At 40.2% G+C, this 119560-nt stretch overlaps 2 protein-coding genes and 1 pseudogene across 9 annotated transcripts; 1 reads left to right on the top strand and 2 right to left on the bottom strand.

Annotated features, from left to right (window-relative positions):
* Positions 1–4376: 4376 nt before the first annotated feature.
* HDC (histidine decarboxylase) lies at positions 4377–28955 on the bottom strand. Of its 2 annotated transcripts, XM_069483835.1 has the most exons (12): positions 28925–28955; positions 26673–26845; positions 22985–23098; positions 21952–22074; positions 19602–19736; positions 19200–19343; positions 18686–18752; positions 17706–17868; positions 17524–17614; positions 13405–13503; positions 6036–6137; positions 4377–5883 (listed from the first exon to the last, which is right to left on the bottom strand). In XM_069483835.1, the coding sequence occupies exons 1-12, from the start codon at positions 28953–28955 to the stop codon at positions 5137–5139; spliced, it is 1989 nt and encodes a 662-aa protein (XP_069339936.1). In that variant the 3' UTR covers positions 4377–5136. The 2 variants fall into 2 exon arrangements, with proteins under 2 accessions (XP_069339936.1, XP_069339946.1); XM_069483845.1 differs by lacking the exon at positions 13405–13503.
* Positions 28956–49850: 20895 nt separating this feature from the next.
* On the bottom strand, positions 49851–118117 carry GABPB1 (GA binding protein transcription factor subunit beta 1). Of its 7 annotated transcripts, none has more exons than XM_069460043.1 (9): positions 116799–118117; positions 75453–75560; positions 69859–70026; positions 68468–68662; positions 67193–67340; positions 66757–66870; positions 59154–59339; positions 57595–57710; positions 49851–50189 (listed from the first exon to the last, which is right to left on the bottom strand). In XM_069460043.1, the coding sequence occupies exons 2-9, from the start codon at positions 75558–75560 to the stop codon at positions 50037–50039; spliced, it is 1188 nt and encodes a 395-aa protein (XP_069316144.1). In that variant the 5' UTR covers positions 116799–118117; the 3' UTR covers positions 49851–50036. The 7 variants fall into 7 exon arrangements, with proteins under 7 accessions (XP_069316144.1, XP_069316154.1, XP_069316164.1 ...); XM_069460053.1 differs by having other exon boundaries at positions 59154–59336; XM_069460063.1 differs by having other exon boundaries at positions 67229–67340.
* On the top strand, positions 54730–54783 carry LOC138381129 (U7 small nuclear RNA; annotated as a pseudogene).
* Positions 118118–119560: the final 1443 nt, after the last annotated feature.

The following is a 119560-nucleotide window of genomic DNA, read 5'->3' as shown; positions in this document are numbered from 1 at the left end:
GCTCTTTCTTCTTATTTCAGCTGCCTCCCTGCCTGGGTATAATTCTTTCACCTCTGCATGTATGGGCTGCAACAGGGTTCCAGGAGCAGGTCCTTGGCAGCGGCACTTAAGATGACATGTTCCTCCCCTACAGCTTGTCCTAGACCACGGGAGCATCATGGTCACTGAGTCCACATCCAGAAAGGGTGACCCAAGTTCACCCCAGCCTCCCTGGAAGTTTCCCTAGTGGAGTTTTCTTCCCTAGGGGACATCCTCAGATAACAGGAGCTGGTAAGGAGCCCCAGTTTCCCCCAATTTAGTCCCCATAAGGCCCCAGGCAAACATATCTAGGGAATTTCAATGATGTACAAGAGGTGTCACCACCCCCAGCCCCAATACGTACTAGAAATTGTTTTTCTTTTTCTTTTATCCCACTGTACATTTGAAGATACAGCAATTTTTTTTAACCCTCTCCACTCCTTTAGGTGACATCTAAAAGGAATCATCATGGGTAAACTCACACCTAACAGGTGCAGTGAGCACTGTCTGGGGAACAGGCACACTTGTAGCTCTGACTCAGGTGGTGCAAAGACAATTTATATAACTAAAGTGTTTGTACCTCCACAATATTCTGAAATAATAAATAAATAAAGGAATCATCACCAGAATCCCTGCCCTACTCATGCCTAACAAACATTTCCTGAGCACTTAATATGCATAAAGGACTTGAGGATAGCCCAAGGAAAACTGGATATGCTGCATCTTTGTGAATTTTGCCAATAATTTAGACTCGGTGGTTCACAGCAATAATCCCAGCACTTTGGTAGGCCGAAGCAGGAGGATCACTTGAGGCCAGGAGTTCAAGACCAGCCTGGGCAACATAGCAAGATAAAAAATATAAAAATTAGCTGGGCATGGTGGCTCACATCAATAATCCCAGCACTTTAGGAGGCCGAGGCAGGAGGATCACTTGAGTCCAGGAGTTCAAGGCCACAGTGAGCTATGATCACACCTCTGCACTCCAGCCCGGGTGACAGATCGAGATCTTGTCTCTAAAAAACAAAACAAAAAAAACCCAGAAATAATTTATATTGATTATTGCTTGTGGGTCAGTACTTGGGAATTTTTGCAAAATTCTCTCTGCTTTTGCTTTATTGATCTCCCAGCGAGAATCTGAACCCAAGTAATGGGAGACAACATAGCCTTTTTTATTGAGTCTGTTGTGCAATTGTGTTACATAGAATCTTGTCAAAGTGAGTCAGGTCATCAGCAGAGATTATGTTAAACCAGTGTCATCATTCTGTGTAACAAGGGATATCTTCTTGGGTGAAAAGTCAGCACTTACACTGTCAACAAGAACATTAGTGTTCCATTAACCAGAGCCTGCTTGGCCCTGACAGCCTCTGACCCATGCTTCAGATTCCAGTTAGAAACCTTTGTCCTCCCTCCCAGCCTGATGGCTTCTTCAGCCTCCCACTTCCCCACTCCTCCCTGATGCTGGCCAGGTGCTACAGCTCCCCTGTGATGGATGGAGGCACCAGCACAGTATCTTCAACTCCTGGGTTTGCATGTACGTAAACAAAATGAATCCATCACCTGTGAGGGACAATGAACTGTAAAGACTGATTTTTCTCTTATAAAAGGGTCAGAAATTGTGCCCATAGAAATATCTGCACAAGTCATCTTCATTTGAAAGTACAAATGGATTTTAAAAAAATATATAAATTGATAACCATGTAAATCATTCAATAGATCAACAGCTCTTTGGTTTCAAATGTATTGTTTGGAAATTTGTAATCAATGGATAGATAGGATGCTATAGGCACCAAAATAACTTGGGGACAAAACCAGGAAGTGTCGGCATCTGAAATGGAAGCTAATGAGAATCAGTATGCAAGTGGATAAGATTAGCCTGGTGTGGTGGTACACGCCTATAGTCCCAGCTACTGGGGAGGCTGAGGTGGGGGACCGCTTGAGCCCAGGAGTTCAAGTCCAGCTGCAGTGACCCATACTAAGAGATCATTTGTTATAAGTGTTGCTTGTCTATATACCCACCCTACATGCGTTAAGTGGATGCCTGCTATGGACCAAGAGATGTGCTCAGTGGATCCCACCCCTAGATTTGGAATTGGAGTTTGCATTTCTAACAAATTGCCAGGTGAGGCGGCTGCTGTGGGTCGGGAGGTCACATTTGGGGAACCACTGACATAAGGGAAAAGCATCCTGAGTTACACATCACGGGTGCTTAGTTAGTGTAACTCAGCTCCTCAGAGCCGGATTATCTCTTACTAACTGAGGCTCCACTCTTAGATCTGTAGTGGTTCAAAGTGCAGTCCCCAGGAAAGGCCCAGCATCGAGAAGTCCTTTGTCATCTTAAGCCTGCCATTGTTCTTGGAAGTTCCCATCGATTAACAGCTTATATCTATTTACTAGATACACACACGTGTATTGTGATTTGCGGTAGCAAGACTAAAAGCAATCCTAGAGAGTATCTAGTCAAACCTCTTTATTTGATACAAGAAAAAACTGAAGCCTGAGGTTAAGTGACATGCTTGAAGTCACACAGCTCATTGGCTTCACTAAGCCCTGGCCCAGCACTTACAGTAGGAAGGGAACAGCTTCGTACACCAGAAGTTCTGAGTGTGGTCCCTGGACCAGCAGCATCTGCGTCACCTGGGAACTTGTTAGATGTGCAAATTCTGGGGCCCCAGCCCAGACCTACTGAATCAGAAACTCTGGGAGTGGACTCAGAAATCTGTGTTTTAACAAGCCCTCCTGGTGATTCTGACGCAGGCTCAGTCCGGGGATCACTGGCTTAGAGCAGTGCTTCTCGAGCTTTACTGCACGTGGGAATCACTAGGGGATGCCAGCACTTCTGGCCCACACACACCTCTTTGAGCAGCAAGTGAATCTAAAACAGTGGTTACCAGACGTTGCTGCACCTGGGAGCTGTCAAAAAGCCCACGATCCAGGCCCACCCCATTCCAATTAGAGTCAGATCTTAGGCCCATTACGGTGGCCCATGCCTGTAATCTCAGCACTTTGGGAGGCCAGGACAGGAGGATCACTTGAGGCGAGGAGTTTGAGACCAGCCTGAGTAACAGAGTGAGATCCCCATCTCTACAAAACAAAAATTTTTATTTTTTTGAGACAGAGGTCTCACTTTGTTGCCCTGAGTAGAGTGCCATGGCATCAGCCTAGCTCACAGCAACCTCAGACTCCTGGTCTCAAGTAATCCTCTGACTCAGCCTCCTGAGTAGCTGGGACTACAGGTGCACACCATGATGTCTGGCTAATTTTTTTTTATTATTAGTAGAAACAGGGGTCTCACTCTTGCTTAGGCTGGTCTCAAACTCCTGACCTCAAGGAATCCTCCGGCCTTGGCCTCCCGGAGTGCTAGGATTACAGGCATGGGCCACCACACCCAGCCTCTACAAAAAATTTTTTAAATTATTGGCATGGTGGCGAGTGCCTGTAGTCTCAGCTACTTGGAAGGCTGAGGCAAGAGGATCACCTGAGCCCAGGAGTTTGAGGTTACAGTGAGCTATGATAACACCACTGCACTCCAGCCTGGACAACAGAGCAAGACCCTGTCTCAAAAAAAAAAAAAAAAAGAAAGATTTCTGGGAGTATGTTTTTAAGACTTCCAGGTGATGCTAGTGTGCAGCAAGTTCAGGGATCACTGGTAGAGAACAAGGGGCAAGTTTTGAACTCTTGACAGATTCTCTCCTCAACAAACCTCTAGCCAGTTTCCTCTGAGCTCTCTTCTCAACTAGGCCTCAACCGTGGCCTATAAAGACTTGAACAAACAAGAACACAGTTTCTAACAGCTCAAGGCCACATCCCTAAGATGACCCAGCCCCGCTTAAAGTGGGGCCTTGAGAAAACTCAAGGCTGCCAAAAAATTTACTGTTTGTTCCTGATAACACTGAAGATGAGGCCCCTGACTCCTAATCTCTGTGGGAGGGCAGGAACCTCACTTTGATAAGCACCAGTTAACAAACCCAGGGTGGATTCACAGGAACACTTTCTGCTTTTTGTCATTTTTCACTTTCCTGACTCTGCTAAGTCCCTGCTGGCCCCCCTCCCTAGTCCCCCATTCTCCCTTTAAAACACCCAGTCACCTTTGCACAAATCCAAGTGGAGTTCAGTTCACACTGGACCCTTTTCCCTATTGCTATAGTATATTACTGATGAAATCTATCCTTACCACTTTAACTAGAGTCCAGCTTCGTTTATTTTTAATACTGCTCATATCAATCAACTTCAGAGCCATTCCCTATAAAAGTGCCATCCGAAATGGGAAGAAAATGATTTGTTGTTGTTGTTGTTTTTGGCCTCTAACTAACCATGGGCAAGCTGCCTAGGAGCAAACCTTTTGTTTGACTACAGGGTCCAGAAAAAGGGGGAAATGATGCACAAGTTCCAAACCTAGAAAGGAAACATTTAAATGTCCTGGAGGACCAGAGGGGCCCGCTGGGCCGTGAGCGCCTAACCAAGTCCCACCTTGTACAGTGCTGGGTGGCGGGAGCAGCATGGGCGTCGCTGACGGCAGGGAGACCTCGGTCTGCCTATCACAGCTGTGTGCCCTGGGCCTTGGTTTCCTCGTTTATAAACTGTGAGCCACGGCGCCTGACTCATCACTGACACTTATAAATACAAGCTGCCTGCCGTATCCACTACCAAGAGCACCTCCAAACCCATTTTCTCACAGCCAAGTGCAAATCTTCAGCATCCTGAAAAGCAGAGTCTCTTAAATAAGGTGCATGAGCTTAGGCGCCTGGATGGGTTAGTGAATCCACGTTTCACTGGCCAAGTAAGTGACACAGGATATGTTTTGTTTCAGAGACAAGCACAATTTATTTCTATATTACATTTCACGTCACAAGCTGAACCACAGAAGCTGCCTGTCAATACACTACCCTCAGCCCTTTCTCTCTGACCTTGCCTGCTGGAACCTTCTAGATCACGCTGGCTTCAACTCTCCGCATGTATCCAATTGTGGGTCAAGACCCCCAATGAGAATCTGATAAAAATTATGGACTCTCCCCCAAGAAAAATGCACATACACATAAGCACACAGACTCGGCACTCAATTTTGAGGAGTACCCAGACTCCCGGGAGCACGTCCTCGGGCTCTGGCTCAGGATCCCTGGTCTACACCATGGCCTGCAGGGGGCAGCAGGGCAGCTGGAGCCCACACTGGGAGCTGCATTCAGGAAAGCTGGGGACGCTGTAGAACTTGATTAGTTTTTTGAAGGCACTTTTCTTCAGCAGCATCATCTCCTCTGGAAACCTGGAAAAGATTCTGACCCGGGAGGAGCCCCCACTCTTCGCAGAGCCATCCGTGGGCAGTGGCTTCTGCGCACTCACGGGCACGCTGTTGCAACTGAGGGAGCGCACCGTCTTCTTCTTGTGCTGCACGGACAGGTAACTGAACAGGAAGGAGGACAGCTTGTGTTTAGTGGTATCCGGGGCCTCTTCTGAAAAGCAGTCGTCAAGTGGGTCCAGCAGGCTTTCGAGATGGCAGCCGTTTTCCCTCCGTATGGGACTGGCTCCCGCACGCTGAGGCTGCTTGATGATCTTCCTGGCCTGGGCTGGGTCGTCTCCTGCCTCGTTGACACACTGAAGGGACACTCCACTGGCCAAGGCGCTGCAGCCCCTGATTTGGGGGAGGAGCTTCCCGACCTGCGGGCTGGGCTGGGAGGTGCAGTGCTGACTCAGGACGAGAGTGGCAGCATCTCGAATGAGATCCCAGTCCCTCAGGATATCATCCCTGGTGGTAAACTGGGACGTCACAGTGAAACGGATGATCAGCTTGTCCTGGACAGTGGCCGGGATGAGGAAGAGATGGCCAGCTTTGGCTACTTCCTTTAACACACTTTCTGTGAGACAGTTAGGACCCTGTTTGGAGGACAAAGAGAAGTGAAGTCCACATCGCAGCCCCCGTCAGCGTCCCCAGAAGCCCAGCATTTATGTTTCCAAGAGGCTCAACAATCACCCGTTCTGAAACACCAAATAACATCACTCCCAGGAGGCGGTGGAGATGGCATTACCTTTAGACGAAAAACGACCAGGCCCAGGTGCCTCTTGGCAGGAATTTCAAAGAAAGGGTCATTTCTGACCAGAGATTCAAAATATTTAGCCATTTCAGTACCCTGGAATTGCATCAGAGAGAGAACCGAGGTTAATAATCAGGCAAGGGACAAACTGTGCATAAACTTTCACACTGCCAAAAGGTTTTAAGCCAGCAACACCTTTCAGTCCTAGAGACCTGAGTGGCTTCTGCCTCATTATCTTCTCCATTTCATTTTGCCCATGTTCCAAACTGGAAAACTTCCAACAACTCCCTGTTAACTGTCAAATCAAATCCTCTTCGAGAACTTGTCCCAGGGCCTTCTTTCAACTCAGCCCCAGAACCTAGAAGGTAGGTGTCTTGCAGTCCAGGCAACCTGGGCTCATATCCTGGTTTCACGGCTCCTTGACTGGCCAAGGGAGCAAGGGACAGCCAAAACCCCGCCCCTGCTCTGCAATCCCAGCCACGTGCCTTGTTCAGGCCGCATCTTCCCGACGCACCCTATGGGCCAGCGACAGTCCTGCCCCGTCTAAGGGGCATGTTTCACATGCCTCTTAATCCCCTTCTCACCCTGGACCTCAAATGCCCTTTTGCCCACTTTTTTCTGACATTCCACAGAGAATATACATTTACATATCATCCCCGCCTACCATGAGGAAAAGGCTTTGCACCTGCTTAATGAGTACAGAGTTCCTGCTTGAGGTGATGAAAAAGTTTTGGAAATAGTGGCCATCGCAATACACACAACGTTGTGAGTATACTTAATGCCGCTGAACTGCACACTTGACAATGATTAAAATACTACATGTTCTGTTATACATATTTCACATAACATAAATATATGTATAAAACATGTACATTTTATCACAATAAAAAATTTTAAGGATTTCTATCATATTAATCTTTCCCTAAAGTTTTATATCATCTTTTAAAATTTCCTATTTTGTTTTTTTTTTTTGCTTTTTGTTTTTAACCTATGATTATTAACTAAGCAAGGGCAGGACTTGCCTTTTCTTTCATTTTTTTAAAATTTCTCCAAGCATCCGGAAGGATCTCAATAAAATATTTGCTAAGTAATTCTATCAGCTAGTTCTCGCATTTGCTACTCTACTTCAAGAGAAGGCAAGGGATCTAGCTGACCTCGACTTTTGACCATGATGAAACAGGTTGCTACAAACCTCACTCAGAGCCCCCTTCTCTCTCTACTGCATGGTCAGCTTCAGATGGTCTCCGCTCACTGGCCCAGGAAATTTTCATTTGCGTGTCCTAAGGCTCTCTGCCAGCAAAAGCATCCTTCTAATTGTTTTCTAGCTGCTTTATACTTTGTCATTCATTTTCTAATTTTGTCATGATTCCCCCCTGTATCTCCTTCCCTCCAGGCCCATTTCTACCACCTGTCCTGCCAGCTTTGATATCTTTCTGAGTAAATTTTTCTTAAATCAACATGAGTACCAATTAAAACATCTCAAGACCTAGAATCAGGTTAGCTAAAGGCCATGAAACTAATGCTCTTGGCCGGGCGTGGTAGCTCACATCTATAATACTAGCATTCTGGGAGGCCAAGGCTGGAGGATCACTTGAGCTCAGGAGTTTGAGACCAGCCAGAGCAAGAGCGAGATCCCTGTCTCTACTAAAAATAGAAAAAATTAGCCAGGCGTGGTGGTGCATGCCTGTAGTCCCAGCTACTCGGGAGGCTGAGGCAGGAGGATTGTTTGAGCCCAGGAGTTTGAGGTTGCTGTGAGCTATGATGATGCCACTGCACTCTAGCCCGGCAACAGAGTGAGACCCTATCTTAAAAAAAACCAGAAAACACAAAAACAACAAAAAAAATTTTGCTTCTATCTAAATTAATATAAATTTGTTGCTAGAAAATTTAAATGTTTAGCTATCTGTAAACTTCTTTTTCCTGTCATTATCAGAACTAGACATGATTTATAAGCTTTTTGTCTAAAACATGACTAATTCTTTAAAAGGACCACAAAAAAATTTGGATACAAAAGTCTCTGAATCCTTAGGCTAAATGATTATGTTTTGTATAACAAAATTCCTACAAGTCTGCAACTAAAACCAAGATTCTCAATGCTTATAGATAAGTTACTTTTGTAACCTTGCCTTTGGTGTTTTGAGTTTTGCTCTTATGTTGCCTAAAGGGTTTTAAAAAATTGATAATGACCAAGGTTCCCATTTCACAGGACATGACATTCAAAAATGGACAACAGAATAGAACATAGACTAGAGATTTCACCTGCCATATAATTCAGCAGGGGCAGGTCTAATTAAAAAATAGTCTGTTAAAAACTCACGTCTGTGCACTGTCCAAGGACAGCTCCTTAAGGCCCTGTCTAAGAATCTCCGGGGGCTATACAGGTTTTCAGTGGGTCACCCACTACCACACATGGCATCCCCCTTACGAGTTGTGGGCAAGGCCTATAAAGCAGGCCCCACAGACTCTCAGAGTATGTCTGAGACACCATGCCATGCCCCTTAAACACATGGCCAAGTCATGCTCCTGAGCACTTCAACAGACCTGAGGCACAGCGATAGCTACATGGACCTAAAATTGAGTTACAAGGAACCTCCATGATAGCTTGGCTTTATGGTGCCAGAGGGAACCATAAAGGGGGCTAAAGGTGAAGTGACCCCAACTGTGCTCCTTGACAGAAGTCTGAAAGCCTGTGATGCCATCATACAAAGACACCAATCCCAGCTAGAGCCATTACAATAGAAATGGCACAGATAAGGCCAAAAACTTATCAATTGGCTATCATGCCTGTTCCCGGGGAGGGAAGCCATGTGTGATATGGTAGGCCAGGCTCAGCGCCTATAACGGCTGCCCTAATAGGGCCTATAAGAGAAAACACATCAATAATAATGTTACAGGGAATAGATTAGCCCTTTAGAGTTCCTTCTAAACACCTATGTGTACACCCATAGGCTATTGTTCCTACTATCCATGGCAAATGGCAGGGTCTTTTAGACTGTGCCACAACAATAATAGTGGTCAATAGCCAGCCTGGCTATTGGGTTTGGTGACATCTACCCTTGTCCAGTGGGAAAGGGATGCCATAGAATGTGCTGCCCTAAATGAAAGTGGAGTGACTAGATGAGCTCCCTGGAAAACAACAACTCTGCTCACATGGGTGACATCAAGTCCACCACTCATCACTGGCAAAAACTACCTACACCTCCCACCTGCCGATTGTTGGAAAAACTAAAAGACGTGTCTTCACAATGGTGAGACAACACGTAAACATTGCACACCGCCAACACACATCAATTTGGGATGGATTAACATAGGCAATGGCTAAACATGGAAACCATGTTATACCAAAATGCCCCCTTAGGTATAAAAAGACATAATCCTACTACAAATTACCCCACACACTCCTGGCTGGTAGGATGGCTACTCACTTCAACATATATCCACGTTGTCAGAGAGTGGACATCTGACCAGATGAAAAACAAAACTGCTTCATAAGAGCTGGAGCTTATATTCCACCTTTGGGGGCTGGATGGCTGTGCAGCACACACTTGTGGCCATACCTCCCCCACAGTTAGAGATATACCACAACGCGGCCCTCCCTGCCAGGAATTATACATAAAACTCTGCCCACAGTACTTGATAATATAAAGGCCTTGAGAGCTTGTTTCCCCAAGTTGTAAAAATGACCCCTAAATATTCTAGTCCCTGGGGCAGGAGCATTAAATGCTCTCACCCAAATTACTTCTCTGGCCCAATTCACAGCTAAAACACTAAACCACACAAAAAATACTATGTTCCTCTTAAGCCAAGAAACTACCCAAATAAAAAAAAATAGTTATACAAAATAGAATGGCCCTAGATATACTCACTACAACACAGGGTGAGACCAGTGCCTTAGCGAAAACCACCTGTTACACATATATTCCAGATTTAAAAAATAATGTTACTGATGCTTTAAATCATTTAGATGCCCAGATCAATAACATAAAAAATTAGGAGTCTTTGATTCTTTTTCTGAATGGTTGCACTCTTTGCCTACACATTAGAGCTATATTTTGCTAATTGGCATAATGATTATATTTAACACCTACTTTTGTTACTGTTGCCTATATTATAGATATGACTTGTAGACATGAGTTACTGACATAAAATATAAGTCAATGTAAAATTCATAGATATAATGTCCCCTCATTCACCACTCAAAAAACATTGCAAAAGAATGGGCAAAAAGATTGTAGCAGCTAAAAACCAGGGTAGATCGAAGAAAAAAATGCAAGTTCCCCACCACATAACAAAAACATTGTGCTAGCCTAGAGTGCTCCACAAAATTGTAACACAGCAGACTAGGCAGGTACCAAGATAACTACTGGGCTCAGAAAAAGTGCCCAGCACTTTCTTGGGTGCCTCAACAGTTTCTTGCCTTAAAATAGCAGGCTCAAACCAACCCTGCCTGCTTTAAAACTACTTTGGTTGTCCCTTAGTGCCCTTCAGCTAATTATAATATTAAAATCCCCACCTAATAAAAATTGTACTATCATTAACATAGCATGAGTTGCATGACAACACATGATGATACTACTACACCTGCGTGATTTGTTTCACTATAAACAAACAAAAATACCTCTCATTGGGAAGGGCCATTAGTCTTCTTATGGCTAAGATAAGAGCCGTTATTAGAATGGCCACCCCTTAGAGAGGTTTTATTTATCATAAAGTCACCATAAGAAGCTTGTCTACCCAACTAGAAATTCTGGCCCAGATTTCTAGAGATGCTTTAACTAAGTTTAAGAATTCCCTAGATTCTGTAGCCAATATAATAATAGATAAACAAATAGCCTTAGATTATTTATTGGCTAAACAAGGTAGTGTTTGTACAATAATCAATAAAACTTACTGTACTTATGTCAATGCCAATGGAGAAATAGAAAAAGATTTTTAAAATATATAAGCCTGGCTAAATGGCTACACAGTTTTAGTCAAGGTGCCACCTCAGTGGAAACTATCTGAGACTCAATACAAGGGTTTTTATCATCTGTTACCTAGTTTCTGCCCCAATTAGGGCCTTTAATGACAATTTTATTATTGGTCCTTGCTTGTTTAATCTTCTTATAAAGTTTGTGTCTTCCAGGTTGCAACAACTACAATTTAAAGTAATATTGACAGAGGGCTTCCAGCCCATCTCAGCGGCTAATCCAGTGCGTGAAACACCCTGCCTTTGGGTCCCTTAGGCCAGACATCCAGAAATGTTTATTCCTCCAATACTAGGCAGGGCCTATGCCCATAAAATGAACAGGAAACAGTTAGAAAAGACAGACCTCCATCCTTCTATAACCCCTTAAGATTAAAGAGGAGTATATTCTCTGAGGGGGGAATGAGACAGGGAACCAGAAAGCCTTGTTCAACATAGAGTCATAAGCCCTGAACCAAAGTCTCTGATAAAGCAAGAGATGGCAGAGAAACCAGCCAAAACCAGGGGGAACCCAAGTGGCCACGAAAAACAACCTCAGGTTACCCTCACTGCTCATTATATCCTGCTTGTAATGTATTAGCATACTAAAAGAAACTCCCACCAGCACCACCAGTTTACAAACGCCATGGCAACGCCCAGAAGTTAAACCATATGGTTTAGACAAGGGAGGGAAACTCAGTTCCATGAACTCCCCACCCCTTTCCCAGAACTCTTGAATAATCCTCCCTCTGCTTAACGTAATAAATAGAAGGTATAAAATAAAATCCCTGAACCCCACAAGGTGCTACTCTCTATTGCTCTGAGAGCCACTGCCCTGCCTATGGGGCAGCCACTTTTCTTTTTCTTTTTTTTTCCCCTTTGTATCACAATAAAACTTGCTGTTGCCTTACTCTGTCAGCTTATGCTTAAATTCTTTCTCGTGCAAAGCCAAGAACCCGCATAGCCTTCAACCAGATCTCAGTTTTGGTGTCAACTTTCCTGTATCAATTTGACTCTCAAAAGGCAGCGTTAAGGAAGGTTGGCCAGCGTCTGCACTCTGCCCATCCAGTCCTAAGTTGTAAGCAACAGGATTTTCCTTATTACCTGTAACCTGCACCACCCATTCCCTACCCACTGCCATGAGGATCTTGAAAGAGCATAAAGTGCCTCAAGTCCCTCAATACACTGGGTGACAGCTGCTTATCGGGCAAACATCCATTGGTGATTATAAATGTAAAACTACCAACATCAAAATGAGTCATAGTTACTGCTTCAGCCACTTCATTGTCTCGTGTTTGTTTAATGAAGAAGGAATTTCCCTAGAGGAAAGGTGAAAGGGGAAAGTCACACACATGGTAAGAAAGGACAGCTCATTGGGTTTTCCCTGCTGCTTTTATCAGTGGCTTTGTCTTCCATGTAGGCTCTTATAGAAATGAAAGAAAAATGCTGCTGGCTGAAGTTCTTTTTATTTTTTATTTATTTTTTTATTTATTTTTGAGACAGAGTCTCACTCTGTTGCCACGGCACTCTAGCCTATCTCACAGCAACCTCAAATTCCTGGGTTCAAGCCATCCTCCTGCCTCCCCCTCCCAAGTAGCTGGGACTATAGGTGTGCACCACGACGCCCGGCTAATTTTTCTATTTTTAGTAGAGACAGGGTCTCGCTCTTGCTGAGGCTGGTCTTGAACCCCTGACCTCAAGCAATCCTCCCACCTCAGCCTCCCAGAGTGCTAGAATTACAGGCGTGAGCCACCTAGCCCAGCCCGAAGTTCTTAAATAAGCCCCACCTCCTCCATGAAGAACAATGGAGATGGCCTGTGCCTGTCTCATTTATCTCTGCGTCCCTCTCCTAGCACAATGCTTTGGTAGATCCTGAATTGAATTGAAATAAATTGTACCGAATAGGCCTTCCACAAATACCTGTTGACACAATTCAGGAAGGTTTGTTCCAGACTTGGTAGGTCAACCTGTCCAAGCCAGGAGAGCTAAGTTTCAGGCATAGCCATAATAGTGATTAAAATGTTCAGCCAGCTGTGACAATCGGGGTGATTCCTTAAAAGATATGATCCTACCCTGGCCACATATACCGCTCTTCGATTTATGTTCTCTTTCTCTCTCTGCAAACCAGGCTCTCGGGCCACCACTCCCCAGTGCTCAATGACAGCAAGCAGAATGGTGAGATACGCAGCAGAGGACAGACACCAGCCAGCCCTCGGGGCCAGGTTGCGCTCAGTGTTCCTCCAGGTAGCGAAGAGGTGGCCACCCTGAACAATCAAGCCCCAGGAGGCCACGCACAGGCCCGGACACCTGAGCCACCACAGGTCTCCTGGGCAGATCTGCAAAGCAGAAACCAGCCTTCGTCCCCATGAGAAAACAAAGTAATGCAGCTTCAGCCCCACCGTGTGCACCACTACATACATGTCTGACATGCGCTTGAAGGTTCTTCACCCCGAAGGACCGAATCACGAACCAGAGTTTAATAGAGCGAAACCGCCGGCTCAGTGGGATCTGCCAGTGCTAGAAACAAACAAAAACAGTACCCATGGTTAGAGACAAGGCGCCCCATTTCCTGGGCACTCCTGGGCATTATCCATCGCCTGCCCAGCCCTCCAGGGATAAATGGTGTTACCATGACTCCTGGAGCTGTTGCTAAGGAGCAAGCCAAGGCAAGTTACCCAAAGGCTGTGACCAAATCTCTGATGAAAGTGGCCAATAGTCCTTTGTCCAAAAGCAGTGCGAGGGGAAACCAAGTCCATTACCCTGAACCAATGAGAAGGGCACTTTGCTTTAAAAGCTGCTTTAAATGTTTCATCCCAGCCCAGAAATTCAAGATAGGGGCAATACATTTTTTTTCTAAAAGAACTCAGTTTCCTTGAGTAGCAGAAAATAAAGTCCTATTTTGATTCACCCCAAAATGTAAAGTATAGTGGTTAGAACTCGGATGCTGGAGCCCCACAGACCCGGGTTTGTCCTCCAGCTCTGCCACTTACTGGCTGCGTGACCTTGGGCAGGGCACTACACTGGCTCCCCAGTCCGTCAGGTGGAGAACAGACAGGACTTCCCAAGGACGTGGGGCAAGAACAACAGATGCAAAGAGCCCCGGAAGAGGCTGTCAGTAAGTGTTGGCTATGTAAATGATTTAAAAATGTGAGCTACAACTCACGGTAGTATTTCTGTCTAAAACCAAGATGATCCTTATTTCATTTCACTGCCTTGTCCTTTTTCCTGTGAGATTCCTGTGACCTCAGAGGCATCAGTCCAGCTTTCAGATTTCAAATGAGCATCCGAATTTCTGCCTCTGTTAGACTAAAACTGACACTTCGTTAGACACAAATTCAACAGAGCTTAAAGTTCGAGATTTCAGTCACCACAGATCTGAAAATTTCCAAACCAATTTTAAACTGATTTTTCAGATCTGAAAATAAAGCAAAACATTTGGAAAACATTTGCAGTTATTCTAATCAGTGAAGTGGTTTCTAGTGACCCCTCGACTGTCTACCACAATTCAACTAAAAATAACTCTTTGCCCCTTGGAGTGCAAGTATTTTATCTGCCCATCTACAGGATTGCCAAATGCTCACAAACGTCATTTTCCTTCACCAGGCTCCTGCCTCCTGCGCCAGGCACAGTTGGGACATTATCCCTTTGTTGATGGACATTTTCCCTGTATAAATGTACTAAGCCTTTGATTTCTGAGCAAAACTGTGGTGCTGAAGACCAGGTTGGGGACTTTTGTTTGCCAGCAGAGGGCATCAAAACCTGGAAATGGGGCTGGGTGCAGTGGCTCACACCTGCCAGCAAGAGGCAGGAGAATAGCTTAAGGCCAGAAGTTAGAAACCATCCCAGGCAATATAGCGAGACCCCATCTCTACAAAAAATTTTAAAAATTAGCCAGGGGTGGTGAGGTATACCTATAGTCCCAGCTACTCGGGAGGCTGAGGCAGGAGGATTGCTTGAGCCCAGGAGTTTGAGGCTGCAGTGAGCTATTATGACACCACTGCACTCCAGCCTGGGTCACAGAACAAGACCCTGTTCTCTTAAAATAACAAAAACAAAAATCTGGAAACAGGACAAAATCTCTGTAACAGGGAAAGCGTCAACTCTACCTCTTATCAAATGGACACTCTGGGAGAATAATGAATGGATGATAGGCGTCGTCTCTAAAAATGTTCCTGTTTCCAAATGGTTATAGCCAATTGGCGACTTTATTTCACCAACAAATAAACAGGGAGAGGCAGAGATGATTTTATTTTTATTTCTTCATAATTTTATTCCCGCTTGCTCCTTTTCCTGTCACTATTCCAAAACCAATCCATGCTGACTCAGCAGAGTGGCTCTAGCCAACATTTTCTGTTGGATCAGGAAATTTGGACTTATAAAAGCTGATAGGGCTCTTTAACGTGAGACATCCTCAGCCTCCTCTGTGTCCTTTCAAGGTTTTGCAGGGCTCCGCTGCCAAGGGCAACACATCACCCCATCCACTGATGCTCTCTGTACTGTGAGAGGAGAGGGAGGGGAGCTTCTCTAGCGGCAGAGAATCTAGCCCTGATTGTAGGTGATTCCAGGAGCCCAGGGATTAAGCACACCAACTCAGGAGATGCTGTTCAATTTCTGGCTCATCTCAGAGTAGGGCGGAGCTTCTATTTAAAGCTGTAGCCACCTGGGTGAAAAAGAGACTGGCATATCCCAGAGCAACTATGAGGACCCCAGGATCGTGACAAAGACTTGAAAATTAAATGCATAAGATTAGAGATGGAGGAAGGATAAGCATAAAGTAGCATCCTTCTGAATGTAGAAATAAAAATAGTAGGATTCCCCTAGACCAGTGCTGGGAAAAGTTTAATTTCATATTTTTGTAAGTTATCTGGCAGAGAGAGGGCACTATAAAATCTCTAAACAAATGGGAATGAACCACAGGAAGATCTGAGACACCGTGATAAATGAATAAAAAAGTAACATGAAATTCAAAATGGGCAAGGGTAAATAAAGACGATGCTCTTAGGTTAAGATGATCCAAATACACTAATAGGAGAATGGGCATCATTTCTTGCTCAAGAAAGAAACCTACGGTTATCCCTAAAAAATCTGTCCCCTGGGCTGCTTGTGAAATTTTTTAAATTTTTAATTAAAAATATGTTCTGAAAGGGCAATGGCAATTAAAGAACCATTATTCTTCTATCTTCATTTGCCCCCAGAGGGTCTTCCCCCACCACCCGGGAGCCCCAAGGCTCGCTGTCTGCAACGCCAATCAAAAAGCCTCAAAAATCTGAAGAGAGAGTGAGCTGGTCCAAGGGAAAATGACCAATATAATCAAGTGATGACGGAGCTATTATTTTAGGATTAAAAGGGCGAGACACTCCAGTTGTCCAAGGAGACAAGACAAAACCATCTCTTCACAAAGAACTCTCTCAGGGGTCAGGCGTTGCCCTCAGCCCTTCAGTGTACTAATTCGTTTCATCCTCACAGCAAGCCTAAGAAACCAAAACTGCTGTTATCATCCTCATTTTGCAAATGAGGAAATCTAGACACGGAGTTTAAGTTATTTGCCCAAGGCCACACAAGTCAGTAAATGGAGGAGCAGGAATTCAAAGCAGGCCATCTGGCTCTAGCACCTACATGCTTAACCACTTTGCTATAGCAAATCTCTGCAGCTTCAAAGAGCTTTTAGGAATATTCTGCCCACCATTTATGGCAGAAGTTACTGGCCATACAGTTATCATGCCAAAGGACCTACACGTACATTCCCATTTAAGCCTCACAAACCTCTATGAATTGGTGCCACTATTCCCATTTTACAGATGAGCAAGCCAAGGCTCCGAGAGGTCCAATAAGTTTCCCGAAGGGCCCTGATATATGGAATCACAAACCACGCTTGGCTTACTCTGCCCCACTACCTCCCGTGGGCCATGCTATATGTAATACACGTGTTTACATTCTGTCTCCGCTACAATTAAAGGGAGGGCTCATCTTCAAACGGAGGCGTAACTCTGAAGAACGTGTTTCCCCGAGACATAGCACGGACTGGGAATGTGGGATGGAGAGAGTCGAGGTGCAGCCAGGAAGGCCGGCCGTGCTTGGAGGTGTCCAGAACCTCCCTCAGGGACCCCAACACTACCACAGAGCTGCCCACGGTGCCTCTGTCGGGGACAAAAAGGCAAAAGCGATTTAAACAAGGAGCTTCTTTCCCACCCAGGAAGTTCTCCACCCTACCCTGTTGCTGGGTAGCAAGCAGAAAAGATCACCCAAAGGTTCCCCCACCCAGAGGGAACTGATCCACCTGTGGTAGAGAGAACATTTCTGGGAATAAAAAAAAAAAAATGCCACAAAATATTCAGGAAATGTGCACGCTGCCTCAAAGGTTGGTCTCATTTTCTAGGGTTTTTAACTGTTTTCTGGGTTGCATTCTATATATTCGGGCACAATTTGAAACCCAGGTGTACGGGATGAGCTCATGGCGTGCCGCCGTCTGAAGGGAGCCAGCAGACAGGAGGTCCTGGGGGCCAGATGCCGCCAGGCTGCCCGTCCCTGGCCACTCACCATGAAGTCGGTGGCGGCGCCCGAGTTGGCGTGCCTGAGGTAGACGGGGTCCACGCTGAAGGTCTGCTGCAGCTTGTACTTGTCCCGGACCCTGGGGGTTTCCAGACAGGCGTTAGGGGCTGAGGTCTCTCCAGAGGAAGCAAGGCTTTCCCACGAGCTGGGAGCCCGGCCGCCACACTCACCAGAACGCGGTACAGTCAAAGTGCACCATCATCCACTTGGAGGGATTGAAGGTGAAGGAGTCGGCGAACTCGATGCCCTTCAGAAAGCCCCGGAACTCGGGGCACAGGAAGGCAGTGCCTGCGTAAGCAGCATCGATGTGGAGCCACAGCCCCTCGCGGGCACCTGAAGAGGCAAATGTCACCTGACTGGAGGGGAGGCATAAAAGGGGGAAGGCGTCTCTCCCCTGGCCAAGCTGGGTGGTGGGCTTCCCCAGGAATAGCTGGGGGAGGGCGATGTGCTTTGCCTAAGTAGGCGTGGAGGGTGTGGAGACGGAGGAAGGGGTGTCAGTGAGGAAGTGGGCACCGCTACCTGCTGACGGGAAAGCCTACGGCGTCCCCCATGGCCTTTTTGTCTCACTGGGCACAGGGCCGACACCCTCTTGGCCTCAACCTACAGCATCCTGGCACGGAAACCAACTTCCCACCAGCCCAGAGAGCAATGTTAGTGCCTCCAATGCAAAAGGTAGAGGGAAGGTGTTTCTCTTTCCTCGTGTTTCTTGCTTGGGGATTAAACAGTCCCATTGGGGTTTCTTCTCTGCTTTTACCTTTCCCACGATTTCTCCTCTCCTGCCTTTTTCCTTTTCTGAAGCTAGACTAGGAAATATTTCATAGTGCCTCGTTCACCCTGTATTTTGGATATAGCCTGCTTTAAGCAGTGTTCGACATACAAGAGAGATGAGAAAGCCAAAGGCTCTCCCACTGTTGCGTCCTAGGACAGGATGCAAGGTAGGATGGCTGCAGCCCGTGTGACACCACTGGGGAAAGCAGTGTCCTGCGATGCCTGGGAAAGGCCCTCCTGACCTTGGGTGTTTCCTCCCTTATCTCCACATTGACCAAAGAGGGGTGAGCATAATTCCACAGAGCTGGTTTCAGCTTCTTGCTCTAGGAAACATTTAAAAATGTATTCCTTGTCTTCCCAGCCAGACAGGGCAGATACTTACAGATGGGGCCCAGTTCGGACAGGCAGTCGAACGCACAGACCCCAGTGGTCCCTAGTGTTGCACAGACCTAGAGGAAAAAATGGCAAGTTAACATCGGAGGGTGGGTTCATGTGACACATTTGGCCTAAAAAAAGATCCCACCCATCCCACTAGAACAGTGTGTATTTTACACTGTATTTTACCATGACCTACAATAAGAAAGACATTTTATATAGCAACCTAGTAAATGTATACATGTGTATTTAAAAAAAAAAAAAGGTTTCACAAAACAATACATACTCTGGCTATATGAATGCACTGATATTTTCTATTCTACTTCTTTTTAATACTGGTTATGACCCACAAAATTTATTTCATAACACACCAATGGATAGCAACTCATAACTTATACAACATTGTATTTGAGGACCTTTCTGCTTTTGTTTGCAACACGTTACTCACCTGAATTCTGCCAAATTTCCTTCCTCACATCCAAGTCCTATCATCCTAAACTGAGGCACACATTCTGACTTACAAAGACAGGCACCAAGCCCTGCCGCTTGTCTTCCTCAATGGCTTTCTGAAGAGCTTCCCCTCGGAGTGAGAAATTGTCATCCACAGGCAGAAATTTCATCTTCACAAGGGAAATCAAACCAGCCTTCTCCACTGAGGAGTGAGCCTAAAAAGGTCACAGAAACCTGTTAGCAAAGAGCCACACTGGAATGAACACTCCCCAGAAACTGCTGAAGCAGGAGGCTGAGGGAATCAAAGGCAGGTGTTGGGAGTTTGTCTTCGCCTGCAGCTCCTGGGGACGACCTGCCCGGCCTGAGCTGCCCGGAGCCCCAGCATAGCCATGCCTGGAAGGAAACTGCTCAAGGACTAAGACTGCAGAAGCCAAGTGCCCACCTGAAGGTCTGTCCCGTGCCGGCCCACTCACCTGGTCAGAGGCATAGGCGATGAGGCGGGCGTTCAGCGAGGACTCCTCAGCATCGGGCTCAGACTTTTTCATTTCCAGGATTTTGTTCTTCCTTGCTGCCAGCAGGGCAATCAAGGTGGATTCACTCACTGTGCTCTGCAGTGGAAAAGGATTACAAAGGATTACCAATGGCAGCCACTCTGTGTTCTCTTGCCAAATTTCCCCAGGTTTCATAGTTCCCTGTGTGTGTGTGTGTGTGTGTGTGTGAGAGAGAGAGAGAGAGAGAGAGAGAGACAGTTATCTACCTAATGAAGTACACAGCTCCTGCCTAAGGGGCCCTCTTTCCTCCCCAACTCACATACCCATTCTGCATTGTGAAAACAAGTTTGCACATAATACCAACATCTCTATTAGAGAGGCCTCAGAAACCAAAAAGAGATTGTCCCTCATGGATGTGAGTTTGCTCCCCCTGGAAGCCTTATTTAAAAGAACTCTCAATTTATTAGGTGTGGAAATGGAGTTTGATTCCACAGGCACATCCCAGAGAGAGGATCCTGGCCTATGTGAGAGGTTGGGGACTTTGGCCTCAGTTTTGTTGTCAATGGCTCCTGTGACCTTGAGGCTCCTTGTTGTCAATGGCTCCTTGACCTTATTGCCCCTCGGGAAGACCCTTTTCCATCTATAAAATGGAGAGCACCTCTTTAACTGCCTCCCAGGATGGAAGTATAGATTATCCAAACAAGGGGCGGATGGGATTTTGCTCTGGCCATGATTGTGGAAATCCTGCAGGCCACCCCAGCAGGACACAGGAGTCTTCATGGTTTCTCATCATTGATTCACTCAGTCTCGGTGTCTTTGCTTCTTGAAATCTTCAGGTGACCTACGGCTGATAGAATTCTGCTCAGAAGCCTGGCAGACACTGTCATGAACAGGTGTATGGACCAGATCCACAGACAGTCAGTGGCTGGAAATCACTCCATAACAAGAAAGCCACACATGATGATAATAATAATAGTACCACCTTTCATCTGCATGACATCATGGTTCACAAAACACTTCCTGTCATCCTGCTTGTTCTTCACAACCCCTCTGAGACAGTTGTGATTCTTGTCACACTAAGATGAGGATAGGGATGCACAGAGAGGTTATGTGACTAACTCAAGTTCACATGCTGTTGAGTACAGGAGAAAGCATGATTTGGATTTAAAAAGGCCTGGGTTTGAATCCTCATTCCTCCCCTTACCAGCTATCTGACCTAGGACAAGCTAGTTAATCTCTCTGAGCTTCGGTGCTCTTATCTCAAGCACTGGGGATGATACTATTTAGCTGCAAGGCTCTTCAGATAATCAGCAAGATCGTGCACAGTAGATATTTGGCGTGTTCTTCCCAATATAATATCTGAAGTTGCAACTGTTTGCTAACAAGCCAGAAGGTCCCCAGCTTGCAGCAATTTGTCTTTCTTGTAAGGTGCAGATTTTAATCTTGCTGTAAGGCTGCAGTGAGAGAAGGAGTCATTCAGCCAGCAAGTGGGCCCAGCCTACTTCCCATTCGCAGGGCCGTGTGGCTATTTTTATCTAATAGAATAATTCATTTAATCCTCACATCCACTCTTTGAAGGAAATATTATTATCTCTATCTTATAGATTATAAAACCAGGAAAATTATATGTTACAGTAAAATTCAAGAATCTGAGGATTCTCAAAGGTCTCAGAACAAACCCTCATGAATATCAAGGTTTTATAGAGGCAAAAGCACCTAGAGACATGCATGGTCTATGGGGGCCACCAAGAAAGCTCCACTCTGTGGCTTTACTCTTGAGAAAATGAAATATTTTAAGAACCATCATTTGACAGGTATCCAAAAGACAGAGCCAGAGGATACAATTGCTGGCTTTATCCTGTTCATTGCTCTCACCGATAAGGATCTCCTGGACCGAGTGGGAGGGAGAGAAGCCCTCCCCTTGTCTCCTCTTTTCCCCTCTTACCATGTGGTATAAAATGGGACAAACCCATGAGGGCAGTTGTCAGATTTTAAACTAATAAGCCTGAATCAAGTAATACTGGAAATGTGATCAAGTGTTGACTTTTTAATCTCTTTCAAAGATAAGAGAGGAAAAGCGAGGTGGCAGCAGCAAGTGTAAATGAAGCGGAAGCTGCGGTGGAGCAGTGGCCGTGAGGGAGGTGGAAGAGGCGATGACGGTGGTGTCGGGGCCATGGAGTCCATCGTGGTAGCGATGATGGTGGCGTGGGTGACCGTGGTGTGGGTAACATGGGGAAACTCCGTGGAGAGCAGGAGAATTCCCAGGTTAGGGTTTGGCTTATCTTTCACCACTTAGCCCCCGTGCTAGGTGGAGCTTTGCCAATGGAGGTACCTGCAGGACGCCTCCCCCCTGGCTGCCGGGATGGTGGTGCAGGAAGTGCTCTGGGAGGCCCAGCATTTTCGCCAGCCAGTCCATGACGTTCATCTCCAGCTCTGTGCACGCAGGGCTAGAAGCCTGAAAGAGGGAAAGGAACTTCATCTGCACAGCTCCAGGGTGCCGAAATGCCCCCACTAGCCCAAGAAACACACCTGTCTCTGCCCTGGCCCTCACCTGGCCCTGATGGCAACAACAGAAGCCTCCCCGGAGAAGGGATCAGTGTCAGGCCCTGTGTCCCACTCCCACCCCACCCTCTGCCAAACCAGAAAGAGGAAAGATATGGGGCTTTGGATTCATGCTGCCCTCAATGAGGTGAATCTTCCAAGGCTCTATGGAGAAAGAACCCTAGAAATGATGGGCTTGGATTTGGCTCCTCAAGTCCCTAAAATACCCATCTGAGAAACACTCTAAAGACCAGGGAGAGGTTTTAGGACTAAGAAAGAAAGTACTCCTTCCTGGAAAAGATAGTAATATCACCCACATGCCCTCCCCCACCCACCGCCCCAACACACACACTCTATGAGAGTTCAGGCTTAAAATATAAAGATGTTCTAGAAAGATTTAGCACAATTTAAAGCTGATTGGTGCTTGAGGAGTTATTATGGGAATTCTTAGGACATATCTCTAGCTACTCAAAGACGAGTACACAGGGAAAGTAGTGACCCAACAGGTATCAAAGTGCTTAGCTAGGGTCCTAACTACCAATAACCAGATCTGGGTCCAAATCCCATCTGTGTCTGTTTAAGCTGTGTGATATTGGGGAGATAAGTTACTTAAGCCTCAATTTCCTCACCTACAATACTCGAGATTCCATAGGGTTAAAGGATTATATGAGATAATTAATATAAGGCTTAAGCTTAAAGAATGTAGCCATTGTTAATATTTATCCTGGAACCCTGTTCAGAGACCAGGACAAAATATGTCTGCCCTAGGATGTTACTCCCTGCTACGTCCCCCATTGCCAGTAGTTACAGCCGTTGCTACTCACCCAGGTGAACCCCAAGCAGTTGATGGCATCAGCCAGCATGTCTCCCAACAGGGATGGCCAAGAGGTGAGGGCCGGGTAGTAGGCATGCATATGGGGGCTCTGCCAATGTACCACCTGGAGGCAGAGCATGCACACAGTTGGCACCAGGAGGCACTTCCAGGAGGTCTTCCTCCCCCAGACACCCTCTCTGGCAAGGGGAAGCGCCACTCTGGAGGTGGGGCAACACGGTGACACAACTCCATGAAAATAGAACATGTTCATTGGTGTTCTTTCCACCCACCTGGCTCCTATCCTAAGCTAGCTCACCAGTGGAGCCTTTGCATGTATGCAAAGTCCAGAAGAAAATATGCAAAAGGACATTCACTGCAGTCATAAGTTCGTGGGATTCTGGGTGGTGCTTGAATTAGCCCCCAGTGCTTATCCCTCAGGCCACCCCTGCACAGTAGTAAAAGGAAGGGCAGGCACCCTAATTGCTCCAGAAGAGCAGATTGCTTTTCTCATCCAGTTTCTTGCAAGAAGCACATTTTGTTTGATGGAGCACTGTGTTCTCTGGGCATGAAGCTCCTGCAGAGGCTCCATGTGGGCTCAAAGCTGTCCTCAGCTTCCCCGAGGGATGGAGGGAGGAGAGGAGAGGGCAGGAGGAGGGGCCAGCCCAAGCATGTGAGAGGCCACTTCCGAGGCCAACCTCCAGGCTAACTTCCGAGCCCACAATCAAAACCGGATGTAAAGAGGAGCTGGGCAGACAGGGAGGGTCAGAAGCATCCCCAGTGGCTCATCTGCCTCACTGATTATCTAATCTCTCCTTATCTCACTGCTCTGCAAAAGTATGTCCTGTTCATTTCTACATTCATGTCTTTGAGCATTGCTGTGTCCCCTAACGGGAAGGCACTCCCTATAAAGACATGACCCTCCAAAACCTGTTGATTCTTAGAATGCTACTAAATATTCATTTTCTCCATGAACCCTTCCCCAGCTCCTGCAGCCCCTTTGATCCCTCCCTGAGCCCATGGAACACTCGAATTCTGGATGTTTCACTCCACTGAGAACTCATTAGATAACATCTTAATGCATCATCCTGTTATTCTGTGTGCACAAATGCTTACAGTCCTCCAAGAGCAAGGACCATGTCCTGAACAGCATGTATAACAGAAGGAGCACAAGATCTAAGTCCAAGGACACAGGTTCCAGTCCTACCTCTACCCCCAATCAGCTATGTGACCTTGTCGATTGATTTACCATGAAGCTAATGAACTTAAGCTCCAAGGTGCCATGTTTGCATGGGTCCCTTTTGAGATTTATTCTTCTTTCTTTTTTTTTTTTTTTCCTTAAAGGAAGTTTCAAAATGTGTATACACTTCAGACTCCATAAAAGCAGGATCATCTCCTGCACCTCTCTAACCCCAGTTTCTCATCATAAAATAAATTCTGCCTCCTAGGGTTGCTGTGTGTGGGGGGTATATGGACAAGTAAATTTGCCAAATGTAAAGCACTAATGTTAACCATAAACTAATTGTGTGGGGACAGACACTTCGCATATCCTGACTTGACTCTGAGAGAATCAAATCTCTTCCTCCGATTTCCACCAAACAGAAGACGTGGTAAGTAATAATATCTTCCTCTTTCCATGCTTTCTCTTAATTTTCACAGCACCCTATGAAGTAGTTTCTACTATTATCTCTGTTTTATCTGGGGCCTGGCAGAGCGAGGACTCATCCCTGTGGTCACACACACCTCATAGGGACAGAAGACAGTGCCTAGACAGGAACCCAAAGGCCCAAGCAGGATGGGGTCCTGCCTCCTCCCATTGGGCTGCTCTGTTTCCCTCATGAAAAGCAAATGAGGGTTTTCTAACCAGGGTTGGAATTAAAGGGGAAAGAGAGTTTTCCTCCTCTTAGTGTCTAGGAAGTAGCAGGAAGGGAAAAATTAATCCAGTTTTCAAGGAGGCACTGACCAAAAGGGGAAAGCAAAGGGCCAACTGCTCTCAGGCCAGCCGCCAGAGGCTGGTGTGGCCTGTGAGATGAGATGGAAGATTGGACCCTCACTATCACTGCGCTTGGTGACAGTATTTTGGAAACCCCAGAGAAGGACTTCCAACTCCTGGCCCTATCAGGAGGCAATTGTCTGTTCGTGTAAGATAAATAATGTAAGATAAGCCACAGGAAGCCCTTATCAAAAACAGACCTCTCTGCCCAGAAATGAGCCTCCTGGACCACACGCCCCCGCAACTGCTGGAATTCCTCTGGGTCAAATGAATCAGCTTGTTTCCAGCTCTTCTGACAGTTGCTCTCGGCCTCACTCCCAGATTACAGTTAGCCCCTCGGCAGATTACATTTTACAGAATGGAATCCACCAGATAATCTTATCAGGGATCTAGCCTCCTTGGTAAAGCTTTGCTGACATTGAAATTTTCGAAACATGCTTGTGAAACAGGCTGAGTGGTCAGAGATGAGTACTTGGCTTGGTACAAACTTGCCGTCACTTTCTGAGTTTGGACATTTTCTCACCCCTGCCTCCAGGCATATTTCTGTCCCAGGTAAGTCCAAGGTTCTTTGGGGATAATGGAGGCAGATCTCAAGTCAGCCTCAGGAAGAGCCTCTAGACACACGTGGTTCAGAGCACAAATGCCCCAGTGGGGAGAGTGAGGAGGCCGGTGTGGTAGGGGCCTGGGCACAGCCGAGCCACACTCAGGCACTCGCAGGGAGAGGTAACAGAGTGCAGGAGAAACAGCAGAGCCTTGGGAGTAAGACTGGCCTGGACTGAAATCCTGGATCTGCCAGGTACTAGTTCTGTGACTTTGGACAAGACAATGAACTTCTCTGAGCCTGAGTTTCCTCATCTGTGAAGCACAGTCACTGTGAAGATTGAACGAGCTATGGTGTAGCGTGGCTAGTACAGCGCCGGGCACACAGCAGGGAGCCCCTCCATGGGAAGGGAATTGGTGCAATTTTAACTCAAGCGCCTTGGCGGAGCGCCTCACCCCTGGTGGCCAGGGATGTCAGCCCCACCTATCGAGGCGGCTTCCAGCTCAAGCCCCAGGCATCAACCGGCTTCCGGCTGTTTCCTGGCCCCACCAGCTGTGTTCCCAGGCTGCACCCTCTGTCACTGAGAGTATCCCTAATTCAGGGAAAGCCCCTTCCTGCTCCTGAAACGCAGCTCGTTCACCAGACCTGCCCTTGGTAAGGACACCGTTCCCGCCTCACACAGGAGAAGGGAGGGTGCTGACGAGGCCCACGCAGCTTCCTGGGCCAACCCACGGTGCCCTCAGAGCTTGTGTGCGCCCTTCCTTCCTCCCCTTTGGCCTCAGATGCTGCGTCGGAGGGTCCCTCCCTGGCTCCGCCCATCAGGGTTCAGGCGCTATCTCCAGAGTTGCCCTTTCCCCTCAGACAAAGCGTTCATATCTTGGCCCGTCCCATTAGATTTCCACACTGCTGCCAGAGTACACCCCGGGGTGCAGTCGTTCTTCCCCGCCAGCTCCCCACTGACCTCTACAGGCCGGCCCTGGCACCAGAATCTAATTCCAGTCAGAGCCCTGCCCTCCACATGCCTGGAACACGGGCCGCGTGTTGGTGGCCAAGGGGCTGAAGGAGGCATCGTCATCCCAGCTGACCCAAAGCATGCCTTCCTTCAGGCCACCACCCTCCCTTCTGTGCCCGAGATCCAAAACCACCCTTGTGGTCTCTGTGTCTCACCCCAGGCATGATGATCCGCTCAATGTCCCCGAAGATGCTGTCCCAGCTGTCGGGTTCCTCGGGAGCGCTGTCAGGCAGCCAGGCTCGCAGGTAGCCAGGCTGCACATCCGGAGTGACACGTCTGTCCCGCACAGTGCTCAGGTACTGGCAGATGTAATCCACCATCTCTCTCCCTGGAAGGGAGGCAGAGAAACCAGGCTCATGTTCTCTGGCTGGGCCTGGCCAAAAATCTGTGCCTGTCCCTCTCAGGTCTAGGCGAAGAGCCTTGGTAAAGAAGGAAGTGGATTCGTGGGCCGAGGGAGGAGCTGATCCCTGGCTCAACCTTGTCTCCAAAATAAAAAGAAGGAGTGAAGGATTGAATGAATGACGGAGGGAGTGTGTGAATGAGCAAACGAACACGATGGACAATCTCCAAAGCACAAAATTCTAGCACCAGAGTAGAATATTTCTTTTCCTTCCTCCTTCCCTTATCCACATCAATCTTGATGGTCTCTCCTGCCTTTCTTTTCTTCTCAGAAACAGAACATCTAGTAATTCGTTACTTTACAGGCTCAGTAGAAACTCCGTAGCCTTTATATCTAAAAATTGTCATACATACCCTGTATTCATTAGCACAGGTGGCAAATTTCCATGCTCACTTCTGATAAAGGACAAAAAATCTGTTTGTTCACCATTCCCCTTGGATCAGTAATCCCTCAACTTTTTTGGACTCATGGACTTCTTCAAGAATCTGATTAGAACCATAGGCTTCCACACACAAAAAACTTTATGTTTAATTTCTGAGGTTCATAGAATCCATAAAGCACAACCATGGGTCCAGAACAAGCACCCCTGCACTAGCCCGAAACCCCAGGGCAATGCGGCACCACATCCTAATAACCTTCTCTCTCTCCCCGCTGCCTCCATCAATACCTCAGTGTTTAGAACAATTTTTAGATGCTCAAAAATTTGATCAAGTGAATGAACAAATGAATAAGGAAGGAAAATAGCCAAGTAGAATACACTGAAGCCACTGCGAATTATTCTTTCAGATCTCCATCTTCAATGCCTGTCTCTCGCTCTCTCTCAGTCTCTCTCGTTGTTTCTCTCCCTTTGTGTGTGTGTGTGTGTGTGTGTGTGTGTGTATGTTTGTATGTGTATATGTCTGTGTGCCTCTCTGAATATCCATAATCATTCCTTAGTACTCCCTGGGCTCTTCTTCCCTAAGAGGAGAGGAAACCCAATTTCCTGCCTCTGAATTAGTTCATGAAGTTAGTTCATGTAACTTTCTTACAAACAAGAACCAGCCTCAGACAAAACTGGGGAGATGAAGGTAGATTTCCACACCCTTCTCTCTTCTGTCTGCTCCCCTCCAAACTTCCTCCAGCCCAGCGGCTCTCGGGACCCCAGCAGCATCCACCAGATACCTGAGAGCTCTGGACCTAGCCCTCCACTTGTCCAGGGACAGCATTAAACATATTTGTGATCCACTCAGAGGATCAATGCCCATGGGGACCTGCTCTCAGCTAAATGTGCCTTTGGAAAGCAATGGAATAGGCTAACACACCCTGAAGTGTAAAGGCCTCAGTGAGTTCTCTCTCCATGGAGGAGAGAGAGGAAAAGTTGGATTTTAACATAGCACAATACCTTGCAGCAAAGGAATTTCAGGCACTGTGACCTACTAGTGGAGATGAAGATATAAAAAATTATAAAGATAAAGACATTGAAGATTCTTTTTTAAGCAACTACCTACTTCCTTTCTAAGGAGAGCCCTGCCTGAAAAGAGGATAACCATTCTTGTTTTGCTCGGTACATAGGAGGCACTTGCTAAATAGTTATGGAGTGAGTGACTCAGTGAAAGAACACTACTGACAGATTCACACAGAGAGAATGTTTAAAGAGAGAGCGAAAGAGAGAAGATTTTGCAGTGACTACAGAACACTTAGAACATTTTTTTCTATTTCAGAATATGAATAATCCCTTTCTTTCCTCTTAGTGCTCAGGAATCCAAATCTTCTATGTTGTGGAGTAGAGAGGAAAAGTGAGACGTGGTAGTGAGGATGTGGTGGGTATGTGAGAGGGAGAGCGAAAGAAAGGTGGAGGGAAGTTTTATACTCTGATCCCGCATTCCTTTCACAGAGAAAACGTTGCCGAAGCCAACTCTCAGAAGACAATTCTGATGCTCCAGTCAAATGACAGCCTGAAATCTACGGGCCACCCACCAGCAGCTGTTCCTGCAGGTGGCAAGAGGGAAAAGGGTCAGGAATGCTTACCTCTCCGTCTGTACTCCTCAGGCTCCATCATCTCCCCTGGGCTCGGGCTGCCTCTCACAGACAGACGGCAGGAGGTGGGAGGCCGCAGAAGGCTCAGAAGGCTCAGAAGGCAGTGGCACGCGGAGCAGCCCAGCTCCCCGCTGGCCAGTCCTGCACACTCCCTGGCAGCCGGTGGGGGCCCTTTATTTAAAGGCTTCTTCTCCTCTGTGAACCTTAGCTCCACCCTTCAAAGTCCCTTCCTCTAGGTTTAATTAATTCCACCCCTTCTTTCCCCAGTCATTGCTGAAAACAGTGACCACAACTTTGACTGGTCAAGAGAGCCAAGATAAAAGACGCTTCTAAATTAAACAGTGCACTTAGCAACGCAAGCCTGGTGGCAGCCTCCAGGGAGATGCAATGAACAGCCCTCACCCAGAATTCTGACAACAGAGCCCCGGCCTCAGACGCAGCTCCCAGCTCAGCAGCCCAGAGCAAGGCCAAGGGTATGCGGAATAAGTAGCAGAAATTATTAGTATTATCCTCGCCACTGCTTCTTTATCAGCAGCAGAGACGGGGGGACAGGCACTCATAGCGATGCCCCCTGTGCTCAGGAACAGGCAGATGTTATCATGGAACACAATGGATTCTTTTTATTATTACATACTACTTATTGTTGTAGGGAAGGAGAAAATATAGATAAGCAAGAAAGAATAGAAATTAAAACATCACCCGGAATTAATTGCTTTTAGCACTTAAAGTGGAGGGGGGTGTAAAGGGACAAGCAGAAACCAGTGCAGGGAGGGGAAGAGCCTCTCTTGGGACTTCATTTCAGAGTAAAAGGGGATCGAACACTTTCAAGTTGCCAAATACAATAGACTTTTTGTTTATCTGTTTTCGGTCATCTCTCTTGTCCACTCCACGGCATTTGATTATTACGACTTCGTCCTTGAGACACAGGTTCTCTCGGCTTCCAGATGCCGCCCCTCATGGTCTTCTCGCTGCCTCTCTGGCCGTCTGTCTCCTCCACCCAGCCCTTCAGTGTTGGCACTGCCCTCCTTTCCTCTTTCTTCCTGGGTGGCCTTTCCATTTCTGTGGCATTAAAGGTTACCTATGTGATATCCATCTAGGTTTAAACCCCACGTCAAATTTACAGCATGAGACCCTCCCTGTCTTCTGAGCTTCAAAATCTTATATCCAATTGCTTACCTGACAAATCCCCTGCATGGCTCTCAGGCAGCTCAAACTTAACGTGTTGCAAAACTAAATTTATGTCCTTCCCCAAAAATCTGTTCCTCTTTTTCGTCTTCCCCATCTCAGTTCATTATCTCCCATCCATCCATCCACCCATTCATCCATCCATCCAAATGCTCACGGCATACACCTGGACTCTTCTTTCCCTTTCATTTCCCCCCACTCCCTGCCTAATTCAATCTGTCCAGATCCAGTTCTATTTTCAAAATAAATCTCTCACGTTCTCCACATTTCCATGGCTACCACCCTATTCTGGTCCAAGCCACCACTGCCATTCACCTAATGCAGGAGCCTTCTATTAATAACTGACCTTCCCACAGCCACTCCTGGTCTCCTTCAATCTATTCTCTAGTGATGTTTTCAAAATCAGAGTGATGTTTTCAAAGTAATAACCAGAGTGATGTTTTCAAAAACACAAATCTGATCATGACATCCCCTAATTAAAAGTCTTTAACATCTACAAAGCTAAGAAAATTTAATAAGGTAGTGTGGTTTAAAATTAAGTTTTTATATATACAACAATAAGTAACTGGAAGATATCAATTTTAAAAGACCCTAATTACAACAAGAAAAAAATTATGAAAAATAAGAAATGTGTAAGAGTATATTTAGAAAAAAACCTAAATTGCTACTCACCAAAGAATATATACAAATGGCAAATAAGCTCATGAAAAGATATTCAACATTATGACCTATTAGGGAGATGCAAATTCACATCATGATGAGGTACCACCATGTGTCTATTAGAATGGCTAAAATAAAAAATGATAATACCAAATGCTGACAAAAATGTGGGGAAACTGGATCTCTCATACATTGTTGATGGGAATGTAAAATGGTATAGCCACTCTAGAAAATAGTTTGTCAGTTTCTTAGAAGACTAAACATGTACTTACTATACAAACCAGCAATTACACTCTTGGGTATTTATCCCAGAAAAATGAACACTTATGTTCACACAAAAACCTGAACATAAATGTTCACAGCAGCCTTATCTATAATACCCTTAACTGGAAATACCCCATGCTTTTCATGGGTAGACAATCTGGAGTACATCCATACAATGAAATACTACTCAGCAATGAAATGAAAGAATTATTGATATGTGCAACAACTTAAATTGATCTCAAGGTATTTGCTGAGTGAAAAAAGCCAATCTCAAATGGTCCCATTTATGTAAGTATCAGGATAAACACAATTATAGAGAAGAAAAATAAAGAAGTGGTTGCTCATTTAAAGATGTTAATGGGGAGATGGATGTAACTATATGGCATAGCATGAGGGAATTCCTTGGTGCTGATGGAACAAGTGGGTACCTTGATTGTGGTTGTGGTTACACAAACCTATATATAGGACAGAATTGCATACAATTATACACAAACACACAAATGAATGTGTTTGGGCTTAGCCAGTTTGGGCAGGCAGTGGCGGGGGGCAGGGGGGATTGCGGAGCTCAGGTGGCAGGCTTCCTAACAGTACTGCTGATGGCCTGGGGGTTGGGGACCGCAGGTTTAAACAATGGACATTTATTTCTCATGATTCTGGAGGCTGGGAAGTTCAAGACCAAGATGCCGGCAGATTTAGTCTAGAGAGAGCCTTCCTCCTGGTTTGCAGATGGCTCCCCTCTTCCCGTATTTTCTCATAGAGAAGAGAGAGAGCACCCCTGGCTGCTTCTACTTCTTATAAGGATACTAATCCCATCATGGATGTTCCACCCTCATGACCCCATCTAAATCTCATCACTTCCCAAAGGTCCTATTTGCTGATACCATTACATTGAGGGTTATGGTTTCAACATATGAATTTGGGGGGGACACAAACATTCGGTCCATAACAGAGTGCATTGTAAAACTGGTAAAATTTGAATTAGGCCTAATTAAAAGTATTGTACTAGTGTTAATTTTCTGAATTTGATATTGTACTATAGTTATGTACAATGTTCCCATTTGGAAAATGCGATATAATATAAAATACATTGATCTTTGTCCCCATTTCCAGTCATAGAGCACCTAAAATTTGTTGAATGATAGGAGTGTCTTTTGTTATTCATAATGAGCCTCTTTTGATCACAGCTGAGTTTATGCTAATGAGGTGACTAAGGGTGGGGCTCCCTACATAGCCTCTGGATGGGGCTGGTCACTAGATAGACCAGGTGATAGAGGATTGAAACTTTCAGCCCCATCCACTGACCTCTGGGGAGGGATGGGGGGGTGGGAAGGGCTGGAGGTCAAGCTCTATAAAAACTCTTGAACAAGATTTGAGGAGCCGGCCGGGCACCGTGGCTAATGCCTGTAATCTTAGCATTCTGGGAGGCCAAGGCAGGAGGATCGCTTGAGCTCAGGAGTTTGAGGTTGCTGTGAGCTAGGCTGATGCCACAGCACTCACTCTAGCCTGGGCAACAGAGTGAGACTCTGTCTCAAAAAAAAAAAAAAAGATTTGAGGAGCTGAACACAAGGAGGTATGGGGAGGGAGGTGGGCATGGAAGCTCTGTGCCCCTGCCCACACACAACCCTAATCCTCTCTTCATCTGTCTGTCCAACTGTATCCTTTATTATATCCTCTAAAATAAGCTGGTAAATGTTAAGTAAATGTTTCCCTGAGTTCTGTGAGCCATCCTAGCAAATTAATGGACTCCAAGGAGGAGGCTGTGGGAATCCTGGTGTGCAGCCCATCAGTCAGAAACGTAAGTGACAACCTGCTACTTGCAACTGGCGTCTGAAGTGGAGGGCAGCCTTGTGGGACTGGGCCCTCCCCCTTTGGGCTCTGACACTATCTCCAGGTAGATAGCATCAGAATTGAATAGAATAATAGGTTACCCAGTTGATGTCCACTGGAGAATTGCTTGTGACCAGATATGTGTGGGGGAAAACCACACATATGTGTTCACAGAAGTGTTCTGTGTTCTGTGTGTGAGCAGAGATTAAAATATTGTTTGTTTTTTCCTTTACAGAGAAGCTAAGTGAGTGATTCACAAACTCCTTGTACCACTTGTACAACTTCTTGTGAGTTTATAACTATTTCAAAATAAAAATTTTCTTTTTAATTGCTACTGAAGAAAAATACAATGAGATACCACTTCATATACACTAGGATGACTATAATAAAAAAGGCAGATAATTACAAGCATTGGTAAGGATGTGGAAAAATTAGAACCCTCTTCCTTTACTGGTGGAAATACAAAATGGTGCAGCCATTTTGGAAAATAATCTAGAAGTTCCTCAAAAGGCTAAGCATAGAGTTCCTTTATGACCCAACAATTCCACTCCTAGGGATCCGTCCAAGGAAAATGACAACTTATGTTGACACAAAAACTTATACATGAATGTTCATAGCAGCATTATCATAATAGACAAAAAGTAGAAACAATTCAAATGTCCATCAACAGATGACTCAATAAATAAAATGTGGTATAGCCATACAACAGAACAGTATTCCATTATAAAAAGGAATGAAGTGTGATGGATGAACTTGAAAACATAGAGGACCACATATTATATGATTCCATTTATATGAAATATCAAGAATAGTCAAATCTATATAGAGAGAAAGTAGATTAGTGGTTACCAGGGGTCAGGGGTCGGTAGGGAGTTGAAAGTTGATGGCTAAAGGGGAACAGGTTTTTTTTGCAGGGGGGGAGGAGGATGATGAAAATGTTCTAAAATTGATTATGGTGATAGTTCCACAACTCTGAATATGTTAAAGGCCATTGAACTGTACACTTTTAAACAAGGCAATTTTAAGAGTATGGAAATTATATCTCAATAAAGCTATTGATGTAAGAAAGAAAAGAGAATGCCCCTGGAATATAAGTGTAAGGTTTTTTGGATTGGCCGGCGCCAGAGAAAGAAAGACGAGCAGAGTTGAAAGGGATAAGTAAAGAGGCTTTATTGGGGCCCTCCTGGGTGAGGGTAACAAGTCCCAAGAGAGGGACCCAGGCGAGACTTTTGGGTCCCCGGAGAGAGAGAGAGAGAGAGACCCGAAAAGTCACATCGCCCAGAAGTCTGAGTGGGTTTATATATGTTTTTAGGGATGGGGGTAGGGGTTTCTTTGGCAGGAAGATTTATGGTGGGGAGAACAAGGAATTGTCCCTTGCAGTTTTAGGGCAGGTATTGAGAAATAGGAGGTGCCGGTGGTATGTGTGGACTTTAGGAACCGAGACTCTTATCAGGGTAACCATCTAGGTGTGGTTGTCCTTTAACTTAGCTGGGCCTTGCAGGTATTGTCCTTGGAAGGTCTCCTGGGCTTCTTCTTTTTTATTAGGGAAGGGAGGGGTGCCTGCCACCAGCCTTACATTAAGGTCTTTGGTGAAAAAAATAGCCTAGAGGATTTGGACTCCAGTGATATTGCCAATAGATCTTTATTCGAGCCAGGGTAGGAAAAATAATAATATTGACAATGATATGGAAGCTAAAAAATTGGATCTCATGGAGGTAATAACTAGAATGCTAGTTACCAGAGGTTGGGAAGGGTATGGTGGGGGAGGAAGTGAAGAGAGGTAGCTTGATTGGTACAAACATACAGTTAGATAGAAGGAGTAAGTTCTAGTATTCATTAGCAACGTAGAGCCACAATTTAACAATATCGTATATTTCAAGATGGCTAGAAGAAATTTGAAAGGTTCCAAATACAAAGGTAAATGTTTGAGATGATGGTTATCCTAGATACCCTGATTTGATCATTATACATTGAATGCAAGTATCAATATCACATATACCTCATAATTATGTATCAATAAAAAAGTGCCAAGCACCAAGTCAGCCACTGTAAATGGAAAAGTATCAGCTATTTTCTCCTCAATTGGTGCTTCTTCTACATTATCTCTCTTCTATTCTTCTGCAAATACAGTTCTGTCTATAGTAAAATTTTTAACTTTATTTTCTGTACATATATACTATATTATATTCTTTATTTTCCATCTTGTTGTTTCTCTAAGTTTGTTCGGAAATTTTTTTTCTGACCTATTTTTTGTTATCTCTTCAAATGTATCTAATATGATAAACCCACTAACTGATTTCTTAATATCTATAGTAGTATTTTCTTTTAATCGTAGAATTTTCATTTGGTTCTCTTTTTATAGTTTTCAACTCTTTGCCAAATTTTTTAGTCTTCACTTTTATTTCCTTGAACATAATAGACAGATTTTTTTTTATGGCCACTAAACAATATAATAGAAGACCCATACAAGTGGAAAGGCATACCATGTTCTTGGAGAGTAAGACACAATGTCACAAAGATAACAAGTTTCCCTAAGTTAATTTATAAATTTAGCACAATCCCAGTGAAAACATCAATGGGCTTTTTGGGTGTTCTGTTTTTGGAATTTAGTACCTACTTTTAAAGTTCATGAGGAAAAATAAACAAACTAGAATAATGAGGATAAGTCTGTAAAAGAAGAGTAACATGAAGGTTCTGTTCTAACATAGAAGGTATTAAAATATATTATAAAGCTTCAATTATTAAAACAATGAGATACTGGTGTATGAAAATAAATGAAAGGAATAAATAAATTTAAGTAGGTGCAGGAATTTAGCATATAATAAAGATAGCATCTCAGAGCAGAAGGAAAAGGTGAGCCATTTAACAAACTGTGCTAGAACAAGGGGTAGCCTTCTGGAAAGAAATATAAGTTGGATCCATTCTTCACACCATGCACCTGGATAAATTCCAAAGAAGTAAAAGATTTAAATGTTTAAAAAAGCATAAAATTACATGAAACTGTCACCACAACAAAAATAATAGATGGTTTCATGTATGCATATGTCCAAACTCATCAAATTGTATACATTAAATATGTGAAATTTTTTATATGTCAATTATACTCCAATAGAGCTGTTTAAAAAAAAAGAAAGATTAAAATTACATGAAGAAAATTTAGGAGCTTTCCTGGGCAACCTCAGAGTGAAAAATATATTTATAACTATGACTCAAAAGCCAGAAACTGTAAATTCAATCACATTAAAAAAAAAAACCATGAGGAAAATCAAAAGATAAATGGCAAATTGAGACAAAATATTTGCAACTCATAGTAAAAAGCAAGCTAATTTGTCTAATATATGAAGAATTTCAAATCAAGAAGAAAAAAGACTAGCACTTTAATATTAAAATGGGCAAAGGATACTGAGAAAAATTAACACAAAGGGAAATATGAAACTCATAATGGAGAAGATCAATTTAAATCTACACTGAACTACAATTTTTTATTTATCAGAATAACAAAAAACCCGGCCGGGTGCGGTGGCTCACGCCTGTAATCCTAGCACTCTGGGAGGCCGAGGGGAGAGGATCACTTGAGGTCAGGAGTTCGAGTCCAGCCTGAGCAAGAGCAAGACCCTGTCTCTACTAACAATAGAAAGAAATTAGCTAGACAACTAAAAATATATATAGAAAAATTAGCTGGGCATGGTGGTGCATGCCTGTAGTCCCAGCTACTTGGGAGGCTAAGGCAGAAGGATTGCTTGAGCCCAGGAGTTTGAGGTTGCTGTGAGTTAGGCTGACGCCACAGCACTCTAGCCCAGGCAACAGAGCAAGACTCTGTCTAAAAAAAAAAAAAAAAAAAAACACACCAAGTTTGATAATGCACTCTGTGGACAAGACTGTAGGGAAATAAAAGCTCTCATGTAATGATGGTGGCAGTACATTCTAAAAATTTCTATCAAAACTGCAAATGTACATGCCTTTTGATCCAGCTCTTCCACTTCAGGATATTCTTTCACCTGAGTGAAATGGTGTGTGTGCAAGGTAATTCTTTGCAACACTGTTTGTAATAGCAAAAAACTAGAAACAACCCAAACGTCCATCACTAGGGAACTGATGACAATATGATACATCCACACAGTGCAGATGTACAAAAGAAGTATGCTCCGAGATACATTAACAAAAATGCAAGGTACAAACCACTGTGTATACGATGTGCCTTTTGTGTTTAAAAAAAAGGGGGGGGGAGGGAGAAAAATAGAATATAGTATTTGCTTGTTTTTTTCTTTTTTTTTTTTCCTTTCTTTCTTTCTTTTTTTTTTTTTTTAGAGATAGGATCTTGCTCTGTCATCCAGGCTGGAGTGCAGTGGTACAACCATAGCTCACTGCAGTCTTGAATTCCTGGGCTCAGGTGATCCTCCCTCCTCAGCCTGCCTAGTAGGGACTACAGGTACGCACCACCATGCCTGGCTAATTTTTTTTTTTAATTTTTTGTAAAGAAGGGTGTCTTGTTATGTTGCCCAGGCTGGTCTCAAACTCCTAGTCTCAAGTGATCCTCCCACCTTGGCCTCCCAAAGTGCTGGGATTACAGGTGTGAGCACAGTACCCAGTTTATATTTGCTTTTATGTGCAAGAAGAAACACTGAAATTTTCAGTAAGTAACTAATAATGGTAGTTATCTGGAATAGTAATTGAGCAGATGATGCCTGAAGGGGAGTGGCACTTTTCACAGATGCCTTTTTATAACTTTATTTTTTACTTTACCCATGAGAATTTATGACCTACTAAAAATTAAATCCACCGAGCATGGTGGCCCATAGTCCCAGCTATTTGGATGGCTAAGGTAGGAGGATTGCTTGAGCCTAGGAGTTCCAGGTTGCAGTGAGCTATGATCACGCCACTTCCCTGAAGCCTGGGTGACAGGGTGAGACCCTGTCTCTAAAAAAATAAAATAAACAAGAAAGAAAGAAATCCTCCTGTCTATGTCTGGGTTTAGACTCCAAATGCCTAGGTAGAGCTGATTTGCTCTTGGGGATGGCTGACATTCAAGGAATTGCCCTGAGTCCGGAGGGAAAGTTGGAGCAGAGAGTGGAGGCCCCCGGAGACTGCAGGAGCAGGAGGGCAGCGACCAGAGCAGACTCAGCTCCAGCTGCACGGGAGGGAAACACGGGGAAAGGACCCGGACTGGCCTGGGTCCAGATCGGTATTTTGGAGACTGAGCAACCAGACTTTGGGAAATCTGGAGGTACCTGGACTATTGGATGGAATTGCCCTGGAGGAGGGAAGTCCACCCCTGGGAGTAGGGAGCGAGCTTATCTCCGACTGAAATGGAAACTCTCTGTAAGAAAGGAAATTAGGATTTAGGGAGATAAGCCTTAGACAAGAGCAGGGGTGGACACGTTCCCTCCCTAGGTTGCAGAGGTTGTCAGCTGCAAGACTTGCTCAAAGGACATGCTCCCAAGGCAGGGAGGTGGATTGACCCTGGCTCAGGTCAAGAGCTGCCAGGCTGGGGCCTGGAGGGAGGGGCAGTGCCACAGGCCTCCCTGATAGTTTAGGTGCGACTGGGGCCACATCTGATAGCAATGAAAACTCTCACTCCCCCACCCTTCAACTCTCCCCGGACCGTACTTTTCTTCTGAAACCCCAAGCCTCCAGGAAGATCTTGTTACACAAGTTACAGCTTGATTTTAGCTGGGCTAACACAGGGAAGGGCCTGCTGAGAGGAAGAGGGAAGAGCAGCCTGCAAGAAGATGTGGCCCCCAAACCGACTACAGGCTGTTATCTAAAGCAGCAGGCCCCAAGCAGGCTGAGGCCAGTGGTTTGAAGCAGCAGGTGGCGAGTGACAATAGGCAGAGATTTGTGGAATATGAACCTGTAGCATATTCTGGGGGAGTTCCAAAAACACTTTCAGGGGCTGAAGAGGGGGCATCAGTTAAAGACTGGATTGGGGGTGTTGATTAAGGAGGATGGAACTTAAATCACTCTAATGTGGGCAGTTATTAACATTCATATGCACAGCAACAGGCACGAAAATATTCATAGTAGCACTGTTCGTGGTAGCCATAAACCGGGAAATTTTAAATCCACAACACTAGAATGGGTACCTGGTGGAATAGTCACACAATGTGATACCGTATACAGCAGTAAAATTGAGCCAGAGGCATGAGCAACAACATGGGCAAATCTCGAACGTGATGTTGAGCACAATAAGCAAGTCACAAAAGAACAGTTCCATTCTCAAAAAACATTAAAAGTAGACAAAACTATTGCTTAGAAACAACATACAGGTGGTAAAACTATAAGGAAAAGCAAAGAAATGATTCTCTCAGTAGACTCAGAGAGAAGCTCATTCTTGAGGTGGGGGTTGCTTCTGAAAGGTTAGAAATCTATTTCTTAAGCTGAGTGTTAAACTATACATACGTACGCGCAATTTTTTAAAAGAAAAAATATTAATCTGGCTTGTTTTGTACCTGTAAGCTGATACACCAGTCTGGCTATACCAAATGTATTACGTCTTATAAACCTGAAGTTTCCCTTTGAACAAAAGGTGAGGGAAGGAGGGCGTGAAAACCGATTGGAGGGAAGAGCTTGTGCCCAGGTAAGGCTGCAGCAGAGAGCAGCAGGGAGCCAGGTGACAGGTAAAACTGGAGAGGTAGGAAGGCACAAAACTTGAAGGACCATTCAAAATAGTTTAAACTTGCCCAAAGGGCAACGGGAAATCACTGACACGTTTATGGTTTTAAGCAGGAGAGTGACATGGGGACATTTGCGTTTTTACTCTTCTTTAGCTTCAGGGTGGAGCAGGGGGGAAGCTACGGTGGAAAACCAGTTGGGGAAAAGGGATGAGGAGAGGATTCCACAGCTGCCAATCAGTTTCCATCGCTATTTGCTTAAAATGCAACAGCAAGTCGCCCGTCCCCCTAATTCCTTCCACTTACACGTGATGACTAGCATGCTTGTTCTCACTGCTTCACCATGTTATTCTCTCCCATAACCAGCGCCACCTAGAAATGCTGTTTATTAAACTTACATCCTTCCCTGGGGATCTAAGCATTCAATCAACACCAACCCCCTCCCTAATCTCCCAGTGTTGTCCCTGTGCTCCCGCTGTTGAGTAGACAGTCTCATCCAGCCTCCCTGTTCCTAGTTTCGGAACTGAGGACAGCAGAGAGCAGCTGAAGGATGTTCCTGTAGATTTTGTTTTTATAACATTGTAACGTCAGGCTTCTTTCTTCCCTACGCAGAATTATCGCTGACTCACACGCAACCCAACAGCCGCATCTCTTCTGCTGGAGCCTGCGTCCCTAACCGGCGTGTTCCTGGGTCATGGGCCCTGGCGGAGGTAGCCTCAGTTCGTCCACAGAGCCATGACCCTGCGGCCAGGCACCAAGTCAGCTCTGTGGATGCCCCGTGGACCGTTTTTCCTGGGTAGATAAAGCATCTTGTTAGTCATAACAAGACATTCCTGGTAGCTTGCTTAGAGGACGTTTGGCAAAATCTGGAGACACTTGGTTGTCACAGTGCCACGTGGGGCAGGTGCTCCTGGGACACGGGCAGTGAGAAGAGAAAAGGTGGGGGAGGGGAGCATACAAAGGGGGTATGTCAGAAGAGACCTCACCTCAGAAAAGGTGACATTTGAGGAAAATTCTGAAGGAGCTGAGAGAAAAAGCCTTAGGTATATCTGAGAAAAAGTGCTCGAGAGAGGGGACAGGTCATGCAAAGCCACCGCAATCAGAGAGGAGTTTGAGAACAGCAAGACAGTTCCTCCAGGCAACTGCCAGGAGTTAAGAGACGGAACAAGAGAATAGGAGCCAGTGGGCCAGAACAGTAATGGGAGGGGTGGTCACGTCAGGTGGGGCCTTTCACGACATCATCAGCACTTTAACATTCACGCTGGGTAGGATGGGGAGCCAGGAAGGATTTGAACAGAGGAGTGACTTGATCAGACTTCATTCTTGAAGGTGTCACTCTGGCTGACCTTTTGGGGAGCAAAGAGTGAGGAAGACCAGACGGGAAGCTATTGTGATTAACTGGACAAGAGATGGCGATGGTACTAACGGACCGGTGGGAAGTGATCAGATTCCAGACATGAAAGTAAAATGAACAAGATTGGCAAATGGTTTGGATGTGCAATACAAAAGAAAGAAAGGAGTCAAGGATGACTTTTTATAGCTCGGGGCCCAAGTACCAGGAAGGACGGAGTTACCAGTTGCCCCAAAGGGGGTGACTACAAGAGCAGAAGGTTTTGAGAGGAATAGGAGTTCAGTTTTGAGCATGTCGAGTTCCAGACGTCGGTTAGATGTGTAGTTGGAACCGTCTAGTAAGCAGTTGGATGCATCTGGGGTTCGTGGAAGGAGGCCTGGGCTGGGAATGTAGGTTTGGCAGGCATCAGCCTGCAGAGGATGTGTCAAGCCTCGACACTAGGATCACTAAGCGAGTTAATTTTGAGATAACAGTGCAAGGCTGTTATGTCACGTTAAGCCTTCAAACAAGTTTCCATTTAGAGTTCTCACACTTTATTCCCCACCCCCCGGCCCCCGTCCATACTCACACTCCTCCTCCCCACCTTCCCACTTAGCACGCTCAGACTCGCATTGTACCACCCCGCTCAAAACTCCCTCTCTGTACACACTGCAAACACACGCCTCACACTCATAAACTTCTTAAAAATTTAATCATCTTGTACTTCAGGAAAAGGACCCGTTTAACCATTTTAATGGCTGCATAGTTTTCTATCACATGAATTATACTGTACTGTAGTCTCTTCAACCAACCCCTGTATTAGACATTTGTGGGGCTTTTTTGTTGTTGTTTAATTATTTTGCTATTAGTAAGAGATAGACCAATTTTACATTCTTAGTTATTTCCTTAAAATAAATTTCCGAAAGTAGAATTGCTGGGTCAAAGACTTTCGATCTGTTTTACCAAATGCCATCAAGAAAGATTAAGTGTTTATAACAGTGTTTCCTCATCTCTCCATACATGGGGACAGTGAGTTCTGTTCCTCCCTCTTTTAAGAGATGTCAAATAGACTGAATAAAATAATTAAAAGTTCTAGTAATAATTTTTTACTTTTATACAATTAGCTGTTTGGAATTTTTGTTTGTTTGTTTGTTTGTTTGTTTTGGTTTAGTTTTTGAGACGGAGTCTCTCACTCTGCTGCCTGGGCTAGAGTGCCGTGGAGTCAGCCTAGCTCACAGCAACCTCAAACTCCTGGGGTCAAGCAATTCTCCTGCCTCAGCCTCCCAAGTAGCTGGGACCACAGGCGTGTGCCACCATGCCCGGCTAGTTTTTTCTATATATGTTTTTAGTTGTCTAGCTAATTTCTTTCTACTTTTAGTAGAGACGGGGTCTTGCTCTTGCTCAGGCTGGTCTCGAACTCCTGAGCTCAAACGATCCACCCACCTTGGCCTCCCAGAGTGCTAGGATTACATGTGTGAGCCACCGTGCCCAGCCTGTTTGGAATATTTTATTGAGTTCTCCTTAGAAGAATTGAGATGTGAAGTCTTCCATATCTGGTCCATCTACCAGTTTTTAACGGAATTTAGGAAAAAAAGTTAGTGAAGTTAGTGGGGTGTACCTTGAATCCAGATAACAACAGAAATAAAGACTCTAACTTCACTGACAGACTCTGCAAAGAAGTACTATGTTTGCCTGATAAATGAGGGACATGTAAACTAGAAATGAAATGGGGCTATCGTCACCAAGAAAACAAGAGCACACCATGCAGTGGCTCACACCTGTAATCCCAGCTACTTGAGAATCTGAGGCTGGAGGATCACTTGAGCCCAGGAGTTTGAGATCAGCCTGGGTAACATAGTGAGACACCTGTCTCAAAAAAGAGGTGGGCAGGAGACAAAAAGAAAACCGGAGGGATTTACAAGGGCTTAAGACAGGGAGTAGACCATCCAAGGAACTGCTTAGAACTGAGGAATTGGTTTCATCTTCAACCATGTATTGAAAGGGGATTTTTGTAACCATAGTAATGATATTTCTGCCCCCTGAATAAGGACTGGATACACAGGTGAACTAGGTTCAGTCTAAGAGAGACTAACTGATGCGAGGGAAAAGGAAGTGCAGCATCCACCGGGAAGGAACCAGCTGTACAAAGATTAATCAGCCCTAAGAGCTCACTTGGGAAGGGCAGCATACTAATAGAGTTAAGGAACACTACCTTAGAACAGGAGAAAATTTACACATTTTTGGCAAAACGAAGAGCGTGGGGCTTGGATGACTGCCCTTTACATACCTTTAATAGAGTTCTGCCTCATGACATATTTCCTCAAAATATATTTAAGAACATTTGCTATGTACTGAGCACTATGCCTAAAGCTATCTTCTACCTCATCCTTGAGAAATGGTTGGCTAAAATTACACAAATAAGAATTGAAGAGGCCAGCATTTGAACCCAAGACTATCTGATCCAGTACTCATGTTCCTTCCAACACACCAAGCTGCCTCTCTCAAATCTGCTATTTCTGACTCTTAAGACGCCAGATCTTAAGGACCCAGGGCTAGTGGAATTCTAATTTTTGGAGGCTCTGCTAAATGCTCCCACTTTCCTAAACATCATGTGCCACAATCCATTCATTGTCTTTTCAAATAAAATTCAAAACACACAATAAAATATCAAAAGAACAAGAATTAAAAACAAATCATATTATTAATAGGTAGTATCTACATCTTTTGAAAATGCTAAGAGTGAAAATCAAATCTTCACTAATTATCTGAAAAAGCATACATTATAAAATGTACCTTTTGTTAAATTTGGGTGGTAGGTACATGGATGTTTGTTGTATTGTTCTCTATGGTCTTCTTTATGTTTACAAGTTTTCATTAAAGCAAAACAAAAAAAAAACTTGAGTATTAAATTATACCTAACAAGATAATAAACATACTTCATAATAAGTTTCAGTGTTTGATGCCAGAATTCTCTATGACACTGGGTAGAAATGTTTGGAAGTAGAGTCAGTCCTCTGGCAAACCAAGGATTTTTAAAAAATGAGAGACTATAGTTTCACTCAAGTATAGGCTTTCTTAATATATGATATTTTCCTATAGCAAAATAATAAGTGAATTCAATTTAAACTTAATTTTTGAGATTATGATGAAGATGGTAAGTCTAGAATAATCATAAAAAATAGTAATACAAATATGAATGCTTGGCTGGGCTCAGTGGCTCATGCCTGTAATCCTAGTACTTGGGAGGCCAAGACGGGAGGATTGCTTGAGGCAAGGAGTTCAAGACCAGCCTGAGCAAGAGTGGGACCCAGGCCGGGGCCGGTGGGTAATCCTAGCACTCTGGGAGGCCGAGGCAGGTGGATCGCTCGAGGTCAGGAGTTCGAGACCAGCCTGAGCAAGAGCAAGACACCGTCTCTACTAAAAATAGAAAGAAATTATATGGACAACTAAAAATCTATAGAGAAAAAATTAGCCGGGCATAGTGGCGCATGCCTGTAGTCCCAGCTACTCGGGAGGCTGAGGCAGTAGGATCGCTTAAGCCGAGGAGTCTGAGGTTGCTGTGAGCTAAGCTGACGCCACCGCACTCACTCTAGCCTGGGCAACAAAGTGAGACTCTGTCTCAACAACAACAAAAAAAAAGAGTGGGACCCTATCTCTGCAAAAAAATAGAAAAATTAGCCAGGTGTGGTGGCACACTCTAGTAGTCCCAGGTACTTGGGAGACTGAGACAGGAGGATTGCTTGATCCCAGGAGTTAGAGGTTGCAGTGAGCTATGACCAAACCACTGCACTCTAGTGGGGGCAACAGAGTGAGACCCCTGTCTCAAAAACAAAAAACAAAAAAACAAACAAACAAAAAAAAATGCTCTACTGACTTTTAACTGGCACACAAAAATATGTATAAGAAAATTATTTTCTTATGGAAAAATCAAGAAGGCATTTAAATAATCCATAAAATTCAAAGTTACAATCCATGTAATCCATCAATAGTAAGATTGAAATTGTATTAGATAATAGTATATATATGTAGAAAACATATTACATATGAACCATGCACATGAGACCAAAACTATTTAAATAAAAAACTGAGTAAATAATTCATAAAGCATGGTAGACAGAATCTCAGAAACTGAGTCAAAATTTTTCCAGAAAGCAAATGGTAGTTTTTTGGGGGAGTTATTATAATATTTATACAGGCTGGGCGTGGTGGCTCACGCCTGTAATCCTAGCACTCTTGGAGGCCAAAATGGGAGGATCGCTTGAGCTCTGAAGTTCAAGACCAGCCTCGGCAAGAGTGAGACCCCATCTCTACTAAAAATAGAAAGAAATTAGCCAGGCAACTAAAAATGGAAACAAATTAGCCAGGTGTGGTGGTGAGCACCTGCAGTCCCAGCTACTTGGGAGGCTGAGGCAGGAGGATCACTTGAGCCCAGGAGTTTGAGGTTGCTGTGATTTAGGCTGATGCAATGTCACTCTAGCCCCGGCAACAGAGCGAGACTCTGTCTCAAATAATAATAATAATAATATTATTATTTAAGAAGAAAGAGCCCCTGGAAATTTTATCCAAATTATATTCAATATTTGATTATCATTAGTGAAATTTTTAAAGGGGCTCAGGGTATCAAGATGATCAGAGATATAAGACTATCTACATATGTATATATTTGGAATATGGTTTTAATAAGTCATAAAATATTGATATAAAAATTTTGCATTGGAACCATAAATATATTTCCAATGATGATACTATGTTTCCATAATAGCTTACACAGAATAACCTGAAAATGGATTTGGAGAGCTTACGTCAAACAATCCATGTGCATCATCTAACATAGAGAAAGCAAATAGCAGACATCATTCAAAACTACAGCAAACTAGTTATCTATAATGAAATCCAAGTACAGTAAATACTATTTAATGAAATAACAAGTCTATTAGTTAGTCCATTCCTAAGTTGATGTGACATGACGGAGGAGTTATTTATTCAACAGAATCCAGGTGAATGGAAAAATTTTTTTTCTATTTGCTATATAAGCCTGAGTGCTAATACCTTGGGAATCCATCCATATGGACATACAGGTTCCTACAATTGTTTGTGATTTTATCTGAAAAGGCTTGCTGTATTTTATTTGAGTCAGCTCTCAAGGTCTTTCTGGTATTAAAGTACAAATAAACTCTTTAGATTTTATCAGGAAAAAACTGTGTATAGAGTAATACAGAAAAAATCAGTCACATCAGAATAAAACACCCATGAATATTTCTATCAGCTCATCAAGTCCTGTTATGAGCAGGGGTCTCGTCTAACTTTCAATAAGTAACATAAATGATCATGTTAAAAACACTGGCATAGATTTTCATTAGCAGTATGTTTTGGATAAACATATTTGTACACAGGCCTTTTTATTATGAACAGGTACAGATGCTCTTTGACTTATGATAGGGTTATGTCTTGATAAACCCATCCTAAGTAGAAAATATTGGAAGTGGAAAATGCATTTAATACACTCATAAACCCATTGTAAAGTCGAAAGATCATAAATCAAACCATTGTAAATCAGGGACCATCTGTTTAGTCTTCATTGCATGAAATTTTCCATTTCTTCCCTTCTCTCTTTAATTTTCTCCTATTGAATGTCACAAAAGAAAACTCTCCAACTCCCAACCTTCCACCACCATAAAGAAATAGAGAAATCCAGTGGCAGAGTAAAAGAATAACTATTCTGCCATTCATACCATGAAAGATCGACATAAGGAAATAATTCCTAAAAGCCAATGAAAAAATGCCATCACAGGTCCTTTTGGGATGCAATTAAGGTGAGATATAAATAACAATGAATGAAAATTAGTTGAGAAGCACAGTCCCTGCAGATACTACTTCTCAGATGAAGCTTTCTGAAAGCGTCACAGATTCAGCCTAGAATCTCTAATCCTTGAGCTCCAGCAACTGTACACAGGAAGTGTCAAAACTGAATGAAGTAATTAGGCAATCAAGACGCCCAATGAGTTCAGTGTCTAGCTAGCACACAAGGACCATTCTAGATGGATAGGAAAGCAATTAATTCATTAGGCCCTAATACTTAATGGCTTGATTCTCTCGCAGAACCCTAGTTGAGAAAAGCTGCTCTAGAAGGTGTTTGTTCATACGTAAGTGGAAATAAGCAACCATTTACGTGGCAACCAGATGACTGACTGCTAACCACAAATCCATCACTATGTAGTGGAAACACATTAAGTGTGGATTTCTGGAAATTTTATTTCATATTCTTTTTTGTCAGTTCTTTTAATCCTCCACTCAGAACATCATTAAGAATGACTAGAATGCAAAGCTTTTCTAGCCCACCCCAAAACAGTGTGAAAGAAGCTAAAGGGAAAAAAAAAATCATTTTAAACATCAATTATACATTCTTACTTAAGTATTGTCTTTTTTTTTTTTTTGAGACAGAGTCTCACTCTGTTGCCCAGGCTAGAGTGCCGTGGCGTCAGCCTAGCTCACAGCACCTCAAACTCCTGGGCTCAAGCAATCCTTCTGCCTCAGCCTCCCAAGTAGCGGGGACCACAGGTGCACACCACCACACCTGGCTAATTTTATGTTTCTATTTTTAGTAGAGACAGGGTCTCACTCTTGGTCAGGCCGGTCTTGAACTCCTGAGCTCAAGCAATCCTCCTGCTTTGGCCTCCCACAGTGCCAGGATTACAGATGTGAGCCACCTCGCCCAGCCCTTACCTAAGTATTGATTTTACAGAACAGTGAATGAGTTATAAATGACTGAGAAATTATATAAGTCCAATATAACAATGACTCTGAAAAAAGTTAACTTCACCCAAAGTACCTGATGCTATCATAGACTTAATCCCTTTAAGTACTAATTATTTTCCCCCCATCTATGCCAGCTGTTGTTACCAGAACTTTATCTAGCAGAACAGGAGACTGGAAGTCAAAGTCAAAGAAGGCTTAAATTAGCTGTCAGAAGCTTGTTTCCAACACTGTCTCTCCAGGCTTTTCAGGGCCAGCCTGGTCTGGAAGCAAAACTCTACAATGGCTGCACTCTGGGATGAACACATTGGCCCAATTCACTGCAACACTGATTGCTTCCACCGTGCCTAACATAAAAAATTAGTGTGCTAAAATAATCAAAACCAGACATTCTCTTTTGACTTTTCAAGACTGCAGAAAAAGTAGCTTCATGCTATTGCAAATATGGCCTGTAATACTTTTTCTTTTGAGACAGAGTCTCACCCTGTTGCCTGGGCTAGAGTGCAGTGGCCTGACCATAGCTCACTGCAGCCTCAAACTCCCAGGCTCAAGCCATCCTCTTGCCTCAGCCTCCAAGTAGCTAGGACTACAGGCACACTCCACCAGGCCTGGCTAATTTTTCTATTTTTTTGCAGTGACAGGGGTCTAGCTATGTTGCTCAGGCTGGACTCAAACTCCCGAACTCAAGCAATCCTCCTGCCTAGGCCTCCCAAAGTGATAGGATTACAGGCATGAACCACTACACCCGGACTTGGACTGGTATTTTTAAACGTAGTTTTAGATAATTGAAAATATATGTTAAAGTCAGTGGAAAATTGAAAAAGATTTTTTTCCTCTTCCTTATAGAGGTCTTAAATTTGCCCCAAAACCTTTTTAAGAGTTTCCAAATAGCAACTATCAGCCTGATAGTCCACACATCCCTTTATTACATTAGTTATACTGGTAATTCCAGTGAGAGAACTAACAGATTCCCAAGAAGTTATTTTGGGAATTTTAAAGTCACAGTGTGAAGAGTATAAAATATCTTCATATGGTGGAATATGGCTCAAATACACAGTAGTGTAAAATTTTCAATGTATGAATAACATGTAGTCAAAACATAAGTCTACACTGAACATATGTGGAAAAGATATTTAATTGTAAAATAGAAAAGTAGACCAGAGTACAGTTTTAAGGGTAATTGCTTCTTTATACAGTATAGGTAATCTAGAGGGGTTTTAGGGTTAAACATTTTCATAAAGCAATAAAACATTAAAAAATAAAGCAAGAAAAAAGGGTTTGAAGTTATGTTTTACAAAAAAAAGAACAGTTTGTCAGAGTTTAATGTTCATACATTGTGGAATTCAACAATATTGTGATGAGAGCAAGTCACAACACAGACATTGAGCTTTCACAGGGAAAAGTAAAAGTTATGTTAGACGTATCTATAGCATCACTGTAGTACAAAAAGTTCGTGTTCTACATACAAAAGCAATTTTTTTCCATAAGAATAATTTCCTGGGAGGGGGAATAAGTCCATGAAATATTTCAGAAACCCAAATGGATTGAGTTTTCCAAAAACATTATCTTAAAATCCAGTGCCTTAAAGTGCTTTCATGTGGAAATCATGATGGAAGGCACAGAATACAGTTTCACGTCCCCACTATGAAATTTTGAAAAAAGTGTAGATTTTGCAAATTCAAGTTATCTTGTAAGCTGCTCCTTCCAAGAACATTGTCATTCCAATAAAACCAGCTGCTAGCTTACTTAGTTTCAATGACCTATAGAATAATAAGAGGTTTTTTTTTTTTTTTTTCTGGTAACTTTCATCATCTTTGTGGGAAAAATACCTATGCAAGTGATGCATTTTGAAATTATAAAACATGCAGAATATGTACAAACAGAAAGTTTTAAAAATATTTGCTTCATATACATGTAAATCTACTTGCGTATAGCTGAAATTGAACAAATATAAAAATTTCGCTTTCTAAAAAATGTTTTCAGAGAATCTGAGACAACTTAAAGCTGTACAAAGATTTCCTGGGAGAAATCTCTTCATATAGAAGTTTATACCTACAGGAGTAATTCCAGCATCAGTCCACCATAATTATTACATAACATTTGGTCTAATCGACAACGATCACCCTTAAAACTGTTCTGTTTCTGAGAAATTAAGGTTCATACTAAAATCAAAAAGAATTCACAAAAACAGTGGCTTTTTGTGTTTTTGGATCTCTTCAACAATCTTTATCAACTTATTTGGAACTGTAAAAAAAAACAAAAACTATTTACAGAATTCAGTTTTAAATACATTTCACAACTTCTAAAGTAAAGTTTATGTTACAAGAATTCAAAGCTCATGGCTTAAGTCCAATTATCAATCTGTAGTCTCTTCTATTATCCTGTATTCCCATGACTGTACCTTTATTGTGTACAGTTCAAGATTGTATTCTTTCTTGACCAAAAGTAAAATCAAACTACATGTTCATTTCAATTAAACAGCTTCTTTATTAGTCTGAAGGCGAGTCATAGCTTCTAATTTCTGTCTGTAAGCCTCTGCTTCCTGTTCTTTCTTTAGAAGCTGTTGTCGATACTTTTGTGCTTCTCGATTTGCTTCATCCAGCTGTTTCTGAAGAGCTTCTCTCTCCTAATTAAAAAAAAAGTTTTTTTTTCAATTTTTGCACAAATACATTATTAACACACACAAGCATGCATCCTTCAAATAAAAAAATTGTACTAGCTAAAAGTTGCCACACACTGAAATTTTCTAGACGTCTTGCCTTTTCAACAAATTCACTAATAATTAAGCCCCTAATTTTGTGCTCCACACTATGAAATATAGATTAGCTTCTGACCTCAAGAAAATTATTTTCCTAATGAGAAATAAGGCAAATAGAATAAACCCAAATTAGGTACTTATATTTTTATATGTACTACAAAAACTAGAGAAGAGTTTTAAGAGAAAAATATACAATCATCTCTTCATATCTCTATTTGTGATTCTTTAACCTAAAGTTAATAATTATAAAACAATATTTACTGAGCACCTACTATATGATTAAACAAGGTGATTTCAAACAATAAGCTTCTAAGATACATATTAAGTCCACGTCATAGATGAGAAAAATGGTGCTTAGAGATGATGTAGCTTTCCCAAGGTCACACAGTACAGAATTGGGTTTATAGAATTCTAACATTGCTGCTTTTAAAACTATATTCCTGGCTGGGCGCGGTGGCTCACGCCTGTAATCCTAGCACTCTGGGAGGCTGAGGCGGGCGAATCACTTGAGGTCAGGAGTTCGAGACCAGCCTGAGCAAGAGTGAGACCCCGTCTCTACTAAAAAATAGAAAGAAATTAACCGGACAACTAAAAATATATAGAAAAAATTAGCTGGACAACTAAAAATATATAGAAAATTGGCCAGGCATGGTGGCACATGCCTGTAGTCCCAGCTACTCGGGAGGCTGAGGCAGGAGGATCGCTTGAGCCCAGGAGTTTGAGGTTGCTGTAAGCTAGGCTGACGCCACGGCACTCTAGCCAGGGCAACAGAGTGAGACTCTTTGTCTCAAAAAAAAAAAAAACAACTATATTCCTCTCTGACAGCAAGATACCTTACCTTTAAAATGAAGAGTACTGAACTAGATTAGTATTTCCTAAATTATACTATTTTACGAATCAATAAAACACTAAATTCTCTACTGTGATCCATTAAATTATACAGGTATAAAATATACATATTAAATTCCTCAATAAATCGAGAGCTGAAATACAAATCCAATCCAATGAAAATCCTCCTCCCCCTCTTCCTCACTCTGCTCCTATTCAGTTATCTCAGGAAAAATGACATGAGAAAATATTTCAAAGAATCCTTTCCCATACCTCTAAGTAAGCAAATGGACAAAAAGCTCAATCTGCACAGACCCACGCTCAAGGCAAGTTTCCATAGTCTTAGGAATGAAGCAGCCTCATCACAGATGCCCAGAACCTCTTAGTGGGGTGGAGGCTGGGGGCAGGATTATAAATCACAAGAAAGGCCAGGTTTACACTGGGAAAGACACTTGGCCCCAAGGGAACTAAAGGTGAGGGGTTGGCAGCCTGCTGGGGAAGGACAGTATGAGGGTCTCTCCCTATATATCTACGGCCTCCTTGACTCTTGTCCATTGTGAGCACCAAAAGATTTCCTCTCCTTCACTATTCACATGGCCCATAAGGAGGAGCATATATAATCCCCCTGCCTTCCTGTGATCCCACTCCCTTCTCCATACTGGGAATGAAGCTAGATCCAACATTTATTTTTCCCATGAGTCCACCAGATATGGGTGTGATTGATTATATAAGTGGGCTCCAAACTTTCCGATTACACAAAATATAAAAGTAGAAGAAAGGATTGTCCCTTACCTTCAATTTCAGCAATGCCCAGATCCTACCCTGCTATCTCCCTACACCCCTGCCACCCTCTTCTCATACTCTTCTTACCCTAACTCCAGGCAAGATGACAATGTATGAACAAATCAGAAAGGACACCTAAGACAAGCCTCTGGTAAGCAATCAATGCCAGTCCCCTGGTTGTGGACTATGCAAGACTTTGAAGACACCAATGGAAGGGGTGGGGAGTGGAGGGTAGGAGTTGGATGCTGCTTCCCCAGGAGCTAGACCCCACCTCTGGCAGGAGCACTCACAGCTATGCATAAGTGTTTTAAAATCTTATACATGTGTGAGAAGTAAGATCCTTTGGTAGTCAAAGTTCTGAATATGAGCAAAAATTCGCCTTGATTTGGTAGGAGATATTGGAACAGATTAACCCTAAAGCATCTTCTAGAATTAGCTATTTATCAACAGGATCAGCAAGGGACTCACAATTATTACAGAAGATGAAAGCAAACTGAGTGACGTAGTCTAACAGTGAAAACAGTTTAATCCTATTTTCCTTATTGCATATTTTAATTTCAAGAAGTGAAACATATCTTAATAGAAATGAAAAGACAGCTCCCTTCTGCCTACTAGGCCAAATAAAAGACTCATTTTACACTGCTTTTTTAGCTAATTCTGTAAAATCTGAAAGATAAGGATCATTAGCACTACTCTTTGAATACATTTCATCTTCAAGATTGAAGGCATGATTAATATTATAAATTTAAGTATTTTAAGTATTTTCATTTTTTACTTAATTCTCAGGAATATCGGTATTTGGGGAGAGATCTTTTTGCCATCTCACTTTTCAAAGAAAATAAAAATCTCTGAAATGTAGAAAATATCACTTTTTGTTTTACTCATAGATCCTTTGTTTCCAAATTTATTTGTCAAATGTTTACTGAACATATATTACATGGAAGATACTTCCTTAATGCAAATAGTAATTTGGTTGTTTCACAGATGAATAGTGCAATAGACTGACATTTGAGACTTACATGTATTTAAATAGAAATGCCAGTCCTATGGCTGTGATCTTTTGCAATAAAATTACAATAAAAAAGATTTTGACATTTATAAGTAAACATAGTATTTTTCTCCTAACAGTCTAACATTAAAGAAGTCTAAGAAAAATAAACCCTGATGATAATCAAGATTTGGTAGCAACAAGGAAGATATTTATCTTACCATGTAATTCTAAACCCAAGCAACATATCGCTATTACATTAATCAATGAAATAATAGAGCAAGGAAAGATTTGAGTTTGCTTTTTAAATTGTAAATATGATTCTTGAATTTTGCTTCAACTAACACCAATGATCTCTAACAGTTTTATCATCTTACTATGTAGTTTTCTAATATTCATATTTTGCTTTACCTATTATAAATCATAAAACTGTTATAGTGACTTACCTTCTACCATACCTCAATATAAATTTTAGAAGAAGAAGAATAGCAACCAACATTTACTGAGCATTTACTATATAACGGCCATTATACTAGTCCTTCACATGCATTCTCATTTAATCCTCACAACAATCTTACAGTGTAGGTGCTATTATTATTTCCTCCTTTGTACTCACAGGGAAGCCAACCCTTGAATGGTTAAATAACTTGACCAAAATCAGAAAATCATAAAGTTCAAACTGAAATCTGATTCCAGACCCATATTCCTAACCACTAAATGTTTTTTAGAAAAACGAAGTGGGTGGGATGAACTGTTTGCTTGTATGTAAACAGCAATTTTTCTAATTGCCCTGGACCAAATATAACAAATATGTTGTTACTAATGAAGTTTTATTGAAATATAGCCACACTCGTTCATTTCTAATATGCTGCGTCCCCACTGAACTGGCAGAACTGAGTAGTTGCAACAGAGACTGTATGGTCCATAGAACCAAAGACATTTGCTACCTGGCCCTTTACAAAAAAACTTTGCCTTCTCCTGCCCTATAGAAAAGACTTACCAAGAAGCGATATGACTATAGAAAATTTTAAACTGTGGCAGATCAGGAAGGGCATCCATTAATAAAAGAAAAACAGATTTGAAAAATTTTTTTATCAGGCCAGGCGCGGTGAGTCATCCCTATAATCCTAGCACTCTGGGAGGTCGAGGCAGGAGGATCGCTCCAGGTCAGGAGTTCAAGACCAGCCTGAGCAAGAGCAAGACCCCGTCCCTACTAAAAAATAGAAAGAAATTAACCGGACAACTAAAAATATATAGAAAAAATTAGCCGGGCATGGTGGCACATGCCTGTAGTCCCAGCTACTCGGGAGGCTGAGGCAGTAGGATTTCTTAAGCCCAGGAGTTTGAAGTTGCTGTGAGCTAGGCTGACGCCACGGCACTCTACCCTGGGCAAGAGACCGAGACTCTGTCTCCAAAACAAAAAAAATTTTTATCAAATAAAACATTGTATAAAGTTTACAGAAATCAATTTTTGAAAGAACATTCAGGATCTCAAATCTACCACTAGTTAAAGGACACCAATATTTCATTAAAAATAAACAAAATTCACTAATAAACATATTTATCCTAACCTCTATGGCAAATAAAAAGTAAAGATACTTCCTGAATTTACACAACCAAGTTACTACTTGTTATTACTAATGCACTAAAAACATTTCTTCCCCCCAAAAAATGTAAAGATTAATTTAAATTCAGAACATTCTAATGTTTATTAATGGAAGAAATCTATAAGTAGCACACTTTCTCCAAAAATATCTTCAATGCAATAATATCAAGCAAGGGGTGGTAACAAACTTATATACATTGTTGCAGTGTTACAGCTGTTTTAGAATTTGTCTAGCAGGTTTTCTGGGAAGATCCCCATAAAAAATAATTATATACATTATTGCAATTTGGTCTTCTTCATAACTTCACCTCCAAAAAACAAACCTATTTCATTTCCCATATTGCTATAAATTTCCTATAATTTAAACTAATTTCTCCTGGTATTACTGGTAAATCTCCCCATTGTTAGTTGAGAAACTCTATAAACATAAATTCTTAGTACCTTCTTTATAGACAATCACTATGGTAACTGCAGACACAGACACACAGAGAAAACCCAAACATGTTAGATTTTATATGAATTAAGTTTTAAATTTCTTTAGAGCAAGTTTCTATTTTTTTTTTTTTTTTTTTTTTTTGAGACAGAGTCTTGCTCTGTTGCCTGGGCTAGAGTGCCATGGCATCAGCCTAGTTCACAGCAACCCCAAACTCCTGGGCTCAAGCCATCCTCCTGCCTCAGTCTCCCAAGTAGCTCGGTCCACAGGCGCACACTAGGATGCCCGGCTAATTTTTCTATTTTTAGTAGAGACAGGGTCTTGCTGTTGCTCAGGCTGGTCTTGCAATCCTGACCTCAAGCGATCCTCCTGCCTAGGCCTCCCAGAATGCTAGTATTACAGGCATGAACCACCATGCCCAGCCTAGAGCAAGTTTCTAAATCTCAGCATTATTGATATTTTTCAACCACATAGTTCTTTACTGTGTGGGGCTGTCCTGTGCATTGTAGGATGTCTACCTGGCCTCTACCCATTAAATGCCAGTGGAATGCCACTAGTCATGACAACCAAAAATGTTTCCAGACATTGCCAAATGTACCCTAGGATTAAAATCGCCCCAGTTAAGACTCACTGCTTTTAAGAAACTTTTTAAGTTAATGGCCAACCTGTCACTTAGAAAGGAGTATAAAAATCTGCCCCCAAGAGTACTAGTTATCTAAGAAAATAAATTCAAAAGAATTATTTCATGTATTATAAGGAAATGATTACCTGGTTTGATGAAAACACTGGAGGTCATCTCTTCATTCTATATCTCCAGCCCATCTCTACCATCTATACTACACTGTATGCGTCAAGGTTTCTCTGTAATAGCCCTAACAGATCATGCATGCAATCTTGGCTTGAACATTTCCAGTGATGGAGAATAAGATTTCCATTACCAGAACTCTAATTACTAAAAACAAAATAAAGCATACAAAAACCGCTATTCTTTATATCAAGCTAAAACTCAATCTCCCTGAAATTCTATCTCCTTGGTCCTAGTTAATTTACATACCTCAATCCATACTTCCCTGTTATTTGCAATTATTTTCCCTGGTTTCTCAAAGACTGTAAGAGGGGAATCAGGCTGAACTTTGAGGGAAACAACAATGCTCACTGGTCATTAGGTAAATAATGGTGCAGGCTGCACATTTATAGGTTAAAAAATATAATTTGTTCAACTGAATAAGTTTATATTTAATAAACATTCAAGAAACTTAAAAATGTTTTATTAAATAGTTAAAGCAAAGTACGTGACAAAATTTTTTGACCTTATGTCTAAAAAAGATCTGACATATCAGAAAAAGGCAATAAAGAGTATTAATATACTGATTCTGTTCAATGGAATAAATAGTTTTTGAATAAGAACTTCAACATCCTGCATATTACTTTAAATCTTAAAGAAATAAAACAACCCACCATCAATAAAGTCATGATTTTACCAAACATTCTGGTTACATCATGAATCAGATTCTTTTAAACTCAATGATATATTATTTGTAATTGTGGCCAAATAATTAGTACTAGTCTTATATTTAAATGAATTTGGGAGGGATATTTTCTAATTTTCTTTAATTGGAATTATGTTGCCTTTTAGTGACTTTTTAAAAAATCTTCACCTTTCTATAATAAGAACCTTTATAAAGAACTACTAAATATTCACCAAATTTACTATATACATATATTAGATATAATAAATATTAAAAATGAATGTGCCGAGTTTTTCAATTCTCATAAAAACCCTAAAATGGACATTATTACTCTAAATTCTAATTTGAGACACAATAAAACTGAAACTCAAAAAGGTCAGATATCTTGCCTCAAAGAATAGGGCAAGAGGCAGGATTCAAACCCGCTTTAAGTCCAGTGCTCCAAAATTATTCAAGGATAACTTTGTTTTCATTTGATACATGTTAATATCAAATTCAGGGAACACTTTGACTTCTCTGCTTTCAGTTAAAAAAAAAAATTCAGGGTACACAGTTTTATTTATAGTAAGATGAGAAAAAAACTGTGACACTACAAACTGGTTTACACTTACAAACTACTTTGGGAGAGGGCAAAAAAAGTTGAATCCTATCAACAGTCTAATTAATTTACTTTCCTTAAAAGACTTAATAGTGAAATAAGCAGTTATCTACTGCTTTTTACAAAATAACCCATTTGATGAACATTAACCTTTTTTAAGAGAACCCCCTAGCACAATTAGGCATTTGCATTTCATTTTTCAAAGAAAAACAAATTTTTAGTCAGTATATATACAGTGGTATTTTCCTTTAGTGACTTGTGAGAATGGTGTGTTTTTAAGTTTAACAGAAAATAAAGGATGGAAGAACTAAAGACATCTCAATGTTATCAGATGACAGACTTTGTTACAAACGAATTCTTCACTCACTCATTCATTCATTCAATATTTATTTATTAAAGGCTTGCTATATGTATAAGGCAAAAAAGAAATAAACAAAATCATAATACTATGCACTTTCATTCTGTTTTGAAACAATACTGTCAGTAATAAATATAAAAGACCAAAAAAAGTAAATTGAATTTATTTTGGATGACTGCAGCAAAACACACCGGGTAAAAGACTCCTTACTTCTATTTCTGCAGATTCCACCCTGTTTTCAATTATTTCGATACATTGTCTCTTAGCTGGTGGTTCTTCACTTATCACAGTTTCTTCAGCAATGTCCGTTGCTGGTACTGTTAATACTAAAATGAAAAAAATGTATGCATTGCTTCATTTTCAGATAGGCTTAGTAGAAATAAAACTAGTCTTGACATCATTGATGCTACTCATCTAAAATAAAAATATTCCAAAATAATAATTCCAAAACACTGATTTGCTTTTTATGAGGATGCCCATATTTGTCTTTTTCACCTTGCTTTTATTATAATCTACTTATTGAAGTACCTACTGATTTTTTAAAATTGTATATGATATATTCGTTCATATGACTCAAAAATCAAAATCTTTAACAAGCCTATTTTGGGAGGTCTCATGCACACCCTTCTAATACAGATAATCATTTATTTCTTGTACATTTTTCTTATATTAATTTATTTTAAAACAAATGTACATTCTTATTTTTCTTTCTTACACAAAAGCTAGCATACATACAATAGATATATTATTTTGCATCTGTTGTTTTCACTCAAAATATTTAGAGTATTTTATATCAGTACATAGAGAGCTTCCTTTTATTGAGGTACCTAATATTCCATTATATGAACATACCATTATGAATACTGCTCATAAACTTTGCTTGTTTCCCTATTAGACTGTTGGACTTTATCTCAGTTTTTAGTAGCTCTTTATATAAATGTAAATATATAGAGAGGCTGTCCTGGCTTTGCACAGCAGTATAGGAATAAAAGTCACTGTGCAAGCTGAAACCATGCAAAGCAATCTTAACATCAATGAGGAGAATTACAACTGTTCCATGGCCTTTAAAATTTTTTGTCATGAACCTTGAAAGCATTATGCTAAAAAATATTTGTCAAAACATGAAAAACTCTTACTGTCAGTTATTAAATATAAACAGAAATTTTAAAAAATTAAAACTAGTATTTATTTAGTACAATGTAATTTAAAACATGAGAAATATTGAGAATTAAAGTATTTTCTTTTCATTCATATCATATTTACAAATTTTTCTTTTTTTTGGGGGGGGAGACAGGGTCTCAGTCTATTGCCCAGGATAGAGTGTAGTGGTACAATCATAGCTCATTGTAACCTCAAACTCCTGGGCTCAAGCAATCCTCCTACCTCAGCCTCCCAAGTACCTGGGATTATAAGCACATGCCACCAGGCCTGGCTTTTTCTTTTTTAATTTTTTGTAAAGACAGGGTTCTCACTATGATACCCAGGCTGGTCTTGAACTCCTGGCCTCAAGTGATCCTCCTGTCTCAGCCTCCCAAAGTGCTGGTACTACAGGCATGAGCCACTGCACCCAGCCTCTAAGTTCCTTTTTCAACCAAAATACTTTTGGGCCCATTTCTCTTTCCACCTAGTGTGTACTCAGAGAAAGCAAGCTATTTGCAGAGGATTACAAAAATATGATTCAAGGCAAAACTAAATGCTTTGGAAAATATATCACAATTTCCTGAGAATTAAAAATAAACACAAACTTTATACAAACGTCTACTACTAACCTTGTTGTCCATCTGGCATGGTCACAATGATAGGCTGACCTATGCCACTGGTGGGAATGGAGTGTAAATTTCCAAGCTGAATTCCATCTGTAACTATTGTGATAACTTGCTGACCCCCAGAACTCACTACTTGCTGAATTGCACCATCCACAGATTCTGCCGTAACCACTTCCTCCGTGGCAACTACTGGAAAAAAAAAAAAAAAAAGTAAAAATCAGTGAACATATATAACAGTATAAACAGAAATTTTTTAATACTTTTACTTTGCTACTTTTGCCTGTCCTGCTTCTTCCTCACACAGAAAAATTTTACATGGTTTTTAACTCAGTCTCCAGTGGTGGTGCAAACAACTATATAAACAGTTGACTACAAGTCTCATAATTTACAATAAGTGAGTTCTAACTATTTTTATATGTGAGTGATTAAATAAACAATTTCTCTTCATTTCATTATGAGGTACAAAATTTATAAGATCTCCTAAGATCATGACAAAGGCTATATATGCTTCATAGAAGTCCATAATTCAAAAGATAATTTTGAATATAGTTATATTCCATTTATATTTTACACATGAATTGATACACAGAATGAACAGTATTCCCTTTTTGGATGAGTGAGCAAGGGTTGCCTTGATAATAAGCAGCATGCAGATCTGGTACTATGTGATATTAAAAAGATAACACTTTAACATTTACATAAATAAAATCCCCAAATATGCTCTTAATAATTTATGAGAGTCTCCGAGAGGATTCTGGCAGCCAAAAGCACCACCTCTGGCCTTGCCTGGGTAAAGAAATCACACGTTAATACTCCCAAAATCCTCTCCCACAGGTATTCCTATGCCCAGATACTGATCCCAAAAGACATGCACAGGAATATTCATCACAGCTTTACTCATAATAGTCAAAAACTAGAAACAACCCAGATATTCACTGATAGTAAATAAATTATGATAGAGTCATATATTGGAATACTCCATAGCAATTAAAGTGACTATATGCAAAACATGGATGAATCTGACAAAAAATACTGAGTAATGTCAATCACACACAAAATAACATATACCACCTTCCATTTATGAACCGAGTAATGTTTGCACAGGACTGACCACTTTGTGTTGATTCCGCAATCGGTACAATTATCATCTATGAACTTTTCTGTATGTATGTTAGACTTCGGTGAAAAAGTATCAAAAGGAATAATGATAATAGTGAATTATAACACTAAAGTTTTAAAAATATATCTATAATAATACCTCATAAAAGAGGAGAGAAAGGGAGAAAGGGAAAAGATCTTGATAGAAAGTGACATCTGAATAACGTAAAAGGAATGACAAATTAAGAAATATTACATATATAAATATACTAAGAAATATTAACTCCTAATGTAATAATTTATTCAAGTAAGGATCACTAGTGGGTGCTAAAAGCACTGGTGAAATGTTTTGGGGAAGCAGGATATTCAAATGGGTTCTCAAAATATCATACCAAAGACTACTATTAGTTATGAAAGGGAAAATCTACCTGTAAAGACCTGGCAGTCACCATTTCACCAAGTGGTCATTATCAGGATAGGGCGATATTAATGTGCCTCCTGAGATGATGCAATGGCAAGTTACAAAATATCACTGGTGTTCTTCCTAGAAATGTCTGACCTGAATCTAACTATTAAAAAACAAATGAATCCAGAATGTGAGTGGTCCTGCAGACAGCTAGCTTGGACCCTACAAAGATTTCAATGTCATAAAGAACAAGGGAGGCAGTAGCAATATCCTGGATAAGAGGAGACTAAGAAGACACAATAATCAAATACAATATGGGAACTCTAATTGGATCCTGGATGAAAAACAAATAGCTATAAAGGACATTTTGGGGACAACTGGGGAAATGTGAACATGGACCACATGTCAGATAATGTTACTAAATCGGTTGATGTTTTTATAAAATAAAACAGAGCTATGGATATGTAGAAGGCAGTCCTTGTTCTTGGAAGATACATGACACAATACTTAAAGGTGAAGTATCATGATGTCTGCAGCCTACTTTCAGATAACTTGGCAAAATAAAAGTGCACGTGTGTGTTTATGTGTGAATGAGAACATTTGGGTGTGGGAAGATGTTAAAAGCTGGTGAATACAGGTGAAAGATGTACAAATTCATCGTCTAATTTTTCTATAGGTCTGAAAACTGTCACCATAAAAAAAAATTTGAAAATCTGACTAGTTCAGGCCAAGAACAGTGGCTCACACCTGTATTCCCAGCATGTTGGGAGGCCAAGGTGTGAGGATTGCTTGAGGCCAGGAGTTTGATACCAGCCTAGGCAATATAGCAAGACCCTATCTCTACAAAAAAATTTAAAAATTAGCCAGGTGTGGTGGTGCACACCTGTAGTCCCAGCTATTTGGGAGGTTGAGACAGGAGGATCACTTGAGCCTAGGAATTCAAGGTTACAGTGAGCTATGATCGTGCTACTGCACTCTAGTCCAGGCAACAGAGTGACATACTGTCTCTTATAAAAAAAAAAAAAAAAAAAAAAAAAAAAACTAGTTCAGAAAAAAGAAATAACATAAAAACTATTTCTAAAATTCCTGGGCTCAAGCAATCTTCCTGCCTCAGTGTCCCAAGTAGCTGAGACCACAGGCACATGTCACCATACCTGGCTAATTTTTCTATTTTTTGTAGAGATGGGTTTTTTTTTTTTTTTTTTTTTGAGACAGAGTCTCACTTTGTTGCCCAGGCTAGAGTGAGTGCCGTGGCGTCAGCCTAGCTCACAGCAACCTCAAACTCCTGGGCTCAAGCGATCCTCCTGCCTCAGCCTCCCGAGTAGCTGGGACTACAGGCATGCGCCACTATGCCCGGCTAATTTTTCTATATATATATATTTTTAGTTGTCCATATAATTTGTTTCTATTTTTAGTAGAGACGGGGTCTCGCTCTTGCTCAGGCTGGTCTCAAACTCCTGACCTTGAGCGATCCACCCACCTCGGCCTCCCAGAGTGCTAGGATTACAGGCGTGAGCCACCGCGCCCGGCCGAGATGGGGTCTTGTTCTTGCTCAGGCTGGTCTCAAACCCCTGGCCTCAAGTGATCCCCTCACCTCAACCCCCCAAAATGCTAGGATTACAGGTGTGAGCTACCATACCCAGCCTTCTAAAGGACATGTTTTTTAATGTGTTGAGGCAACACTTTACAAAAAGTATAATTAAATAAAACAATTCTCTACTGAAATCAAGCCACCATCGAGATGGTGCTGTGAAACACAGTTGCTGTGAAACATACTGAGTTGCTACCAACTCACGATAGGACATCATGGATACTGACGATCACAGGATTTACTAAAGACAGGGAGGCCATAAATATACCAACTTCTTTTTTAAAAAGACAAGATAAATACTGGGATTTCACTTTTTAAGATGTATTCATGGCAAGAGGCCTGGCTTCAACTTTGCTCCTGTGTTATTTGGTAATCACGAATCACAATACAAACCCTGCAGAATATTCAAAATGCAGATAACTTTTATGTTTTGATTTCTCTCATTATTTTTGTTTGCCTTAAACTATAATTAGGTTTTATCATCAAGCACTTAAAAAAATTTCAGAAAGATAATTACAAAATGAAATGTAGGGCATACAATAGTAATATATTCAATAGAACTACTAAGGTTTCAAAAACATTAAGTATTGCTTTGATATTTTTTTTAAAAATCCATATGAAAAAGAAATGTTCACTCTGGTTGAATACTAACTACAGGTAGTAAATATTTTAAAGCATAATCACATGTAAGAAATTTCTGAGATCACACACAATCAAGGCACAACTCAAAAACTTTCATCTTTGCATTATTTGCAATAACTGTCATTAAAATAATAATCAGTTCTTGCCTTTCATCTAAAAAGCTTTCTTTTTAAGTTGTGCTATGGCAAGGTATTTAAGAAAAAATGAAAAGGAAACCAATTACGTAAGAAGACAAAGTGCCCCCCCAGAAACCCTAAGAACAACCCAAGAGTAAAATGTTGAAACACAAAAGAATAAAAGAGAAAACCTAAAAACTCTAAAAAGATGGTTGATCAAAAAATATCAGAATATATACACTCAAAATTGTAAAAACCCCTGGATTAAAAAATAACTGTAATGTCATAAATATTCACTGACCTAATTCAAAAGTCAAAGAGGATAGGTGGGGGATGAGGGATCAAAAACTACCTATCGGGTGACAATCTATACTATTTGAGCTAGGGGTACAATAAAATCCCTGATGATACCATTATACAACAAAAAACTTATACCCCTAAATCTTTTGGGGGGGAAAAAAAGTCAAGTTGCAATATTTACAGAGAGCCTAAATAATCTGCAGTACCTTTGAAGATATGTGAGGTCTCTTATTCAACATGACTTTTGAATTATAATGCCATAAAAATGAAGTAAGATAGGGAAGAAGACTGTCTTTGAAATATTCTAAAAGACTCAAAATTCTACATAGAAATATTTAAACAATAAAATGGAAACTATGCTTATTGAAGAAAAGTAACATTTCAAAGGTACCATGCCTGTAATTGAACCTGAAATTAAAAACAAAAAAGCAAAAACAATCTCACAAGGCCCAGTAAGTACCCTTTAGAGCCAATTCAGTTTTTATTGTTTTTGTTTTTGTTTTTGTTTTTTGAGACAGAGTCTCGCTTAGTTGCCCAGGCTAGAGTGAGTGCCGTGGCGTCAGCCTAGCTCACAGCAACCTCAAACTCCTGGGCTTAAGTGATCCTACTGCCTCAGCCTCCCAAGTAGCTGGGACTACAGGCATGCGCCACCACGCCTGGCTAATTTTATATATATATATATATATATATATATATATGTATATATATATTTATATTTTAGTTGGCCAGATAATTTCTTTCTATTTTTAGTAGAGACGGGGTCTCGCTCTTGCTCAGGCTGGTCTCGAACTCCTGACCTTGAGTGATCCACCCACCTCGGCCTCCCAGAGTGCTAGGATTACAAGCGTGAGCCACTATGCCTGGCCCAATTCAGTTTTAATACCCTATTTTAGGAACAGACCAAAAAACAATGTGCAAAAGGGACCTGGTGCAAATTTCACTATTAGGGAGAAAGGAAGAAATTGTTAACAGCTACCAGACGTATTACACCTTTTGAAAAACCATCTTATTAGCAATTAGCAAAAGCTGCTCTAAATACAAAAAGAAGGGTGGCATAGATGTCAAGCTAATCAAGGTATTATATAACTGAGCCACAAGGAAGAATAAAGCTAAGCAAAGTTGATACAGGACTGAAGGCTAAAGCTTACAAAGCAGAGTTTTATGAAAGAGTATTCTAAAAGGACCAGATAACTACACTATGGATGTAAGGCCACATCTTAACCAATCACAATCTCCAATTCTACATCCCAAATAACTCTCAAATCTATTCACTTATTATCTCTTTGCCAAATCATAATTTATGCTACCATTATAGTGTCTCTTCCCTGGTTGATTACATTAGACTCCTAACTAAACTCCCTTCCAGAGCATTCTTCTAAGCCTCCCAAAGTGATCATTTTAAAGTCCTCCATAATCTTACTTTCAACCACCTTGGGTTACTCTTCCCCTCACTGGGTTTAGCCACACTGGCCTCTGTGTCCCCTGAAAAGACAAGCTCTTTCTTGCCTCAAAAGCTTCACATTTCCCTCTTCCTAAAATGTTCTTCCCCCAATTTTTATCTAATTTCTTCTTAATCTTTGGTTTAAATGTCTCTTCCTTTAGGAAGATTCTCTGACCTATCAGAGTGGCCTATAGGCTTTCGGAGAAAGACATGAAAATACGACTGCCTCTGTTTATTAATGAATAGTGTACTACATAGTGGTGGTTTTTCTCATGAGAAAAAATGTAACTGCAATTCCCAAAAGGCAACTTTTACTTTTCTGTCTCTTCATTTTGGAATGATTTTCAAAATGGAAATGACTTCCAAAATGGTATGACTTGGAATGAGTTCCTATCTATCTAAATCCAACCCACTCTTTAGGGCACAATTCAACACGACCTTCTCCACTGTACTCACCTGCAACTCCAGCTAAAGTAATATCTTTCCTCTGAACAACAACAGTAATTCAACGAGATATTTTAATTATCAAGCATTGACAACCTACAGTTACATTTGCTCGTAACATCAAGAAAAGACAGAGGTATTATTTGGTTCCTCAATGAAAGCATTATATTAATAATAGACTTTATGAGGTTCTCTTTGGACTAACATTAAAATTTGTTTTATATATCAAAGGTGGTCCTAACGCAATCCTGAAGGTGCTATTTAAAGCCATCATTTCAAAGTGAAATGCCTTAGTACCCTAGACTATTACAAGTGCTTTCCCTTTATATATAGGACCATGTCCAATCAGCCAGCTTCCACTTAAAATGCAGTCCATCTGCTGCTACATTCTGGTTATCTGGTATCTAGTAAAAATGTTTCTTTTACTACTTGGCTGGTAAAAGAAAAGAACTTGCCATAACAGTTAATGTACTGACGGTTCTTACAGTATATTTTGGTCTACAATCATTTAAACAGGGCAAGACAGTAGCAGAACACTTATTTCAACAGACTACTTATTACTACAAAAAGCTACAGAAACAGACAAACCCCAGAAGTAAAGTGGAAATAGCGATCCTTTTGTTTGATATAAGATAAAATGATAATTACACAAATGCTTCAATATTGTATAATTCCAATATCACAAACCAAATTATAAACATTCTAAAAGAGACCAGCCCACACATCACCTGAAGAAATTGCATAGGAGAGGCAGTATATTATAGTGGTGACAGACACACAACTTGGGAATCGGTCAGACTTTGAGCATAATTCTCCTTTTAACACTTAACAGCCATGTGACCTTGGATAAAATTATTCAACCTCCACTAACCTCAGTTTCATCACACATAAAATGGAGGTACTACTACTGTATTTTCCAGATCCTAATAAGGCCTTGTAAAGAGATACATAAACATTTCTAGAATCAGAATGAATCTGACAACTGATGGTAAAAGAAACTGGACAGCCAAGAGTCAGAGAAACAATGTGTGTCAGATTTATCTTTGCCTGAGTATGTGCAAATTGAGCTTTGGGAGAAGATATTTATTTGATTACACATCTCAGTTGAGTTGTTTACATTGGTGGCACATACTTACCTGAACTTTTACTTAATTCAAGCTCTTAAAATATCTGCAAAAAGATTCCCCTATGATGTAGCATATTAAAATGAAAAATTATTATGTTCACAGAAGATTGTATGTCACATGCAATAAAAGTCAATTGAAATTACTAATTCTCTCAGACTAGACCATAACATTTTCAAAAGAAGAAGTTAGAGAAGTTGGTGTGGCCAATTCATGGAGCCAAATGTCTAAACATCAGAACTGCCAGTGACTGTCAAGAAAGGCCATTTAATTTTCAGGGATAAGTAATTTAACTAAAGAAAAGAAATTTATAAATTTAACCAAAGAGAAACAACCAGTGAAATCTGTTTTCTTTGATATGCTTCTGCAATTACAAAGGTGCTAAAAAGGGTAAGTACTTGAATCTGTGACTTTTAAGATACACATTTGACTTGTTTTTCTAACCTGGAGTTTCTGAAGAATTGGACAATGGAGCAGATGCTTCCGCTAAGGCAGCTAACGTAGCTAATACTGATGTAGAGGAGTTTCCAAACTGAACAGCAGATACACCCGTTTCATCTATAAGAAAAAAGAAAATAGATTTTAATTTCTGAGGAGCTTAATCTAATGTGTATTTCTGATATTCTGTTCTATTTTATTCAACTGTTAAATGAAGCTTGGATAGCATTAGTTTTTGAAAGGTAATACTGCAATATATTTTGCAATATCATCTTTCTTTAGATTGTTTTGTCTCACAAAAATTTCTTTTTGCCAATTATACCAAAGAAAACCAAGGTAGCTGATATAATCTTACCCTTATTCTCCAACAGTCCTTTCTTAAAAGGATGAATACCTACTAAAGCATAAAATCCCAACCGCTATCCTATAGGCATCTCAATACCTGTTGCCTTGGATGAATTTTCTGAAGATACCAGACCTGTTAGGTTCACCACCCCTCCAGGTCCAATGATAAACTGTGGTGTTGCAGCATGTATCGTCACAGTGTCAGGGCTCTCTGGGTTTGTGTTGATTTGGTTCTGCATAGCAATCTAAGGGACAAATCACCACAAAGTCTTCAGAATTATAACCAGAACATATAGCACAAATTTTCCTTATTGCACAAACACACATATAAAGGAACATTCTCTAAGAAGAATCGTATAATACAAATGGAAATATTTGTCTATGGTCTACTGAAAGTGTAGTGGTTAAGTCATAGGTATGAATTTACATCCTAAGTCCCCCTCCTAGGCAAAGTAGCAAAATCCTGTGAGAGAAGAAATGGGTATCTGAAAACCTTTTATAGAACACAAAAAAATTAGACATTAAAAGATATTCTACTACCCTGTAGCTACAGAAATTAAATTATTTAAATTATTTCCTCCACTGCATTCAGCAATATATAATACTACATATATAAAGCATGGCCTTCTCAACTAGTTATTCCCACCTTCAACCCCAACCCCCAAACTACACTTCTAAAAGAATGGGAAGAGGCAGGGTAAAGTTGATTTTCCTGAACATAAAACATTTTTAAGTAACTCGAGGAAGTTCAATGGAGTCAGGTGGCTTTAAAGAATTCTACTGGGAAAGGGAACAAGAAGATAGGCAAGTAGAGACAGTAAATAAAGATAATTTACATGATGTCATTTAGCTGAAGAAAAGAGAAGTAATGTTGGTTACTAGAAAAACTTGCCCCAAAGCCAGAAACAACTATGTCCACAAACAGATTTTTTGGAGGATGTTGTAATATAAAAGAAACAAATCAGAATGATAAAAATTAAATCACTCACTCAAGGGACATTATTGTGGTTGCTAAACATTATTTTAAATTTTTATAAAGTAATTTATAATAGAACTTGAAAAACCATTTAGTACCCCAAAATGCAATAAAAATAATTCATAGAATAAAATGTCTAGAAGGGGAATTCAGGAACTTAAAACACAGGAAGGAATCACCTTATCTAATCTTACATAAAAAGGCTGTGGTCTTACAATCAGGAAAATGAACAGTAATAAACAAAAGAGGAAGTGAAAGCAAAAAAGGCTTGTCCAAAGTAACTAAGTCCAAAATGGAAAGCTACAAGCTCAATAGTTTAAATCATCCACAAAACAGAGATCCATTGACATATAAAGCTTCCTTTTATTTATTTTCTTAAATTAAAAGCCAAGTTACCTGTAATATCTCTGCTAAATCTTCATTTCCATTGTCTATTGAAATATCAAATGCAGTTTTACAAAATTTACTTTGTGTGTGTACATCAGCACCATATTTGATTAAAAGTTCCACCACCTCTTGATGATTGTGTTCTGTGGCCCAATGCAGAGCTGTCATCTTTAACATGTCCTTTGCGTTGACATCAGCACCATGCTACAAAAACATTTCAAAATAAGAGATCACTGAAATATGAAATAGTGTATATAAAGAATTCCAAATATGAAAACACTAGTCCCTATGCTTTAAAGCAAGAATAACATGTTCAATCTTTTGTGTGTTAAATATATATTCCAGCAATTTATGTCACTTAATCATTTCTCTATCACATGACTTTCCTAACTGCTTTCCTTCTAATTTCTTAGGAATGAGGCAATTACTTTCTCAGTCACCCAGCTATTCATGAAGGGCTAGAATGGCATAAGAAGTAAAGGAAACTATGAGCATTCCTGCAAAGTCCTCTTTAATGTTACGTGGGAGCTGGTCCCTTACTTCCTCATTGACACAAAAATAGCCTTTGCTTTCAAAACCAGTGCAATATAAGGAATGAAAAGAGAGCGATCTAGAGGTACACTATCCAATAAGGTACCTACTAGACACGTGTAGCTATTAAGCACTTGAAATGTAGCTAGTCAGAATAGAGATGTACTGTATATGTAAATACAAACTGGTATTCAAAGATTTGCTACCGAAAAATAGAAATGTAAAATATCTCATTAACAATTTTATATTGATTGAACGTTGAAATGGTAATCTTTGTATATAGTGTGTTAAAAAACATAATATTAAAATAACTTTACTTTTTTAATGTAGTTAATAGGATATCTAGAATTACAGCATATTTAATTATATAATTTCATTTATGGTTTGCATTATATTTCTTTTAGATAGGCTGATCTAGAGGCTAGGATAAAAAGGATCAGGAATAATGTCTACTACTCTATGCTTCAGAATTTTCTATATCACTCTTGGCATTTAGATGATTAAAGAAAAATCCCCATTTATATTATTGGTTAATTTGTTTGTTAATCATTCTGGCCTAATGATCCCTTTCATGAACTTTTTGACGGTATTGGGACAAAGCTGTAGTCCCTCACCATAAGGTACACCAAGGTCTAAGAAATCAATTATTTGACTTAACTAAGAATATATCTAAAGGAAGTTTTTTCACCTCAGGAATGAAAACTTTAAGATAATTTTCATTTAATGGTCTGATATACACAAAAAATGAGATACCACAGGTAAAACACTAGGTAGGCATTCAATAAAGCTAGTTCCCTTCTCTTTCTTATAAAACCATAAAGTCTTTGGGGCTTACCTTCAAAAGCAAAGTGCAAAAAACAATCACATACCTTAAGCAAAACCTCTACTATGCTGGCATGGCCCTCAGAAGCTGCCATGTGCAATGGTGTTCGGTCCACTTTGGTTCTGGCATCCCTACTTACACCCGCTCGGAGCAGTACCTCTGTGGTGGAATAATGCCCGTACTGTGCTGCCAGATGAAGTGGAGAAGTTCCCAGCTATGCCACAGGAAAAAAAAATCCACATTTATTGTTATTTTTAATATACTACTACTACGTACTGTTTTCTATTTACATAGAAAACAGATTATCTTTATGTTACCTGTTTACATGGTAACTCAAAAGAAATGACTTGATTTATGCTTACCACAGCCTTTTCATAGAAGCCTTCAAGAATCCCCAAACACTTTTCAGTGAAGAAGAAAAGCCAATTATTTCTTTAAATTCAAACTTACTTTCTTCATTATTTTTATCAGATAAATTTATTTTATCAGATAAATAGCCAAAACAAAATTAATTTCTTTAGGGATTAGAGATAATTAGGGTTTGAGAAATGTTTGTGAGTATTGGAATGTTTTCTTCATACCAATCACACAAAACTTGCTAAATTAACTTTGTTTTTATCTATAAGATTCATAACAAATAAATGTAATAGTATAAATTTTTATATTAATTGGATCAAAACTTTTGTGGGACTTTGAAAGTTAATTAAAGCACCTCAGTGGTTTTTGGTTTGTTGTTTTTTGATTTTTTGGGGATTTTTTCCCCCCCCAGAGACAGTCTTGCTCTGTCACCCAGGCTAGACTGAAGTGGCATCATCATAGCTCACTGCAAACTGAAATTCTTGGGTTCAAGTGATCCTCTTGCCTCAGCCTCCCTAGTAGCTCGGACTACAGACTCGAATCACCATGCCTGGCTTATTTTTCTATTTTTTTGTAGAGACTGAGTCTTACTCTTGCTAGACTGGTCTCAAACTCCTGGCCTCAAGCAATCCTCCCACCTCGGCCTCCCAAAGTGCCAGGATTACAGGCATGAGCTACCACACCTGGGCCCTCAGTGATCTTTTTAAAAGGGGTTAAAGTAGTCATTTTTCAAAGGAAAAATCTGAGGTGTACTTGCCAAAGGTGAGTCAGGATAGAACCAAAACAAAACCCAGTTCTGAAATTGGTTCCACTTGGTCTAGCCATTAAATTGACATCTACAATACACAGGGGAGGTACTAAGACGTGAGTGAAGGAAGAGTCTTATCAGAGGCATAACTTTAAATAGGTGAAACTCAGAATGAAGTTACTTCACATGCATATAGAGGCATAGAAAATCCCTACAACTCTGACTGACAAGTCATTGATACTCCAAAGAACTAAAATATTTCATTAGAACATGAAATTTGCTAAGACCACCACTATAGTAACGGCAAGTTTTTTAAATGCTTTCCACAGAACACACTATGCTAAGACCCTAACAATTATCATCTCACTTAATCTCTTGAGAACATAGTTATTATTACTATTCTCACTTGGCAGTAAAAGATCCTAAGGCACAAAGAGGTTATTAGTTTGCCTGAAATAACACACCAAGTAAGAGTTATAATACAAAGCTAGGCATGTGCTCTTAATACATGGTAAAACTGGAAACAATTTACTTTGAGATTAATTATTTTATTACTAATAAAAAACCATATATATATATATTTTTTTTAAATTAGAGATGGGGTCTTGCTATGTTGCCCAGGCTAGAGTGCAGGTATGATCATGGTGCACTACAGCCTCAAATTCCTGGGCTCAGGCAACCTTCCTGCCTTGCCTGAGTTAAAACCTTACGTTTTTAAGAAAGGGTCATTCCAACAGATCAAAGAAGATTCTTGAATCCTTTCTTTCTCCATGTTTTGTCATATTTTTCTATAACTCACCCTTTCTACATTCTTAAATTCTAATATTTAATGAAAGTATCTCAATAGCCCGTTTAGCAACCAGGAGTTTTATTCAATGTGACTTTGTATTGTTTTTCTTCTTGAGACCTTCCCATTTTGGTTGCTGATGCAAAATATATATACATACATATATGTAGTTTAAAGAAAAATAATAAGGTAAACATCTGTGAAATCAACACCACAGTCTAGAAATAAATATTGCCAGTAATTTACAATCTTCTTGTGTGCTACTCCCTAATCACAGATCCCTCCATCACTGCCAGAGGTAACTACTATTCCGAATTTTGTGACAAACATTATTTTCCTTTTCTTTGTATCACTTATGTATCCCTAAATAATATACTTTGTCGAGACCAGCCTGAGCAAGAGTGAGACCCCGTCTCTACTAAAAATAGAAAGAAATTATATGGACAACTAAAAATATATATATAGAAAAATTAGCCGGGCATAGTGGCGCATGCCTGTAGTCCCAGCTACTCGGGAGGCTGAGGCAGGAGGATCGCTTGAGCCCAGGAGTTTGAGGTTGCTGTGAGCTAAGCTGACGCCACGGCACTCACTCTAGCCTGGGCAACAAAGTGAGACTCTGTCTCAAAAAAAAAAAAAAATAATAATATACTTTGGTTTTGCCTGTGTTGAATTTTATTTAAATAGAATCATACTGCACACATTTTTCTGTGATTAGCCTTTTGCTTAACATTATGTTCCTGAGATTCACCCATGTTAATGAACATAAGGGTAATTCGCTAATTTTCTTTGCTCTACAATATTCCATTGAATGAATAAACCACAATTAATTTAACCAACCTACTGATGAACATTTGGATAATTTCCAGTTTTTTATTATTTTTTATAATATTGCTGCTAAATACAGTAGTCTTGTATGTGTCTCAGGCACAAGAATAAGAGTTTCTCTTGAGAATATTCTTAGAAGTTCAACTGCTATTTCATAGGGTATACACACATTCAAATTTGCTAGGGATTGCCAAATTGTCCTCCAAAATGATTATGCCAAAGTCACACTTCCACCCTAACTATTTGAGAGTCCCCACTTCACCATCTCCTCACCAAGCCTTGGTACTGCCCGACATCTTTTTGCTAATCTAGTGGATAAACAATAGTATTTGATGATTTTATTATACTTTGCATTTGCCCAATTATAAATGCACTTGACCAATTTCATGCTCATTGGTCATTCAAACTTTCTCTTTGGTAAAGTAGAATATCAAGTCATTTGCCCAGTCTTCTATTGCCTTGTCTGTCTTTTTATTATCTATCCATGGGAACTCCTAATGTTTTATGAATACTAATCCTTCTTAAGATCTTTTTGTCTTGATGTACATCACTATGATGTATCTAGATATGGATTATTTTTTAATTGACCATGCTACAGATTTCTTGGGCCACTAAAATCTGTGGGCTGCCACCTTTCATCAGTTCTGGAAAATTCTCAGCAATTACCTCTTCAAATTATTTCATCCCTATTCTCTCTCTCCTTCTTGTGGATCTACAATTAGATGTATGTTAGACTTTCTCACACTATCCTTCACAACTCTTAACATCTCTTTTATATTTTCCATCCATTTTTGCCTGTGTTACACTCTGGATCTTTTTTTTATATCTTATCTTTCAGTTTACTAATTTTCTCTTTAGTTGTTTCTAAAATTTTATCTAAAGTCCTTGTAGGTCTGCTTTTGTTGTCAGTTGTATCAGCAGGTCATTGTTCAAGCTGCCTTGTGCTTGTGTGTTTAGTTTTATTGACTGCTCATTTTCCTTGGAATTTCATTTGTGGATATGAAGCCTGGGATGAAGGCAGGTTCCTCCAGCAAGGATATGAATTGTTTCTGCCAGGAACCTGGGGTAACTAATCCCTAGACCAGAGATCACTTCAGATTCATTTCTCAGTTTACAGTTTTTTAGAATACAGAGGTATGTATGAGTTCAGGCTGCAAACATGTGTAAGAGATTCCTTGTGATTCCCAAGTCTCACCAACAAATTTTTTCCTCTTTCTATTCAGTGCTGTGGTTCAGGTCAGGTCATTTTCTTTGCAGTACTCTGGTGGCAGGGTAGGAGTAGACAGGAGGAAGAAAGGGGTATTTGAGGTTTACCTTCACACTGAAGGCACAGCTCTTTAGAATTCCAGAATTACGAGAAGGGAATCTCCTATCAGACTTCTTTCTTCATGAGCAGTCCCAGGTCTTTGTCTTTAAATACCCCATGCCAGTGAGGTAGGTAAATCAATAGGCAAATCTGAGTTCAGCAGATATTCTTTAGGGTAAAATTTGTCTGGGTTCCCGCCTTCACTTAGTTTTTCAGATTGATAATTTCTTTTTAACTCAGCAGTAAACTTAAGAAGAATTTCTTTGAAGTATTTAATCAAAAAGTATTTTTCTTTAAAAGATAAATGCTGAAATATTTATGGATGAAATGATATGGCTCCTGGAATTTGCTTTAAAAAAATGCAGAACAAAGAAAGTAGATGGGGTGATAGAGGAAATAATTCACTATGATTTGATAAATTTTGAAGCTGGACGAAGGGTATACAGGGATTTACATATGTTTGAAATTTTCCATAATAAATTTGTTTTCATGAAAAATAAAAAAAGAACAAGAGACAAGTAAGCCAAAAACAACAAAATCAAAAATCTAGAATTTTTAAGCCAAGTGCAGTGGTGAGCATCTACAGTCCAATCTACTTGGGAGGCTGAGGCAGAGGATTGCCTGAGCCCATGAGTTCAAGACCAGCCTGGGCAACACAGCAACACTTAAAAAAAATAATAATAAAATAAATCCAGGCCGGGCACAGTGGCTCACGCCTGTAATCCTAGCACTTCTGGGAGGCTGACGCGGGCAGATCGTTTGAGCTTAGGAGTTAGAGAACAGCCTGAGCAAGAGCGAGACTCCATCTTTACTAAAAATAGAAAGAAATTATCTGGCCAACTAAAAATATATAGAGAAAAAATCAGCCAGGCATGGTGGCGCATGCCTATAGTCCCAGCTACTCGGGAGGCTGAGGCAGGAGGATTGCTTGAGCCCAGGAGTTTGAGGTTGCCGTGAGCTAGGATGACACCAAGGCACTCTAGCCGGGGCAACAGAGTGAGACTCTGTCTCAAAAAAAAAAAAATCCAGAATCTTTAGTTGTTACCAGTGGGAGGGTTAATTCAGATTCTTAGCCCTCCATATCTTCAAGATCATACCTTTTGGTTTACTCCCAGAATTAAACAGTTATGTTTTTTTCGTTTCCTACAATTGCCTTCTATAGTTATCAGGAATTCATTCCCATTCCTTTATTCCTCTTTGGTCATGTTTGCAATTGTTTTACAATGATTGACTGAAATATAAACTTTTTTTTTTTAGGAGCAGTTATAACACTAACTCTAATCCTTACCTGTAATTTCTGAATTACAAATTCTACCTGTATAATTTATAAGATCTTTAAATTATATCCCAAGCCCCTGCATTTTATATTCATCCCACATGAGTGCATTTCAAAATGTAAAAGAAAAACTCTCTTGTGGACAGAATATTTGGACAAGGTTGGTCAATATCAAAGAAAATATGAACTATTTAAAAGACAGTTGTAATTCTAACATCATAAACAAAATTTCAAAAAATAATAATTTTTAACTACTTATAAACATAGTACTGACTAAATTTTTATCTGGAAAAACAAAAATTAGAAGGAAAAAACCCCACAATATTAAAATCATTCTTTACCCAGTCTGTAGTAAAAGGAGCTCCATTTGCCATCAAAATACGAACTTCATCATCTTGACCCGCTCGTGCCGCTTCTAAAAGCTTCTTTCCCAAATCTACCAGGGACATCTAAACAAAACATAGATGAACTGAACATTAAAATCTCCACTTATATATTACGGCATGACTTTTTTCCTCGCCTGTCTCTATTAACAAGTCAATTCTCAATTATCCCTTCAAAAGGTTGTGGTATGTTTAATCTAAAACTAAAGATCACACAAAAGCAATTTATATTTGGATTTTTGGAACAGACTTTCCTTTCTCATTAAGTTTTAACCTAGAAAAGAGTTAGTTTGAATTTTCCAAACATAGCTAGTAAAAGATAGAAAAGGTAAGTAGCAGAGGAAAACTTGTAAGATTTTAAACTGGCAACTAATTTGTTTTCACTGGAGGAGTTACAGCAATAAAATTTTTCATAGAAGGAAATAAGGTACAAGATATTGTCCTCTGTTACTGGTACAAATTAAACTAAATCTACCATAATTTTTTCTTTGCAATGATAAATACGTTAAGAATGTTAAAATAAATATTTTCTACACTTGTACATGCAATGCACATTTAAGTTCTTCCAGAAAAGGGCACAATTCACATTCTATGAAAATACTGGAAAGAGAGACTAACAGTATTATGAATAGATTGTGTATCACAATAAGAAGCTAAAGAGAATGCTTTCAAAGATATTGGAGAAGGCTAATGTCGTAGCCTAAGATGGGGTCTATGTGTGTATGTGTGTGTGTGTGTGTGTGTATATCTTTCTTGAATAATACTGAAATAGGTGTCAGAAAAAGATCATGACAGGAGAACTTAGGTAAAGAAAGATCTGAATATTAGCAAAGATGTTCAAATTCAAGGGATGATAGTTCTGAGAAGTTTCCAAATCCAAAAAGACTATCCAGCTGGACGACTACCCAATGTGATACAGTAACCTAAGGAAAGGCAAACAGGTAGAACCTTTAGGCTCATGGGGAAGAGAAGATATGGAACCCTTGAGATTTACATAAGAAAAATGTGCCTGGGGTATGAATTTGTCTCAAAAAATTATATACTTTTTAAGAGTAGTCAAGGGAAAATAAGTCATAAAGAGAGGAATGACAGGTTGATTAGCATATCCATATCTTTTGTGAACAGCTATTATAGGCTGAGTATCCCTAATCCAAAAATCCAAAATCCAAAACTTTTTGAGTACCTACATGATGCTCAAAGGTAATGCTTGTTGGAGCATTTCAGATTTTGGATTTTCAGATTAAGGATACTGAACCAGTAAGTATTAAAGCAAATATTCCAAAATCTGAAACACTTCTGGTCCTAGGCAGGCATTTCAGATAAGGGAAACTCAACCTACATTCATGAAGGAAGAGAGAGGAATATATGTGTGAGAAGCAAATTGGCAAATGGAACTTGAAAAGGTTATTTCTGCTGGGAAGAAATAAACTGTACTACATAATTAGAAGGGATGTTAGGAAATTTAAAAGAGATAATTATAAGAAAAGATGTCCCTGAAAGTACATGGAATTATGCTAAAATTACTATATTTTTTAGTAGATTCTGCAAGATGGGAACAACCAAGCATAGAAGGAATAGTCAGGAACAGACACTAACACTCAGAGGCTTGCACAATAATTAAATGAGATAGATGCCCACATCCAAAACAGGCATTTATCACAAGGGAGGAAAGAATTTCTTAGAGTTGTTTCATTTGGAAGGATGAAAAGAATTCATATTATATCCTATGGTGAAGAATAAGAAAAATAACCACATGCATTTGTGGGTTTTACGTGGATTTTTTTAAATGTGCTTTTCTTGTGACACTTGCAACATTTTCACCTTGAATTTCTGACATCCTTTCCTTTTTTCTCTCATTCTCTCATACCTTAGTGGAGTCACTGAAACCCAAGATACTACTTAAAGCACTAAGATCTAACAAATACAATGTCTATACTCTGGATGACCAAAATTTCATATAAATCTGGGTTTACAATGAAATATATCTTTCCAACTATATACATTTTTAAATATGTTTTCCACAGGTAATATAAAATCAGTTTGCATTCATTCAGTACGCATACCACCAGATGGTTTAGATATCTGGGTATCTTTTATGAAGTGCCAGTTTAGGGCTTTTCCCCATATTTTGAATTTGGGTTGTCATGTCTTTTGCTTATTGATTTGTAAATGTTCTTATATATATTCTAGATGAGTCCTTTGTCAAATATAATAAATATTATAAATATCTCTTTCCAGAACCCTGATTTCTTGAATCCTTGTACTGTGTTCTTTAATATCACGCACTATCTTCTATGGGTAGATAATTGTTCAGTCTCATTAAAATAGGAAATGTCTATTATTAAAAATAAACACATTAAATAATCAAAATAAAATCAAAGACAACACAGGAATATGTTTACCACAAAAATGACTGGAAGAAATATTAACGTTTTACTTATTTACAAGGTCTAACTTAAAATAAAAAGGTAAAAAAATAAACATCAAGAACTCAACATATCAGCAGTCAAAAGACAAGACATACATTTCACAAAAGAGAAATAATTCACCGGGGCAAAAACATTCAGTGTTATTGATATTCAAATTAATGTCAAGTAAATAATTTTAAAGTAATTCCGGATACAGTCAAGGATAAGGTGAAACTGATACTTTCTTATATTAAGATTTCATAGATGCTGATAGCAATATAAATAGATCAGCTTTATTTTTTAAGTCAATTTGGCAAATTTAACAGAAATTAAAAAAAAATGGGCCGGGCGCGGTGGCTCACGCCTGTAATCCTAGCACCCTGGGAGGCCGAGGTGGGAGGATCGCTTGAGGTCAGGAGTTTGAGGCCAGCCTGAGCAAGAACGAGACCCCGTCTCTACTAAAAATAGAAAGAGATGATTTGGACAGCTAAAAATATATATAGAAAAAAAAAAATTAGCCGGGCATGGTGGCACATGCCTGTAGTCCCAGCTACTCAGGAGGCTGAGACAGGAGGATTGCTTGAACCCAGGAGTTTGAGGTTGCTGTGAGCTAGGCTGATGCCACGGCACTCTAGCCAGGGCAAGAGAGCGAGACTCTGTATCAAAAATAAATAAATAAATAAATAAATAAATAAAATAAAAAATGTTCAAGCCTATTGATCCAATAAATGATCCCACTTCTGAGCATCTATTCTAAAGGAAAAAATATATTGATATAGATCTATCAATAAAGACATGTATATATACACATATACTTACATATTACATATAATCATTTTTAAAGAGAATAAAGGTAGGAAAACAGTTAAATTGTAATAATACAAGATGTAGTAATTTAACATAATAGTTTTGTAGCTATATAGTAACAAAAAATTTATGCCATGTTAAGTGAAAAGACATAAAACTAATTTTTGAATGTCAAAGTATGCACCTGAACAAAATACTGAAAAATATTAACAATAGTTAGGATGGTATGATTACGGAAAACTTTGCCTCCACTTTACAAAGTTTCTGTACTGTTACCATATTACCTTCCTAATTTAAAACATGTTTTTTAAAGGGGCAAATTACATTCTGTGACTGTCAACTAAGTAAATAATAACATCAAGGAAAGTTAAATACTCCTGACTTACTAGACAGGAAGAGTGGGAGGAAAAAAGAAAATGTAGGATAGTAGAGACTTAAAATAGCAAATTACTGATCTTTATACAAGAATTGCAATAAAACAATGAAGCATAGTAATAAATCAACTTACTCCACAATTTTCCAACTATATTTTAGCTATTCAAAACATATCAGTTAAGGACCTAGGATACTTAAGTTACTCTGGTTTTAAAATTCCATGAGCAATACAGCTGTGTAGTAGATTAATGTAAATGGATACTTGGAAATCAGTGGTTCTTGGCCAGGTGGGGCAGCTCGTGCCCATAACCCCAGCACTTTGGGAAATCGAGGTGGAAGGATCGCTTGTGCCCAGGAATTGAAGACCAGTCTGGGCAACATAGTGAGACCCAATCCCTACCAAAAAAACATTTTTAATTATCTTGGCATGGTATCATGCGTGCCTGTAGTCCCAGCTACTTGGGAAGCTGAGGCAGGAGGATCGTTTGAGCCCAGAAGTTGGAAGCTGCAGTGACCTATGATTATATGATCGTGCCACTGCACTCCAGCCTAGAAGACAGAAATGAAACCTTGTCTCAAAACAACAACATAAAAAAATCAGTGGTTCTTAACGGCAGCAGCACTGCCCACCTAGAATGCCTTCTGTATATTTATGGAGGCATTCTGGGGATTGAAGGTGCTCTGCTAGCATTTAATAGGCAAGTAAGTGCCAGGGATAATAGAGGGCCAGCAATGGAAGGAACAATCAATCCCAAAGGGCAAAGAACTGTCATATGTTCTATATAATTTTCAATGGTTTCACTGAATATATCTAAGGATGGAACCTAACATGTAAACAAAATGTATTTTTTCTACAGTGTTAATGTACCCCAAATACCCCAGAATGCGACCACCCAAGAGTCTATTTGTTTTATTCAATCATGTCACCAAAGTCAGTGCCACTTTGGTATCTGTATCACCAATATAACACTGTGTCAGCCAGCTTATTCAGCTATCACATTCACAGCTATTTTATGTGCAGGCACAAGCTTTTGACTATCTCATTGTGTCATTTTATGTAGCCTGCTTGAGAACTAACATATTTTAATACATTTTATTATCAATTGTTTCCCTCCTATTTCTCCTTTATACTATAATCAAAACATTATGATTTTGAAGGTAGGGCTCGGTGGCTCACGCCTGTAATCCTAGCACTCTGGGAAGCCGAGGTGGGAGGATCGCTCGGGGTCAGGAGTCCAAGACCAGCCTGAGCAAGAGCGAGACTCCGTCTCTACTAAAAAATAGAAAGAAATTATCTGGACAACTAAAAATATATAGAAAAAATTATCCGGGCATGGTGGCACATGCCTGCAGACCCAGCTACTCGGGAGGCTGAGGCAGAAGGATTGCTTGAGCCCAGGAGTTTGAGGTTGCTGTGAGCTAGGCTGACGCCACAGCACTCTAGCCAGGGCAACAGAGTGAAAGTATGTCTCCAAAAAAAAAAAAAATTATGATTTTTGAAGTTATGCAGATAGGTAATGTTTAAGATTTTCATTTCAAGCTGGAAGGGGCAATACATTTATTATAAAAAAGTTAGCAATGGATCTAATAAGATTGAAAATCAAAGGAAGAAAATACATGAGATCAAGCAAGACCAAAATCAAAGCTGCTCTAATTTTCTTGTCAAGACAGTTAGCAAACTTTAAATAATGCAAATACCAAAATGTAGCAATTTCGCTTCTGATTCTCACCTGTTAGGAACCACACACATTATAGATTTTGACTCATGGAGGAACACAGTTGCAATAACACAACAAAATTGGCCAAGGGGAACCATAGCTCTAGGTAGAGTTCCTAATTTACTCTGCTCAGTCTCCATATATTAGAGTACTAGATTTTAATAAAATCATTTAAAAGTTTAGCAATAAAAACATGCTGCTTTTTTCGTGTGTCCAATTTAGTTTTCCCCAATCAAATGAAGCGTCATAATTTAATTCAATAAATTTTAATGACTTAAAAATACTTACTGAAAATACATTGCATATGGCACTAATTGCCATCTAGTTTAATACTCCTTTCTTCTTGAGAGGAAAACAAAAAAAACTCACTACAATAAATTCCATCTTGATTTTCTTTACTATTTCTAAAAAGTTTATCACAATCTGATACAAACCATTTTTTTAACTCCAACTAAAATGTATTTTAAGTAAGACCTACAGGGAAACTTCGAAATGTCTACAAACTAGCTACCTTTGCTCAAAAGTACATGCTCAGAGGGCCATCTAGTGGTAACAGGAATTACTACCAATAATTACAATTTAAAGCTTAAAGTCTATTTTGTTTTGAATATCTATAATTTATAGCTCATAGAGCTGTTGTGAGGATTACAGCATCTACTGGACATGAAAACTCTCTATAAAACTGTAAAGTACTAGTTCCATGTGAATGGTTACTAGCACTCTTAAAAAAGAATATGAATTAAAAATTTTTTTCCATGCACAGTGACTTACACCTGTAATCCCGGCAACTTGGGAGGCTGAGGCAGGAGGATCACTTGAGGCCAGGAGCTCAACACCAGCCTGGGCAACACAGTGAGACCCCAGTCTTTAAATGTTTAAATAGTAGCAGGTAAGGTGGCAGGTACCTATAGTCCCAGCAGCTTGGAAGACTGAGTCAGGAGGATCACTTGAGGCCAGGAACTCAACACCAGCCTGGGCAACGTAGTGAGACCCCGGTCTTTAAACAAATGTTTAAAAATTAGCCAGGTATGGTGGCGGGTACCTATAGTCCCAGCTACTTGGGAGACTGAGGCAGGAGGATCACTTGAGCCCAGGAGTTTGAGGCTGCAGTAAGCTATGATTGTGCCACTGTACTCCAGCCTGGGTGACCAAGCGAGACCTCATCTTTTAAAAAAAAACAAAAAGGAAAAAAATGAAAAAGTCCCTAACATTTTGCCGAGTCTTTATCTATATTGTCTCATTTTATCTGAAGGGCCTTACCAAGATTGCTTTTGTCTCCATATTGCACGGGAAGCAAGTGAAAAGTAAAAAGATTTGCCAAGGAGCACTAGTTTGATCTGAAGATAAGACCCATATTCTTAACCCTTCTTGGGTTCTAAATTAGCACTGCGAATCTGCTGGGATGTAAAGGAGAATGTCCTCCAAGGATTTAAGCTTAGTCTCTCCCTGTTTAATTCCTTTGAAAAGAAAAATTATCACATGAACTCTGGTATATTTGGATTTCCCCCATTCCCCTTTTACCTGGTGGGGTTTTTTTTCCCCTTTTTTTAAGCTTAAAAATATGACATTTTCAAACATAATCTTTAAAAAAAAAGTATCTCCCATATGCCCTTTTTCAGAAAACCACTAAAAGATGTGCTCCACCAAAACCAGGAGTAAACCAGAATGAGTAATCAAGGGCTTCAGGAAATAAAGAAGCCAGTATCAGTAGAACAGAAGAGGGTACCCAAGACAATACTGAAGGGAGACCCCAAGACAGCAGCTATGCCAAAGACCTAGAAAGCAAACCCAGACTGGAGCCAGAGAAGAGAGGTCCCAGGAAGGAAGTTTCCAAGGTAAGGAAAGGCTGATAAGTCTCCTAAGAAGGCAAAACTTCCAGTGGAGAGTTTAGGAAGGGTTACTGATGGATATAAAAAAACAAAAAACTAGATAATTTATTTTTCAGAGAAAAAAAACTATACAACAAAGGAGATGTAGGGATTACAGATATAAATTACATTTCCTTTATGGTATAGATGTGGATTAAGAATAATAGTTTCAGGGTTGTGATGATCACTGAATACTAATCCAAACAAAATTTTCAGTATAATTCTATTGAGAAGATGAAGGGCAAGGAAAAATATGCATAGAAGTGGTTTAAGAGAGCTGAAGCTTCACCTTCTTAAGAGTCAAAAGATATGTAATATGGAAAAATCAAGAAACAGCATATGCTTGTTATTTAGAAATACGGAGGGAAATAAGGAAAGGAACAGCTAAAAGATTTATAAAATAGAGAGCTTTGGGAAAGAGGGTTCTAGGGTAGGAAGGAATGACACAAGTGACTGTTGGGTTTCCATCATAAGCCTTATATTTTTCACTTTTTCATGGCACGTATACTTTCATAAAAATAAGGTTACAATAAACAAACACACGTTCACTGTACATAAGAATTAAATCGTTCAAATTCATCTCACACCTTCTCGTATTCCTACTCCCCAGAAGTAATCACTATTTAAATGTTTAGTGTGCATCCTTTCAGATCTTTTCTATGCATATAGAAACACACATATACACAATGCTTACTTCTTGTTACTCAAAAAACACACAAAAAATGGATCATATTATATTGTTCTGCAATTTGCTTTTTTTAAAAAATTTAACAGGAATCCCCCTGTTTTATCAGTGACCTCTATGTCAGTACACACAGATCTAAACATTCTTTTTACTAATTGCCCAGTATTACGGAGCGTGGTAAACTGAATGTTCCCCCAAAGATGTCTAGATCCTAATTCCCAGAACCTGTGAATAAGCTGCCTTACATGACAAAAGGTAGATGTGATCTGTCGATGTGATCAAGTTAAGGATCTTGAAATGGGATTATCCTGGATTATCCAGGTGGGCCCAATGTAATCACAAGAGTCCTTATAAGAGTTAGGCAGGGTGGTCAGAACAGGAGACCTGACAACAGAAGCAGAGGGTCACAATCAGGGAGAAGGAAGCCGAGATCAGAGAGATTTTAAGACACTCTGCTGCTGGCGTTGAAGATGGAAGAAGGGGTCACAAGCCAAGAAATGCAGGCATTCTTTACAAGCTAGAAAGGGGATGAAAACAGATTCTCCCCTAGAGCTTTCAGAAGTAATACAGTCCTGTCAAAATCTTAATTGTAGGTCTTTGGACTTCTAGAACCATAAAATAATAAATTTATGTTGTTTTAAGGCACTAAGTTTGTGGTAATTTGCTATAGTAAATAGGAGACTATTATACTACAGGAATGGGGAACAAATACCTGGAGTATGAGTATGTTATTTAGCTGTTTTAATTTTTTCATTTTTACAAATACTGCTACAATACACACACATACAACTTAGTACTTTTCTAGAAATTACTCTGAGAAGTAGGATTGCTAGATTCGCCTAGGGATTCCACTGCTATGTAGCTACCCTACTTTCTTGTGTACTATTAAACACATAAACAAGGAAAGTTACACGTATGAGATTGTTTATCGAAACACTATTTTTTTTTTCTTTTTTTTGAGACAGAGTCGTGCTCTGCTGCCCGGGCTAGAGTGAGTGCTGTGGCGTCAGCCTAGCTCACAGCAACCTCAAACTCCTGGGCTCAAGGGATCCTACTGCCTCAGCCTCCCGAGTAGCTGGGACTACAGGCATGCACCACCATGCCCGGCTAATTTTTTCTATATATATTTTTAGTTAGCCAGATAATTTCTTTCTATTTTTAGTAGAGACGGGGTCTCGCTCTTGCTCAGGCTGGTCTCGAACTCCTGACCTCGAGCGATCCACCCGCCTCAGCCTCCCAGAGTGCTAGGATTACAGGCGTGAGCCACTGCGCCCGGCCCGAAACACTATTTGTAAAAGAAAAAAAAAAAAAACTACAAATAACCTAAGTGTCCATCAACAGAAAAAAATTTAAACTTTCATTTTAAAAATTTTCCAATATAGGAAAGTATAGGCCCGGCGCAGTGGCTCACGCCTGTAATCCTAGCACTCTGGGAGGCCGAGGAGGGTGGATTGTTTGAGCTCAGGAGTTCGAAACCTGCCTGAGCAAGAGCTAGACCCTGTCCTCTACTAAAAAAATAGAAAGGAATTATGTGGACAACTAAAAATATACATAGAAAAAATTAGCCAGGCATGGTGGCGCATGCCTGTAGTCCCAGCTACTTGGGAGGCTGAGGCAGGAGGATTGCTTAAGCCCAGGAGTTTGAAGTTGCTGTGAGCTAGGCTGATGCCACGGCACTCTAGCCTGGGCAACAGAGTGAGACTCTGTATAAAAAAAAAAAAAAGAAAAGAAAAGCATATATATATATATATGTACTGTATATATGCTAAATTATAAAAGGCCAGGCGCAGTGGCTCATACCAGTAATCCCAGTGCTTTGGGAGGCTAAAACAGGAGGATTGCTTGGGGCCAGGAGTTTGAGAACAGCTTGAGTGACATATTGAGATCCTCATCTCTACAAAATGTTAAAAAATTAAGCCTAAGCAACATAGTGAGACTCTGTCTCTACAAAAAAAAAAAAAAAAACAAAAAAAAAACCCCAGAAAAATGAACCAAGCATGGTGGCACATGCCTTCCAGATTCTTGGGGGGCTGAGGCAGGAGGATCACTTGAGCCCAGGAGTCTGAGGTTGCAGTGAGCTCTGATGATGCCACTGCACTCTAGCCTAGGCAACAGGGCAAGACCCTATCTCAAAAAAAAAAAAAAAAAAAAAATAGCCAGGCATGATGGTATGCACCTGTAGTCCTAGCTACTCTGGAGGCTGAGGTGAAGAACTACTTGAGTTCAAGGCTGGAGTGCACTATGATCACACCTGTGAATAGCCACTACCCTCCAGCCTGGGCAACATAACAAGACTTCATCTCTAAAAATCAATTATAAAAAACTAATTTCATCTGTTTTTTTTTTTTTTCTAATGTGGCTACTAGAAAATTTTAAATTAAATGTGTGGCTTACTTTGTATTTCTATTGGACAAAGCTGTTCTAGAGCCATTAGTCAAAACTTCTTTTAAGTCACTAACTTCAGAACTCACAAGAAGTTGCTACATTTTAAAATAAGATTTAAGGGGTACCTTAGAAATACTGCATCTCGGCCGGGCGCGGTGGCTCACGCCTGTAATCCTAGCACTCTGGGAGGCCGAGGTGGGCGGATCGTTTGAGCTCAGGAGTTCGAGACCAGCCTGAGCAAGAGCGAGACCCCATCTCTACTAAAAACAGAAAGAAATTATATAGACAGCTAAATATATGTAGAAAAAACTAGCCGGGCATGGTGGCGCATGCCTGTAATCCCAGCTACTCGGGAGGCTGAGGCAGTAGGATCGCTTGAGCCCAGGAGTTTGAGGTTGCTGTGAGCTAGGCTGACGCCACGGCACTCACTCTAGCCTGGGCAACAGAGTGAGACTCTGTCTCAAAAAAAAAAAAAAAAAAAAAAAAATACTGCATCTGATGAACTGTCCCTGTTATGACTCTGGATAGGCTTTCCCTCTAAAAACTAAAGGAGGACAGGCTTTTATCCTTGTAAGATTTCACAAATTCATCTGGAAATGAAGGGACCCATGGATTCTACTAAATTCTCCTCATCTCTATAACCTACTGTGCCTTTACCCCATTCAACTACTAGTTTCTTTTAAATCACACATATGTATCCCAGGAAGAGACTGAGGCTTGAAAAGAGTGCTAGCAGAGGATCAAGATAAGGATAGAACTCTACTGGAACTAGCCAGTAGATGGCTTTGAATTAATCAGGAAAGTAAAACTTACCTGCTTACTACAAAGTGAAGCCAAGAAACTGCTGGCTATTGTAAGTCACAACAATGAACCATCAATAGTCTGCCCAACAAAAAGAATGCGCATATTTTTATCCTTTCTTCCCAAGATTTCTCACATTCATCCTTCCCTCTCCACTACCCCTAGTCTTATCTACTCATTGCCTCACACTTTAAACATCACAATGGCCTCTCAGCTGACCTAATTCTAGTTTCTCCATCCTGCTGCCAGGCAATCACCCTAACATACAATTTCACTCAACCAAACATTTCCATATGTGAGCCTCTACACAGTACTCGCCCTCAAAGAATTCACCATGTACTAGGGAACACATACATCTCATGATTCCTTTGTTCAAAATCCCCATCAATGCAACCATTATGACAAGCAATTTATCAATATCTAGTAGAATTAAAGATGTGCCTACCCTTTAACCTAGGGATTCCACTGCTATGTAGCTACCCTATCTTCTTGTGTACTCTTAAACACATAAACAAGGAAAGTAACACATGAGATTGTTTATAGAAACACTATTTGTAAAAGAAAAAAAAAGAAACTACAAATAACCTGTGTCCATCAACAGAAAAAAATTTAAATTTTCATTTTAAAAATTTTCAAATAGAGAAAAGTATATGTATGTACTGTATATATGTATGTGTGTATAGTCAAACACACACACCCCTATATACCCATCACCCACTTTCTATTTCTTTTTTTTTAAAGAGACAGGATCTTGCTTCTGTTGCCTAGGTTGTCTCAAACTCCTGGGCTCAAATGACCCTCCTTCCTCAGCCTTCCCAGTAGCTGGGACTACAAGTGCATGTCATTGTGCCCATTTTCACCTACATTCTAAATTAAAAGTTGGTCATCTTGCTTTATCCTATTCCTTTCTAAGAAAATGCACTTTACAGCTTATACACACTGCATTTGGTTATTTCTAAATCAATTTTATTCTAGGACAACTTCCTTTTCTCCCACTTACCCGACCCCTTCTTTTCTCCCCCCATGACACCGATCTGTTGAATAGCCAGTTCACACTCTGAATTTTTCTGACTGCTTCTTCAAGAAAGCATTTAATTTTTCTTTAACTCTCCTATGTTTTATAAACTAAAAGTTAATCTTAAAAGTGTGATTAAATTCAGATTTAAAATTTTTGATAAAAAATTTCAGTATCAATATACTTGATACTGAATCACATGAGGAAGCACATTTTTTGTTTCATTTTTAATTATATTAAGATTAATAACTAGGTTAGTGATAGCCTAACTTTCCACTATAAAGTTGCATTGTTTTACCTTGAGCCTAACTAGTAAACTTTGGTTTGGAGTCGTACTTTGGTCCCATGTGAATATCCAAGTCCCAAACTTTTTTTCCTAACAGTTTAGCACCCATTAATGATCCTGGCCCAAATCAATTATTGTAACAAATTGTGACTTTCTAATGCTCTAATTCCTTCTACATTTATTATTTGGTATTCCTCATTAACTATAATATATTTTCTACTGAAAAGGCAATTCAAATGTACAATTTTTCTTTTTTTTTTTCTTTGAGACAGAGTCTCACTCTTTTGCTCTGGCTAGAGTGCCGTGGCATCAGCCTAGCTCACAGCAACCTCAAACTCCTAGACTTAAGCAATCCTCCTGCCTCAGCCTCCTGAGTAGCTGGGACTACACGCATGCGCCACCATGCCCAGTTAATTTTTTCTATATATTTTTAGTTGTCCAGATAATTTCTTTTTTTTTTTTTTTTTTTTTTGAGACAGAGTCTCACTCTGTTGCCCAGGCTAGAGTGAGTGCCGTGGCGTCAGCCTAGCTCACAGCAACCTCAAACTCCTGAGCTCAAGCGATCCTCCTGTCTCAGCCTCCCAAGTAGCTGGGACTACAGGCATGCATCACCATGCCCGGCTAATTTTTTCTATATATATTTTTAGCTGTCCATATAATTTCTTTCTATTTTTAGTAGAAATGGGGTCTCGCTCTTGCTCAGGCTGGTCTCAAACTCCTGAGCTCAAACGATCCGCCCACCTCGGCCTCCCAGAGTGCTAGGATTACAGGTGTGAGCCACCGCGCCCAGCCAACTTTTTTGTTTTGAGTTAAAAGATTTATTCTCACAGCTTGTAGAAATGTTTACCAATTTTTTCCTACTACTTATATGTTTTCAATATTTTACCATTTACATTTCTCCTTTATTTGTTTTTTATCTTACCATAGCATATAAAAATAAATCCATTTTTTACTTTTTTTATAGGAATATCCAGTTCCGAAATACCAAGAATTAATAAAGACTCCTCCTCTGTAGTTTTTATAGCATGATTTATCTTATGCACTTTGTTAGACTTCTGAATTTTCTACTATCCCTGTCTGTTCCCTATTTTTGTATCAATACCACACTGCTTTAATTATAGAATAATTTTAATTTCTTAAAGAACTAGAAACCCTCACTGTATCTCTTTCTCAGGGATTTTGGCTATTCTTATATATTTCTTTTTCCATGTGCACTTTGCAAAATCATTGCTAGCTTTAAAAAAAGTGACAGTATATATTATGAGATCAAATAAAATGATGAAGTTAGCTTAAGTATAGATGACTTCTTTATATTATTTAGTTTTTTCTATTCAAGAATATAATGTGACTTTCCATTTATTTAAGTCTTCATATATTTCAAAAGTGTTTTATTATTTTGCTCATGTAGACTTTGCACATTTTTTTATTAGATTTGTTCCTAGGTAATTTTGTTTTAATTTTTAAAATTTAAATTATACTTTTTCTTTGTATCCTCACACTGTACCCATAAATAATTGAGAATTATACATAGAGAGGTACGGTTTTTGTGCATGTGTTATGTTTTATTAGTTTATTGAACTATTTTTTGTATTAGGTCTTTTTTTTTTTTTACCAATTTCTTTGTGTTTCGAGGTATATAATCATATTATCTGCAAATTGAGTTTTACATACTTTTAGCGATATCTTATGCCACTTTCAGTTGTCCTGGATAAAGCTCAATGCAAATTTAATGAATACTAGAGGCAATGTTGTGCTTTTTAGTATTGTTTCTGAAAACAGTTGATCTTCCTCACTTTTCTATGCATATGAAAAAGACTGTATTGTCAAGTTTAAAAAAGATCTATCAATTTATAATTTTGATGGTTTCAAATTAACAGTAATGCATGCTAATTCTGCTAAATAGACATTTTTTCACCGATGAACACAAATATGTGACTGTTTTGTTTATCTCTATGAAAATAATGAAATCTATGAGTGGATTTCTTAATGCTGAATCACTCTAGAATTACAGGGATAAACTGCATTTTTTATTATACATTGTTTTTACTGATCAATTAAAATTTGTTTGCTAGTATTTTATTTTACATATTTCCATGTGTAGGCAGAAATGATATTTTTCTGTAATAGTCTATTTTGTACATTTGGAAGTTTTGGGTACCAGTGTTCCATTTAATTTCCATAATTTATTTGAAAGCAGTACTTCTATTGTAATGTTCTTGAACTGAGTTAGAAGCATTGAATTATGTGCTATTTAAAATGACTGTAGAATCTCCCTGATAAACTACTTGATCCTGGAACTTTATTTGTGACAACCTCTTTAATCCACTAACATGGATATTACTCTGTTTAGATTTCAAATCTAAACAGGGGTCTATATTTTTAAAGAATATTTTTCTAGAAAATTTTCACATCTTGTTTTCCAAATCAATATGCATTGAGTTGGGCTAATTATTCTTTAATGATTTTTATCTAAAGTAAAAAATAGAAATAAAAAAAGTGCCCAGATTGCAACAATCAATAAAACAAATGAAGTTTAAGATTTCTTTGCAGTTCTTTTAGACCTTAGCATAAATGCCATTTAGTATAGCTCTCAAGTCACTTGAAATAGTGTTTTTCTCCATGTATTTAAGTAACTATTTTGATATACATTCAATTGTTCAAGTGTTTTCAATTTTAAGGATTTTTAAAATTTCAACTTTATTGTAGTTTTTTAATGTACAAAATATTCTACATAATTCAAACATCAAAGCTAAATTAAAAGGTATATTCAGAAATCTCACCTCCATTCCTGTTTCCTTCATACCTTTCTCCCAGCCACCCTCCACTACAGGGTGACAATTTTATTAGTTTCTGATTAATCTTTTCAGTTTTTCTCTTTGCAACATAAAGTATTAGATTATTAAGTATGAAATGTCCGATTTCCTTACATACTAAGTTTGACAGTTACTATCTCTGACATTTCACTTCGACACTTCTTGTTTTATGTTTATTGTCAAGGTATGTCCTCAGTCTTTCAAATACACAGTTTGGCTTATGAGTATCTTTCAAAAATTTTTTTAGAGCAATTTTTGTGAAAGCATGGATAAGTCAAAAATTCATACTATTTTTGAATATGAGTTCCGTTGTGGAACCAGTCCTGCGCAGACAGCTCGATATATCAACGAAGTGTTTTGGAAGGATGTGACTAATGTACGCACAGTACACTGATGGTTTGAGAAGCTCCATTCTGGTGATTTTGATCTTGAAAATGAGCCACGTGGGTGACCTGAGACCAAGGTGAATAATGATGAGCTGAAATCTGTAGTGGAAGCGAATCTATCTCAACCTATATGTGAATTAGCAGCAAGGTTTGATGTTACTATTCCAACAATATTGGACCATTTGAAACAAATCACCAAGGTAAAGACGCTGGATAGATGGGTTCCGCATGAATTAAACAAGCATCAGAAGAGAAACCGTCTCAAAGTTTGCCTTTCTTCCTTGTCATGACATAAAGGCAAACCATTTCTACACCGTATTGTTACGTGTGATGAAATGGATTCTTTTTGACAATCACAATGGTTAAACAAAGACAAAGTGCTGAAATACAGTCCAAAACCAAATATTCACCAAAAAATGCTATTGGTATCTGTTTGGTGGTCCAGCATTGCTATTATCCATTACAGGTTCATGAAACCTGGTCAATCCATTACAGCAGATGTCTACTGCAACCAGTTGGACAAAATCATGAGGATGCCTGCGATCAAAGCAGCTGAGATTGGTCAACAGAGACAGGCCAATCCTCTTGCAAGACAACGCTTGACCACATGTTGCACAAATGCTGCTCTAACTACCGAAGCTGGACTTGGAAACTCTCTGTCATCACCATATTCACCAGACCTTGCACCAATTGACTACCACTTCTTCCAGGCTTTGGACCACTTCTTGCAAGGAAAAATATTCAATTCTCAACAAGCTGTGGAAAATGCCTCTGGCGATTTCATTGCCACTCGCTCTCCGGGCTTCTTCAAAACAAGCTACCATTAAGAGGGCAAAACTGTGTAGACAGTTTAGGTGCATACTTTGATTAATTGTACTGCTTCTTGTTTGAGATATAATAACCTACACTTTTGATTCGAAAGTGGACACTTCATATTTAATGACCTATATTTTTTTTTTTTTTTTGGAGACAGAGTCTCGCTTTGTTGCCCGGGCTACAGTGAGTGCCGTGGTGTCAGCCTAGCTCACAGCAACCTCAAACTCCTGGGCTTAAGCAATCCTACTGCCTCAGCCTCCCGAGTAGCTGGGACTACAGGCATGTGCCACCATGCCCAGCTAATTTTTTTTCTATATATATTTTAGTTGGCCAGATAATTTCTATCTATTTTTAGTAGAGATGGGGTCTCGCTGTTGGTCAGGCTGGTCTCGAACTCCTGACCTTGAGCAATCCACTCGCCTCAGCCTCCCAGAGTGCTAGGATTACAGGCGTGAGCCACTGCGCCCGGCCCAATGACCTATATTCTTATTCTCCAGCCTCACCCCCTACTTCTTAAATCACAAGAGATATTTATTATACATACAGTTCTGTACTTTGCTTTTTTCTCCCACTTTATGTCCTGAAAAATACTACACAGAGATTTTTCTCATTCTGTTTTATAGCTGCATAGTACTCAGCTATATGAAAATACCATAGCTTATTTATTAATTTTTTGAAGCAAAGTCTCCCTATGTTGCCCAGGTTGGTCTCAAACTCCTGTACTCAAACGATCCTCCCACCTCAGCCTACCAAGCAGCTGGGACTACAGGTGTGAGCCATCACACCTAATTAAAAAAAACAACTAGTTATCTCTTATTCTCTAGTAATGAAGTCAAAAGCTATCACCTTGCAATTTCTCGTCCTTCTATCAATTGCCCCAATCTCACACATTCACTTCATCCATTTTTCTCAACTTCTACTTATATAGGGCCCTGACAGCCATTACATTCTAAACTAGTCTCCTTCCTTATCCCATATGTGCTCACCTTTTTCCAGACTCCATGTCTCCCCTCACACTATTTTCCCAGTTTAGAATGGTTACATCCCTTCTCTCCAAATCAAAGTCCATTTCAAGAAGATCTCTTCTCCAATAATCCTTCCCTTTAAATTTTCTTAGCATTTTATACCATAACCTAATGTTTCTCCTTCACTCATTAAACACGCATTTACTGAGCATATGAATAGCCAGGAGCTTATGTTCTAGGGGGAGAACTTGGCAATAAAGTAAATAAATAAATAGTAGTAGTGGTAGTGGTGGTGGTGGTAACAAATGTTATGAAGAAAAAGTAAGGCATAAAGTAAGTAAGAAACAGAGTAGAAGACTAGGGATGGGTAAGTGCCATTTTAGAGAAAGTGATTAGGAAAAGGCCTCTTTGAGGCAGCGACAGTTGAGTAGCAATAGGAATGAAAGGGAGAAGCAAAGCAAGAGAGGATCCAAAGGAAGAATCACGATGAATACATCATTCTTTTGGTTGCTCAGCATCAGAACACCTTCATACACCTGGGGAATTCCCTCCATATGGGTCTTGAAAGAAGGCAGAAACCTTCTGAATATTTGCCTTACCAGCTTCCCATGCAGCTAGGGACAGTCATACGACCTCCACTCCAACAGGGAAGCATCTGTGCTGGACTTTAACTTATAAGATAGTGCACAAAAAAAAGCAGCAAGTGTGTAGAACCCATTGTGGAAGTATTAATAAATTCCAACTACGGTAGTGGTAGCAGTTTCTTCCTGTGATAAACTCCTTTTCTGCTAAATTAACGAGAGGTGGTTTCAGGTGCTTAGAACTAAGAATTCTGATGACACAGGTGTGATCCAGAGGATGGAACAGCAAGTGTAAGGGCCCTGAGCTACAGTGAAGTTTAACAGGAAATACAATCATGGAGATATGAATGGGCTGGATCATGTAGAACCTTACATGCACATAAGGTTTTTATTTTATATTATTTTATTTTGAGATAGGGTCTTACTCTGTTGCCCAGGCTGGAGTGCAATGGCACAATTATAGCTCATTGCAGTCTTGAATCCCTGGGCTTCCACCTCAGCCTCCTCAGTACCTGGGATTACACGTGCATGCCACTACACTCAGCTAATTTTTTATTTCTTATAAAGGGTCTCACTATCTTTCCTGGGCTGGTCTCAAACTCCTGGGCTCAACCGATGGTCCCACCTCGGCCTCCCAAAGTGTTGAGATTGCAGGCATGAGCCACTACACCCAGGTTCAGAATGTTTTAAACAGGAGATCACTGTGACATGATTTATATTTTTAAAAGACCACTCTCGTTATTATAAGGTAATACATAGAGAGAAGCAAGAATTGAAATAGAGGTACTAGTTAGAAAATTATTCCAGGCAAGAGCTGACGGTAGCTCAGGCTGGGATGACACCTACATGGTCACTGAGACCTTTTACCTCTAATTACTACATATCTAGGTTTAAATCTAATATCATATTTTGTGCTTTCCATCTGTCCCCTGTTCAGTTTCTTTTCTCCCCTTTCTTGCAACCTTCTTTTAGATTGATTCTTTTTTTAACATTCTATTTATTTCCTCTACTGATTTGGAAGTTATACCCTCTGTTTCTGTTCTTTTATTGGTTCTCTATAAATTACACCATGCAGTAAAGTCTATTTTTTTTTCTTTTTCTTTTCCTCTGACTCCTTTCTTAGAAAGTAAAGTCTAAAGTTAATCAAATTCTTTATTCTCCCTTTCCCCAAAAACCTATAGATTTTAAAAGAACTAAGCAATACATCAACCAAGTACAATATGTAGACTGCTTGGATTCCAATTTGAAGAAACCAAATGTAAATTTTTTTAAATCATCTTTTGAGATAATTGGGGAAATGTGAATACTGTCCAAGTATGTAATGATATTAATTATTGTTGATTTTTTTCTGGATATAATACTGGTATTATAGTTTAAATTCCTATACTTAGGACTTGTTTTAAAATAATTGGGGGTACATATAAAAAACAGTCTGGGCCGGGCGAGGTGGCTCACGCCTGTAATCCTAGCACTCTGGGAGGCCGAGGCGGGTGGATCACTCGAGGTCAGGAGTTCGAGACCAGCCTGAGCAAGAGTGAGACCCCATCTCTACTAAAAATAGAAAGAAATTATCTAGCCAACTAAAAATATATATAGAAAAAATTAGCCAGGCATGGTGGCGCATGCCTGTAGTCCCAGCTACTCGGGAGGCTGAGGCAGTAGGATTGCTTAAGCCCAGGAGTTTGAGGTTGCTGTGAGCTAGGCTGACGCCATGGCACTCACTCTAGCCCGGGCAACAGAGCAAGACTCTGTCTCAAAAAAAAAAAAAAAAAACAGTTTAGTCATTGTTAGATAATTGTTGAAGCTGGGTAATGAATACAAGAAGATTCATTATATTTTTTTCTGTATTTAAATTTTTCCATAACAAAGAGATTTTTAAAAATTACCCCCTTCTAGATAAAATAAAGACCTTAGAACCTAGAACCTCACCTATCCCATTTCTGTTATTGCCTTGTTTTTAACCATTAGACATTCTTACTTACCATGTTTAATGTAATCCATACTCATTTTCCAAATATATATCATTTTCTTTATCTTTCATTTATACTTCATACATTTCATTCCTGCAGTTTGGGATCAATTTCATTCTTCCCAAACTATATCCTTTAGAAATGTGCTGTCCAATATGTTGCATGTGGCTATTTAATTTAAGTAAAACTGGAAATGCAGTTCATCAGTCACATTAGCCACATTTCAAGTGCTCAATAGCCCTAGGTGGCTTGTGACTACAATATTAGCACAGATAAAGACCATTTCTACCATCACAGAAACTTCTATTGAACAATACTGCTTTAAATTGTCTTACATGGGTGAGATATTGGTGACAAGCTGGTTTTATCTGAAAATATCTTTTTTGTTGTTGTTTTGGTTTTTCTTTTTTAATTTCAAGGTATTACTGGGTACAAATAATTTTGGTTACTTTCTTTGGTTTATTATATTTGCTCCCAATTTGGCAGGATTTTTTTTTTTTGTCTGAAAAATACCTTTATTTCACCATCAATCTTTAAATATATTTTCACTGGGCATAAAATTCTAGGTTGTAGGTAGCTTTCACTTCATTTTGCAGGCATCATTTCACTGCCAGATTGGCTTTCATTGTTGCTGTTGAGAAGTCATCTGTTAGTCGAATTTTTGCTTCTTTCATGGTTTTCTTTTTCTCCAGTTACTTCTAAGATTTTTCTCTGTCACAGTTTTCTACAACTTGATTATGATGTGTTTGGGTACGGACTTATTTTTATCCTATTTAGGCTTCACTGGGATTCTTGAATTCTGGTTGGTATCTTTCACTGGACCTGAAAAATTGCCATCATCTCTTCAAATGCCTTATTCTCTCTTCTTCTTTTTCTGAAATTCCAATTAAGACCTTCTCACTCCATCCCCATATCCCTAACCCTGTCTTCTATGTTTTCCATCTTTTTTCTTCCACTAAGCTACATTCTGGATAATCTCATCTCATTTACATTCCAGTTTGATAATTTTTCTGATGTGTCCAATCTGCTGCAAATGGTATCATTAAGTTTTTAATTCAGTTACTGTTTTTTTGTTTTGTTTTGTTTTTTGAGAAAGGGTCTTGCTCTGTTACCAAAGCTGTAGTTCAGTGGTACAATCACAGCTCACTGTTGCCTCGAATTCCAGGGCTCAAGCAATTCACCTGCCTCAGCCTCCTGAGTAGCTGGGACTACACGCATGCCCACACTCAACTAATTTTTTTTTTTTTATTTGTTGTAGAGATGAGGTCTCACTATGTTGTTCAGGCTAGTCTCGAACTCCTGGCCTTAAATGATTCTCCTGCCTCACCTCCCAAAGTGCTGAGATTACAGCTACCACGCCCTGACCCAGTTGCTCTATTTTTTATTTCTAGAAGCTGTATTCGGTTTTTTCAAATCAACGCCACTTTTTTAAAAAGTTTCCTGTCTGCAAGCTTGTCATTTATTTCTGTAAACAAAGTTTTACCATGTATCTTTTAATTCTAGTATATTAATATGATGTCTATGAAAATGTTTTCTGCTGTCTGTTATTTCTGCTAGTTCTTGCTCATAGTTTCTTGCCTCCTTGTATGTCTGGTTATCTTTGACTATGTGCTGGTCACACTCCTTGAAAAATTATTTGTGGGGAGGCCTATGATGAAGAAGCCTTTGTCCAGAGAACATTTGCATTTGCTTCTGCCAAACACCTGAGGAGCACCTGGGGAGCACAGTCAGGAGCCAACCTAAATTAAGTCATGGCTCAAGGTTCTCTTTCCCACCTAGGCTATGGCCACAGCTTTGTAGAAACTTTTGTTTGCTTATTTCTTTTCCTTTTTTTTTTTTTTTTTCCTGCTCTGCTCAGTGGCAACAGAACTCATCTTGAAGTCCCTTGATATCTGGCCGGAGATGTAGGTGATGAAAAAGGGGCAGGGGTTAGTTCTGGTTCATCGTTACCCCCCAAGTGTAAACATATAGAGTCCAAGCCTAATTAGGAAAGACTGTCTTATAATTTCAATGTCCACATGTTAGGTGGGCTCTGTATCTTAATTTGCCTACCTCACCCCATAAGGCTGATGAACAGAAACCTAAATTTCTTGATATTAGCAAATATACTCAAGGCAAAAGTGGTCTCAGTTCTCCAGGTATTCTGCTAACCTCTCTTGCTTCAGGCTTTCTTCCCAAATTTGGCTTACCAGATTCCTCTATCTTCCTAGTTCTTGAAAGTTCTTAAGGTGGTGTTTTACATATCTTAGCATTTTCAATTGGTTGTTTTTTTGTTTTTTTTTTTTAAAGGGACTGCTCTGAATAATCTAGGTCACTATTATCCAGATGTAATATATATTTGTGAGCAGAGCCAACTGACATACACTTGACCCCTGAACCACACAGGTTTGAACTGCATGAATCCACTTATATATGGATTTTTTTTCAGTAAATATATTGGAAAATTTAGGGGAGATTTGCAACAATTTGAAAAATCTCACAAATGAACCATATAGCCTAGAAATATAAAAAAATAAGAAGTTAGGTATATCACAAATACATAAAATATATGTACATACTAGCCTATTTTATGATTTACCACCACAAATCTATTATAAAAAGTTAAAATTTCTCCAGACATAGTGGTGTGTGCCTGTAGACCCAGCTACTCAGGAGGCTGAGGTGGGAGAACCATATAAGCCCAAGAATTCAAGCCCAACCTGGGCAACATAGCAAGACCCTGTCTCTAAAAAAAAAAAAAATTGAAAAAGTTAAAATTTCTCAAACTTAACGTGCGTGCGCACACATACTCTTGCAGACCATACACAGCCCCTTTCACAGTAAAGGGAAATGTAAACAAACATAAAGATCCACTAAATCATAACTGCATAAAATTAACTGTAATAAGCACTGTACTACTGTAATAATTTCATAGCCACCTCCTGTGGCTATTTTGTGAGCTTGAGTTGCAAGTATCCTTAAAACAGTGACGCTAATCATCTCCATGTGAGCAGTTCGTCTCTCCAGTAAATTGTATATAACAATAAAAAGTGATCTGTGAAATTTCTTGTGTATTTTTCATTGTGTTTAGTGCAACATCATAAGCCTTCAATAACACTATGGGACCCACATGAAATGCCACTAGTGATGCTGGAAATGCTCCCAAGAGAAAAGACTTTTCTTGCCCAGAGAAAAGTCATGATGCTACAAGAAAAAGTTGAATGCTTGATATGTACCACAGATTGAGGTCTGCAGCTGCAGCTGTCTGTTTCAGACAATTAATTCATCGTGTAAACAGATAATATAAACTTATGGTATTGATAAATACAGTACAGTACTGTAAATGTATTTTCTCTTCCTCATGATTTTCTTAACATTTTCTCTTCTCTAGCTTACATTATGGTAAGAATACAGTATACGATACATATAGCATACAAAATATGTGTTAATCAACTGATTATGTTGTCAGTAAGGCTTCCAGTCAACAGTAGGCTATTAGTAGCTAAGTTCTAGGGGAGTCAAAAGTTATATGCAGATTGTCACCTGCAAGGGAGTCAGTGTCCCAACCCCTATGTTGTCAAGAGTCAACTGTATTAGATGTTGGTGTATAAAAAAAGAGGAGTCAAAGATGACAACTAGGTTTTTGGTCTGAATAACTTAGTGAAAAGTTGGATTATTTACTGAGATGAAGATGGCAGACTGAGATAGGGTGGGTCAAGTGTTAAAGAATTTGGCCAGACTTGTTAAGTTTAAGATGCTTTGGCTAGGTTATAAGCTTCTTGTGGGTAGAGCCAAGACTTGCTTTTTAGTATCTTTTGACCCCAGAATTACTTTTTAACAGTGGTGCACACATACTTGGTAATCAATTAACCAAGGCTTTCTTATCTCAGCACTATTGAAATTATGGGCCCAACAACGCTTTTTTGCGGGGGATTGTCCTGTGCATTGTAACATATTTAACAAAATCCCTCATGACCTCTACCCATTAGATACCAGTAGCACACTGCTCCATTTCCATTTTATCACACCAAAAAAAAGACTGTCCATATTGCAAAATGTCCCTGGGGGCAAAAAATCACTCCTGATTACACTGAACTAAATGCTTCTTGAATTAAAGTGAACTTCTATACAATGTGTTATTATCATATTTTCACTCAACTGGACAGATCAATGATATATAAGAGGTCAGAGTCCATCCAAACCCAAACTCTAGCCCAGCCCAATCCAGCATTTCTCAAATTGTGTTTCCCAACGCTCCAGAAGACTTCAGTACTGAGAAGGGCAGTAGGTAAAGAAAGGGGTAAGCACAGGCAGGAGGAAACAGAACAGTAAGAGTTTCAGCCCCCCCCCCTTTTTTTTTTTAATTTTTTTTTTTTGAGACAGAGTCTCACTCTGTTGCCCAGGCTAGAGTGAGTGCCGTGGCGTCAGCCTAGCTCACAGCAACCTCAAACTCCTGGGCTCAAGCGATCCTCCTGTCTCAGCCTCCCAAGTAGCTGGGACTACAGGCATGCACCACCATGCCCGGCTAATTTTTTCTATATATATATTTTAGCTGTCCATATAATTTCTTTCTATTTTTAGTAGAGATGGGGTCTCGCTCTTGCTCAGGCTGGTCTCGAACTCCTGAGCTCAAACGATCCGCCCACCTCAGCCTCCCAGAGTGCTAGGATTACAGGCGTGAGCCACCTCGCCCGGTCTCAGCCCCTTTTTACTCTCTTAAACAAGATCATCTCCAACTGTTATGAGATTCTATATATAACATAATTTGAATTTTTAAAGCATTTTAAATAGTAAAATTTGCCAGTAAAATGTCTTCAGAACTAAAATGGTTAAAATTTTTAAATCTCAAGCAAGAATACTTTTCTTTTTCATTACTATTCCACACCCAAATTCTTATTAACATAAACCCAGGAAAGAACTGCTAAAAAGTCCTACAAGTATGGGCCTTGTATCTATGCTCCTCCTTTATTTTATTTTTGACTCTAGCCAAATAAAAATCAGGTAAAAGTAGTAGGAATAAATTAGGGCCTCAAAAATCAGATTCTGAAATATAACTCATTCAAAAAAATTTTTTAATTCCATATATAGCAAGAGCTTGTTTTAAGCAGCACCCAACAAAATGTTGTGATTCCTTGTCTCCATTAGGTTAAACTTCTTTGTCTTATATACAGTTACTCCCAAATGTACTACATAAAAAGTACTTTTATGTTCTATTTCCTTTTTTTTTTTTTCCAAATCCTAACCACTACACAACCAGGGATATGTTCTATTGTAAACTTCCCTAAACCAGACTTTTAAATATTACAGTATAATCTCATCTACCCCAAACTAAGATCACTTCCTTATTCAAAACTATTTTTGTTTCTTTGAATTGCAGATACCAAAAGATGTCATTAAATTGGAACCAGTTGCTTGGTCGGTACAATGTGTGTGGCTTCAGTGATGTATGTACAGAAGGCCCTAACTTCATCACAATACAATATATCAATGTAGCAAAATTACACTTATATCTCATGAATATATACAAATAAAAAATAAATGGGAAAAAAAACTGGAACCAAGCTAATAAATTAAGTTCCTACTTCCCACATAAGCTACGTATTTATCAGACATATGTTACATTCTCTATTTATCTACATTCTACCTGTGTTACCAGTGTCCCTATTATGACTATAAAATTATGAATTACTGTTCTCCATAAAATCTAGAATAGAAACATCTATAATTCTAAGGACAAAAAATATTTATTGATGACTATTTGATATTCATGTTTGAGATAAGCTCAAGAATTCCATATCTAACATAGATAAATTATACCAACACACACTACCAACTTGTCAGTTAGCATGTCCAGAATATCCCATGCACATGCCAAAACCTAACCTTTCTCCTGCATTCCCTGATAATGCTATCACTCTCTTTATCTCCCATTTTAGAAATGTGGGTACTATACTCAACCCTTCCCTCACCCTCATCTTCTACATACATACAGTTAGTATAATGGTCTGAATGCATGAAAATTCATGCACTGAAATTCATACACTAAAATCCTAACTCCAAGGTGCTGATATCAGACGATGCAGCTGGCCCAGCATGGTGACTCATGCCTGTAATCCTAGCATTCTGGGAGGCTGTGGAGGACTGTTTGAGCTCAAGAGTTTGAGACTAGCCTGGGCAATATAGCAAGACCCTGCATCTATAAAAAGGTTTTTAAAAATTAGCCAAGCATGTCGGCACATGCTTATAGTCCTAGCTACTTGGGAGCTGAGGCAGGAGAACCACTTGAGTCCAGGAGTTCAAGGTTACAGTGAGCTATGTATGATATAATGCCACTGTACTCTAGCCTAGGTGACAGAGCAAGACCCTGTCTCCAAAAAAAAAAAACCAGATGGCAGGGCCTTTGGAAGGTGATTAGGTCATAAGGACAGACCTTACAGTTCCATTCATAATTCCGTGAATGGAATTAGTGCCCTTATAAAAGACACTTCAGACAGCTGCTCTCACTAGACACAGAATCTGCCAGCACCTTGATTTTTAACTTCCCATCCTTGAGAAGAATTATTAGAAACAAATTTCTGTTTTTTATAAGCCACTCAGTTTAGGGTATTTTGTTACAGCACCCCAAATGGATTAAGATAATTGGTTGTCAAGTCCTATGAGGTCTACTTCACATCTCTTTTTCTCTTCATTTCTTTTTTTAATAGGCAATGCTTGCATATAGCTCAAAAATTCAAACAGAAATGTATCCATTGAAAACCCCCGAGGGAAGCATTTACACTACTCAGTGCCCCTCCCTCATACCACACCCCCACAAATACCCCAACCACAAGTAATCACCTTTTTTTGTTGTTGTTGTTGAGACAGAGTCTCACTTTGTTGCCCCGGCTAGAGTGAGTGCCGTGGCATCAGCTTAGCTCACAGCAACCTCAGACTCCTGGGCTTAAGCGATCCTACTGCCTCAGCCTCCCGAGTAGCTGGGACTACAGGCATGCGCCACTATGCCCGGCTAATTTTTTCTATATAGATTTTTAGTTGTCCATATAATGTCTTTCTATTTTTTTAGTAGAGACGGGGGTCTCGCTCAGGCTGGTCTCGAACTCCTGACCTTGAGCGATCCACCCGCCTCGGCCTCCCAGAGTGCTAGGATTACAGGCGTGAGCCACCGCGCCCGGCCCACAAGTAATCACCTTTACCAGTTTCATGGGTGTCCTTCCAGTAAATCTATAATTACCAAAAGATAGCATTACTACATAAACACTGTTCTGCAGTTGCTTTTCTTACTCAACACACCCTGGAGATCTTTTCCTATTAGTTCATAAAGAGCTTCCTCATTTTTTTTATACAACTGCATAAAAATACTATTGTGTAAATATGCCTTAGTTTATTATAGTCTCCTCTAGCTGGACAGTAATGCTATTATAATACCAACAACACTGCAGTTAATAACTTTGTAGATGTATCATTTCATTTCATACATTTCTAGGATAAATTCCCTTAAGTAGAACTGCTAGGACAAAAGTAAATATAATTGCAATTTTTTTTTTTTTTTTTGAGACAGAGTCTCACTCTGTTGCCCGGGCTAGAGTGCTGTGGCGTCAGCCTAGCTCACAGCAACCTCAAACTCCCGGGCTCAAGCAATCCTACTGCCTGAGCCTCCCGAGTAGCTGGGACTACAGGCATGCGCCACCATGCCCGGCTAATTTTTTTTTTATGTATATATTTTTAGTTGTCCAGCTAATTTCTTTCTATTTTTAGTAGAGATGGGGTCTCGCTCTTGCTCAGGCTGGTCTTGAACTCCCGACCTCAAGCAGTCCTCCCGCCTCCGCCTCCCTGAGTGCTGGGATTACAGGTGTGAGCCACCACACCCAGCCTATAATTGTAATTTTGATAGATATTGCCAAATTGCCCTCATATCATTTTTAAATTAGTCTTTTTTTCACCATTCTCTTTGCCACTATAAAGTAGGACTGGTCTCCCTTTCCCCAAGCATTGTCCATCCTGTTGTCAAGCTGATCGTTATTTTTAACAAAACTTTAAAACAATTATAATTTAAAATTTTTAAAAATTACTGAAAAAGCTAAAGTTCCATCTGATCATCTCTCCCTATCTCTACTTCCAGAACTCAATCCTTGCCCACCACTCAAGAGTTAAGTACTACTATTAGTTTAGCATTTATCCTGCCAAACCACATTCTTTTCATTTGCATGCATATATACATAACCCCTCCTCCAAAATACAGTATTGTTCAGGATGTTTTTCCTTATTTACATAAATGCTATCATACTGTACATACTGCTCTATAATGTATCACTCAATAGTATATGTAACTTATTTTTTTAATTGCTATATGATATTCCACAGTATGAATATACCAATTTATTTAGCCATTGCTCTATTTATGGCCATTTTTTATTTTTTCAGTTTTTTACTATTATAAACAATGCTACAATAAACATATTTGTTTTTTTTGTTTTTTTTTTTTTTTTTTTTGAGACAGAGTCTCACTCTGTTGCCCGGGCTAGAGTGAGTGCCATGGCGTCAGCCTAGCTCACAGCAACCTCAAACTCCTGGGCTCAAGCGATCCTCCTGCCTCAGCCTCCCGAGTAGCTGGGACTACAGGCATGCACCACCATGCCCGGCTAATTTTTTCTATATATATTTTTTGCTGTCCATATAATTTCTTTCTATTTTTAGTAGAGATGGGGTCTCGCTCTTGCTCAGGCTGGTCTCGAACTCCTGAGCTCAAACGATCCGCCCACCTCGGCCTCCCAGAGTGCTAGGATTACAGGCGTGAGCCACCGCGCCCGGCCAACAATAAACATATTTGTACATGCCTCCTTATGCACATATACAAGTCCTATTCTATTGCAGAAAATAGACTTTAATAAACATTTTAAATTAATAGATACTACCAAATTGCTCACATCAACTACATCCCCCTAATTGGCTATACCAACTTATATTCACAACAGTAGTGCATAATATTATTTCCTCACAATATAGCCAGTCTTAATATTACCAAGGATTTACATTTTTTGCCTATATCATGGGTAGAAATGTCACTTTTCTGTTTTAATATGCTTCTCTTGGCCCGGTGCAGTGGCTCACAACTGTAATCCCAGGACCTTGGAAGGCTGAGGCAGGAGGATCCCTTGAGCCCAGAAATTCAAGGTTACAGTGGCCTATGATCAAGTTGCTGCACTCCAGCCTGAGTGACACAGTGAGATCCTGTCTCTAAAAGAGAAAAAATGCTTTTCCCAAATTACTGAGATTGCATATCTTCATCAAATGTTTGTTGGCCACTTACAGAAGTTACCTCTTCTGAAACTGACTGTTGGTATCCTTTATCTATTTTTCCATTTCATTGTCTCTTTGTAGGAGTACATGATGTATACTTCTGGTTTGTTATATATGTTGCAAATATCCCCCCATTCTGTTTTAAATTTGTATATGCTAAAAACCGTCATAAAGTAAAAGTCTTAAATTGTGGTCAAATCTAAAACACATACAATCATGTATTCCAATCACCTATACAATACAGTAGAACTGAACCTTATTTATTTATTTTTACTTACTTTGAGACACGGTCTTGCTCTGTTGCCTGGGCTAGAGTGCTCACTGCAACCTCAAACTGCTGGGCTCAAGTGATCCTCCTGCCTCAACCTCTAGAGGAGCTAGGACTACGGAAGTATTGCCACCATGCCTGGCTAATTTTTTTATTTTTTGTAGAGACAGGGTCTCGCCATGTTGCCCAGGCTGGCCATATGTATATTTAACTTGAAATGATTTGTATGTTTGGCCACCCACCATTCTATTTCACAAACATAAGTCCCAGCATTAGCCTGAAATGCGAATTTCCCAATTCCTCAGTAGGTATCAGGTCTCAAATGCTTCTTACAGAATGAACTTCTCATTGCAATGTATAAGAGTTTAATGTTTTAAAAGGTTTTTTGATACAACATAATTCATAAACATAGGCCATCTTCCTCTAGGGCACAACTGAGGAAATGATGATATATTTCAACACCAGAGGAAAAACCTAGCTGTACTGGACTTATTAAAAGATGATATCTCTATTTCCCATGTGGCAACTTCCTACAAGTAATTCTGACTATACATTACATTATTGTCACTTAATATGCATAATCATTAAATAAGTGGCAACTCCAGTGCATTTCAGACCTTTAAGGATGTGACCTGTACTTCAACGCAGCCTCATCAACTCAAATTCCCCCACTTGGATTTATACTCTAACAAGAGTGAGTTACCTATAATTACCCTTGTGTGCTATTGTGTCTCATGATACCACTCCTTTATAAGTCACCCTGCCTAAGAAGTCTTCCTCTTCCTCTTAATTTACCTGACCAAGTATTCTTATTCTCCCTCCAAAACCCAGCTGAGACAATACTTCCTTAAACAAGCCTCCCTTGACCTTCTCAGCAAAAAAGAATTAATCATTTCTCTATTTTCTCACTATGTCTTGAACATACTTCCAATATTATATGGATTCCACATTACAAATGATCTGTTTACAAGCTCTCCTCTCTCATAAGCCTCAGGAAGCCAAACAGGGCTTATTTTATTCTTATCTGTATTTTACTATCTAGCAGTTTCTAGCATACCACTTAATAGGTTTTTGCTAAATTAAACAATTCCACTCTATTCAGCATTATCTGTTAATGGGGGCACAACCCATTAACAGACTGTGAAATCATTTCAGTGGGTTAAGGCCAATGTTTTTAAAAATATCTGCATATATCAAATGTAGCCATCATATACACACACGCATGCATGTGTACACACATGTACACAGCAACGTACATACATGATCACCAAGTAAAGTACGTTTCCTATTGTGAATCACAATAAAAAATAACTTGAAAGGTACTTCCATGGTTGCTATATGGGTTCAGAGGTTTACATTAACAAACAAGATGAAGTAGTCAAGGAAGGTTTCTTCAATTGACTTAACATTTGAAGCATAACCTGGCCCCCCACTATCTCCTTCAGCTCATCTATCATTCCCCCTTAGTCACTTTGCAATTCTTCGAACAACCCAAACATGTTCTCCCACCTTGGGGTCTTGCACATGTTATCTCCTCTGCCTAGAAAGCTCTTCACTTAGACAACTGCATGGCTTACTCCAAACTCCAGGATGCCCTAAGAGAACAGACCATCTAAAATAGCAGCCACGTCTCACCACTCTATTCCCTTACCTAGTTTTATTCCTTTTCATTGTACTCATTACCACTTAGCATCATATACTTGTTTTACTGTGTCCCTCCCCACAAATGTCAGCTCCAAGAAAGCAGGGATTTTGTCTCCTGTGTTGTTAGTTACTAAAATGCCAGAGATTAGAACAGTGTCTGGCACAGGGCAAACATTCCTTAACAGACTTTGACAGGACAAGTGAAAGGAAGAATACAAGGAGATTATGTCTGAGCATGGTATATTACACAAAAATCACCAGCTTAATAATTTTAAGTAGTAAGAAATAAGGCTGAAGAAGGAGAAGGTAATATGAAAAGGTTTGAAAGTCAGTAGAATTTGGACTTTATCCTGCGGACAATTGGGAGTCATTCAAGGTTTTGAACAAACAGTGATCCATTCAAACATTTATTCAGCACAGGTCCAATTCACTTGGCTTGGCACAATGGAGAGGGCAAAGATTAATAGTACATGTTCTCTCCTCAAGCTTATAGTTTAGTAGCATTGGGTTCAAAAAAAGTTTTTATTCTGGCAGCCATATGCAAAGTGGATTCAGGGAAGAATCTAAAGTTGAAAAGGGCAAATAATAGGAAATAATAAACAATGCAGAATCCCAGAACAAACTAAGATCCAGTAAAGAACAAAAAACTGTGCTTATTGAGGGATATAAGAAATAAACGCTTGGGAGGCTGACGTGGGAGAACAGCTTGAGCCCAGGAGTTCGAGACCAGCCTGGGCAACACAGAAAGACCCTGTCTCTTAAAAAAAAAAAAAATTAGCCAGCCATGGTGGTGCACGCCTGTAGGCCTAGCTACTCAGGAGGCTAGGGAGGAAAATCACTTAAGCCTGGGAATTCAAGGCTGCAGTGAGCAATGATTACACCACTGCATTCCAGCCTCAGCAACAGAGCAAGACTCCCTGAGAGAGAGGAGAGAGCAGAGAGGAGAGGAAAGACAGAGAGAGCGAGAGAGAGGGAGGGAGGGAGGGAGAGAGGAGGAAAGAAAGAAAGGAAAAGCATGTATCAGACAAATTCAAGATTTAAGTATGATGATGATGACGAAACTAACAAAAACTAGGAGCAGGTAGGAGGCTATAAATCTAAAAGTGATAGAAATTCCTTGAGCCTTCCAATGGAAACATCCATAAACTGATGGAGCTACAAACCTGGAGAGTACACATTTGGGAGTCATCAGAATATAAGACATCATTCTGAGAGAAGACCAAAAGAAGGGAGCAGAGGGCCAAGTACTGATGGGAATAATGACAGTGGTAAGAGGATCACAAATAAGAAAACAGAAAAGTAGTAGTCAGAAAGGGAAAACCAGGATGGCATGCTAAGGTGAAGGCCAAGGAAAGAAAGAATGTTAAGAAGCCTCAGTGGAAATTGGCTGTAACACATATACTGGCTGAATAAAATCAGAATAAAGTCAATATTATTGACAAGAAGTATGTCCTTTGAAGTAACAGTCTGAATATGATATTCCAAAATAGCAGTAAGTTAGGAAAGTAGTAGTAAAAGAGTTGAGGGCAGCAATTGCTCAGTAACTCAATTCTTAAAAATTCTGAAATAAGGAAGAGAAATGAAGTCGGTAGATAGAAAGAACAGTAGCAGCAGTTCATCAAAACTAATTTTTTTCCTTCCAAAACATAAGAATCTGTACATACTTGAAAGTAGGGAGGAAAAACCATGGCAGATAATGATCAATGTGACCAGAGATGAAAAGTTAACTGGCAGCAAGATTCCCAAGCAAAAGAAGACTGCACTCAATTTACAAAAAAAGATGAAATTACAGAGACTTGTCCAGTGATAATGAAAAAAAAAATGTACAACCTTATACCCTATTTTTCCATTTTGGTAGAAGTCAATGGCATCTACTAAAAGTTAAAGAAGAAGAAGAATACGAAACAACAGAAAAGTGAGAATAAAATGATTGCCAATAAGTAGCAAGGGCGCATTTGAAATTGTTAAGCATAACTTTACAGTGCCCAAGAAATCTTCATAATTACTCACCTTCCTCCATAAATATGCTGTGACCTGTGAGGAAAAACAGAAGAAATCGATGGTAGAAAAATTTGACAATAAGAGCCCAGTAAAATATGAAAGTGACTAATGTCAAAGTGCAGGCTATTATCTAATATACACAGGAATAAGCTAAGTGTTTTTGCCCATTTGGGCTGTTATAACAAAATACCATAACCTGGGTGGCTTACAAACAACAGAAAATTATTTCTTACAGTTCTGGAGGCTGGGAAGTCCAAGAACAAGGTATTGGCAGTTTAGATGTCTGGTAAGGGCCAGCTCCTTTCTACACAGCAGTCTGTCTTTTCACTGTAACTTCACATGGTGGAAGGGGCTAACAAGCTCTCTGGCGTCTTTATTAAGAGCACTAATCTCATTCATAAGGGCTCCATCCACATAACCTAATCACCTCCCAAAGTCCCCTACCTCCTACTACCATCATCTTGGAAGTTAAGATTTCAACAGGCCGGGCGCGGTGGCTCACGCCTGTAATCCTAGCACTCTGGGAGGCCGAGGTGGGCGGATCGTTTGAGCTCAGGAGTTCGAGACCAGCCTGAGCAAGAGCGAGACCCCATCTCTACTAAAAATAGAAAGAAATTATATGGATAGCTAAAAATATATATAGAAAAAATTAGCCGGGCATGGTGGTGCATGCCTGTAGTCCCAGCTACTTGGGAGGCTGAGACAGGAGGATTGCTTGAGCTCAGGAGTTTGAGGTTGCTGTGAGCTAGGCTAACGCCACGGCACTCACTCTAGCCTGGGCAACAGAGTGAGACTCTGTCTCAAAAAAAAAAAAAGATTTCAACATATGGGGCCAGGCGCGGTGGCTCACACCTGTAATCCCAGCATTCTGGGAGGCTGAAGTGGGAGGATTGCTTAAGCTCAGGAGTTGGAGACCAGCCTGAGCAAGAGTGAGACCCCATCTCTACTAAAAATAGAAAAAATAAGGTGGGCATGGTGGCTCACACCTGTAGTCCCAGCTACTCGGGAGGCAGTGGCAGGAGGATTGCTTGAGACCAGGAGTTTGAGGTTGCTGTGAACTACAATGACGCCCCTGCTCTCTACCCAGGGTAAAAGTGAGAGTGTCTCCAAAAAAGAAAGGATTACTGGAATCAGAAGGGGCTACACATCCAACAGCTTTCATCATGAGCGAAATCAACTTAATCCCAAAGTCCAGTACTATAATTAATTTTATGTCCACCTCAGTGTCCACATATACAGAATGAGAAGGGTGTGCTAAAGAGAGGTATCATGGTGGCCTCTACCTACCTCCTTTTTAGAATCTTTACTGTAGTAAACTACCGTAGTAGAAGTATCTTATCCTTCAAAGGTAATGAGACATAAACAAGCTAATTTAGGTAGAACTCTCAAGTCTCTTCTAGAAGATTCTACATTATGTAAGAGAATCACAGTATCAGTGGAGTTAGCATATTTTGAAAATAGAATTACAGTATGAGTGGGTTTAGTATATTTTTAACCAAAACAATGGAGTTGGACATTTTTCATTATTTTTATATTTTAATTTACCATGAACTATAAAGCTATATAATACCATGAAAAGATGTATGTTTTAATATTAAAATAGGACTTAAAACTGAGTAAATGTTCTACAGGTTCCTTATCTACCAATTCCAAAACCCAAAAGTTCTGAAACCCAAAATAACTCATTGTTGGTGGTAAAACTTTACCTGAACTGATATGAAGCTGTTTATGCTCTTAATCCTGTTCAACATAAATGTTCATACATTTTGCTGCAGAAATAGCAATGTTTGAACAGTGGTATGGCATGGGATTCTGTTAAAAGGTAATATAAGATTATTACCTTGCCTATACCCTAAATATTCTTAATCTCAAAGCCTATTACCCCAAGGGTTTTGAACAGTGGACTGTGATCCTATAATAATTGCTAACATGGGCCGGGCGCGGTGGCTCACGCCTGTAATCCTAGCACTCTGGGAGGCTGAGGCGGGTGGGATTGCTCAAGGTCAGGAGTTCGAGACCAGCCTGAGCAAGAGTGAGACCCCGTCTCTACTAAAAATAGAAAGAAATTATCTGGCCAACTAAAATATATATAGATAAAATTAGCCGGGCATGGTGGCGCATGCCTGTAGTCCCAGCTACTCGGGAGGCTGAGGCAGTAGGATTGCTTAAGCCCAGGAGTTTGAGGTTGCTGTGAGCTAGACTGACGCCACGGCACTCACTCTGGCCCAGGCAACAAAGCGAGACTCTGTCTCAAAAAAAAAAAAAATAATAATAATAATAATAATAATTGCTAACATGTATAGAGCTATTAATCATGTGTTAAGCACTGTTCTAATTAATTTATATGTACTAACTTATTCAATCCTCCCAACCACCATAAGGTAGGCATTATAATAATCCCCGCTTTATAAAGGAGGAAGCTGAGGCACAGAGAGATTAAGTAAATTGCCTAAAGTCACATAGCTAGATAGTGACTAACTTGGATGAACACAATATTTTAAAATATTACACATAAGGCCAGGCATGGTGGCCGATGCCTGTAATCCTAGCACTCTGGGAGGCCGGATTGCCTGAGACCAGGAGTTTGAGACAAGCATAAGCAAGAGCTAAGCCAGAGCAAGACTCGATCTCTATAAAAAATGAAAAATTAGCTGGGCATGGTAGCATGCATGCCTTTAATCCCAGCTACTCAGAAGGCTGCGTGAGGCAGAACTGTTTGAGCCCAGGCATTTGAGGGCACAGTGAGCTATGGTGACACCACTGCACTCTAGCGGGCAACAGAGCTAGACTCACATAAGATGAATAAAACACAACAAAACAGAGAGCTGATTATGATTATGGTGGGAGTCACTGATATTTTCCTCTATATTAACACATTACTTCTAAAATGGCAAGGAATTAAACTTAAAAAAAATACAACACACTTGATGCATTTATTCTCATTTATGTGTAATTCCCAAATCAACTTGCATAAAATGCATAGTATAAAATCCAAATTTCTCAGCTTATGCTAGTATCTGTAATTTTTATTAAAAAATAACATCTTAATCTTTTTAATTACAATACACAATTCATATTCAGTGTAGAAGTTAGAAAATTTGGATAAGCAAAAAGAAAATAATCACCTATAAAACTCCATTCAGAATAACCACTTAACAATTTGGCACATACCTTTCCAGACATGAATATATTTTTGGTTTTTTTACCAAAAAGGAATCATGTGGTTTTTGTTTGCTTTTTTATTTTTCTTCCTATCCTTGCTTTCCTCCCTGAAGAATCATGTTTTTAAACCTATTCTTTTCACTTACACACACCAAGAAATCTCTTCATGTCTTTACATTCTTCTGATGACATTATTCCAATGGCTTGCTAGTAATACACAGTAGGGATGTGCTATAGCAATCACTGTGAAACATTTAGATTGTTTACAATTTTCCAGCATAGTGATCAAGAGTACTGGCTCTGGAGCCACACTGGCTGGATTCCAGTCCTCCTAGTTCTATCTACCACTAACTCAGCTACCTTGGGGAAGCAACCTCTTTTCTCTATGCCTGTTTTCTCTTCCAAAAAAAATGGAGATTAATACTACCCACTTCATATGATTACTGTGGGGGTTAAATACACACCTTCTATTATCAACAATGCTGTAATTGGTATGCTCACAGCCAAACCTTCACACACATCTTTATTACATCTAGATAATGTCCTTTAAATGGGAATTTCCATATCAGAAGGTATGCCTATTTTTAATGCTTCTGAGTCTGTAGAAGTGCAGCTTGGATTAAAGCCCTTCATCAAATAGCCTTCTCACTTAATATTCATTTCTCTTTATCCAAGAATGTGAAAACTATGATCCACATAAGCCAACCAGCTCGCTTCACTCAATTAGCTTTGCTCTTCCACTATGTGCCTGCAAACCTAGACATATTTCATAAAATCTCAGTTTGTAGGGGACTTGAAGACACCTAGCCCAAATCCTTCCTTGAGCACGTAAATTCCTCTACTCTAGAATCCCCAGTGTGGACACCATCAGCAGACAGATAGACTATCACCCAAAACAACCCATTCCATTTTCACAGTTTTGAGAAAATTTCTCTTGGAAGATAGTTGAAATCTGCATCTAACTTCTACCCATAGAGCCTAATTCTTTCTGGTAAAATCAAACCTGATCCTTCTGTGTGACAGACCTCCAAATATTTAAAGGGGCTACAATTTCTTAGAGGCTTCTCTTCTTTAAGTCAGACATCCCATTTTTTTAACATCCCCTGATTTCCATTTCCCTCATGATCAAAGTCCTCCATATATGCTCTACAGTACAGTGACTTTGAAACTTGGGTGTCTGTCATCTTGGGAACTTGAGAAAAATAGAAGCCCAGGTCCTACTTAAGCTTCAGCGTGCATGTGTGCGTGTGTTTAATTTGATCTCCAAGTGGTTCTCACATAGTCTGAGAATGGATACAAGGTCTCCTGCTACCTAAAAAGCTGACATGATATCCCAAGTATATTACAACCAGTACAAAGTAAAGTGGTGCTAACACTTGCTCTTTCTATATGCTGTTCTACCAACTTAAATTTACTTTTTTAAAAAACTTACACGACCAGGTGCGGTGGCTCATACCTGGAATCCTAGCACTCTGGGAGGCCAAGGTGGGAGGATCGCTCAAGGTCAGGAGTTCGAGACCAGCCTAATCAAGAGCCAGACCTCCATCTCTACTAAAAATAGAAAGAAATTATCTGGACAGCTAAAAATATATATAGAAAATAGCCGGGCATGGTGGCACATGCCTGTAGTCCCAGCTACTCGGGAGGCTGAGGCAGAAGGATTGCTCAAGCCCAGGAGTTTGAGGTTGCTGTGAGCTTGACACCACAGCACTCTAGCCTAGGCAACAGAGCGAGATTCTGTCTCAAAAAAAAAAAAAAATTAAAAAAAAAAATTACACAATAGTGTTGATTCATATTAAATGTACAACTATTAAGTCTTTTCCACATTCTCTATTTGTGCATTAGGATTTGAGGCCCAAACTGCCAGTCTTTACAATTATTCCCATTAAAAGGTAAGAGAACTAGAGCTAAGAGCTTTAAGATTTCTACTTCCAAATATGTCAATGGCCCTGCATATGGATTTATCTTTAGTGGAAAAATCACTTCAAGGTTAAGCCTTTACACTTAATACATGAACATACTCAATCCAAATAAAGGTACGCTAGCCTACCAACAACTGAACTGACAGCTGATCACAACAAAGCATCTTCTCTGTGCAGAGCAGTGCTGTCAACACTATGAGGAAACACACAGTCCCTAACACTAATCTCACCTAGCAGTAGATTTACCTTCTAGAGAGCATGATGGAGCAAATAACTTCAGAAAACCTAAGTATAATACTAAATTACAGCTGTCCCAAAGTAGACATATTAGTGCTATAGAAACATTATGATTACTACTTGGAAAGACTTGGGGCCAAAGAAATGATACTCAGAAAACTAAGTTGCCCTGAACATCAAGACTTTGGGATTGTTTTTTAATGTTTGCAAAGTGAAAGAGAAGAGATGGAGGCCATTGGTGAGTTCATTCACACTCAAGTTTCTTTCAAAGGGAGACTGGATAAAGGCCTCATGCTTTCTCAAAAATAAATTCAGGATTCAAAATTTCATGTAACGATTCTGAATTCCTCATGACATGTGTGCTTTACCTGTTACTATTTCTAACTTACAAAGTACTTAAGAGGAAAAAAAATCCATTCTACAAGAGCTGTGGCCCATTATAAAGAACTTTAAAAATGCTAGGGGGGGAAAAACAAAAATTAAGTAAAACCAACCAAGATCCAGTCTATTTTCATTTGAATAGCAAACATTAAAAATACACCTGGCATTTTCTAACAATTACATGAAGAACGACCAGATGCTTCCTGTTGATGGAACAGTAGAGAACTATAGACTGACAGATACAGACTAGAGTTCACAGAAACAACTGGAAACAAATTTAGCTTCCTGTCAAAACCATTAAACTAAAGTAAGTATGACCTTAAATTTTTACACATTAAAGTATAATTGTTCCCCAACCTAGAAAACCCAGATTAATTCAAAGAGTCAGAGGGCTCTAAGGGGACACATATGCAAACTATTCTTTGTTTCACCAAAGGTTTCACTGCAGGATTCCTTTTAAATCTGGAGCTCCTACAGTGTTTTCAAAGTGTTCTAGCTTCACAGATAGCATTTACACATAAATTTTCACAAGCACATCTAATGTGGAATTTGCATTTTACTTGTGTACACCATTAAAAATATGTACCTTCATAACACTCTGGATTTCTAGAGGAAAACAATTAAATAAAAATATGTACTGGAATGAAAAACTGAGGTTAGCCACTTAGAATATTTCCAAATGTTCCTGAGTCTCCAGGATCATATGCAGATTATGCAATCCTTATCTGTGATGTTGTTTACGCACTTAAACTCAATTTTTAAAAAAGTTAGCCCACGAAAAAAAGAATAGGAATCAATCTTATCCATATTCTTAAAAATATGTCTTGCATAATATCCTGATTTGACTTCTATGGTGAAAGCAGGACAGGAATAACACATTTCTGTTTAAAACAAAACAAACAAAACTATGAGTCTACAGTGGAGTTTGCCAGAGGTTACAAGGTGTGATAACCACAGCAGACTGAATGCAGAAGTAGACTTAAGAATCTAGGTGTCTTCTATTACACCAGACATTAAAAAGATCTGCAAAATTGCAAGACAATGTCACTGCTATCTAACATGTCATTTGTGTCAACACAGGCTTTTGTTTTGGAAAAATACTTAAAGAAAGAGAAAAATTAAGAAAATGAGATAACCTCGTTCTTTAGTTTCCTTAAACTCAAAATCTGAGCCTGAAAATGGAAGTGCCAAAGCTGATGACAGTTGCATGTCAATGAGAAAAAAATTTAAACCAAGCCGGTAGGTCCTTCCGTGAGATAAACTATCTGCAAAAAAGAATTTGTGACCACTAGCTTCTGCATAATAAATTAAGAGTACATCTGTGAGATGGCAAAGTACTTTACAGGGATCATTTATGGACCACAACAAAACTTTTGCCAGTTATAAACTGTACTTTAGAAAGTAACTTGCCTGAATGGAGACGGCAAACCAATCTGGACACAGAACTTAAAATATTTCCACATTACCAAGCCCCCTTCAGAAGTACTGTAGTCTCTGCCCCTCCTTTGAACAGATGTCTGCTCGCTACAGTCCAATCAGGTTTAAAACAAGAGTATGTGTACTGAAAACAAGCTTAAAGTGGGAAAACACACAAAGCAGGCCTATATCATTCCTTTGGTTTCAGTTTTCACGATGCACCGTTGAGGATAAGCACGCTGATTCAACACAGTTGGAGAGCTTCAACGAAACACACTAAATACACACTGATTAACTGTGCCCAGGCAGAGATGACCTGGCAAAATTCTCAACTTCTTTTCCGAAGCCGTGCACCCGCAGATCTCGGCGGCGAAGTCTCTGGGGCAGAAGTCCCGAGCATTCAGAAATGCAGGCTGCTCCCCCTCAAAACTCTAGTCCCCGCGGCTGAAGCTGTCGCGGTGGCGGCTCCGCGCGGGACGGGCTGGGCTCTCCCGTTAACCCTATCCCGGCCAGCCGCTTCCGCCGCGGCCCGAGCGCCTTCCAGCCCCGCGGGCCCTGCAGCACAGTGCGCCCAGGGCCGGCCTTCCTGGCCGCCCCTTCCCTGCTCTGGAGAGCCCAGCGGGGCCGTCAGGCCGCCCAGACAAAGGGGCCGACGGCGCCCGAGGCCGAGGCCGAGGCCGGGCCGCGTCTGCCTCTCTCCTTCTCCCGCCCATCGCCCGCCTCCCGGCGATCACAGAGCCCCCGCCGCCCCGGTGCGACCCCATCGCCACCCAGAGCCGCGGCTCCGGCCTGCCCCGGCCGGGAGTAGCCAGGAGGCCGCCGCATGCAGGGGCCGAGGAGGGGGCGGCGGCCGCCACCATGTCTGCCCGCCCCTCCCAGAAGCGGGGTGCCCAGCGGACAAAGCACGGCGGCGGCGCGGAGAGGACGCCCAGGCCGACCCCGTCGACCCCCGCGGAATAAGCGGGGCCAGGAGCCCCGGAAACCCGGCGCCTTAATGCAATAAACAGGAAATCGCGGGGATGATCTGGGTTCCGGGGGAAGTGGAATTATTTTTTACCAGCGAAGAGATCAACTTCCACATCCGGTGGTAACAGGGCCCTACACAGACCCGCACTGACCTGGAAAAGCTTCGGGAGCGGCAACGGGGAGGCAGCAGGAGGTGGTTCGGGGACCCGAGGCGCCTCGTACCCGGCCGGGCTGACGCGGCCCCGCTACACACAAAGCGCTTCAGCTGCACAGGGCGCTATTTTCCGAAAATGCCGCGTCTGGTCGGCGCCCAAAATCCCCACCGAAAAGTCCCCCGTGCTGCGCGCGGAAGGACACATGGTGTGCGAGTGAGTCAAAGCTCCCAGCATCCCTCTTCGGCCCGGCCCTAGTCAGCCTCTTGCCCCAGGATTTTCCGCCTCTGCACTCATCAACGGAGCCCACATCCCCCCCACTTCGCAACCCCATTCCGGCGGGAGAAAGGGGCGAGAGAGTCTAATTTTTCTTTTTAACAGCGGGGAGGAAAATATGCGATTTCTAGTGCTTCAGCCACACAAAGAAAACGGCGGAATGATCCGCTCTCGGCGACCGCAAGTCCCGGCTCGCCCGGCGCCTGCGCGGCAGCGGGGGTGGGAGCTGCGGCCGGCCATGTGCGCGGCTGAGCTGCCGGGTCGCGGCAGAACCTTCCCGCGTCTTTCCGTGGCGGCTAGGAGTTCGGAAAGTAATGTGCTTTTGCTAAGCTTCGTATCTCCCTGACTTGACTTTTAAAAGACAGAGACTGCGGAATCCTTGGAACTTAAGCTTGCCCATTTAGCCGCCTAGCAGAATCCTGGGAGACGGAAGGGCAGCCAGGAGGCTAGGATTTACCTTAAAGTGGCCTTAGATTCAAACTAGGCAGACTGGACGGGAGACGCTGTTGAGGTACCAGGGGAGGAACGGAAGATGTTCCATCTCCATTTAGCATAAGCTGGGTAGGTTTATGACGAAGATGTACATGTTTCTGTAGCTCTTTTTTTAAACATTCTAATGGTGCCTCATACTTCATAGACCTTAATAACTACTCACTGAATTCCCTTGGATTTCTGTCACCTCAGGTGGAGATCTGTTTTCGGTGACTGGAATGTCAAAATTTTTGTGATGTTGTGCTTTATTAAGAAAGTAGCAAAAGGAAGTCAATACGCTGGTTTGTTTTTAACAGGAGAGCCTGGGAATGGCTTTCCCATCCATCTTTCCCCAACCTACTAACCGTACAACTTTGGCATCCTATATCTAGGAGTTGGGAATATCTGAGACAGCGCCAAGAGTTTGATCCAGGAGAGCTGACAAGCTTAAATGAAATCCATATTGCCCACTGATTTTGTGTGGCGTCAGATAAGTAATCTTCTCTCCACTTACCTTTTGTAATAATTGATGTAGTAAAGATTTGTAGTCTTTGTGTAACTTAAAAACGTGTTGTGCCTAAGATACAAAAATAAGTGGCATAGGAGCCATAGTCTTGTTTTCTTTCGATTTAATATTTTCATTGCTTCAGTTGATAAACATTTGTCGAAGTTTTGATATCATGTTTATTTGTAACATCATTTACTTGAACATTCAGCTAAGGATTGCTACAGAGTCCTTACTTACCCCCCGTTGGTCTTAAACGGTAGAATGTAGAAGTAAATAGTCATTATCAGTAGAATGATGAGGGTAAACAACTGAATACTGCAGAATCTCATAAAGGAGGAACCCCTTACTAACCTAAGAGGAAGGAATGGAATGGGACCGGAGAAGCAATTAGCTTTAATAAGGGAATTAGGGAAGGCCTTCTAGAAAGAGGAAGCAATAAGTGCGAAGGTTAGGAGGCAAACACTACAGAGATTGTTGGGTGAAGAAGACAGTCCTGTTTTAGGATACTTAGAAGTGCTCCTTTAGAGGTCTAATGATGAAGGTCTTGAATGTCGTGTGCAGAAATTAGCTTCTGAGATCCAAGAGGAAACTGTTGAAAGATTTTAAGTAGAAGCATTGTAGAATTGAATTTGCATCTTAGCTCGCTTACACAAAAATCCAAAGCAAGGAAAACAGTAGTGTGTGAGAGGTTAATGACTTGGACTGAGGTAGTGGCTAATAGAGAACAAAATGACCAATGTGGTTATTGAGAGCTTGGAGATTTTATTGACTAGATAAGGGAACGATTCCCAAGTGTGTTAGTGGAGCATTTGTGAGGATGGTAATATTTTCACTGAGATTAGAAACAAGGGAAGAGAATATACATTAGGGAAGGAAGAAGGTTCTGTTTTGATAATGTAGAATTTGAAGTGCCTGTAAGCCAACCAAGCAGATATGTCTAGTCAGCAATTAGATGTTCTTCATTCAACACTTATTGGAAGAGCATCCATGCTTCTATACACTGAAATAGATAAAGCAGCAGCAAAACAAACAGCATTCCTATTTCTAGAGGGAAACAGACTATAAACAAGTTTCAGAAACAAAGGACAATATCTCATAGTAAGTTCATGAAGAAGATTAAAGGGTGATTGGATAAAGTGTTTCTCCGAAGGAGAAAGTTTTGGTAGTTGGTCAGAGATGACATTACTGGCCATCTTACTGGGATTCTCTGAACTAAGACCTGACTAGGAAAGAGTTAAGAGGGAATAGTAGAGCCAAGACCTTAAGGTGAGGAGTTTGTTGTGTTTAGGAAACCGCAAGGAGGCCAGCATGCCTGAAGTCCAGTGAGCAAGGGAAGGAATGGTAGATGAAGTCTGCAGTCTTGATAAGGTTAAGTGCACTGGAAGCCATTGAATAGTTTTAAAGAATGGAGTTACATGGACTAGGAGTAAAGATGGAGAAAGCAGATGGATCCAAAACATATTTTATGATTTAGAGTTACCCTCTCTGGCTTATGAATCAAATGTGA

The sequence above is a fragment of the Eulemur rufifrons genome, chromosome 2 (genome assembly GCF_041146395.1).
Source record: "Eulemur rufifrons isolate Redbay chromosome 2, OSU_ERuf_1, whole genome shotgun sequence".
Classification (NCBI taxonomy): domain Eukaryota; kingdom Metazoa; phylum Chordata; class Mammalia; order Primates; family Lemuridae; genus Eulemur; species Eulemur rufifrons.
The sequence above is the reverse complement of the archived record's forward strand: the minus strand, read 5'-3'. Positions and strand labels throughout refer to the sequence as shown.

Excerpts from the sequence above, each read along its gene's own strand:
- HDC (XM_069483835.1), bottom strand. The coding sequence starts at position 28,955 with ATGATGGAGCCTGAGGAGTACAGACGGAGAG. Across the intron at positions 26,846-28,924 it reads TGAGGAGTACAGACGGAGAG|GGAGAGAGATGGTGGATTAC; the intron begins GTAAGCATTCCT and ends CCTCCCTTCCAG. Across the intron at positions 23,099-26,672 it reads AGCGGATCATCATGCCTGGG|GTGGTACATTGGCAGAGCCC; the intron begins GTGAGACACAGA and ends CTCTGCCTCCAG.
- GABPB1 (XM_069460043.1), bottom strand. The coding sequence starts at position 75,560 with ATGTCCCTGGTAGATTTGGGAAAGAAGCTTTTAGAAGCGGCACGAGCG. Across the intron at positions 66,871-67,192 it reads AAATTCATCCAAGGCAACAG|ATGAAACGGGTGTATCTGCT; the intron begins GTATTGAGATGC and ends TTTTTCTTATAG. Across the intron at positions 50,190-57,594 it reads TGGAATCTGCAGAAATAGAA|GAGAGAGAAGCTCTTCAGAA; the intron begins GTAAGGAGTCTT and ends TTTTTTAATTAG.